Consider the following 144179-nt stretch of genomic DNA (forward strand, 5'->3'; position numbering starts at 1 on the left):
GATGAACTATAATTTCCCACCTGCCATCATCCATCTAATCGCTGATTTTTAAAGAACAGAACTTTTCAAGTTAAGATTCAAGATAATTATTCTACCACAAGAAAAATTCACGCGGGTTTACCACAGGGGTCGGTAATTTCCCCGCTTCTCTATGATTTATATATTAATGATCTTCCTAATATTGAAAATATTCTCACTGCATGCTATGCCGATGACATGGCACTTTTATGTCACTCACTTAAATAAACTACAGAATAAAGTAATAATAAAGTAAAGAATAGTAAGAAATAAACTACAGAATGCCATTAATTACATTTCACCCTGGTTTAAAGGATGGAAAATTAAAATTAACCCCGAAAAATCAAACGTGATTTACTTTAAAAAAGGAAATATTCCTCAAGACTTAGAAGAAATTACAATGGACGGACAAATCGTGTCACGTGACCACCAAGTAAAATATCTAGGTGTTTATCTCGACCAGAAGTTAACTTTCAAATTTCATGTTAATTATATCAGAGACAAAGCACAACGTGCTTTAATGAGCATATACCCTCTGATGTGCAAATATTCGAAGTTAAATATCAACGCTAAAAGAACACTCTATCTACAGGCAATCCGACCCATAATTCTATATGCCGCTCCGGCGTGGGCAGCTACTGCGCGTTCAAACCGAGCAAGGCTTCAAAGTTTTCAGAGTAAAACTCTCAGATTCCTCTCGAACTCTCCGTAGTTCGTTAGGAACACTGTCATCCATAATTCTTTAAAGATTTTACCATTAGATGCTGAATTACTAAAGATTACATTCAAATTCTACGAAAAATGTGATTCCTCCACTCACGAAGTTATTAAAAACATAGGGGAGTACGACTATCTAATCGAACAGCCGCATAAACGGCCCACAACTATACATCATAATATTAGATGGTAGTTCTTGTATATATTTTATTATTTTCAACTATTTAATCTAGATTTTGTTTCATCTTTATCATCCTTTTCATCTTACTATTGTACGATACTGTGTCAAATATTCGATATTGTGTAAAAGATATGCCAAAATTTAGTTGCTATTATAGCTTATCCAACGAAGACTTCATCTGTGGCCGATATAAGTCGCAACCCCTGATCAACTTCTTCACTACTGAAGACTTTGCACTTTTATTACAAGTGCACAGGACTTTTCCAGTTTATGGAATTTAACGAACTTTTACAGGTTCTTAGGGGATTGATAAACATGTAGTGGTAAAAGCCCTCGAGTCGAACACCACTTAACGAATGATGATCTCCGATCTCCGACTTTTGTTACAGTGAAGTGCCACAGCTATTTTTAACCTTAGATTTTAAATAAATTTTAAGGGAAAATTAATTATCTGAAATTTGTTTCCTCAATGATGCGTAATATGTATTTATTAATACTATGTGAAAAACTTTTTTTTTTTAATTTTAGATATTATTCAAATTTTTAACTTTTTTAAAAATTTCTTTTTTCCTTTTTTTTAAAAAAAATATTTTTCTTTCTTTTTTAAAAAAAATATTTGTACGAATAAATTTTTATCTTCGCCGTGTTTTCGTCTGCTACTTTACTTTAACGTCGTTTAAATTGAATTAATTGAATTGTGAAGATGAAAGAATAAAATGAATTAGCTTTTACAATTAAAAGCACTTAGCTCATATAACTATATGATTTTCCACATGTTGAATGAAAGAACAAATATCATTATTATCTTATCTGAATGAGTAATTTTTTTTTTATTGTGATAAGCTGAAATGTAGAATTCGGAATTAATGTTAATTTTTTCTATTCATAGCTTTTTTAAATCCATTCACTTTCAGCTTATCATAACTCTACTATTTATACTTATTTTATAAAGTTTCCATTTCTTTAGCTGATTTAAATTTTTATATTTTATTTTTTGCTGTACGCACCTGTTTGTTAGTGATATACTCTTAAAAAGTGACATACAAACCCAAACGTGTGTGATAACCTTAGAGATTAGCAGTCTAATGTTTCATAGAGTTTCACTTTCTATATCTGAGAAGGAGATTTTGCACGAAATGTAACTGATCAAACCAAACTACAGCTTTTGGAATCAAAAATAGTGTTCCAAAAGTTCAGGTCTATGGAGTTTATTCATTACCTCAAAATACAGGTTTTATCATTTTGGGATCGAAAAAATTCTGCAAAAAATTCCATTCAATTCGTAATGTTTCTTTATGACAAAATATGCTTTTCATGTTCGATATACTATATGCAAAGATTTATCTTCAGATTTGAAACTGATTTATAACATGATGTATTTAATACTTCTGAATACTTCAAATAACATGCTAAAATATTGTGTTGGCATTTACTACAGGAATGTTTAACAACTGCAAAATTTACTAGAATGTAAGGTTTTACTTTTCTTTCATGTTTGTAGCAAATGCAGCAATTAAAAATTTATGTTTTGTGTTCAAAAATATTTTGTGACATTAACTGCATAATTTATTTCTAAACACGCTGTTGCTTATGAAGTTGCTGAAAGAGCGGCAGATACTATCATCCATATTTTTAAAGCATAGTATATTTTTCTAGAAACATAAGATTTAGAATAATCATTTTTATAAAAGTCAAATTATAATAAACATAGAGACCGAATTAATGGAAGTTCAATGGTTATGTAGAAATGATCTGCAGCTACATAATGGCTGAGTAAGACAGCAAGTTATGTGGACAAGTAAGAATAATTAGTATATAAACGACACTCAACATTCTGGATTCAATTACCTAAGAGGGTACGATGTTTATCAAATGAATTTAAGAAGTTTTTAAACATAAAATATCAACTCATTTTTTATCCTAAAACGTATTTTTTCTGCGTAGCGTATTTTCATTATATCCTTAAAACTCTAATTTAGAATGTAATTGTCAAGAACTGACTTCTAATCATCAGAAATATAATAAGTGATTATTACAGTTATTAATAAATCCTTCTTATAAAGTAATTGCAAATATTTCAAAAGTTGTCCTTTTCTATGCAAATATTTCTAATTTTATATTAATCAAGATTGTAAAAGATATTATTTATTTACACTTTAAGTCTTACCGTCAGCTCTAGTAGACGTTACAAATAAATTATGTTTAATTAAGGAATAACCACCTAAGTTTAGAAACAGCGTATTGGTGCCGTATCTTTCATGTTTCTCCCAATTGGCAAGCTACTTGATTTTTAATAAGTGTTCGGCTTTTTCTCGTAACTTCACATGGAAATCGCGCTTAAATTAGGTTAGTTGGTTATTTGAACATAGAAAGAACATGGGAGCTATTTGGTTAAGATGCTTTCATAGAGGACCTTTGTAAAGAGAACCTAGGAAACTACGAAAACCAACCATGCAGCCTGGGTTAGCCTTCGCAACAAACAATTAGTATTAACAATCTTCACATGCTAGGCCACTGGTAAGGTTCCAATTAAATCGCCAATTTAATATTTTATTTGTATATATTTAAAATGTTGTATTCTTAGACACAAAAAGCAGAATTTAAGTTTTGTTAACTCGTTAGTAAACTACCAAGCCGTAGTGCAAATGAATATTCAATTTCTTTTTCAATAATTGTATTCACTTAATATTCTTGGAATATGTGCTAAAGAAGGAATGTTCTCGGAAGATTAAAGAAGTGTTTAAATCCAGTGATATTAGATTTGTCTTACAAGCTCAGGTATCAAAACGATTCTACAATTGCCTGAGTAGTTGACTTGTAAATGGCTGAGAATTAAGCAGATGACTTTTAATCTTACGTTAACGGTCAGAAAACGTATTCCAAATATTTTGTATTGCCATGACAATACATATTTTCATTATTCAATAACCAATTGGAAAACCGCTTCTGTTTCGAAAATAAGTATTTGTACTCAATCGTCCTGCATATTCTTCAAATTTGTCTTCTTGCGATTTTTTTTTTCTTTTCCCAAAACTAAAGTTGCCTCTCAAAGGAAATTTTTTGACATGGAAGAGGCAAAAGAAGTATAATATCTACTTTTAGAGGCATGTCAAAAACAGATCTCTACAAGTCTTTTTTCCCATTACATGCTGTGCATTGAGACAGAAAGTTGCATCAGCGTTAATTCTATAATCTATTTTTATTACACTCTGATTTCTATATTAACATACAGTGAATATATACTAAACCTTTTACTGAAGCTTCAATAATTCGGAATTTTTGACAGAATTGTTGTCGGAACTAGGATTTAGAAGATAAGTCAAATTGAATATTTCGATAATCCAATAAATTTCAAGATCGAATTTTCGGAGGAAGGGGAAATTTTTTCAGTTTTGGTCCATTATCCTAAGTATATTTGCATCGATTCTTTATTTTTTCCATAAAAGCGAAAATCTTACGAATGGCATACATATAACGAATAACTTCAAATTAAAATTTAATTATATACGGTGTGGTTATAATTAAAGTTCCACTTTGAAATGGTCATAAAAGGTAAACTACTGGACCAAATGTTATCAAACTTGGTAATCGTGTAAAGGAGGCCATGGGAATTTATTTTCCGCGAAAAAAAGGAAGTTCAAAACCTCACCACCAGAGCGGAAATGGCGCTGTATGCAATATTATTAAACGAAATAAGGGTCAAAATCTAACTTAACCTTTCGTTACACGGGTTTAACATGTTGTATACCCTTAAGATGTGTATTTAATTATGGCAAAGCACACTAGGGCTATCTGCCTAAGGGGAGGGATGCCTTCGTGGAGAACTTTCTAAGGGAAACTGGCTCGTATACACATTACCCATGGAGAAAACCACGAAAACACCCATGCAGCCAGCCCGTTCGCGGGATTCGAACCTCTGACCGAACTACCAGTGTTCAGCGACTTTACCGCACGGCCGCTGGTGAGCTATGTATACCCTTAAGAAACTTTGAACAAAGTAAATTACCATTTAAAGGCGTTAAAGTCGATAAAAGTCGAGTGCGCCATCTGTGTAAGGGAGAAATTCGTCCGTGAAAATCACGAATTGGTGATTAGAAAATATGAGATCGCAAATCAATCGCAAAAGTGCGTACAATCTGAAAATCGTTTTCTTACAGATCGCTAATTTGTAATTTTTGAAGCTTGAATTCAGCCCTAAAACATGAAGATACTGATTCAAAACGTTTTAATCGATTTAGGCCAAAGAAATCCCTCGTTATCTGCCTAGTTTCATTGCATTGGTGTGGAATGACAGTCAGTTTCATAACTGAAAAATTTTTCTTTGAAGAGCAGTCAACAGCTGGACCACTATGACTGCAGCTCGTTTTGAGTGAATTTTAAAATGTTTCGTGATGCATGAACTGAAGTAACATGGTTTTATGCAGGGCTGGGCCCCACCTCGCATGTGTCGCACAGCTACTTGAGCAACATTTCACGAATGAACGTCTTATAGGCCGACACTTCCCCACCTCAGTCATCAGACCTCAACCCCTGTGACTTTTGGCTATGGGGTTATTTCAAAAGCACTGTTTATGGTGATAATCGAAACAATTTTGCAGAAATGAAAAATGTGATACACCGACATGTCCTTAACATCCTCCTGATATGCTAAGAGCTGCTGTTGAGAATGCAGTAACAGGATTTAACTTGCTTTCAGAAAATGCTGGGCGCTCCAGTGAACATGCTTTGCAACATGTTTCAGAAACGATTAAACAGATTTTAAACCGATGTCTTATTTCATTTAACAATATTGCATATAGCATCATTTCCCCCCTGACGGTGAGTTTTTGAACTTTTTTGTCCTCCACGGAAAATAAATTCCCATAACCTCCTTTACACGATTACCAAGTCTGATAACATTTGGTCAGGTAGTTTTCATTTTATGACAAGTAGTTTATTATTTTCAAAGTGGAACTTTAATTATAACCACCATGTAAATTAAACTTTAATAGTTTGACAGTTTGGTTCAAGTCCCAGCTTTAAAAATATGTATATAAATTTTTATATTAATCCTCTTAGGAAGAATATTTTAAGAAGCTAATTTTTCTCTCGCGTTATAGATAGTATTAAAAAAAACATGATCTTTAATATGATTTAGATTGTTTCAGCCGATATGAGAATCTGGTTACTCGGTGGTACAGAATAAACACTGCCGGACTGTTTTATTTCTTTGTCATTTAGCAAAAAATCTTTAATTCAAATATGTATCCTTTGGACTTTACTTTAAAACTTTATTTATAGTTAAAATGTCTAGAAAATGAAAAGCTTTCTTCAACTGAAATGCAGTTGATGTAATTGATATTTTAAAATAATTGACAAGAATGCAAAATTTATGGAAGTGTAACAGTCAAAAAAACTTAATTTTTTTTGTGGTGAGCACTGAAAATAAATGTAGAAGGAAGAAATGTTGGGAGAAAAGGAAGTAAAAATCTGAAGAGGATTTTGGCTATCAGAAATACCAAGGTGTTTTGAAAAGTTGGATGCTTTTGAATATACTTTCAGAATACTTCAAGGAATTTGGGTGTTCAAAGACAAAACATTTGAGTGTACACTAGCAAATACCATCAATTGAGCTTGTGCTACGGATAAGACATAAACGATATCATTGCAGATTAAGTGAAGAGCGATTGGTCTTGGACTGTATGTTTGTAGAAATTTAAATTACGTTATAGAACATCATATCATCATAAACGGAGAATCCCACGATTTCTTAGTCGAATTATTTGAATATTCGTGAATTTATCCAGTGATTTATGTGGATGTCACCTAAAGACGTTTTCCCTCTTGATGAAACCAGTCTTTCCTTTCATTTCATGCCTTAAAATGCTTAGCCTCTAAAGACTGATAAAGGCTCAGACCAAGTACTGATGAAATGGATTGAATTGTATTATTAAGTTATGGCAAAGCAGGACTATCTGCCCTAAAAGGCCTTCGTGAAGAACTTTCTAAGAAAAACCAGCTGGCATACACGTTACAATGAGAAAAACAGCGAAAACGTCCATGCAACCAGCCAGTTTTCAAACCCCGGAGCGAACTACCAGTGTTCAGCGACTTTACTGCTCGGCCATTGCTGGATTTATGGAATAGAAGGCGATGTCAGAAATGCCAAGATGTTTCGAAAACTTGGATGCTTTTTAATATAGTTGCAGAATGCCTGAAGAAAAAGAATAAGCCATTAAGAATAAAAAGAATAAATTTTTGCATAAAATTTAGTTTTTTAATTTAAAACTTTTTAATCTTATATTTGATTCTTGCGATTTCAGAAATAAAATATTTGACTAAAATATGAATAACATTTTAAGAAACTAAATGTAGGATGATAAAATTGTGTAACGCAGTGAGCACAATGTTAAAGCTATTTAAAGCAATATATGCAGGTCATCCTTAGTTAACCTTTTCCCGTGGGCTATAGGGGCCAATTTCGAACATATTATGGCCATTTAGTCATTTATTTTAAATGAAAGGAACAGAAAAACAAATCAACAGGATCTTGCTCTTCCTAATCCATATTAAGGAGTAAATTTTAAATCTCCATAGTTTACTGAAATTTCTTAAGACACATTTAAAGTAGTGAAAGTGCGGGACATATATGTCTCAGCCCCCGGAAAAAGGTTAAAATGTCAGTAATACATCTCTCTTAGTTATATATATCTTTTCTGAACGGAACATTGAAAGGTGTACTTTACTGTATTTTCTCTTTAATATATTCACAATTAACACAAACAATTAAAATAAAAGCCTAAAAATTTAAAAGTTACCTAAAATAATAACTGTGACAAAAAAAAATTATAAAGAAAACTATTTGAAAAAAAAATAAACGATGCACCTTATACTTAAACTACACAGTTCGAATTGGTAAATAGAAAATTTTAAAACAGTTATTCGAAAGAAACCATGCAACTTGAACCATTAAAATGAAATTCGAAAAAGAAAAAATAAATAAATAAATAAATAAAAATATAAAAAATAACAACATAAAAATATAATATAAAGAATATTATTTGAAAGAAAGAACGTTGTGATTTTTTTTTCCCTCTCACCGAAAAGGAAAATAGGTTGCCACATATTAAGAAGTTCGCCAAGTGAACTAATCTTGGCGCAAACTGAAAAAAAAAAAAAAGCGCCAACATAAATTTGTGAATTTCTCCGCAAATTTTACAAAATTTCATATTTTGGCATAATTTGAGTCGTAGAATCGAAATATGGAAAAAAAAAATATGTTATTTCAGAAAAAGTCCGATTTTGTGTCAAAATAACTATGTTATAATAGAGCTATATATAAATCTAATGTATATTCTAAGTCACACTTTCGAGACATGAAGAACGCAATTTGAATTTCGTCAATCAGCCCAGTAGAACAGGAGGTATAGAACAGTCCCTTCCCCCCCCCACTGTACAACTGTATCGGTACAATGATTAAAAACATATCAGATTATTTTGCCCCTCATGGGACATCATCCTGAAACCATTTTTTAAGATTAGCTCAATACCTGTCTGGTATATCTCCATTCTCTTCCAACTTCCGTCAAGAAAAAAATCCGACATCTTTTGCCACCAAACACCACCATTCCCTGAATGGTTAAAATCACTGAATACATTTAGTCATACCCAGGGAAAAAGGCTTGCTTTTCTTTGTGTATTGTGTCAATATGAGTCTGTTTTCCTAAGAAATCATTCCTTCTCTTAAGCTGGTAACTCTTGCATCAAGTACACAGATGAGATAAAAGTATACAAGGTCTGGAACAACAACTGAGATACACTTAGCAAAATCTATTGTGGAATGTCATTGGAATTTATTATTTTTTAACATCACCATATAGGAGTATACATAAAGGCAAGCGGTTTCACAACTTATTAAGATGCAGCTGCTAGCTATTAAATTCTTTGAGGTCCTGGAAAGCATCATTTCATATAAATACTAAACATGCATTAAAAATACACTTCCTTTGAGGTGCAGTACCCTTTTTTCTTTACAAAAGAATGTACTTATTTAAAGCTATAAGTTGTTAATTTAATAAGTATATTAATTAAAAATATTTTCCTAATATGAAGAGAACACTTGAAAGACTCAACATACTGAATTAGCATGTGCACAAAAGTTAATAACTAAATAAATAAAATCTATTAATTGTTGCCATCTATAAAGTTAAAAATTTAGTAACAAATGGAAATTAAACATATTATTGAAGGCTCAGGTGCGAAGCATATGGAGTACAGGCAAAAGCCTCATCCTGTATATAACGCATGGCGAAATGACATTACTTTCCCACTGAGTTCTTTAGGGGGAGGAGTAATTTTACCTTTTAGTTTCTCGCTGTAGGTAGCTTGGCTGGGATTTTTCTGCGCTGGAATTCTGGCAGTCTTGGAGCTAGGGAAGTTTTCTTCAGTGAATTCTGGAGCATTAGGCTGGGGAGGGTTGTTTTTCTTTTCGAATCTTTTCTTATACTCACTGCAGCCTCTATAGCTCCTGACGTGGCAGAGTCCGCAGAAAATACATTTAGGCTTGTCTTCTGGCTTCATGTTGCATTGGTTACTTCCATGATATTGCCCGCACTTTACACGTATTATTGAAAAGATTTGATGGAAGTACAATATTAAGCTGGTCAAGACAGTTTGATCTGTTCATACACACAGCTTTACTTTATCCTTCCTTCATTTTGTATTTGACAAAGGCATTTCAAGTTAAATGAAAGCATTTAATATTATACCTAAGTCTAGGGTACGTCCTTTATCAATCTAAATCATGCTCATTATATTTTTGAGCAAGCATTATCTTTTGAATTAAAAAAATGGGCATAATAATTAGTGTGATGTTACAATAAATCAGTCTGTGAAGGTTTCTTTAGAAGTACAAGTTTCTTCACATTGCGACTTCAAACAGCAATGCAAAATCTTCAATCAGTTGGCTGTCTGTCTAGACAAAACTGACTTGTATCCATGCTCACTTATCCTTACCTCTGTCTGGATTAAATTCTGAAGATGACTCAACATTTGCACCAGCAAATGTGAACTCATGTTAGAAGATGAATGCCACATTTGTGTACTTCTATGCAAAACACATCTGCCAATAATTAGCATTTCTTTTCTTCTATGATGTGTTTATTATTTCTTGATTTTTTAGAATATGAACTGTTTACTTCATTTTATTATTTTACCCCCCCTTTTTTTTTTTTGCTTCCTGATAATAAAATTTAATAAAAAACAAAGTACTGTGATGTAGGCTTCCCATCTGGGACAGCTATTATTCTTTGTTTTATATTTCTTTGCTTTGCCTTTCAAAAAATGTTTTGCCTGCAGTAACAATGTTAGGTATCAGAATAAAAGTAGGGATTGAAAAACAAATCTACATTTTTTGTTGCAGAAAGATGCATTTTTAATGCAACAAATAGCAAAAATATAACAGCAAAGCACACTCCATGCAAGTATTTAAAATGGTCAAGGAAATTATGCTAAAATATAGTTAACAACTTACTGTTTTCTGCATTTTTCAAAAGGTAAACATTATAACTATATAATGTAGCAAATACTACATAATGTAGTATTTGCTACATTATACAGTTAATGCACATTGATTTTTCATGTCACTAGCTAAGTTATAATAGTATTCAAATACGTAAAACAATTTTGGAAAGTGTTCCTTTTCTAAAATGCTACTTTTTAATTTGGTATAAATGGTGTTGAATGGAAAGAAAAAAAATGACACAGAATCTTTTAGTTAAAATGTTAATATTAAAGTGCAATTGAGAAAAATCACACAATCACTCACAAGCACAGAGAACAAAGATATTTTTCCAGACCTTAACATTTCAATATGAATACAACATCAAAATTCTCATTTGTTAATAATCATGTTAGAGGCAACTGTAGTAGAATTTGAAATGGTATAGTTTTAATTTATACTTGAATTTAACTAAAATAACAAAAGCATCATTTCACTTTAAAAAGCTTGCAAATACCTCATACATATATTTTAGTTACTTCAGCAACAGAGGTAATAATTTTATTGAGAAACATGCATTTATGATTTTCCACATGTGAGTTAAACATTCATTTCAGATTTTCACAGAATAGTAAGTTAAAAATACACAAGCTCGTAATTTTTATCAAAGTACTGTTAAGACTAAGGCACATTTACTTTACATGAAACTTACCAAATATTCAATTAAGAATAAATACAGGTTTTATAAATGAAACAATGTGACTTATGTAATGAAAAAAATTTCAATATATTTTAAATGTATGTGTGTGCGTGCATGTATATGTTGAAAAATATTCTAAGATTTCAAAAGTATACATATATATAGACACACTGGTGAACAATTGCTAAGGATAGATCATAAATGACCACGTAGCACATAAAAAAGTATGTGCATTTGCTTGCCAAGTGAAATAAAATACTAAAATGCTAGGACATAACAAAGATAATTTATTGTGCTCTGAAATTTCGAAGGCTTTGAAAAATATTCAAGGAATAAAATGGTCATTTTGTGCTGAATATATGAAAGTGAAAAAAATTCAATTAGCATACACAGGCATTCTGTCAATATGGGATATGGTAATAGAGGGTGATGCAAAATTCGTGCCATGCTTTGTACAACATTATTTAGCAGTTGTCGGGGTAATTTATCCCCCTCTTCTGTCAGTGCACAGATGAGGATGTCTTTGTTTATAGGATGGCACTGGCAACCAGCAACTCTTCTCTAAAGTATCTCAAACATTTTCAGTGGTATTCAGATCTACAGAACATGTTGGCCATAATAATATCCTCACTCTCTAGATGCACCTAGACAGTGACTGTTTAATGACATGTAGCGTTGTCATCCATGAAAGCAAATTTATTCTCGACAGCACCATGGAACATGCAAACATGAGCCAGCAGAATATCATTAATGTATCATTAGCCAATCATAGTCCCAGTTGGAAGCACACAGATTGACATTCAGCTGTTGATCATGATCCCAGCTCATACCATGACACATGTAGAATATCAGTCCCTTTCCTGTATGCTTCCTGGAATAAATGCAGTACCACACTCACACACATCAGTTATTGTCCACAATCAGCTGAGAGACTGAACCTACTTTCATCCGAGAACAGTACACAAGCCCAGTTGTTTTCTCTCCAAGTGCGTATTTAAGTGCGATGCTGACGACACCATTGCAAACAGGCAGAACAATGATATCTAGACAATGGAATGCACAAAATAGGACTGTGGGCATATAGTCCTCCTTGATGTAAACATCTGGCTACAGTTTTTCAAGAGATTTGGTTGCCAGTAGAAGCAAGTAACTGATATGCTACCTTAGTAGCTGTGCTCGGCTGGTTCCTTTTTGTCTATTGCACTATGTACCTATCTTCTACAGGCATGTGTTATATATTGCCCTTCTTCAATCTTGCCAATAATGTGGCTACATGTAAAATGATCTAAGTGATGTCAAGAAGACATACAGAAAACTGCCAAGTTCATCAAATGATACTTTCCTGTTACATTCTGCTTTTAAACAACAGTAAATACACATCAAATCTTTTATATCTCTTATCAGTGCTATCACATAATGAACAACTTCTGCGATCTAAAGTTTGCATAGGTACAAAAAGTCTTACTGCATCCCGCACATATGCTAATTTCCACATTTTCCTGTCTTCCATTTTATGGTTGCTATTGCTGCTAGTGCCCATCCATCCTCAGCAATTGTACATCAGTGTATATATTGGACAAGTTTCTGAGGTGCTTACATATTAACCTTATTAAAAGTTATCAAATCTTTATAATGTACCAAAGTCTGGCAACCATGTTCATAACAAACCTTCAGTGGACAAGTTTCTGAGGTGCTTACATATTAACACAACCTTATTAAAAGTAACAAAATCTTCATAATGTACCAAAGTCTGACAACCATGTTCATAACAATCCTTCTGTCAAACAATGCTGCCACTTTTGTAAGTGTTCTTTTTTGTTATATTACATATTCCAATGATTTGTATAAACAAATCATGATATTTTTTGCCTTAGTTTTAAAATATGAGCTTGTAGAATTCGCCAGTAATGGAAAAAATCTCTGTAAGAATACAGAATTTTGCTGAAAATTTTCTAAAGGGAATAATGAGGAAATGCATTTCCTCTATAGCCACTGCTACAGAGTCTCCGCAATTCTATAATTTTTTTAAGCAAAAAGACATCACTGTGTACTTCAGGAGAAGAATAGCACAACAAAATTACAGAAAGATTTGAAGAATATGTTTTATTTCTTTAATGTATCGCATTTAATAATTTAAAGTCATACATTGAAATGCTAACGTATGTTTTCTTTTCATACGTTGATAATGTTTACCGACTTATATAGTTACCGATAAATATTGATAGTTTGGAAATCTTTCTAAAAAAAGAGTGGGAAGCAAGAAAACCACCAACTTGCATCCGGTAAGTAACTTTTAATATTTCATCTGTAAAAAACGCCAAATTGCACCAAGGTGGTTGGGTTAATACGTAAATACCATTTCTGATTTAATTTGTTTAGTAACAACTGAAATTTTAAGCGAATAACTTAAAAGTAATTACAATATATATATATAGCAATTCCACATAATCAGATGTCAAATAGATAGATTATATTTAGGAAATTACAACCTATTAACTTTATATATATATTACATAAGACAAAAATACTGGAGAAACAAACATCCCTTCCCCAAAAATATTAAAATTTTATAGCACCCTAAAATAAAGAATACTAATTAATTATAAAGGCACTCATTATTTTAATTCAGACAGTGGAAAAACTATGTAATTTTCATCTAAATAATCTGATAGTATGTCTAATAGACAATAAGTTTCAATTATTGTAACATTTTCATTTTTACCAATTCATTTTGGCATGCATGAAAATCAGTGTGCTTTAATAATATATCCAATTTAAGTAGTTATATACTGTTAAAAAGTACTCTCAATATATACTGAAAAAGAGAGGAAACCTGAGTAATTTACAAATATGTAAATATAAGAAAGGTAAAGGTGAATAATGTATAATAAAATTATTTAATAATAAATGAAAACATGTAAAATAGATTTAGCAAATTTTTCAAATAGAGAGGGGGAAAAAATCTATGTTGGCATTTTCAATGCAAAGCAAAATGAAATTTGCTTAGTACACAATGTAACAACACCTACAGTTAAAAATAAATTAGATGTTACAAAGAAGCGAGTCTGTGCAAAGCAATAGTTAATTTCTTAACTGGAATGCCAAATTCGTGCTGCAGTATTTTTTAATATAAAACAATATGAAAAATTCTTATAAACTTCACTCTAATAAATGGAATTTATACCTACATAAAACAGTAACAAATTATTGCAAGCATTATTATAAGAAGGAAATCATATTTATTTATTTCAACATTATATATAAAACTTCCCGAAATGCATCTTCAAACTAGCCATTTCGTGTAATTGAGCACATTTGGTTAGAAATTGGTTCATTTATATCCCATTATTCATTGATTATAATAAAGATACATTGCAAAACACATTTGTATGAAAATACATAAGAGAAATAGAAAATCCTAATATCTGCTAAACTACGTCACTGCAGTTATTTATGGGAAAGAAAAACAATCTTTTATTAGGCCTCTCCCCTCCCCCCCCAAAAAATGCACCTTTCAACGTTTCCAGTAACAAGTCATTTGAGCATTTATTAAACAGAAGCCAAAAATACATTCTTATGTCACATAAACATAAATCCAAAAAAGTAGAATATATACAATTTCGATTCAGTAAATTACACTTTTCAATGAACCCTTGCTTTTTTATAAAATACTGTACATGTAAAAGAAAATTCTGAAAATACACATGACTTGAATTAGCATCTAATTATTTAACTTTGTAACAATTTTATAGGTAATTAAGAACTTTTTTAATATATCATAAAATGTACAAGTCACATAAATGCATAATGTTCAATAAAGAAAAATGTAACAAACATATTAAAAAAAGATTAAAACTAAAATTGTATTTTTGGTAATTTACTGGTGCTTTATACAGACAATCTATTTAAAAATTAAACCTGATACGGTGGGAAGATGAATATTTTAAATTTCTCCTCATATCAAATACTTTATTCTAAAATTACACTTTTATACATGATTTTTTAGAAAAAATATTAAGTACAAAATTATTTTTAACTTTTAAAAACTCTCCTACTATATGCGCTGTGTATTAAAAGAAAATGTAAATGAAAACTTAAATGTGCAGCTCAATTAATATACAGCTGCTTACCTTGAAATGTTAAAAACTAGAAGTTTTCATGCTGCACGGCAACACCATTTCACAGGAACTCCAGACTGACTGTAATTCTCTCTATAATGCATGGTTCAGGTTACTGAACTATTTGTAATTCAACTGATGTATAATATATTAGCATCTAATTGGCTATTCTAAATTTTATGTTTTTTGGCTAACTTTATTTTTTAATGCTTTTATACCGAGAAAACCCTGAGCAGGAAAGAAAAACTTATTTGTCAAAGTGCTTTTAAATATGATTAAAATATAATTAATAATTAATGTACCTAGTATTTATGCAGCTAAACTTAATATATCATATATTGAAGTAAAGAAATATATCTATATAAACATTTGATTACACATTGCTTGAATTTTCATATAAAAAACCTAAAACTGTTTGCAGTAAATTAAGACACCTCAGATCAAATGGGATTTAATAAAATAAAAATCAATGAAATGTAATAAAAATACAATGCAGATGAAATAAATTTAATAACAAAATGTATTCTGAAAATCATTTGGAGTGAGGGAATCGAATTTGCCTAATTTAAGTTTCATTAATTCAATAAATTAAATATATTTTTGCAAAACTACCATTCTCACTAAAGGCTAAAAAATTAAAAACCAGGAGAGTTAGCAGCTATGGTAATGTATCACAAAATTAATTACTGTTGCAAAAATTTTCAAGACTATGGAAATTCTGATAACCTTTTATATACAGGAACTGTTAAAATACATTAAGTTTTATTTCCTTTTTTTCAATCAACCATTAGTTCGTAATATAGAATTTGCATTGATATAAATCATTAAAATAGCTTTTATTGCATGTTAGAAAATGCTAAAATTATAATTTTGTATTTGTTAAGCGAAATGATGAAACTAACTGTGGAAGACATGATGAAACTACAAATTATTCATATGAAGCAACAAAAACAGTGCATTTTATTTGCCCTATTTAAAAATCTCATAATAATAAAAACTGAATAAATACTTTGATCACTATCATTAAATATACATACAATAGGGTATTTGCTCTGCTTTCAAAATTTTTACAATTGATATATTTTTTAAAAATGTAATACTCACAGCCATAAATTAATGCATTTTGAGGGTAAGGGTGGAGGGGAAATGAGGAAATCATGTAATTATATGCAAAACTTGGCATAAAAAATTATGAATATTAAACATTTGCAGCAATCAAACTCTGTGACATAAGAAAGAAAAAGCATTAACTGTGCCATTCAAAACTGACTTTAGAGGTATTCAAAACTTTAGAGGTATGAACTGAATTTAAATAGAATAAAAAAATGTAATTTATTTAAGCATGGAACATTTAATAAAAAAATCAAATATGAATATTACTATCAGAGCAAATTCAAATCTGTTAAACTAGTTTTTATTTATGAGCACTCAGAGCTGATATATATTTAATTCTTTACTCTTAAAGCAATGCATTTAAAAGTTAATAATATAAATCAATTAAAAAATTTATAAAGATTTAATAATATTTAACATTATTTTACACTCTCATTACCAAAGGAAATAACATAGGATACAAAACAAAGACAGTAACATTTTACATTATTCAATGTTATTATGTTATGCTCTTCCAGGGTAACCTCCCTGGGATGAAGGAAAACAATATCACACATAAATATTTTGTTCTAAGATGCTTTTAAAGCCCAACTCTTGTTATACAAATGCTAATGCTTTTGGCCTTTACTTTACAAATGACAAAGAATGCATTTTTAAATGCAAAGATAAGAAGTCAGAAAAAGATATCCCATATAGTGTTTTAGTTTGAAATACAATGCATGGGAAAACATTTCAAATTATTAAAAATGTTATTAAATGCAACAGTTATGTCAATGTACGACATAAACACATTTTATACCTCACATAGCTGACACATTTACATCAGACACTAATTAAATCTAAGATCACATTCCCACAATTGCTTAGCAATCAGAAAAAATGTCAGAATAAATGTAGCTTTAATCATGCAGCACATATTTTCTTCAAATATTCAAAATTAAAACTGGATTCAGTCTAAAATTTTTAACAGAATTTTTACACCTACATAATAAATGTGGAATGTAATCTTAGATTTTAACTGTTTACAGATTAAACAAAAAAATCAAACAAGCCCATCTCTTGTTAATACAAATGTTCTGCCAAATTGCGAGGAAAAAGCATTACTATTTTTTTCACAACATGATTAGTCAACATCTAGGACAAAAGTTACTATTTTTAGGTTTGCTGAGATTACCACTCATAAGATATTTACAAAAGAGAAGTCCTAAACTGAAACATACATTTATGTATGATAAGGGACGACATACGTGGCCGGAAAGTATCCCCTTCTTGATCCAATTTCGCCTTCCCACCAATTCTGATCTGAACGATCCATTACTGTTATGATGTCCCCACGACGAAATTCCAATTCCCCAGCTTCTTGAGGTTGAAAATCATACATGGCTTGTACAAGAAACTAAAAGGAAAAATTATACAGTTTGAATTTATTAAAACATTATTTTAATTTTTTTATTTATTATAAATTTTATTATCTTTAGGTAATAACTTTTCATAAGTTTTTAGAGCACTTTACAACAACAACCAAAAGATTACAGTTTTCAAACTGTGCCTATGTAAGATATAGTAAAATACGATGGCTATGCTAAAGTGATTGGCAATCTCAAAATTAACTGTTCTAGATTTTATGTTCTCCTCCTAAACTCATCTGTTCCTCCAAATTTGAGATCTTTCTATGTTACATAACACTGCCTGTCAAAGGGAACTAAAACCTAAATATAACCAATCGCAGCTTAGCTGTACATATGCACCTAAGTAGTATAAATACAGCATTGCAAGAAATTATGTCTCTTCTTAACTTCTGCCATGAAAACGCTGCACTGTTATGCTCTATTTTTCTTCACCTTAAAACCTGTGTACATAAAAATAAGCGTATTTAACCAAGATTTGATAAATATCTTGTCTACCAAAATGATCTGATGTGAATTATCATAGAATAAAATTATGTTTCAAAACGGCCATGTGTGGAAATAAGTTATGCATCCATCTTTCCTACTACGCATTAAAACATCACATATATACACCGTGTTTCAAAAAGAATATACATATTACAAAGTGTTATTTTGTCCAAACTATCGATCACTGTACCTCGACTCGGGTATTGGAGAAACGAATACATAGTCTAGTTTATATTAATAGCCGGTAGATGTCAGTTGTCTTTTCTGTTTTGCATGGTAACCATCACATGTTGAAAATGGCTACTCCGCAGCAGAAATCATTTTTGTGTTCTCGAGTTTGTGAAGTGTAATTTTGTGATTACAGTGCAAAGACATTTCAAGTTGATGTATACAGTGATCATCCGAAAGGTGGAACATTCGCAGATGATATCGACTGTTTGTAAATACAGGATGTGTATGCAAAGGAAAGAGTTCTGGCTGCCCTTGCGTTTCCGATGAAAATGTTGCATGAATCCAAACTGCTTTCCAACGTAGTCCTTTAAAATCGACTCATCGTGCCAGTCGGGAGTTACAACTGCCTACAACAACTATTTGGTGTGTTCTGAGATGTTGGTTGGTTATGAAGCTGTACAAGTTACATTTGTTACAGGCTCTGTGTCCTGACAAACGCAAACATGTGGCATTTTGTAATGAGACAGTTGATGCTATAGACAATGATAACACTTTCGCACAACACATTGTGCTCAGTGATGAAGCAACTTTTCATGTTAGTGGTCATGTTAACAAACACAGTGTTCGAATTTGGGGTCTACAGAACCCACATGCAGCCACTGAACATATACGAGATTCGCCCAAAATCAATGTGTTTTGTGCGATATCTCGATCATCTGTTTATGGCCCATTCCTTGATGGAAACACGGTTAACGGTCAGCAGTATCACGCTTATGTTACAAAACTGGTTGTTTCCGAGGCTGCACAAAGAAAACTTCATTTTTCAACAAGACGGGGCACCCCCTTACTGGTGTCGCCAAGGGCGTGATTATCTGAATGAAACTCTACTGAACCGTTGGATTGGTCGTCAAGGATCTGGCGACTTAGCATGTCTCAGCTGACCTCACCAGATTTGACACCCTGTGACTTCTTCCTGTGGGGGTTTCATTAAAGACAACGTTTATGTACCATCACTCCCACAGAAACTGGAGGAGGTGAAGAACCAGATCCGTACTGTCATAACACCAGTGACGACAGACGGGCTTGCCCGAGTTTTTGAGGAATTTGAGTATCGATGTGATATTGTTCGTGTCGCTGATGGAGGACATACTGAACATCCGTAATCCGAACTTGAGAAATTTGTACATATGTATGTAACGTTTCATATGTCATACAGTTTAATAAATACATGCATTCGAAATACATATATTCTTTTTGAAACACGCTGTACTTTCCTTTCATCACCGCATGCTTATGACAACTTGAGTAATGACTCATGTAGCGATGCCTAAACAATTTATGTTCGGAATTGAAAAATAAAGAGGTATGATAGCTTTTTATGTTGACATTAAGCTTCGCGATGATTACAAATTTATGTTAAATGCGCTAAAAAATGTAGACGAGGAACAATTTAACAAAACTTTCTTTCCATATGCTAAAAATAGATTTTGTTGACCATACCCATAGACCCAAAGATTACATTTAGGGCTATTTGAATTAAGAATAACCGATTTGTTATTTATATAAACCCAGAACCAGCACCAGGGCACGTATGGCCGCACGGGGGTCGCAGAATTTAGGAGCCACAGAGACTGCATCAAGATATCTAGCGCCGGCCCTCAATAAGGTTTAAGTATATGTGGGAACTTATTTATTCAGAACTCTGATAAGCCTTAAGCATGAGCAAGAAATGGACATAAGTATAATAAATAGCTAAACTAATAAAGTTTAGGCTTATTTGTCTCAGTGCACCAAAGAAGCAAGATAAAATTTAATTTGTTAGTCACCAAGATCATGATGCACAGCCTAATGTGTATAGTGAAGGATAGCTAAATTTGATGATGATAGCCACTAATTTTAAAGGATTTGGATATCGTAAAACAAAGATGAAATTTTCCAATTAACGGATTTTGTAAAGAAATGTGTAGAAGCAGTAATAAATGAAAATGATATAAAAGAAGTTTTTCATTGTGATAACAATGCTTCTCAATCATTAATCAATTAATGAATGGCAAAATCTGTAGTATGGTTCTACATCCAGAAAATACCGATAACGAAGAAAGTGATAGAGAAGTTACTGAGAACAAGAAAATTTCGATTGACAAGTTAGTCGGAAATCTCAAAACAGCAGTTACACGACTTCAACAATGTAACTAAACAAGAGATTATGTCTGTCTACAGAATTAAAGAGAAAGTATTAGCACAAAAAACGAAACAACTTACATTGAAAGAAACGTTTAATAAGGTAAACAAATAAATATTAAGCTTTTTTTTGAAAATTTTGATACTCTTTATATCATAAATGCTTCATTATTTCATATTTTTAATTTTACAATTTCTACATGCCATCTTACTAGATTTAAACTGATGATTTAATATCCGGAAAAAACCCAAATCCGGAAGAACCGAAGTCCCGTCGAGTCCGGATTTCGGACTTTGTACGTACTGTATTAAGACCTAGCCAGTTAAATTTTAACATGACAGCACCCCCCCCCAAAAAAATTGTCCAAAATGCAAGTCAAAACTGCTCGCTGATGGGGGAAAACAATTAACCAGCAATAATTTTAGTTATACGTTTTAGCCTAGCATTTACTAAAACCTTACAATTCTTTTTAAAAAAATATAATACATAGCATTGGCATACACACACAAGGGGGCGAAGAGAGAGGAAAGATGGAGGGGGGAAAACCTGTGTAACATAAATAAGCAAAATGTTTTAAGATACATTCAATAAAATACTGTACAGCAAAATAGGGTTAATACTCCATACTATTACATACATATAACAACATTATCTACCTTCGCAATGAATTATATTGATCTATGTATGCCAATATAATATACGAAAATTGTAAACTACAGTTTATTGTTATTAGAAGAGTTTTAATGAAAAACTCCATTCTAAATGCCAGTGTAACTGAACATTTACAAAAATAATGACCAATATCTGTCCTGGCTTTTAGTTTTTGACATTTACATTGTACAATCACTTTAAAGAAACAAATAACATTGTGCAAATTTACTATGTCCTGTAATAACCTCAGGCAAATAAAAAGACAACAAAGCCTCATAACACATGCAAGTTTCAAGATCTTGATTATAACCATAACTTGTGTTAACACATTACACACTTTCCTTCCCCTACCTCCATTATTCTATTTTTCTTTGAATTCTTTCCTAACCAGACTTTTGACTGGCCGATCCATTTGGTGAATATTCTTGCTTTCCAGATAGCCATCAACCAGGTGGGCCCTATGTGGTCATGCATTGTCTTCCATAAAAAAAAAAAACCTCAGGACCAACAGCACCCCTGAAAGTCCCACAGAGGGATGCAAGATCTCCTGCCTGTACCTCTGGGCATTCACAGAAGAAATGCCAAACATATGAAGCAATGTGCTGATGCCTTGCATAATCCCTTTCCTGACCATCATATTAGTCTCTTTCTATGATGTTGCTGGAATGGTACCAAGTCCCTGGTTCCATCCATACCAATAATCGCCAAGAATCAGGTTGTAGATTGAAAAAAAAAATTACCTGGAACTCCATCCATGAACTCTTTATCATACCATAACGTTACGGTCAAAGGATTTTTCTTTACAGATTTTAAATAATTTTTACAACAATAGATCTAGATAACTTTGGATACTGACTTAGAGAGCTACTTAAAAATACTTACATTTTTTTCTAATAATTCATAACTTTAATTAATTTCTTCCCCTTGGAGATGATATATAAATGCTTTTCCTAATAATAAATTACTGATTTATTACTTAGCAACTTTAGTACAAACTTTAGGCATTTTAAATTACTCCTAATTATTTTTACTTACATTTATATGTAATAAAATTCAGAAGCAGGAATTTTGATGACGTAGAAATGTTGATCCATTGGAAATTGGATGGAAATGCAGATTAAATCTTCAGTTTTATTTTCAGCAACATGTTACTGCTATGTGCAAGTCGTGCCTGTTCCAAAAGGCTTACTTTTTTATTACTTTGTAGCAAGAAAGCAGCAGTATAGCTAGGCCAAAGCATGGAAAGAAAGTGCGTAATGTTCAGGATGAAATCTGAAGGCAAACTGAGTTAGTTTTGGTTCTCAAAGCATTTTGATTGAAAAAGTTAATATTGCTGTAAAATTAATATTGGCTGCTTGAGTTTTAGTTCATTTTACATCACCAGAATTACGTAAGAGTCATATGACATAGATTTTTCTCGAAATGACGCAGTGCAAATAGAGGCTGCTATTTTTAGAATAAAGAAGGGAAATTAATTTACGCTGCTAATTTAATCTTTTACATATTCTTCATTTTTCTTACATATACACACCGAAAGGTCATTGCATTATGACTAGCATGGCAGCACGAATTTAGTTTTCCAGGTGGGACCACAAATGCTCTATTGGATTAATCTCAGGTGAATTTGGAGGCCAAGACAAGACTTGAAAGTCACTAGAATTATTTGCAAAGCGTTTCCTGACGATTTGACCCTTATGACATGGTGCATTATCCTGTTGGTAAATACCATCCCCCGATGGAAATACTGTTGTCATGAATGGGTGAACCTGGTCTCCAACGATGTTCTCTTAGAGCACAGACATCAGGGATTGTTCTATGGGGATTATGGGTCTTAATGTGCTTCATGAAAACATTAGACCATTCTACCCTATACTAGCCCCGCCTTGCCCCTCTCCAACTATGCATCCGGGAGCCAGGGTTTCGTTTCGAAATCAGCATATTAGCACACACCCGTCGATATGATAGACGAGAAAACGTGATTCATCAAACCATGCAACTTTCTTCCATTCTTCAAATGTCCAATTCCGATGTTTCTTGGCCACTTTCTGGCCCAGACGCAGCTGGCGATTATGTGTTGTCGGTGCAGGGACATACTTCAGCCTCCAACAGTGTAGATCGATATGCAGCACTGTACGCAACACAGTGTGTTGAGAAATACTGCCTGAGTCGCCACTGTTGTAGCTGGTGGTTATTTTGGCTGTTGCAGCTCTTCAATCACAGTGAACATTGAGTAGCAATCTCTGCTCTCCTTTGGAATCAATCTGCGGTCGACTTTTCGTTTCAACTTCCATACACCACTTTCAATATGTGCTTACAACTATTTGAATTGAACAATTTGAATTACAACTATTTGAATTATTCTATTTGAATTGAACAGTCCACTAAAAGTGCCATTTCTGATATTGATGTTCCCAGTTGCTGTGCCATAATGATTTGACCTTTATCAAAGTCTGATAAATCAGTTGCTTTTTTTATTATGTTGCTATGTTTGGAAAGATAATGCATAGCCACTTTATATGCTCCAACATCAGCCACGCACGTGCAGTGGTTTTGCTCTTGGGCAAGCCCATTGTCATAGATGGAGGGTGGCCATAATATAATGGCTCTTCGTAATGTAATGGCTATATTAATACTATAAGTTTGAAGAAATGTAAAATATTTGTTTGGTAATGATGTAGTATGCAATCTAATTAGTTATTTCTTAGATGTGCTGAATTAAAATAATAATAATAAATTATGGATACATATTTGAAAATGATTCTACGAGTTAACTCTAATCTATTATATTTTTAAATCCGTTAAATTTAGATTTCTTTCAGTTTTACAAAACAAAAGGGGGAGTGGCCCTTAAAAGGCTTTTTTAAGCCACTTGTCCATATACCTTATGAAATATAAAAATAGAAATAAATAAGAATACATAAATAAAAACAATTTCATTAATTTAATAACCTATTACAATTTGAATTCTATTTGAATTAAACAGCTTTATAAGTGAATAATAATAGCTTCCCAAAATTAAAAAAAAAAAAAAAAAAAAAAAAAAAAAAAAAAAAAAAAAACAATAGATTTCATATTCATGATGTGCTATAAAATGGCAGGAAAAAGAAATTTTATGGGTGTTATCTAAAAAAAAAAAAAATAAATAAAAAATAAGTGGGAGACAGCACACCTACATCATTACCAAATATGACTATGAATTTAAAAAAAAAAAACTTTTTATGCTGTTTTCTTTGGGATTCTTTCCCCTTTCGTTTCCCGTTGGGATTTTCTTTGACAAACAGTTTTCAAGCCAAAGGCTGGGACACATATGTCCCAGGCACAGTTAATGGTGGGATACATATGTCCACACATAGCGATCGACTTACTATAAACACACCTATTTTATTCTGGAAAGCTTTATTATATGAAATAGATTTACATAGTATGGTACACGGTAAAGCATTCTTTGCATAACCCAATGTTACACATTGATACATATGTCCACACATAGCGATCGACTTACTATAAACACACCTATTTTATTCTGGAAAGCTTTATTATATGAAATAGATTTACATAGTATGGTACATGGTAAAGCATTCTTTGCATAAGCCAATGTTACACATTGGGCAACTCGTATTTGTTCTTTTCTCTAATGTTCATTTGTGTACAATGAGCACATAGGTGTCTTCATTTTCCAACTATTGGAAGATGATCCCCAACATTTAGGAGATTCTTGGCAATCTTTAACCCAGTTGGAATTTTTAATTAAGGTTACGAATTCTTTTAACCCTCGCATTTATTCACTTAATAATAATAATCCCACTGTTAATTAAAATTTTTGTTCATTTGCATATTAAAACATTGATCAACATCAAAATGTAACTGCACGAGCAGAGAAACACCATTTATTGTACTGAATTTCAAAATTATATAAAATAAGAAGCCACATTTTTGTCACATAACAGCGTTTTGGCTTACTGTTGAGTTAAAAACTAACCATGATCTATTATAGTATTTCAGAAATAGATTAAACCAAAGCATGTTTTGTTGCTTATGACAGCAATTTAATGGCTGTTAAATGAATAGTACACTGCCAAAAAAAAAAGGGGGGGAAGTTCTATATCTCCCGTTCTACTAGGCCGGTTGACAAAATTCAAATTGTGTTTTTCATGTCTCAAAAGCACGACTTAAGATATATATTGGATTTATATATAACATCATTCTCCCATAGGTATTTTGACACAAAATCAGACTTTTTCTGAAATGGCATGCCAATTGCTTTCCATATTTCAATTCTATGACTCAAATTATGCTTAAATATTAAATTTTGTAAAATTTGGAGGGGAAAGGGGGTCATCTTTCATACTTTCAAATAATTTGAACAAAGTGTGTAAATCACATTTGGCATTATCACTTATTTGGCATTATATATATAAAAAATAATAATAATAATAATAATAATAAAAAGAGAGAGAGAGAGAGAGAATGCCAAATTTTAAAACTTGTCAATATTTAATTTCATGTATATCATATATCTTAGAAAATTTTGAATACAAAACTAATTTTTTGGAGGTGTGCCAAGAAATACATTTACTTTAAGAGGATGTTAAAAATTTTGCTATTGTTGAACATTTAAAACAGCGTGGTTTGAAAAACAAACATTTACTACAGAGCAAAAGAAGAAATACACACACAGAAAGAAAAAGTTTAGAGATGTTATATATATAACTTTACAGAAGATAATGGTTTAGAGAATCACAAACAAGACACAGAAAACAACCAAACAAAAATAACATAAAGAAAATATAAACAAATAAAATAGGATTAATTTTCAGAATGCATTGGACGTGACAGAAAGCTGTAATTCTTTTTAACCAATAAGGATGCAATTACAAATACCTCAACCCTCCCCCTTAATCGCAGATTATAGAAAAGATAGAAAAATTACACAATTTTTAAACAGCTCAATGACAATAGTTCATAGAATTTTGTTTTGGAACAGAGCCTTAGTTAACAGAGGAAGGAACAGAGCCTGCGATTTGTAAACTTGATTGTACATATTCAATTTTAATATCATTTTCTTTAACAGTCTTATGAATGAACTTTAATTTTATATCTATATGTTTCAACCTACCTGAAAAGTTTTCATTAACAATACTTTTAATACATGACTGGTTATCTTCCAAAATTTAAACATTTTTAACACTGGAAATTTCATTTACTACATTTTTTATCCATAAAACATCTTGAACACCTTTGCATAAAGCAATTATTTCAGCTTCTCTTGATGAAAGTGCAATATACTTTTGCTTGTTACAGCACCACATAATAGGACAGTTTGAAAATATTATAAAGTAACCAGTAATTGATTTTCTATCTTGATCCTATTGATTTCCTTCTATTTCCTATCCCCCCAATCTGCATCTACATACAAATATACAAATACAAGTTTGCCCTTTTCAAATCATCCTTTTGTATATCAATTTTAAATTAAAGATGTTTTCAAGTACCTAAGAATTCTCTTTAGAGCACACCTGGCAACATCAGTAGGATGCTCCTGCAGTTGACTTAAGCAATTTACAAATAAAATATCTGGCCTTGTAATACAGTATAAAGTCCCTAATCCGGACGTCCATTATCCGGAATAATCTATAATCCGGACCTCAAAGCCACAAACTTACGCATGCGCGTAAAGCGTTTATACATCCGCGTTTAATGCGCACATCTACTACACATGCGTGTAAAGTGTTTACCCATGCGCACTTTTGATAGGAAGTAACAGAGAGGTTATTGAAAATGAAAAAATTTCGATTGACAAGTTAGTCGGTAGTTTCGACACAGCAATTACAGGATTTGAACAGTGGAACTTTGTAACTGAACAAGAAACTATGTCTGTTTATAAAATTAAAGACAAAGTATTATCAGAAAAAAAAAAAAAAAAAAAAAATGAAGCAACTTAAACAACTTATATTGAAAGAAATGTTTAATAAAGTAAAAAAATAAATATTAAGCTTTCTTTTTGTACATTTTGATTTCCTTTAGATCATAATTGCTCTTTATTTCATAAATTATGGTTTCATATTTTTAATTGTATAATTTCTGCATGCCATCTTACCAGATTTAAATTGATGATCTATAATCTGGAAAAACCCCTGATCCGGATTTGCCGAAGTCCCGACGAGTCCGGATTACGGACTTTGTACTGTATATGCTAAGTAAAGATTCAATTAATTCTTTATATGGGCCATGAAATGTATTTCCTTTCTGAAAATCAGCTGCTGTAGATTTTGGTTCAATGTGAGTTTGGGCAGTTTTACAATCAGACATTTTTAATTTATCAAGTAATTTTTCAATATATGGTTTCTGATCTAAATATGAGGCCAATCCCCAAAAAAAGGTCTCCTATTTTTTGGGGACGTAGAGAAAGTTTTAATACGGTTGTTGGCAACACTGTTGTGAGTGGTGCCTTCTCCGCTACCAGCGATTTGCTCAAATGCTCAGTCTTGGCTTGGCAGCTATTCGAAATGGAGCTCCCGATAAACGTTACCGCCAAGTGCGAAGTGCGCGCAGTTACTCGATTTTTGAACGCGAAAGGCGTTAAACCGGTCGAAATTCACCGCCTATTGACAGAAGTGTATGGACAGTTGTGCATGGATGTCAAAAACGTTCGCAAGTGGTGTAGAGAGTTTACAGTCGGTCGTACTGAAATTCATGACGAAGAAAGGAGCGGGAGGCCGTCAATTGCGAAAGTTGAGAAACTCGTGTCTAAAGATCGGAGTATCACTCTGGATGCTCTCTGCATATTAGTTCTTGAGGTTTCCAGAAGCACCATCCACAGGATTTTAACGGAAAAGTTGCAATATCGGAAGGTGTGTGCAAGATAGGTGCCGCGTATGCTGACAGAAGACCACAAACGGCAACGGGTTGATTCCTCCCATGAATTTCTTCGCCGCTATGAAGACGAAAAGGACAACTTCTTGGACTCGATTGTCACAGGTGACGAAACCTGGGCATTCTACTTTACACCTGAGACAAAACAACAGTCACGCGAGTGGCGGCATCCCTCTTCGCCCAAGCCACGGAAAAAAATTCAAGCAAACACAATCTGACGGTAAAGTCATGGCAACTGTGTTTGGGGACAGGAAGGGGGTACTGTTGGTCGACTTTTTGCCTGCTGGGACAACAGTCAACGATGACAGGTACTGTGAAACACTGAAGAAACTCAGAAGGGCAATTCAGAACCGGAGAAGAGGAATGTTGAGCAAGGGCGTAAGCATTCTCCACGACAACGTCCATCCTCACGTCGTCCGTCAATCTCCTGCAAAATTTTGGTAGGAACGTCATCACACAACGGACTTCGCACCCAGCGATTTTCACCTGTTCCCTAAGTTGAAGGATCATTTGTCTGGACGGCAGTTCTGCTCTGATGATGAGGTGAAAGATGAGGTTCAACGCTTCCTGAAGAGCACGGCGGCAAGCTGGTATGACATGGGCATTGTAAAACTGCCACAGCGTCTACAAAAATGCATCGACTGAAATGGCGATTATTTTGAAAAATAAAGTATTCTTCAATTTTTAAAGTGATGTAGCAATTATAGAAAATAAATGGTTCTTTGTATATCTATCTAAAAATATAGAGACCTTTATTTTGGGATTGCCCTCATATAAACAACTGGACTCTAAATTCAGTCTAATGTCTAAAAATTCTGAGACACTTTCCGATTTTGACAATTGAAATTCTTTAGATAACAATATTATAATATTTGTTTCTTTTACATCCGAACCTGCAAATTATAAGTCATCCACATAAAGAGCCATAATTACTTTCTTATAATTTAGATTTCTGATAAAAATACTTGGTTCAGAGTCCAACTGCTTAAAATCTGATTTATTAACAAAATTAAGAAATTTCTGAAACCATTATCGAGGAGACTGTTTAAGACCATATAAACTCTTTTTAAGTTTACATTTCTTACCACTCATATCATCATATCCTTTAGGCTGGTCCATGTAGATGATTTCATCTAACTTACCATTAAAGAAAGTTATCTTGACATCTAAAGTAAAAGTTCGTAAACCTTCATTATTAACGATTACCAGGATTAAACGTAAAGAACACATACTAATTACTGGAGAAAATGTGTCTGTATAGGCTATGCCTTCTTTTTGCATGAAGCCACAAGCAATAATCCTGGCTTTATAAGTTCCATCTCGTTTTTTACATAGAACCCATTTGCAGGAAATAGCTTTTTTATCAGGGGGAAATTTTGTAGATCCCAGACGTCGTTATCTTCCATAGATTTCATTTCCTCGTCCATAGTTCTTGTTCTTCTTTTCGTAAATTTACAATATCATTAAATGCCTTGTTGGGCAAACATCATTTGGTAAGTCTCAGGATTAGGATGCCTAACTGGTTGTGTCTTTTCTCTTAAAGATTTTCTTTGTTCCTCCTCATTTGCAGCATTTAATTCACCATTCGAAATTTTTAATTTCAAATTTGTTTTATTATCTATTTCATATTTTCTTCAACGAATTTCTGATTAAAAACTCAACAATTTAAAAGCCAGCAGTGGCAGTGTTTGAAATTGATTTATCTTAATTTTTAATGTCATCATTGTCTTTTTCACTCAAATCAGAACTATCGGATATGTATTTTTAATTTTCTACTTTCTTCTTTTCTTCATTAAATTCAACATTTCTGGAAACAATGATGTGTCTTGTTTCTGGAATCATTAAACGATATCCCATTGTGGAATAATCTACAAATATCATTCTGACAGATTTCTCATCTAGTTTCTTTCTTTGGGATGGTGGCACAAGAGTATAAGCATTACAGCCAAATACATGCATTTTTGTCAAATCAGGATTTTCACCGTACGTCAGAAAATAAAGAACACGACTGTCAATTGAACTATGTGGGAGTCGATTATTTATATAAGCAGCTATAAGTACTGCTTCACCCCAAAGGCATTTTGGTAAATTTGCCTCAAGTGTCATTGCTCTAGCTTTTTCCAGTACATTTCTATTTGCTCTTTCAGCAACAAGGTGGTAAAAAACGTGCATGTTAAAAAAGGTGTAAAGGGAGGTGCAGAATCTATTTTTACACCTGCTCTTTTAGCAACTTTATAAAGTTCTCCACTGACATATTCTTTGACATTGTCACAGCACAGTTTTGTGACAGTTGGATTCAATTTAAAGAATAGTTTAAGTTCATCAACAATGCCACTTTTTCTTTTGAGCAGTCTTATTTTCATTATTTGTGAGTAGTCATCAATTATAGTCATGAAATACTTCTCCCCAAAAAGTGTTTGAGGTTCTATTGGACCACATATATCAGTGTGTATAGTTATAAATGGTTTAGATTCTTTTATGTGAGGGCCCTTTCCTATAGGCAATGCATTTTGTTTGGCATGAACGCATACTTGACAAAATGTTTTTTTTTTTTTTTTTTTTTGCAGGAAGATTCATTAGTTTTAATTTTTGATCACATCGGTATCCTAGTTTTCTGTGCCATGAATCATCATTTTTTACAGCTAAAGCTGTAATTAGATTTGGTGAAAAATCACTAAAATATTATCCGCATTTGTACAAATATAAAAATCTAAAATGTTTGTTTTTGTTTTCAATGTAGACTATTTCATTTTTAAAAATTTCGCTCAAACCTGCTGCTTCAATATTTTTGCCAGAAATTAATTGTCTGTTTAATTTTGGAACATAAAGAACATTGTTTAACATTATTTCAACACCATTCTTAGTTTTGCTGCAAATGTCACCAATGCCCTTCCACTTCTAAAACCGTTAATTTAGACATGGATTTAACAGTTCCAGTCTTAGGCTTAATTGGGGTAAACCATTCCTCGTGAGAAAACATGTGAGAAGTTGTGCCGGAATCAATAATAAAGTGATCATGCACAAGATTTCCAGCCATAAAAGATACTGCAGGTAATGCATACTTATAACTACTTGAATTTGCCAGCTTTTTAGAATTATTAAAACATTCACTTTTGAAATGACCAGTTTTTCCACAGCTATGACAGACAGTTCTATTTTTCTGCAGAATTTAGCAGAATGTCCTTTTTTTAACAATAAGTACAAAGCAGTTTTTTTATGAGCACTAATAAAAACAGAGATGTCATAATTGGTTTAGAATACTTATTTTCATTTTTGTAATCGAACATAAGGGATTCAGAATCAATACGTCTGCTTGCAACAAAATCCCAAACTCAAATCATCACTTGGTTGATTTTCTAGTGATGCCACAACATTTTCATATTTCTTTGGCAATGACATTAACATGTAAATAATAACATCAAAGTCACTTACTTCAGATCCACAGATGCGTAGATTACTAACCAATTGCCATTTGGTGTCGAAGGGTTCAAGCAGTATTTATGAAAATAAGTTATTAACGTCATCAAATGGCACAAAGCCAAAACTTCTTTTTCACTTCTGCTAGAAAAAGCCATCATTCACGAAAAACCAAAACAAAATCAAAATAACGCAAACAATAAAATATGATACTAGCATAGAAGGTTCGATGAAAAAAAAAGATCAGCACATTCTAACTTTTGACGAACCATGATCTGCTGTTCAACATTTAAAACGTGGTGGTTCGACAAACAAACATTTATTACAGAGCAAAAGAAGAAATACACACAGAAAAGAAAAAGTTTACAGAGGTTATATATATAACTTTACAGAAAACAACCAATCAAAAATAACATAAAGAAAATATAAATAAACAAACAAAATAGGATTAAGTTTCAGAATGCATCGGACATAAGAGAAAGCTACAATTCTTTTTAACCAATAAGAATATGATTACAAATATCTCATCAGTTATAACACAAATTTTTTTTTGATAAATTTATAAAAATAAATCAAAAATGTGCAAATTATATTTTGATTAAGCCTAAATTTTGAATTCTGGAAGGATTCAAGTAAGTGTAATTAAAAAAGATATTAATAAATATATATTCAATTCAATTAACACTAAGCAGCTAAAACACTGAGAGCTAATTTTTTAAAAACTTGTGCAACTTTAACAAAACTTGGCAGTTTCGCATAATTTGAGTCTAGAATCGAAACATGGGAAAAAACTGGCATGCCATTTCAGAAAAAGTCCAATTTTGTGTCAAAATGCCTATGTTAGAAAAATCCTATATATAAATCTAATATATATGCTAATTCGCTCTTTTGAGACATCAAAAACGCAAGTTGAATTTCGTCAATCGGCCTAGTAGAACGGGAGATATAGAACTATCCCATTTTTTCCCCCCGCGCTGCACAAATAAATAATAAATTTTTAAAGTCCTCAACATAATGGTTGAATTCGACATTTTTCTTTATTGTAAGCATTCATGAACAATTTACTTTGTGTTTGATAATTTTAGAAGATTAAAAAGTTGCTATTTTATGATTTGTATTTCCATTGTTTTGACAAGACATGGCTATAGATTCTTTATGCAGAATTTTCAACCTTAGCAGAAGAACAGCTAATAAAAGACTATATTTTCTCATTATATATGATAAATTTGAATCACTCCTAAAAAAAATCAATGAAATTTACACTGTAAACTGGATAGTTAGTCTTCAAGGATGAGATCACCAGAATCTATTAAGAGTGCAAACTTTTTTTTTAAAAAAAAAAATTCAAATAACTCGAAATGTTTCAAAAACCCAAATATCAAAATATCTTGACTGATTTAATGACTGTTAAGAATTTAAAAAAACATCATCATTAGAGAGGAAAAAAGGAACCACACTATAGCACATTAAAGTGAAATTTGTATACTCTAAAACAAAATTGTTATAATACTGCTATATTTGCAACAGAGCAATTAAATTAAAAACATGCCAAACATTCACAATATTTTCAGGGCTTAAAATTTTATATGGCACTTATAAGCATATAAACAATCATTTCTGCAAGTTTTATCTCAGTTCATTTTCAAAGTTAGATCTCGATTCGAAGTTTTAATGGTAAAACATTTTATAATTTTTTCAAACTAATATTCCATATTTTTCACACAAAAATATATTTATTTCTTATAAATTAAAATAACAAAAATGGTCATTTAGCACTCTCAATTCTAAAAGGCTTATGATTTTCAGACATTCCTCTTCATAATGACTTCAGTATTAACATACGCTTTCAAATCCCAATTCTCAGACATTCAATGTAATGACCTGTTTAATTTTTATCATATATTTTGTTTAATTTAGTCAAAAGGCATTCTTATCACCTAATAATTTAGGCTAAAACAAAATTATTTTTTGTATTTCATATTCTCGAAAACTGAAAAATCTTTCGAAACTAATAAATCTTTTCCTAAGCATTTCAGGCCACTCTTTATTTGCATCTCAGCATGACAAATATGAGAAATTTACCAACCCATCTCTTTCTATGCAACCTTTTTTATTTCAACTTGCACAATTTAAGGACCAACTGCGATATAGCCACTGAAAAAGTTTCAATGATAATCAAAAAATGAATGTTGATCTTCCTATCATGCCCACTCATCTGGACCATACGAAAAGAAGTCCTTTTTATTATAACTGATGTGGAATCAAACCCCCCCTTTTTTTTAACACCTTCACTGCATGAACTCGGCAAGATAAAATTAAAGATGACAGCAAGGTTATGCCTCAATGGTTTTTATTCTGCTGATTAGTTTAGTCCAATAGTCTTAACATTTTGTGCATGGACAGTTATTGCTGGATCAACAAAATAAAATTTATGGTTCACAGTGAAGGGATTATAACATATTTTTCCAGTTCCTCTGTTTTGTATGCTTGTCAATGGTCTGAAAAATCATCAATGCCTCTTGTACATAGTCCACGATTTTTACCATGAGTGGTATTGCCTCTTTACGGAACTTAAGCTAGTCCTGTAACCACAAAACTTGTCAAAATACATGCATTTCTTTCCATTATAACTTTTTCACACATCATTCCTATATGTTTTCACTGCTATAGATGAATTTCGTTGATATAGTTTCATTTCAAAGCCCTTTTTGCATATTCAAATGGTAAATTGTCCTTTTCTTGGAAAATTATATTCCTTATGCATCAATGAATCAAAAATCGTCAATATATTTTTTCAAAACAGAAAATGCATTAACAAGCCAACTCGCTGTTCTTTTCATGAGTGACAGCAAATTGTTAATATTTTAATGAAAAAATAAATACAATAATACAAAGCCACTCTGATCTCTTCTTGTAACGAGCAAATTATAAGTTATCCTGGTTAGAACTACCATAATTTGTGACTCATGCTGGTATCATTTAAAACTGAGGCTGCAACAATATGGAAATAATAGAAAAACTTATGAATTCAAGAATTTTTAACAGGGTTGCCACTCAAACAGGAGAATGAAATTCCCTGACTTTTCCAGGTATGTTTCGAGAGAATTCCAGTCTATCCATATAATGTACGTTGGCTGTGCTAAGAGGTAAATTAATTATGGTATTACTTGTACTGTGCAGCAAATTCACTTAGTTATTCAATAAATCCCAGAGGACATTTATTCTTAATTATTCTTGGTACACTTTGTTTGATAATTTTGTTTACTTTTCCACTTAAAAAACTTAATAAAATTTAAGATATATACATTGGATAACAACTATACATTTTATTTAATTATTACTCATGATCATCCCCAGTTCAACACGAGGCTAATCCGGTTCTTATAAATTACAACGCAATGCTAAAAGTTAGGTTAGATTTTAGGTAAATTTAATTTGTGTGAGGTGTATTCTTAAAAGGCACCTTAACACTTGAAAACACAAATATAATTATAATAGGAGTTGTTTTCTCCACTGAAGATTGAGATTAGAATCTGCCCAATCTGGAATAAAATAAGGCTTTTTTTTGCAGACATTCTGCAGCTAAACGAAAGAAAGAAATCTATTTAATGATATTTTTTTACTAAACTGAGGTATTTTATATTTATTTCGCAGCATACATAAGGAAAAAATATGTGCATTAAATTTTGTGATATCATCATACTGCTGGAATTAATTTCAGGATCATGCCAGAGAAAATTTCCTCAAATTTAAAAATATTTACTAATGATAAATAAATTTAGAGGGAAGAAGCAACATTAAAATATATGAATAACATAAAAATAAAGATAATTACTTAAAAATTTAATTAGAATAATCAACGATATTTTAGCGAATATAGTTATATTACATGGTTATCCTAGATGATTGGTTATTATTTTTTTATTTTACTGCAAAATGACAAGGTATTTATTAAAAAGAAAAGAAAAAAAAAAAAAAAAGATTTTGCGGTAAAATCCTAGTATACGATATGGCCTTTGCATGATTTTGAAAATTGTCGCCAAGAACAAAATGACCCGTTTACTGCTCATCATCATGTCGCCAAATCCCGCTGTACCATACATGGAGATTATTCTAACCAATGAACGTCTATGTAAAAAGTGGAGGAAAAATTTGCCAAGGGATTTGGTGACGGAACCTGGCGGCTAGAATTTCCCTCTCCGCGATGTGTACAGTGAAATTGAGAAACACGTGTTAAGAAGAAACGTTCTTTGACAAAAAAGAAAACTATGAAAATTTGTTTTTAAATTATTGCGAAAAATCAAAAAAGAAACGTTTTATCAAAGAACGTTTTTTCTTGGATTTTTCGCAATAATTTTAAAAAATGATTTTCGTAGACTTCCCCCGCTCCCTCAAAATAACTAATCCATGAATTAATTTACTTGCGCCAAAAAATATTTTCTTTTCCTTTAGAGTTTAAAGAAATTTTAAACGATAATCATTTTATGAACTCTTGATAACGTGATTTTCGAACTTCCGTTACCGGTTTCGAGCTTTGGCGACAGATATATCGCGCATGCACAGCTGTTTCTCGCTATGATGGAACGGAGCCACGTCTGTTGCAGAGAGGTTTTCCTTCTTTACAATATATATTTTTGTATTCTAACCTTCATGGTATCGTATACTAGGATTAAACCCATTTTGTTTTATACGAGAACAGGTACTTTCTTTAGTTCATGCACTGCACATGCGATTCTCGAGGTTACTGGAAACCAAAAGTTGCGGGAAACTTGCTTTGCCTTTCTAAGAAGACAATCAAATTGGAGCTGCGAAAATTGGCTCTATGCCAGCTGCCCGAATGACACTCACGTGATATTCAATTCGCCAAAAAAGTGATCTCTTACGACGTCGGTGCAAAACACGCCTTTTTTGGCGGGATCGTTGTATGAAATTCCCTGACTTTTCCAGATTTTGACTAAAACGCTCAAATTCCCCGACTTTTCTCTGAAATTTTTGGTCAATTTCCGAATTCCCTGACATTTTCCGGTTTTCCAGGTAGCGTGGCAACCCTGTTTTAAATATCTTAAAAATTAATTTATATTTTTAAGGACTTTTCATGTTTCTACTGTTTATGTCACTAATAAAAACAATCAAGTGTTAAAACTTTAATATTCTAATGTTCTCATTCTTTTAAGTAATACATTTCCAACTTCTTGCAAATCATAGCACATACTGCTTTTTTGTTTGGTATATTTCCTTGGCATTGTGACGAATTTGAAAGGCAAGAGGTAACATAAATAAATTTATTTGGGTTCTAGGCTATATTCAATAGCAATAATAATAAATAAACTTATAAAATATTATTCTCACAGTAGAGACAGGGAAAATATATATATCAACAAGTCGACAGTGTAGATAAGGTTTCTGTTTAGAATTGATTCAAGATCACCACGATTCTGTTTGGAAATCAAGATGTTTTGAATAGTTCTTGCACAGTTCTGTTTAGAATTAGTCGACTCTCTTGGCTGGTGGTTGGCGGTCTGAGCTGGTTCTGAGAAGGAAGCTCTCCGGTAAAGTAGCGGTGAACGCGGCTACCTCGCTGTAAATCTCTTCACAGAGATACTAATATCGCTATACGCAAAGCGAAATAAAATTTGCTCGTGCTCGAGCTGGAAAACACGAGAGAAGGTTTCTCTCTCTACTTACTGCAACTCACTCTCACTTGCTTTCTTTCTCTCTAGAACTTTGTTCCATGTTTTTGTTTACTTGTTTTGGAAGTGTCAGAAATTTTTTCAGGTTCCTCGTTTGTCTGCGATTTTTCAGAGCACCTCGATTGGCGAGAGCACCTTAATTAAAAACTGGATATGACGAAGACAGGCCTGGGAAAAACTCCGTGAGAACCTTCCAGTTCCAACTGGGGACTCAAACCAGGTGGTCTGAGACAATGCACCTATAAACTGATGAAAGGGAAAGGAACAATGTCTCCCTTCGGACAACTATAAGAGGAACAAAAACTTGAGACTGTTTTTGCACTGCTGGCTGCTTCCCCTTTCCCGGAATTCATTAAGAAATACTCTGCCTGAGGGAACATTCGAGGTGGCTATTCTTTTTCTCAGAACTTCGTGGTGGTTGATAGAATATAGCTTAAGACATTACAGCATCAATAGTTGTAAATTTCACTTCTTTGCTCACAATAACTGCCTTTTCAAGCTTTTTTTTTTTTTTTTTTAATACAATAGATTTCATGATTTAACAAAAGATGTGCAAGCAACTGTTCTATTTCTTCAAGAAAAAAAGTATTTTTTACAAAGACTGTGTTCAAATAACTAACCACCTCGTAAAATAATAATAATAAATTAGCCACCAGCCAAGAGAGTATGCAGCCTTCAATCATGCTGCACAGAATAATAAAGGCATCCAGATATACCAGATTGTTCGATTTCACAGTAGCATACTTTATGGATAAATACCCACATTTTTTTTAGATTAAGTGTTTAAAAATAAAAAATACTTTTTCCTATAAACAATCCAAAACATTCATAGCAGGTATGATTACTAAGCAAAAACAGGAATCTAGTAACAAAAACAGAAAACTAAACTTTCTCCATATAATACAAATTTTACATTATTATTAAAATAAACTTACTTCTTCTGGGTGCATATCTTTTAGTTTTATGTCCTGAGAACGACTCACAGATGCTGACCTATGATATTCGACTAACTCATTCAGGGAATTAAATTTGACAACCCAAAGAAAAAATTTTCCTTGGGTGTCTCTTAAAACCTTGAAGTGTTGAACAGCATCTCCACATCTTGAAAGAAAAATAACACTCTGTAAGTTTATATGTGCAATACAAAAATGATTTGAAGATTGAAACCAGATACTTTTTAACAAAATGCTAACAGCAAAAGAAAAAAAAAAATTACATTTATGTTCAACAGTATATTATATATGAATAGAAAAACTGCACATTTTTCATCAGTTCTGAAAATGAATTAGTTATTAATATCTCTCCAAATTAAATAATAAAATAGCAAAGAAAAAGTATCAAATGTAAGATTATTAAGTAACATTTTTAATCATTATTTTAACTGCATAATTCTAATATTTCTAATTTTTAACTGTAAATAAATTATCATTATATGTTGCACATTTTTTGAATTGCCAAAATTAGAATACAGTAAAATTGAAACAATATGCTAAGCCTGAGACCAAGGGCTGCAGCATTATATAATTAAATACAGTACAAAGTCCGAAATCCGGATATCCATTATCCTGAATGATCTAAAATCAGGACCTCAAAAGCACCAACAACATTTTTCTCCTAGGCTTTGTGAATGCGCATTTGATTCTCCCCTCCACGCGTAATAAAACATCTAGATAGTCCCAATTCTTAATTTTACTTCGACACTAAATAAAATACCTTGTTATTGAAGAAACAAACATTTTAGCATAAATTTGTATGATCAGTAATTTGGCTCTATTGCTGAGTATCTGCTTTTTGGCACACATCTCAAACCGAAGCATTCCATATAGATACATCGTTGATCTGACGCCAAACTGGAGAAACATTATTTATTATACACCATGCTTCAAAAAGAATACAGTCAAAAGTCGTTAATTCGGACACCCATAATCCGGAATGATCAATAATCCGGTCCTCAAAGCTACAAACTTTCTGCGCATGCGTTGCTTTGACGCTGCGAATATGCGTGTGTGCGTGCGCAAAATACGTCTACGAATGCGCGTTTAAAGCATAACGGACGGTATAAGCTAAGCTAAAATTATCTAATTCAGTTAATGTTGCAGATTGCGTTGTTCCTTAATCTTCGAATTGGATTCGGTTTATTATTTTTTGCAGACTGTTGGGAGCAATTTTATAAAAGTAAGCTTGAACTTTCGATTAAGTCAAATAGAATTTCTGATATATATTTACTAATATGTAAAGGATCTACAAAGCGAAAGTATGTTTCGAAGTCCATTAAACAAAAAGTGGAATTGCTGCAAAAAATGGATAAAGGCATATCCTTTGTTTATCTAAACTTTAACGTTTGTTTATCTAAACTTTGTTTATCTTTAACGCAGCGGCACGCAATGAATTGGAAGTTGATCTGTCAGCACTATCCTTATCTTCAGAGCAGATGTTTTTATTTTATTTGGCTTATAATTCCTTACTAAATGTAATATTTCATCTCGATGTACTCCACCTTTGATATGATTTAAATCAAATTCCTCGTCATTATAATTCGCTTCCGATAGCGAAGAAAGTGACAGAGGTTATTGAAAAAGAAAAAATTTCGATTGACAAATTAGTCGGTACTCTCGACACAGCAATTATAGGACTTGAACAGCGGAACTTTGTAAGTAAACAAGAAATTATGTCTGTTTATAAAATTAAAGAGAATGTATTATCACATAAAAAACGAAGCAACTTAAACAACTTACACTGAAAGAAATGTTTAATAAAGTAAATAATAAATATTAAGCTTTTTTTTTGTAAATTTTGATACCCTTTAGATCATAATTCTTCTTTATTTCATAAATTACGGTTTCATATTTTTAATTTTATAATTTCTGCATGCCATCTTACCAGATTTAAACTGATGATTTATAATCCGTAAAAATCGATAATCCGGAATCGCCGAAGTCCCGACGAGTCCGGATTAACGACTTTTGACTGTATACGTATTCCAAAGTGTTATTTTGTCAAAACTATCGATCACTGCGTTTCGGCTCAGCTATTGGCGAAAGGAAGTCTAGTTTATATTAATAGCCAGTAGATGTGAGTTGTCTTATGTTTTGCATGGTAACCATCACATGTTTAAAATGGCTACTCCGCAGCAGAAATCATTTTGTGTTCTTCAGTTTGCGAAGTGCAATTCCGTGATAACAGTACAAAGAAGTTTCAAGTTGATGTACCAAAGTGATCCTCCGAATGGGTGGAACATTCACAGATGGTATCGACAGTTTGTAAATACAGGATGTGTATGCAAAGGAAAGAGTCCTGGCCGCCCTCATGTTCCCAACGACTGCTTTCCAAAGTAGTCCTTCAACTTGTCATATCAGTCAGGAGTTACAACTGCCTACAAAAATAATTTCGCGTGTTTTGAGACGTCAGCTGATCATGAAGCCGTACAAGTTACATTTGTTACAGGCTCTGCATCTTGATGACAAAGGCAAATGTGTGGCATTTTGTAACAAGATTATTGATGGTATTGACAATGATCACACTTTCGCACAATGCATTGTGCTCAGTGATGAAGCAACTTTTCATGTTAGTGGTCATGTAAACAAATACAATGCTTGAATTTGGGGCCTACAGAATGCACATGCAGCCATTGAACATGTATGAGATTCGCCCAAAATCAATATGTATTGTGCGATATCCCGATCATCTGTTTATGGCCCATTTTTCTTTGATGTTAACGGTCAGCAGTATCTCGCTATGTTACAAAACTGGTTGTTTCCAAGGCTGCAGGAAGACAACTTCATTTTTCAACACAACGGGGTACCTCCTCAATGGTGTATCTTAAGTGCGTGATTAAACGATTGAAACTCTACCAAACCATTGGATTGATCGTCAAGGAGCTGGTGACTTAGCACATCTCAGCTGGCGTCCACGATCACAGGATCACCCTGTGATTTCTTTCTGTGGGGTTTCATTAAAGACAACGTTTATGTACCATCACTCCCACAGAAACTGGAAGAGGTGAAGAACCAGATTCGTACTGTCATAACATCAGTGACGACGGACGTGCTTGACCGAGTTTTTGAGGAATTTGAGTATCGATGTGATATTGTTCGTGTCGCTGATGGAGGACATACTGAACATCTGTAATCCGAACTTGAGAAATTTGTACATATGTATGTAACGTTTCATATGTCATACAGTTTAATAAATACATGCATTCGAAATACATATATTCTTTTTGAAACACGCTGTACTTTCCTTTCATCACCGCATGCTTATGACAACTTGAGTAATGACTCATGTAGCGATGCCTAAACAATTTATGTTCGGAATTGAAAAATAAAGAGGTATGATAGCTTTTTATGTTGACATTAAGCTTCGCGATGATTACAAATTTATGTTAAATGCGCTAAAAAATGTAGACGAGGAACAATTTAACAAAACTTTCTTTCCATATGCTAAAAATAGATTTTGTTGACCATACCCATAGACCCAAAGATTACATTTAGGGCTATTTGAATTAAGAATAACCGATTTGTTATTTATATAAACCCAGAACCAGCACCAGGGCACGTATGGCCGCACGGGGGTCGCAGAATTTAGGAGCCACAGAGACTGCATCAAGATATCTAGCGTCGGCCCTCAATAAGGTTTAAGTATATGTGGGAACTTATTTATTCAGAACTCTGATAAGCCTTAAGCATGAGCAAGAAATGGACATAAGTATAATAAATAGCTAAACTAATAAAGTTTAGGCTTACTTGTCTCAGTGCACCAAAGAAGCAAGATAAAATTTAATTTGTTAGTCACCAAGATCATGATGCACAGCCTAATGTGTATAGTGAAGGATAGCTAAATTTGATGATGATAGCCACTAATTTTAAAGGATTTGGATATCGTAAAACAAAGATGAAATTTTCCAATTAACGGATTTTGTAAAGAAATGTGTAGAAGCAGTAATAAATGAAAATGATATAAAAGAAGTTTTTCATTGTGATAACAATGCTTCTCAATCATTAATCAATTAATGAATGGCAAAATCTGTAGTATGGTTCTACATCCAGAAAATACCGATAACGAAGAAAGTGATAGAGAAGTTACTGAGAACAAGAAAATTTCGATTGACAAGTTAGTCGGAAATCTCAAAACAGCAGTTACACGACTTCAACAATGTAACTAAACAAGAGATTATGTCTGTCTACAGAATTAAAGAGAAAGTATTAGCACAAAAAACGAAACAACTTACATTGAAAGAAACGTTTAATAAGGTAAACAAATAAATATTAAGCTTTTTTTTGAAAATTTTGATACTCTTTATATCATAAATGCTTCATTATTTCATATTTTTAATTTTACAATTTCTACATGCCATCTTACTAGATTTAAACTGATGATTTAATATCCGGAAAAAACCCAAATCCGGAAGAACCGAAGTCCCGTCGAGTCCGGATTTCGGACTTTGTACGTACTGTATTAAGACCTAGCCAGTTAAATTTTAACATGACAGCACCCCCCCCCAAAAAAATTGTCCAAAATGCAAGTCAAAACTGCTCGCTGATGGGGGAAAACAATTAACCAGCAATAATTTTAGTTATACGTTTTAGCCTAGCATTTACTAAAACCTTACAATTCTTTTTAAAAAAATATAATACATAGCATTGGCATACACACACAAGGGGGCGAAGAGAGAGGAAAGATGGAGGGGGGAAAACCTGTGTAACATAAATAAGCAAAATGTTTTAAGATACATTCAATAAAATACTGTACAGCAAAATAGGGTTAATACTCCATACTATTACATACATATAACAACATTATCTACCTTCGCAATGAATTATATTGATCTATGTATGCCAATATAATATACGAAAATTGTAAACTACAGTTTATTGTTATTAGAAGAGTTTTAATGAAAAACTCCATTCTAAATGCCAGTGTAACTGAACATTTACAAAAATAATGACCAATATCTGTCCTGGCTTTTAGTTTTTGACATTTACATTGTACAATCACTTTAAAGAAACAAATAACATTGTGCAAATTTACTATGTCCTGTAATAACCTCAGGCAAATAAAAAGACAACAAAGCCTCATAACACATGCAAGTTTCAAGATCTTGATTATAACCATAACTTGTGTTAACACATTACACACTTTCCTTCCTCCACCTCCATTAGTCTATTTTTCTTTGAATTCTTTCCTAACCAGACTTTTGAAAAGAAAATGGTAATAACAATATTGTGCAAAGAATTCAAAAAGTTTACAAATGAGTCAATCTTAAGTCATTACCATGAATCCAGAATAATTTTCTGTGACTTTTTTCCTACATTGATGCAAAAAATAGTTTAACCTCAAAAATACTATAAATTCTGTTTGTACAAGATGCTAAATATTGCAAGCAAAACACTTTTACAGTCACTAAAATCTTAAACAGTGTCATTATCTTGAAAAATTCTTAAATTAGTGATTATTCAGTTGAAATCTTCCTTTATCGCAGATAATTCAGCTTGAAAGAGCGAGGAAGTACTTTTTGGTCTAAATAATATTTTATCTATAATACTGGATAATACTACTACATCTTGAAATTTGAAAATTTCATATCCCTGATCATTTGGATCAGCAAGGGCCGTATGAAAGTTAATTTTTACTAGATGTTGAAATCCCTTTATGATTCTGGATTGTTCAGCACAGCTACTCATTTTTATATCTTTTACTTTAATATTTTCATTTTTAAGAAAAGAATAGATTTCCCCCCCCCTCCATTTTGACTTTAAAATTAATAGGCAAAACTCCAGAAAGAAATTGTTTAGTGTTTATTGGTGCAGTATTATATTGCTGAGTTTTTTCTTTTCTTCCGACAGCAGTTGCTACGTTATTTTCTTCCTTCACATTCGTACGGAGTTCGTAGATTTGGAGTGAATAATGACGACACCACTTCATGAAGTATCGAAACACACTTTATTAGCCAGTATTGTCAGGACAGCTCCAAAACATGTTTTAGAGTCGTCGATGAACTACTATAAACATGCTGACACGATCAGCGACACAGCCTTCACGTTATCAGGCTATCATGGTGGAGACAGCTTCACTGCAAAGCACCAGAATTCAGCTCCCGACTCTGCTTGGTCGTTCTCGGAACTCCACGTTCTCTCGAGACTCTCCACACTACAACTCGTGATGCACTCAACGACACACGAGCACAGCTCCCGAGTCTTCGGTTCAGTCGTTCCCGGAGCTAACACACTCTCTCAACGATGCACTAATCGTGATACACTAAGAGACTCTTCGATGCACTCGACGACCCACTCACAGGATTCGTACACATTTCTGCACAAGGAAATTAAGTACTTTTAAGGACCATTAATGAAAAAAATTAAGGACCTATGAGCAAATGGGAACTGAATAATTTCAATTAAAAATATTACATCTATGTCTGAACCTGAGTAGGGTGCATTATTATTAAACATAACTTAATTAGCATAGTTATTAATATGGTTGAGAATAAAATTAATTTTATAAAATTTATCAAGTAGCATTAAATATTTTACACTCATAATAACTGGACATATTTGAAAGAAGATAAGTGACATTTTAGTTACGTTTTACTAACAGTTAGCTTTTTTTTTTTTTTTTAAATGACTCGTTTTGTCACATACTTGCTCAGTCTAGAGGTTCAGTAAATAGTAAGTAGATTTTATGTCGCAACATAGGTTAAAATGAGCAATAAAATCATAATCAGCATGATTCATAACAAAAGACTGGCCGTTGTCACCACTCCTGCTTGCCTATAGAGAGAGAGAGAGAACTGCTGATCAGAACAAACCTGGTATTGAAAGTTAGCTGACCTCTGTCTGATGCTGTTAGTGTCGTAGCTTCATGTAGAGTTCCAGTGGTTGTAATTCAGTTAATATACTTTAAGGTTCTATTAAGCACTAAAGCATTAGCGGTGATAAGTTGTTTTGTATTAAGTCTCACTAGATGCAAAGAATAAGTTTCACATGAATTTTTATATTTTTGTGTTTTACCTTGTGACTATAGTAAAGATTTAACACGTTGAGCGAGGTGCCGAATTTGCTGTCCTTTCCATTCAGCCGGCGGCAATATTGCGATCAAGTGGTGCAATATTGCCGACTTAAATTATTCATAAATTATGCAAAAAGGAAGGAGATGCACATAAAGTCCGAATGTTATGATGACAATTCAAAACTATCTGGATTCAAGTTAGCCAAAAATGTTACCAAAATAGTTGTTTCGTATTGTAATATGTGTAAAGCTAAGCCATATTTTTATTTAGAATGTTTAAATAAATTTCATTAAAACTACATTTGATCACATTTCATAGAGACTATACTTATTTTTTAACTTTAATACTATTGGTCCCATGGACCGACGCCAACCAAACGAAAATTCCAGTGCCGGTTCCCAGGGACTGAGGCCGTGCTCAGCGTGTTAACGAAAATTATCTCTCTGTATGAAGCAATAATTTGCTTTCATAGAGAGAGATAATTTTTAAGAGAATGCATTTAGTTATAATTAAATTAGGTATTAAATAACCTCAGTCATTATGGATTTACATGGCCACTATTAAATTTATTTTCAATAATATTTGTTAAAAAACCCTATTAATATCACAATCTCATAAAATATCACAGTTTAAAATACATGCAATTTATGACATTGATTTTTAAACAATATTAGGATAATTACACATTAAAAGCTACAAAACATAAAACTCAGCAAAATAATTATGCGTCTTTTTAATTTGAAGGCCTGCCCAGACATTTTTGGCTAATTTATATAGATTTCCTTCTTTTTAAGCAAGTTTTCTAACAATTAGAAATTTGTCTCAATATGCAAAACAATGTTCTCATTAGTTTCTGTGTGTTTTATCTCCTAACTACCAACCTCTCCACAATGTACTTACCTATGAGGGTTTACTTGATCTGGTAAAAGTTAAATAGTCCACACCCCCAGCAGACGTGAAACAAATTATCACTATATCTGAAAGTCACTATAAGTCAGATAATAAATTTAAATAAGCTTCTCATTCAAAAAGAACTTGGAACATATAGGCCTGTTCTTATGCTAACAAAATCAATTACAGTTTGTGGTGATGTAATTAAACAAGAAGAGTCAAATTCAAACTAAAAATATGGACTAGTGGTCAAAAACTATACAATTTAATTTCAATTTAATCTGGTTCAATAACTCTATTGTCATAAAAAACTCAAATGTCAGCAGCAGTAATGGAAAGACTAATAATTACAAATTATCAGAGCTGACAGAACTAATGCAGGGAACAAGTGCAGGTCAGAAACACACTCGTCTTGCACTCCAAAAATCTAAGTTTAAAACCTGTCTAAGTGATTTGCATTCTGGTGAGGAAATAGAAATGGGAAATTATAGTAAAGGCTGAAAATGTAAATAACTGGGTAATTTACACAATAATTTGCATTCTGGTGAGGAAATAGAAATGGGAAATTATAGTAAAGGCTGAAAATGTAAATAACTGGGTAATTTACACAATAATAACTGTACATATCTTTGAAGAATAATTTTCTTTCTCTTTACATATTTAGTTTCTTTTTTCAACACGTTTCCTTTTCACTTTAAATTTTTGGAATTTAATTAAAGACTTCTGGTATTCTAAACGACTAAATGCATTTAGAATGTATGGAAAAAGCTGCTAATTTTATTTCTTTAGTAATAGAAACATTCAGAAGAAATATGAAATACATATGGTAAAGTCTGGTCACAGAGCTTGTGTGGCATAATTTTTAGAATTTAGGGACACACTGAGCAAGAAAATCTAGAAATGGCAAAACTTTTAGTATTTAGAGCAGGCATTGGAAGCAGAATTTAGAAAGGTAACCAAGCAGCAGAATTTAGGAACTACAGAGACTGCGTCAGGTGGCAAAATGCCTAGCGCCAGCTCTGTGTATGATGCATTAAGACATATTAGATGAATCTTTTGAATTGTCAGTTTTCAATTTCCCTATTAACATGTTCCCTGTTGCGAGGAGCGTATGCGCCCTATGCTAAACTTTCCGTTTAAGTCATTTGGTATTATCATTGTAAAATGAAGAATTCTTTAAAAATTCATTATGCAGTCAATTATGGGCATCTTAATACTACTGCTTAATACATTTAATAGTGACGTGATGGGCAATTTTTCCCCTCCGTAACTTGTTTCAACTGCATTCCTCGTATTTCGATCATTTTCGCATGTCGTTGATACACTACTTACTGCTTCACTGAAGCTGGGATTGATTTATAATTCAGTGTGTTAGACGAAGGAAGTACGGTACATATGTTCTCCAAATCCTGATGTTCTTCAAAATAAAAGAAACTGCATGTTACTACCATGGAGATATTTTTCATTTTATCACATTTTTCTGGAATCTTTTAGAATCGTGGGTCTATAAATTTGCCTTGAAATCTTTTTCTAAACTTTCCAAGCTCCAAAGTTTAAAATCCTAAAGAAAAATTACCAGTTATGTAACAGCAAAAATCCAGAAATATTTTTAGAAAAAAATCGGAGGAAAAAAGTGTGAAATTAATTTTTTAGAGAAAACTGATGCATATTCTGAGAATTCTGAGAAATGGGAAAAATTCTTACCATGAAAAAATTAAAAAGACATTTTTAATTAATTACATAGCTATTTTGCTTTTGCTAAAAACTGTTTCGTAAACTTTTCTTTATAGCCTTATTCCTAGCTTATTTCTCAGATTCAAAAAAATTATATAATATGTGGCCAAAATGGAACTTTATAATACGATTCCAAAAAACTTAAGGACTTTTAAGTACTCGAATCCTGATTCAGCACTCGCTAGCATATCGTCAACTCGATAGTCTCCGCACGGACTAACTAGATAAGACACACTAACTTGCACTCTAGACGAGGCACACACTCAATACTATTACTGACTGCAGACCAGCAGGGTTTATATAGCTTTTGGCTTGTGTTTAAGAACATTCTGGGCTAAACCGCTAAGAATTCGTTCCAGAAGGTTCTCCATCAGTCCATAGGCATATTGCCAGTTTTGTCACCAAAAATGGGCGATTTCTTGTCAAATGTGGCAACCCTGCCTTCCATTGCCATTTTATGGCATCCCTAAAACTGCTTTGTGGGGAAGCCATCTCACCGCACCTTGACATTTTGTAACAATATGTTTTGATCATAGATAATAAAGCCAATTTTTGTACCCATATTAGCTTGTTAATTACTCTAATGGTTCAAGTATACCTGGGCTGTGAAGTAAGCAGATTTTGGGGTTAAAAGAGTCGGAGATGGAGTCTCTAAAAACAGGTCGACTGCGACTCCAGTTTTTGTTTGAATTTGAAATGAAATTAAAGTGAATTCAAAAAACAAATAAATAAATAACATAAAAATAATGACAAACTGAGTTATTTTTATTTATGGACTATATACACTAATAAATAGTTACTTTCTATTTTTTGACATATTAATAAATATAAGGGAGGTGGACGGATGGGATATTTACCATTAATGATTAAACTGATTCATTTAGTTATAAATCTTATTGGTAAATTTAGGTCAGCAACAATAGCAATATAGAATTACAAGACAAAACACAGACTGGTTTTACAAACTTTGATAAAATGTCTTTAAACAGATCATAGAGCATTGATTGCAAAATATGAATTAATACAATTCTGCTTTGTAGAAATGTGTTAAGAACATCGAATGATGGCAAAATGAATTGTAAAAAAAAAAGCAAAAAGCTTTGTTAAGGTTCGAAGAAAAAAACATAAATATTTGTTCTTCACAACATAAACTTACGGTAATTGGAAAATGTTTCGTGTGTTGAGCAATTTTTTTATTTTGAGAGAAAAAAACAAAAATTTGAGAGAGAAAATAAATTATCAGCTTTACGCTTATATTTTGCAGTATTATTTTGAGCACTGCCAGTTGAATTGCAATGCAGAAATTACTTTTTCTCAAACCTATTTTTAGCAATGGAAGTAGTAACTACATCTCCATTTACTTTAGGTATTTTATAGCTTTCAATAGTGCCTTTTATCTTAAATCTTGAAGCATTTACTTCTTCTTTAAAAAATGCAAGAAGTGGGTTTCATTGATCGTGGCTTCTAGATAAGCATTTCTTTAAAGGCAGCCAGCGTGTGCACACGTTTCAAAATTGTTCTCATTTCAGTATTATGCAGCTGTTGGAATTGTTTCAATTTTTCCTTCTTTCTAGAACTCCTTTCAAGATAATAATAAATATCAACAATGTGTTCATTCACATTTACTGGTAAAGAAGCTGCCCCTTTTTCAACTACTAAATTTAAGAGGTGACAGGTGCACCTCATAATCTGCAAATCTGAATTTTCCTTCTTAAGATGCCTGCAACACCAGTCTTCAAGCCTACCATTACTGGTGCATTATCGGAACCAAGTGCTAAGCAATTATCCAGAGGGACTGCATTTTCTTTTAAAGTTTTAATAATTAGCTGTGCTATATTAAAGCCTGTCGAATGCCCTTCTAAAATGGGGACAGAAAGTAAACTGCACTCAATTTCTGAAGACTCTGGATTAAAAAAGGAAACAACAATTGGATACAATTTCGAATCGGTATTATTGCTTCTACCGTAGAGAGGCAAAATGGAGCTGTTTTAATGCAATCAATAACTGAAGATTTATTTTTCAAACCCATTTCTTTAACAATTGCACCTGTTTTGGTCCTTGCACTTAAGTATTTCTTAGCAATTTCACTAGCGGGAAACATTTTTCTAAATAAAGCTGCAGCATTGATCCGATGCATTCAGTGGCAGGTTGTGCTGCAGTAAAAAGGCAGAGAACAGACATTCTGCATTAATAACTTTTTGGTGCTTTGTTTCCGATGAAAAATTTAATTTTCCTTTTTTTTTTTTTTTTCAAAACAACTCATGCTGTCCTTGTGTTTTTGTGTACACACATGTTTGAGAACATCCACCCTTCCAAAATACAAAATTTAAAAATCGCAACGACAGACGGTACACATCACAAATTTATTACATTTCCTTGAGGAAATAATAGAAGGAAAGTCAACTGTGTACGATTTTTGATACGTATACAAGTATTTCACCTTTCTCGCAGACATAACAAAAGATGATAATTTCTAGAACTATTTAACGAAGGCACGTGTACTCACAGAACTCAGAACAGGATGAACGAAGTAACTAAAGAACGGTGGAGTCTCAAATGCGGTCAGAAAGGGGAATTTGACGTTAATTACGAAGGGGAAAATAAACAGGTGCATTAGGAATCATAAGGGGAGATACATTGTAAAAGAAAAGTGTTTTTAGCTCTCATTCAGCATCAGTATATCAAGAATAAAAACTTGAATGGAGCTATAGAGTTCTCCTCTATTCTTCACTGTAAGTCTGTAATGTGTACAAGATTGTGCATGGTACTAAAATGGAGACAAATTATATAGGATGCGAAAAGTTTTGAAATGCTCTCTTATGTATTTATTATACAGTTTAATAATATTAATATGCACTTTGGGGATTATAAATAACATACATCTCCTTATAACTGTAAATTAAATTATAATTATCAAATGAATTTAATGATTATATTTATTTGTTTATTAACATTTCATTATTAGATTATTTTTGTCTAGGAACTTCCTTTTCCAATCCCCTGAGCATTACATACATGTAAGTCATGAGGCTGAAAAGCACTGCTATAAACAAATAATCCAATCCAATTCCAGTTGAACAGCACTAATTAGCACCAACAGTTTACGGAAAGTATCTTAGTTTTGATTCTGTGTGCTTATTTAATTGAATATGGCAAAGCATACAAGGGTTCGCTAAGCATGATTTCATGAAGAATTTTCTAAGGAAAATGGGCTCATATTTATATACCTCATGAAAATCCTTACACATAGTGGCAGGCTGTAAGAAGGCTCGTTCAATCCATTTGTTAACTTTGCATCTAATTTTCAAGTGCCCCCCCTTTTTTTACTAGTTTATTCATTCATAGGAAAATACATGCAACTAACTGAACTTTGCACTTTACTCTGAATAATCGTTAAACCTGATGAACAGTATATTTCTGTGACAAGGATAGCTTTCTGACTGCACAATCTATTTAACGTTTATTAGCTTGTGACGAATAAGTGTATTCGCTATTTTATTTAATTTCTGCAATATTTTGTAATTTTTATATTTTTGTAAATTTAAATTATATTTTTTAGATATTTTCTCATTATTCACAAATATTTATATTTTCTATTTTTCTAAGAAGTAAAACATTTAATTAGATTCTAAGGTATTTCTTCCACATTCCTAGTGTGCCTTCGTGGTGTAGTGGTTTTCCATACTAGGATGGCATTCCAGAGGTCCATGGTTCGATTCCCAGCGAAGGCAATTGCTCATTTTTTCATCTTGCCTGCTTCCAAAAAATGCCTAATGTCTCTACAGTGGTGCCTGAACTAAAAAGGATGGTGGATGAGGATTCTCTCACCCAGGATCTGGCGATTGGGACCCTAAAAACCCCAGCTGCCCTTTAAAAAGGGGAGTACAGTATATAAGGCATTTCTCTCACATTCCTAGCGTGCCTTTGTGGTATAGTGATTCCGCACGCTGGGCTGGTATTCCAGAGGTTCATGGTTTGATTCCCGGCGAAGCCGTTGCTATTTTATCTCTCTTGCCTGCTTCCAAATAAGCCCTAGAGTCTCTAATCCTAATGTCTGATACTTTGTTTTCATAAGATAAAATACGAAACCTTTGTTAAAATTTTCATAGCTCACTTTAGTTCAGTGATCGTATTTTAATGTGCCTTTTTTTTTTTTTTTTTTTTTTTTTTTTTGCAAGTTCATTCATTCGATTTGAAACTAGGAATGAATTAAACAAATCTTTCCATTCCATCATTCCAAATTGCACTCGATTAAACTTTATAAACGACATGTAAATATAATTGAACGTATATGTGTTGATGTGTATGTGTGTGTGGGGGGGGTCACCAGCAGCTGCGCGGTAAAGTCGTTGAACACTGGTAGGTCAACCCGGAGTTCGAATCCCAATGAACGTAATGACTGTAATTGCATTTCCGTGGTTTTCCCCATGTGTAACATGCACACGAGTCAGTTTTGCTTAGAAAGTTCCCTACCAGGCATCCTTACCCTCAGGCAAATAGCCACCAAATGCTTTGTTATAATCAAACAAACCAGACCAAACAATAGATATATAAATATGTAGCTTAAAAACGGCTATATTTTATGTATACTTATTACATATATAATTATGTATACTTATTATACACTGGTGTGCAAAAATTAAGGACGAAGTCGAAAAACTAGCATATCAGCTGAACGAAGAGGCAGAGCGGACAGAAAGACCAGGAGATTAAGTAAGGTGATGTATGGTAGCACATGCGCAGATATGCAGGTAGACATAATGGGGGAGTGTCTGAGTAGTATAAAGCATGTTGTCGGTGTACGATCAGTATTTCTGGCAAAGAGATTGCACGCCGTATAGCAGTTAAAATCACACCGAGTTGCTGCCCCAGCGAGAAATGGCGAATAATCAATCTGTTAGACGACATCCGGATGCTTTTACCTGAGGTCAAATCATTGGGAAGTTGGAGGAAGGCCGCAGTGTGACAAGTGTGGCTGCAGAGTTCGGAATTGCTCACAGCATAATTTCACGACTTTGGAGACAATTTCAAACTACAGGAACAGCTATCCGGGGGTTTAGTAGTGGTCGTCCACGAGGAACCACACCCGCAGATGACCAGTATATTGCCTTACAGGGCAGAAGAAACAGGCGGCAGACAGCGGGAGAAATCGCTAGACACACGACACAGGCGACTGGACGACCGATATCGCGTTTTACCGTGGCCAGAAGACTGCACGGTGGTGGTCTGTTTGCACGACGCAATGTACGGTGTGTACCTCTAACGCCTGCCCATCGGAGAAGGCGTTCTCTGAGATGCCGGGAACACCGGAATTGGAGAGACAATAAATGGGGACGAGTACTCTTTACAGATGAGAGCAGATTCAGTCTGAGTAGCGATTCTCATCGCATACTCATCTGGAAAGAGCAGGGAATCCGCAATCATTGAAAGGGACAGGTATGGACGTGGCAGTGTTCTCGTTTGGGGAGGCATCATGCTTGATAGTTGTACAGACCTTCACATCTTCGACGCAGGTTCAGTCAACGGGCCCCGTTATTGTAATGAGATTCTTCTTCCATATGTGCGTCTTTTTAAGAGGCGCTATGGGTCCGCAGTTCCTTTTCATGGACAACAATGCACCCATGACATCGCACAGTAGCTGCCGAACAGCTCTTAGAGAATGAGGATATTGAACGTATGAATTGGCCGGCACGAACTCCAGATCTCAAACCCATCAAGCATGTATGGGATTTTCTAGGCAGACGCTTGGCAGCTGGTACCTTACCACCAGTAACGATTCCAGAGCTTCGACTGGCGCTGCAAGACGAATGGGCAGCAATGCCTCAACAACTCATTGACACCCTCTTTCTCAGCATGGGCAGACGCTGTGAAACCTGCCCAGCAGTCAGGGGAGATCATATCCCCTATTAAAAACCGGATGTTTCTTGCTGGACACCCATCACAGGGATGTTTCGGCCTTCAGTCGCATTGCGCTCCATGCTACTTTTTCAATAAAGCTTCTTTTTATCCCTCTGATTTCTCTTTTAGTAAGTGTTGCTTACATTTCTCGTGTCCTTACGTATTGGGGATCTTACGGTATTAAATGAGTTGATTTGGAAAGCTTTTGTACAAAGTTATATTGAAAAAACCGTCTCGTCCTTAATTTTTGCACACCAGTGTATATATAACTATTAAAAGAAACGAAAAGTTGGATATTAATTGATTGTATATAATTTATGATTACACATAATTTAATCTCTACAAAGGGCTTAACAATTTTTTCTCACTTAAAATAGTAAACCAAAAGGAGAACAAGTAAAATTAAACTTCAGATATGTATACAATACTGAATATAATACAAAAAATATATAAATAAGTTATACATGTACGAAACCTAACTAACCATTTATATTGATATTGCATAAATATACACTGAAGTGACAAAAGTCATGAGATACCTCCTAATATTTTGTCGGTCCTCCTTTTGCCCGGCGAAGTGCAGCAACTTGACGTGGCATGGACTCAACAAGTCGTTGGAAGTCCTCTGCAGGAATATTGAGCCATGCTGCCTCTATAGACGTCTATAATTGTGAAAGTGTTGATGGTGCAGGGTTTTGGGCACGAATTGACCTCTTGATGATGTCCCATAAATGTTTGATGGGATTCATGTCAGGCGTTCTAGATGGCCAGATCATTCGCTGGAATTGTCCAGAATGTTCCTCTAACCAATCGCGAACAATTGTGGCCCGGTGACAGGGCGCATTGTCATCCATAAAAATCCTATCGTTGTTTGAGTATGTAAGTTCATGAATGGCTGTAAGTATCTCCAAGTAGCTGAAGGTATCCATTTCCAGTCAATGATCGGTTCAGTTGCACTAGAGGACCGAGTCCATGCCATGTAAAAACAGCCCAGACCATTATGGAACCACCACCAGCACGAACAGTGCCTTGTTGACAACTGAGGCCCATGGCTTCGTGGGGTCTGCGTCACACTCAAACCCTACCATCAGCTCTTACCAACTGAAATCGTGACTCATCTGACCAAGCCACGGTTTTCCATTCATTTAGGGACCAACCGATATGCTCACGAGCCCACGAGAGTCGCTGCAGGCGATGTGGTGCTGTCAGTAAAGGCACTCGAGTCTATCTTCTGCTGGAATAGCCCAAGGAAGACAAATTTCACCGCACTGTCCTATCAGACACATCCCTTGTACGTCCCACATTGATTTCTGTGGTTATTTGAAGCAGTGTTGCTTGTCTGTGAACATTGACAACTCTACGCAGACGTCGCTGGTCTCGGTCATTAAGTGCAGGCGGTTGGCCAATGTGCTGTCCATGGTGGGATGTTATGCCTGAAATTAGATACTCTCGGCACACTCTTGACACTGTGGATATCGGAATGTTAAATTCCCTAACGATATCCAAAATGGAATGACCCATGCGTTTAGCTCCAACTACCATTCCGCGTTCAAAGTCTGTTAATTCTCGTTGTGCGGCCATAATCACGTCAAAGCCTCTTCGCATGAATAACTTGAACACAAATGAAAGCCCTGCCAAAGCACTTCACATTTATACATTTTCTACGCGATACTACTGCCATCTGTATATTTGCATATTGCTATCCCATGACTTTTGTCACTTCAGTGTACATATCATAATGAACATTGTATATTATTAAAGATAATTTTCTTTGATATTTTATACCTTGTTCTATATTTTGTTCCATTTATATATATACCTATACATAGATATATATAATTTAAGGATTCTATACTAACTACTACATAGAAAACCAAAAAGTCCATCAATAATTTATTTTTCAGTATTATTAACTTCATTCTGAAGAATTTTCTGCAGTCTATAGTTTGCATTATTTTAATCATAAATCTCAAGTAGAAACAATTTAATGTTTATATGTCGTTAGAAAATTAACCAAAAAGCAGCGACCACAATGTAACTGAAAAACAGTCCTTAGGTGTGATAAAGTTGAAAGCCATTTGGGTTAAGACTATTTTCTCAGATACTCAGCTACTTCGCATACATGTAACATAGCATTCGAAATGAAAATCTCAATATTTACTACGAATTCATAGATGTAACAATATCTGTCTTTCTATTTCTATGGCTTTAGAAAAAAGGTGTTATTTGCCTTACAGTTTATCGTTCAAGAATACATTTTTATTGTACAAAATTACATTCCTTTGAAGAATTCAATTTGTATTTTCCTCTGTATAAAACTGAATGCAAAGAAGTTAGATGTTTAAACAGCCCCCACATTTTCTCACGACTTTGAGCAAGATTATCCCCTTGTTTTCAGATCTCCCGTGAAAAAAAAGGGGTTGTAAATTTACGACTCTAGACTGCATATAGGCCAATTTCTAAAGAACATCCAAATAATAGCCTTGAGCTTGCTTTGTGCTCATTGGCTAATATATACCAGATGACACGCAGTGAAGCTCGATGCCCAATGGAGAACTGGAGAACGATATTTCTGGATACGTATGCTCTCACTCACAAAGCAGAAATTCTCATCTAATTCGCAAGATTTTGTTTTAGATATAATATAGAGAAAATTCAATTGCTTTCAGACGTCCAAAATCACTTTTTTCTTTTCTTTTTTGTTCATATAATGAAGTATTAAGACAAGGTCCATAAAAATCGTGAGAAATTTTCAGAATAAGAAAACGTCGGGAGAAATATATTGTAAATCACGTTGGCGGGACAGCGGTCGAAAACTGGGAGTCTCCTGCCTGAATCGGGAGAGTTGGCAACTCTGTTTATGGATAATAATGCTTGTCCACATTGAGGAAACCTCGTGGACAAGTTCCTTGAAAGTGATGGCACTGAGTGAATATCATGGGAAGCAAACTATCCTGACCTTAACCCGACAGAAAACTTGCAAGACTATTTTGGAAAAGTAGTTGCATGGAGACACCCTCCTATTAGAGATGGAAATGCAATGAAGATCGCATTGTTAGAACTGAAGCTAAAAATGCTACTTCCAGCATAAAAATGCATTGTGATATGTGCATATAAGTCAGGAAAGATGACGTTCCATACTAAATTCATTAGCCTAAATTTTTTTAGTTATGCTTATTATTTTTCCTTAACTGCCCTTGCAACATACAACCATTTTTGCTGCTTTAAGCTACAATCTTATATCATATACAATGATCTTCTTTTTTCTCTCTCTCTCTTTTGGATTTATGAGTTATGATGTACCATTCCGCACAAATCCACAAAATTGTAGTTCATAATTTCTGCGATTTTATCCATATAATTTTGCACATGAATGCATTTTGGGAAAGCCTGCTTAATTTGTTCATTATCTTTCAAGTTTATGAGATATAGCACCCATACAAGCTTAGGGTTTACGATAAACCCTGAATATGTAATAGTAACACAGTTTTTAATGGAGATATCATTCCAATATAATCATGGTAGTCCATTTCCACATAACATCTTTAGGGAAAGTTAGAAACTAAGTGATACCAAATTTAAATTTATATAAATGACTTTGATCATAAATTTTTCTTACAGCCACCTTAACCTTGCTTTGAATTTAATTTCTACTTTTTATCAGATACATTTCAGCATAAGCTTGAAGCATCACACTTTCTTCAAATTCGATTTCTAAAGCAGAATCCACAATACTATTCCACAATGTAGGTGCAAGGTAGGATGCTTGTTTTTCATATTTTTTTTTTTTTTTTTTTTTTTTTTTACAAAAAAATATTTATATGATACAGTCAAAAGTCGTATATCCGGACTCGTCGGGACTTCGGCGATTCCGGATTACAGATCATCAGTTTAAATCTGGTAAGATGGCATGCAGAAATTATAAAATTAAAAATATGGAACTGTAATTTATGAAATAAAGAACAATTATGATCTAAAGGGTATCAAAATTTACAAAAACAAAGCTTAATATTTATTTGTTTACTTTATTAAACATTTCTTTCAATGTAAGTTAAGTTGCTTCGTTTTTTATGTGATAATACTTTCTCTTTAATTCTATAAACAGACATATTTTCTTGTTCAGTTACAAAGTTCCGCTATTTAAGTCCTATAATTGCTGTGTCGAGAATACCGACAAATTTGTCAATCGAAATTTTTTCGTTTTCAATAACCTCTGTGTCACTTTCTTCGCTATCGGAAGCGAATTATAATGATGATGAATTTGATTTAAATCATATCAATGAGATGAAATACTACGTTTAGTAAGGAATTATAAGCCAAATAAAATAAAAACATCTGCTCTGAAGATAAGGATAGTGCTGACAGATCAACTTTCAGTTCATTGCGTGCCGTGACGTTCCCCCCCCCCACACACACACGCGGAGCAGCGTGAAATTGATAAACAGATTTCGGAATGGTTAGATACACAAAGGATATGCCTTTATCCATTTTTTGCAGCAATTCCACTTTTTGTTTAAGGGACTTCGAAACATACTTTCGCTTTGTAGATCCTTTACATATTAGTAAATATATATCGGAAATTCTATTTGACATAAACGAAAGTTCAAGCTTACTTTTATAAAATTGCTCTAACAGTCTGCAAAAAATAATAAGCCGGATCCAATTCGAAGATTAAGGAACAACGCAATCTGCAACATTAACTGAATTAGATAATTTTAGCTTAGCTTATACCGTCCCTTATACATTAAACGCGCATTCGTAAACGTATTTTGCGCTTGCGCACACGCATATTTGCAGCCGTAAAGGTCTTATGCGCATGCGTCAACGCGACGCATGCGCAGAAAGTTTGTAGCTTTGAGGTCCGGATTATAGATCATTCAGGCTTATGGGTCTCCGAATTAACGACTTTTGACTGTATAGCATAGTACGTTCAAATAACGCTTGATCAATGCAAAAAGCAATATACACAGCTAGCCTAAATAGTTGAAAGCTGACATGGCATTCAAAGAAATTATACCAATATTTAAGTCATTTTTATTTTGGTGAATAATATCCACCATATTCTACAGGAGAAACTGTAGGGTAGGATTGTTTAGTCCTTTAAACTAAGAACTGAAGGAGTTGGGTTGCTAGCAGAGGTGGCTGGAAACATCTAGTTTAGAAGGCCTACCCTGGGGCTGTCGTGCCACGGTTGATTATGCCCACATTTGATGCTTCGCACAGTTTTGACTGGTTTCCTATTAACCAAAATGTATAATATATTTATTATATATATATACATATTTCTCTATAAAATTTCAAAAAGAAATCATTTTGTGTGTGTTTTTTTTTTTATTTGATTTTATTTATTCTGCCTTTTGCCAATCTATATCTAGTGGCTTTTCATTAATGAGCTCAAATTTAAAAATTCAAAAATCTAAATGAGCTCCGACATCAAGCTGTGAAGACTTTTGTTATTTATGGTTTTAATTTAATACCATTAATATATTTTTAGCTATTACCATCAATTGAAAAAACAGAATAAAGCATATAGAAAAATACTTTTTCATTACACTGTAAAAAAATATTTTTTCTAGGTTCAGAATGTTATGGAACACAATATAATTATTCGATGAGGACTAAGTATACCTAAGATAAATTTACAAATGAATTACATATTTGCAAGACTTTCAGAAATAACACATAATTAGTTTAAAATTTAAAACATTTTTGTTTTTAGATAACTTAATTCTCTAAGCTTCTAATAATATTTTTACTAGCACTAAAGCTTGATTACTCACTTGACAGACAAAGAAAAGTCACCAGGAGAACTTTCACTAACTCTAATCAAAAAAGCACCTTCATGTTTGTTCATAAGTAACTTCTCAGCATCAGCACGTGTTATTCTCCCATAATACCAACTAAATTAAAAATAAAATGCTTTAGTTAGAAATAAATGTAAAAGTATACTAAACAGAAAATTATTAAATTCTTACACAGCAGCAAAACAAACATCAAATTCAAAAAGAAACATGCCAATATCAAAAAGCATCAACAGTTTTGTTTTTTGCAGAGATTTTAAGGCAATTAACTACAAGTTAATATTACTTACTCATGTTTCTTCATTTCAATATAATTGCTTGGAATAAGGCCTTCTTTCGCATCCAGTTCTGCTCGATACCAATTCATATCATCTTCCATGTTTAAAACCTAAGTTAATTATAATACACACTTTTACAGGTTGCCAATTGTACATAGTCTTAAAAAATAAGCAGTATGAAAAGTGATCAATTTGCTAAAGTCCTTCAAAACAACTACCAATATAAGATTTACAATCAATCCATGTGTCTGAGAACACTAATAAATACCAATATTGACAATTATATACAACCATTGTCTAAACCAAACAAGACCATGAATGACAAATAAAATATTTAATTTTTGTATCTAACTAAAATGCATTATGTGATAACAAGGCAAAAGCCAAAAGGTTATAAGGTATTTCTCCAGCCTTCTTGGCATGTCTTCGTGATGTGGCGGTCTGCACACTCAGCGCATAATGAGAGGTCCACAGTTCAATTCTCGGCGAAGGCGTTGCTAATTTTTCATCTTTCCTGCTCCCCAAAAAATACCTAATGTCTCTACAGTGGCGTCCGTTGGATGATGATTCTCCTCACCCAGGATTTGGCGATTGGGTCCCCTAAAAACCCCAGTCACCTTTTAACAGGGGAGTATATAAGATATTTCTCCTGCCTTCTTGGTGTGGTGGTCCGCACGCTCAGCACGTAATTGAGAGGTCCATGATAAGATTCCCGGCAAAGGTGTAGCTAATTTTTCATCTTTCCTGCTCCCCAAAAAATACCCAATGTCTCTACAAGGTCTTACATTTCCAGTTTTGCTCAAAAAGCAAAATTAGTTGATCAGTAATTAATCTTCATTTCTGAGTCACTGATTTTTATTATTTTCACTTCCTTGTAGGAAGTATTGTAATAATAAAAAATTTCAGGTATCATATCAACAGAAATACCATTTTGACCATTTCCAGATCTATCTGGATGATCATTTTTCATGAAGTTTGTATGTATGCAAAGATTAAAGGACTTTTTTCCAAAATGGATTTTTTTGCGACTTCTGTACATACAGACGAACGTATCTTGAATAACTCGAACACAATTATGCGTAGAACATTGGAATTTTGTATATAGGACTGCTGTAACATATAGTTGTGCACTTTTTTTTTTTTTTTTTTTTTTTAATTTCTATCAGCAGAACTAAATGGATATACACTGCTGACCATTAAAATTACAACACAAGGAAGGGATTGATTATCTGGCGAATGTCAAAATCACATGAAAGGAAGAAAAGTTTGGGATATGCAAATGATTAGTATTTCACCACATTCAAGACAATGCAAGAGGAAGAAACGGCAACTGAAGCACAGCATAAATGAAAAGTTGTGTAGCGGATTTCTCATTCCGGAAGCACTTCATAAGGTTGGAGTTTGCTCAGAATATTATGTTACACCTCGAATAAGAAATGCATGCCAGCAAGAATTGAAATTCGACAGAGGCAGGATCATTGCCTATCGAGAAAGTGGATTAAGGCTTCATGATATCGCCCATCATACTGAACGGCATGCAGGATCTCAATGCCAGGACTAACTCTTGAGAAGAAAGATATATTGTGAGGTCTGCCCTGCAAAACCGTTCAACCATATCACGGACCATTACTCAAGAAATGGGCACTCCCAGTATTCGTACAGTGCACTGACGTTTACAGCAGCATTGACTATCAGCATGGCAATCATTACTTCGGCTTCCCTTCGTAATACGGCATAGAGAAAGAGATGGCGAATCTGGTGCGCTGAGCGACAAAGCTGGATATAGGTGTCGCACAATGTCGTCTTTTCAGACAGCTCTGTATGTAGTATTCTCACAGCTGTATATGTCTCTGGAGGCTGCGAAGAGACCGCATGTCATCTGCTTGCATTCAATACCGGCATAGGGACCCTGCATCTAATGTGATGGTTTGGGCAGCCAACGGGCACACGACACGCAAATTTCTAAGTCCGACTGACGGTAATTTTAACGAAGATCAGTATATTTCTGACATCTTACATTCAATGGTTGTGCTTTATCTTAGAGGCCTACCAAACACCATCTTACAACAAGATAATGCAAGACCATATGTTGCACGTCATGTTCATTGATACACAGAGTATTCGATTGCTGCACTGGCTTACACGGTCCCTGGATCTGTCACCCACTGAAAACATCTGGTCATGGATTGCCGAGACATTGGCCCGCTGCCCCTATCCAGCTAATATGGTTTATGAAGTTTTATATAGACTTAAAGCAGCACTGAATGAGTTGCCCGTTTCTGTCATTGAATTCATTTCTGTCAGTTCGACTCCATGCCTTCACACCCCTGTAAACCTCAACACTGATTACAAATTTAATTATTTTGTCTTCATGCCATACTGTTTATGTACAATATATATCTTTTTTGTATTTGCTTGCCTGCATGGTGTTGCAATTTTAATGCCCAGTACTATATATATGTAAGAAAAATAGATATGTGAAATATTAAATTAGCATCATAAATTTTCCTTCTCAATTTTAAAAATAGTAATCTATTTGCACTATGTCATTTCAAGACTATTCTATGTCATATGATTCTTAGGCAATTCTGATGATGTACAGGGTGATTATAATTAAAGTTTAAGTTTCAAAACGCTATAAAAAAAGAACCACTAATGAAAATGACGTCAAATTTGAAAGGAATGTTATTGAAGAAGGCAGAAAGCATATGGCAGAAGAAAAAAATTAGTTTCAAAAGTTAGCAACAGATGGTGCTGCAAGCGGAAGAAGACGTAATTAAAATGTTAGTTAAATTTCAGTGTTATAAAGCCGCCAGGTACCAGGCTGTTCCTCATTTCCGTCTCAGACGTTCGCCATGGGTGTTTCACTGCAGGACCACGCTCTGCTGGTAAAGCTGTATTACAAGAATGATGATTGTGCAAGAGCAGCTCTGCAAAAATTCAGGACACTGAAGGGTATAAAAGAAGGCGTTGGTCCAATGACTGTCGTAGGTCTAAAGAAAATGATGCAAAAATTCGAAACGACAGGTTTGTTTGATGTGCAATCTGGTAGAGGGAGAAAACGAGTGCATTCGACGGTAGTTGAAGAAGTGGCCACAGCATTACAGGAGGGGTCGGCCGGTGGTGTGCAACCGTGCAGTGCACGAGGAATTGCCCGAACATTGGACAGGCCTACGAGCACGGTGCTGAAAATTGTATGAAACATCCTGCAATGCTATTCATACAAAATTGGCCATGTGCAGGAGTTGCTTCCGTCTGACCTAACAGCTAGGGAGACGTTTGCGTTAGAATTCCTGGCTCGCATGGAAGTGGATAATGAATGGGTGTGGAAAATTTTGTGGACAGATGAAGCCCATTTCCATCTGACAGGATACGTGAATACCCAGAATTGTCGAATATAGGCAACAGAAAATCCACTGGCAACGCACCCCGTACCACTTCATCCTGAAAAGGTCACGGTATGGTGTGGCTTTACGGCATCATTCATCTTACAACCATATTTTTTCAAGCAGACGGGTACTTCCAGTCCTGTTACCACAACCGTCACTGGTCAGAGGTATTCGTCTCTTTTGCACAACCACGTGATTCCAGCTCTGCAACAGTGTGGATGAAATCATTTTTATGCAAGATGGCGCTCCTCCGCACATTGCACATCCCATGAAGCAGCTGCTGAGGCGCCATTTTGGAAATGCTCGAATTATCAGCCGTCATTTCCCTACAGTCTGGCCGTCCCGATCGCCTGATCTTAAACCGTGTGATTTCTGGCTGTGGGGATATCTGAAGGATGTTGTGTTCCATGCTCCAATTGCAAATTTAGCGGAATTGAAGGCACACATTTCACAACACATTCTGAACATCACCCCGGAGACACTGCGATCCGTTGTGGAACATGCTGTTTGTCGCTTTCAACTTGTTGCACACAACAGTGGACACCATATTGAACATGTTTTGCGCCAGTCTCGCGACAGTTCCGAACTTCTTTGATGAATGGTTCTTATGCGGTATGTCGCCGCAAAACTCTTGAAACCGATTTGTCCCTTTCGATGTGATATGTACAGTCATGCAAATAAAATTATTCAACAATTCTAATTTGTCAATGCGTTTTAATGTGTAACTTCCACCTTAGCCATTGTTTTACAAATGATTTCTCGTTTCTCATCGTGATTCTGCCGCTTACAGCGCCATCTGTTGCTAACTTTTGAAACTAATTTTTTTCTTCTGCCATATGCTTTTCGCCTTCTTCAATGACATTCCTTTCAAATTTTACATCATTTTCATCAGTGGTTCTTTTTTTATAGCGTTTTGAAACTTAAACTTTAATTATAATCACCTTGTATATGGAACTAAAATTCAGACAGACAATAGTAATTTTACAGCAAAATTAACTATCCAATCAAAATGCATTGAGAACCAAAACTAACTAAGGTCTGAATTAAGATTTCATCCTGAACACTTGCTTTCTACGCTTTGGCCTAGCTGGACTGTAGTCTGTCTGTTCCTCCTTTCTTACTGTAAAATTATTTAAAATATAAGCTTTATGGAATAGGCACAATTAATGTGCCAACTTGTTTGTGGCCACAACATGTTTGCTGAAATAAAAAAATGAATATTTAATCTGCCTTCACCTCTAATTTCCTATTCATTATGGATCAACACTTTTATGCTATCAAAATTCCTGCTGATCATTACTTTGTTTGTTTTTATCATATATATATATATATGTGTGTGTGTGTGTGTGTGTGTGTGTGTAGAACAATGGAATTTTGTATATGGAATTGCTGTAACATCTAGTTGAGCATTTCATTTTTTTATTTCAATCAGCAGAACAAAATGATATATATCTATATTATTTAAAAACAATTTAAAAAGTAAAATCCTGCAATTTGCTGCAAAGATAAAATTTAATATTCTCTATTACATATGTTTGTGTGTATGTACATATAAAGATAAATACGTACATATAAATTATAATTTAAATTAGCAATAGCTTCTTAATGCTTATTTCAAATTTGTGTATTTCCCCTCTATTCTAAAAACAGGAATAACTTTCTCCACTGCAATCATTTTGAAACTATCCATGATGTCAAATGTCTTGCATAGCACTGATGGTTGCTAACTTGAAACACAACTCAAAATTTCCGAGAATCGAAACTTTTCTCCTAATAAGCTGCTTTACTGGAATAAAAATGGACTTTGCTCCTAGCTCTCTTTGTACTAAGATGCTGATCCTTACTATCTTCCTATTGCAATAATACCTAAATTGTAAATGTTCTTGAAAATGCACAATTAGTGTGCCAATTTGTTTGTGGCCCTAAAATGTTCAACTACAATAAAAGAAATAAGACTTAAATCTGCTATGACTGCATCTTTTTGCATCTACACTACTTCTAAGTTTATTCTCCATTACGGATCTTGTACATGTGCTTCATCAGCAATCTGTGTCATTTTCTACATATTAAACATACACACATATAACAGTATCACAAATTTTTTTTAAAACAAAAAGTCACTGAACACTGGTAGTTTGGTCCAAAGCTCGAATCCCGTGAACGGGCTGAATGCATGGACGTTTTCATGGTTTTCCACATATGTAACATGTACGAGCCAGTTTCCAGTAGAAACTCCTTCGCTCAGTCAAATAACCCTCGAGGATTTGCCATAATCACATAAATCAAACCAAATACTGATATTAAAATTCAAATTAAAATGCAATAATTAGGAAAATATATGAAATTTAACAGAGAACAATAATTTTTAAACTCGCCTCTGGTAAAACAAAAAAATAAAGGACAGTAATTCAAAAGCAAAGAGGAGATGTTAATAGTTGCCTGTTTGGTTCCATTAACAATGGAAAATAATATCTCCCAAAAGGTGAATTTAGAATAAGTAATTTTCTATTTTTAGATTTAGAAAGCATTACAGAAATGCAACCAAGAAAAGAAAAAAAAAAAAGTTAGAAAAGAATAAAATTTTCACATCATGGGCTTATTATAACAACTTAGAATAGAGTAGGCCCTCCGTTAATAAAAGTACAGAGTCACGAAAAATGTATAGTAATACACATCTATACAAATTACACAATAAAATCTTTTATTAACAGAGGGCCTACTCTATTCTAAGTCGTCAAGATAAGCCTCTGACATGAAAATTTTAATTTCTAACAATTGTTTATTTTCCCCCTTTTTTTACTTGCATTATTATAATACTTTCCACATCTAAAAATACAGAATTATTTACTATAAATTCATCTTTCGGGAGATTTTAAACTTTTCATCGCCAATGGCACCAAACAGGCAACCATTAATGTCCACTCCTTCCTTTTCAATTGCTGTCCATTGTTCTTTTGCTAAACTAGTCGAGAGTTTAAAAATTATTGTTCTCTACTGATTTTTATACATTTTGTAATTATTACATTCTTTTTAAATTTTAATATTAGCATATAGTGTACATTTTTAATTAACCTTTTTGGACATTGAATTTATTTCATGTGGAACTGTTTTTGTATATTTTTATTTCACATAAATGAAAGGCTGCTGCTTGAAGAAAGTGTTCAGAATTTTCAGATGACCTATTATAATCGAATAATTTAAGATGGTTAATCAGCTAATTTTGGTTGAACAGAAACACAACGGTTTTCCTGGGAGGAGGGATTCATTTGAATCTAATCTACTTCCTCTTGATAATGTTGAATCACATTTTGATTATATTTCTCTTCCCCCGCTTTTTTTGTATTTTTATATATTTCTGTCATTTTTAAGAATTCTTCTGGTTTCAAAACAATTAGTTGATTTTCTCTTTTACATTTTCATTGGCAAATTTAAGAATAATACTGGTTTTGAATTTCATTTTTTATATAATTTATATATATGCATGATATAACAAAATATGACAGATGGTTTAAACATAATCGGCAACCTCAAAATTAACTATTTTAGATTTGGTGCTCTTCCCTTAAATTCATCTGTTCTCCCAAATTCGAGATCCTTCCATGTTACATAGCAACCTAAAATTAACCAAGCATAGCTTGTCTCTACAATTGCGTCTTATAAGCGGTATAAACACCGCTCGTAAGAAATTACATCATTCCTTTCCTAGATTCGCCGCTGCTAAGATATCCCTGCTCTGTTTGTCCATCTAAAATGATGTCACTCCCATTAACCTGTGTGTAAAGAAATTAATGTAATTCATTATGATTGGCTATCTACTAGGATGGTTTTATATTTGTGAAAATAACAATTGGGCCTTTTTCAACAGTCATTTGTGGTTGGCATCACATGTTAGTCTTTCCACTCAGCCATTACAACTATGCATTAAATATATATATATATATATAAGTTCATATATACTCACTCCCTTTACCCGGCTATTTATTTTTGCAAACATTAGTTGTAGTCATATACTTCCAACTACAGAAGTGGTTTCCTCATTATAAAAAGAAAAAAATTAATAAGAAGTCCGACTACCATATGATAAAAAAAAAAGACCGGGATATTAATTTTCAAAATATGTAATTTTTTATGTCATTTTCAACTTGATGAATTGTTAATTCAAGCTAGAATAATTTGAGGAAATAAGTATGAATGAAGTAGAGTAAAAAATGTGTATAATTTAATAGGTCGCACAAGGAAGTCATGTAGTGTCCATATCAGATTTTTAATCCAATGTCACATAAGTTAGCATAAGTCTTTACATACAATGAGCCATTAATAAATCATTACACTACTTGACATTTTATACTGAATCATTTTTTACCAGCACAAGAAAGTCGCACGCCATGCACAAGAGAATTAATTTCACGAGACACCAAACCTACTCAATCATCTTTCTAATATTGACGCAGTATTTCTCATTATTTCACGTATATACATTAATTTTGAATATGAAAAGCCCATTCAAAATAAATAATGACGCTTTTTTCTTTTTTTAATTATACTGCATTCATCAAACATACAAGTAAAAGTGGCAAGTCTTTAAAATCTTACCAATAATTTTATAAAGATTCAGTAGAGCTCATACTTTTTTGTTTTGTTTTTAATTTTCTTCTTTACAAGCAAAACTGCCACCATTTTTTCAATGTTAATTTGTATCTTCTATTTCTTTAGCTAGGTTTTCAATGCTTGTACACTCAAAACTCTTTAATCCTGACGTCCATAATCCGGACCTCAAAGCTACAAACTTTCTGCGCATGCGTATAATACGTTTAATGTATAACGGACAGAATAAGCTAAAATTATCTAATTATCTATTTCAGTTGATGTTGCAGATTGCGTTGTTCCTTAATCTTCTAATTGGTTTTGGCTTATTATTTTTTGCAAACAGAGCAATTTTATAAAAGTAAGATTGAACTTTCAATTATGTCAAAAAGAATTTCCGATTCTGGAGCTGCCAAAGGATCTACAAAGCGAAAGCATGTTTCGATGTGCATCAAACAAAAAGTGGAATTGTCACAAAAAATGGATAAAGGGATATCCTTCGATTCTCTAACAATTCCAAAATCTGTTTAGTAACTTCACGCTGCTCTGCGGGGGGGGGGGGGGGGGGCAATGAAATGGAAGTTGATCTGTCAGCATTATCCTTATCTTCAGGACAGATGTTTTTATCTTATTTGGCTTATAACTCCTTTCTAAATGTAGTATTTCATCTCGATGTAATCCGTCTTTGATACGATTTAAATCAAATTCCTCGTCATTATAAATACCATGACTACACATCAAATAGTTTTCTGGTAGCAATTTTATAATTTTAACTATGCGCAATGTATGCTTTATGCATGCGCGCATTGAAAGAAATGTTTAATAAAGTAAACAAAGAAATATTAAGCTTTTTTTGGCAAATTTTGATACCCTTTAGATCATAATTGCTCTTTATTTCATAAACTGCAGTTTCATATTTTTAATTTTATAATTTCTGCATGCCATCTTACCAGATTTAAACTGATGATCCATAATCTGGAAAAAACAATAATCCAGAATCGCCGAAGTCCCGATGAGTCTGGATTAAAGACTTGGTCCAATGGATTCCAAGCAAATTTACACACCAACCAATTTTCAGATTACACCAATTTGCTGATTTTTATGACAAATTAATGATATCACATAATGGTTTTATGTTGGCAATGAGATGAAAATTCAATACAAATGTTTGGGAATGTTCTTTTTATCCAACGGATTTGGGGTGGGGTGGGGGGAATCTTAAAATCTGAAAAGGAAGACAGAACATTTTCGGTAAAGAAATCAGGAAAATGAAATCTTTATTACATAGCCTCTGATTCAAGTTCCCCCCCCTTCTAAATCTTATTATACTCTAATATCTTACTTACACACTATAGACATCTTCATAATTTCTCAGTTTTGCTGAATATTTTTATGTTCCAGATGATTTATTCATATTAAATTCAACGACTAATTATTTACACTTTTAAATAAATTTTTAGTACGAGTGCCACTAAAAATTAAATCCGTGTACAAAGAAAAAAATTCATATTATGAGTAAATAATAATTGACACACGTATATAAAGCCCTAAAAGAAAATTAAATGTATAAAAAGTAGCAGAATGGAATCAAATAGAATTTATTGTTATGGAACATTAAGGTAGTATACCTTCAAATCTTGATATGAATATTAAATAGTAACTCTTTTATAAAGTGATATACTCTTTTAAAAGAGTGAAAGACGAGGTGAAAATTGAAATTTATCCTAAAAAAATAATAGACAATATTATTTAGTCATTTAATGAGATTACATAATTTATAATGTACAGTTGCAAGTGTTAACTGTACCTGTTCCTAGATATAAACAGGTAAATCATTACCAAACAGTTTTAAATGGAAACATATTTTCTAATTGCATGAATTATTTCAACGCTCTTGACAATACAATATTATACACGGTAAAAACATCCGGTTACTCAGCGTCCGCTGATAAAATCATTCGGAAATAACTACTAAAAATCGAATCGAGTGGTAGTTTACTACTTATATAGTATTCCAAACAAATACATAAATGACATATACAAGGTCAACATATTAAAAACATGCAAAAATATTTAAAAACTTACCTTCAGAACTTGCCCTTTTCTAAAACTCAACTCATCATCGGCAGTAGCATTAAAATCATGTTTAGCAATAGCCTCCATATCGCAATACTTAAGTAACAGATCTCAATTATGATCGTTTCTGCACCTTCGCACTTCAAATATTAACAATGTCTATTAACAACGATAATTTTAAGACTTAAATGTCATACACTTAAGAATTACAATGAAAATGTGAGCTCAATAAACATAGTTTAAAAGAAAGAGTTCAGACAAAACACTATATGTAAATCAGAACTTTCACCATATCTGTAAGATTAATTAAAGAATATCATACAAATTTTAAGTTCCTCAATACACTCCAGTTAGACCTAAAAGGCTAACAGTTCAAAAATAGATCAATGCCGCTTAAGAGTGCGGTCGCCGCCCTTCTTCAAAGATGAAAACTATATTACGTACGTATTTCCCACAGCTAATTAACCTTGTTCATAACATTCCACACGCACATTTAAATACTCTTTATATACATTAATTCTTCATACAAGCCCATATGCAAGGGGCCATTAAAGCATCGCTAACGGCGGAGTGACACAACTTGCTGTAATCAAATGCAGACTTTCACTCTGACGTCAGGCGTTAGTTTTGGGCAAGATATCAAATAACTTTGACAGTTATATGAATTGGATACCAAATGAGAAAAAAATGAAATACTAATGATATTTAAATATTTAATGTAAGAAAATATATATGCAACATAAGGACTTATTTCTAACTGCGGAAGACACTCGATGATCTCCGTACTGCAGTGCGACAATGGATTCTACGCAATGTAAATAATAAAATAAAGCAAATGCAAACACCTGTGTGCGTCATGCTCTTTACTTTTCACACAAAACTGTGGGGGGGGGGGGTATACTTTTTTTTTCTTTTTCTCGAATGTTAATATTGTCTGGGTTTGGACAGTCATGATTCAGTCATGATTTGGTGATTTGGAGAGAATATTTTGGTCTCTGGTGTATTAATAAAATATAAATATTGTATGGAATTCTGTAATTAAATTCTTGCAATAGTTTAAATCTGTTTTTATCCTTCTGATCTTCTTATGAATAAAGAAAGTACACGTTACAAGACAGTAATCTGGGAAAAAATTCTTTTTCTCTCTTTCTTTGAAGGTATGTCATATACATATGTTTTGAATTGCTACGAACAAAAAAGGAACATTTTCTTGGAAGTTTGGATATGTTACAGCGGTACCTAGATTCATCAGATCTTCAATAGCATAGTCCTCCATCCATTTGGAAGACCGAATTTAGAATTTCAGTGGAGTAACGAGCATAACTGGCACCCAGGGCAAAATACCTTTTTGGCACCTCCCCCCCCAAAAAAAACACACTGATATGATGAAAATCTTGTTTGGAGACCATTTGGCGCCCATCTGCGAGTGGCGCTCGGAGCATCATACAGCCCCTTGCCCACCCCTCGCTACGCCACTGTGGAATTTGTTTGATTGTCTATTTCATATTTAAACTTTAAGGAATTTTTGATTAAAAAACAAAAAAGCAAGCAATGGCAATACTACCAGGAATAAAACATTTCTTATCTCCAGGGCGCTAGACTGTGTATTTTCACTCATCCTAGCAACTGCATCAGCTTTCTTAGATGTTCTCTGTTTCCCAGAGAAAAGCAAAAATGTTCATTCTTAACATTTTTTACTCATACTAGACATTGACTTACAGTTCATTCATTTGGACCTTCCACCAGAAATTCACCTTCTTCGTCGACTGATGGCGACCACTTGACTTAATAAAGTCAAAAGTCGTTAATCCGGACTCGTCGGGACTTCGGCGATTCCGGATTATCGATTTTTCCGGATTATAGATCATCAGTTTAAATCTAAGATGGCATGCAGAAATTACAAAATTAAAAATATGAAACAGTAATTTATGAAATAAAGAACAATTATGATCTAAAGGGTATCAAAATTTACAAAAAGAAAAAGCTTAATATTTATTTGTTTACTTTATTAAACATTTCTTTCAATGTAAGTTGCTTCGTTTCATGTGATAATACTTTCTGTTTAATTCTATTAAACAGACATAATTTCTTGTTTAGTTACAAAGTTCCGCTGTTCAAGTCCTATAATTGCTGTGTTGAGAATACCGACTAATTTGTCAATCGAAATGTTTTCGTTTTCAATAACCTCTGGGTCACTTTCTTCACTATCGGAAGCGAATTATAATGACGAGGAACTTGATTTAAATCATATCAAACACGGAGTACATCGACATGAAATACTACACTTAGTAAGGAATTATAAGCCAAATAAAGTAAAAACATATGCCCTGAAGATAAGGATAGTGCTGACAGATCAACTTCCAATCCGCGGCGTGAAATTGGTAAACAGATTTCGGATTTCAAAACATACTTTCGCTTTGTAGATACAAATTACATATTAGTAAATATATATCGGAAATTCTATTTGACATAATCGAAAGTTCAAGCTTACTTTTATAAAATTGATCTAACAGTCTGCAAAAAATAATAAGCCGGATCCAATTCGAAGATTAAGAAACAACGCAATGTGCAACATTAACTGAATTAGATAATTTTAGCTTAGCTTATACCTCCGTTACACATTAAACGCGCATGTGCACAAACATATTCGCAGCCGTAAAGGTCTTAAGCGCACTCTTAAACACCTGTGCGCATGCGTGAACGCGACACATGCGCAGAAAGTTTGTAGCTTTGAGGTCCGGATTATAGATCATTCCGGATTATGGGTGTCCGAATTAACGACTTTTGACTGTACTTTCGTCTTATTTTGTTCACACTACTCATTTTGTTTTATTGATGGTCTTCAGATGCAGAATAAAAGGACGCACTGCTTTTTGAATCCTTATTTTACTATATGTTCTTATAGCCAAAGTGCTCTTTAAAAGAGTATGTGTCTGTAAATGAAAAAAAAAAAAAAAATCACCGTAATATAAAAATCAGAAAGCTCTTAGATTTTTAAGTATTAATTTTGAAATACTTAAAAAAATAAATGACGAAAACCACAGTGTATAAAATTGCATACGTAACTTTTTTTTAATTCATTATTTAGTAATTTTAAGTACAGCGATTACAGTTGCTATGGTCTGCTTTTAAATAGTTATTTCTTTTAATATACGAACATTAGCTTAACATTAAATACAAACGATATGCTATCAATACAATTTTGTAAGTAGCAACAATATTTAATTTCGCTTTATTGTTGTTTTAAAAGAATATTCTTAGAAAGTAATGTATTAGAATATGGGATTCTCTCCACATGCATAGTAACATTATATGTTATAAATAAAAACGTCTTAATTCGAGCATTTTGGATGTGTAATGATCCCTTATTAAAGCCTTTGTGGAACATTAGCTGAAAGGTACATAGCAGAATATTCGGGGAATTTTCGGGTTGCACCTGAAAAGTGTTACGTAGGGAAACCAACGAGATAGTATACTGGTAGAGAGCGTATTGCAACCTTCAACCGGTTCCAACATTAGTGTCACGTGAGTGCTGCGCGAATTCCGAAAGTCCGGAAATACTTTACATTGCTTTCTATGGGACGAAAGACTGCTGCTCTGCTTGGTCACATAAAATTTAAGTGAAAATGGTTATTCGCTGCAGCGCCTACGGATGTAAAGAAAGTTTCGTGAAAGGAGGACTTGTAACCTTTCATAGGTAAGTTAAAACTGCATGATTTATTATTTTATTTTCAGTATTTTTGTCATTTTACTATCTCTGTTGAATTGGTTGGAAAGTTTCAACCATATTGTATAAGAAAATTGCCGCCGTATATAGCATTTTCAGCATGTATTATTAGCATCAAAATGTATTAAATACTGTGACACTATTTACTGGAATCACCCTTTACAAATAATTGAATTTTACATGTTTTTCCGTGTATTCCGCTGAAATAGAAAGTTGCGCCAATTGGCGTTAACCTTTTTTCGCCAAGTCGTACGCGTTTTGATTTCATAAACAATTACTGCCTGCGATAAAAAAAGAAAAATGCTATTATTAGCATTAAATTATTGAGAAAAGATTGTGCGATATGTTTACTTTGTTAAAAAAAAAGCTGAAGATCTTGATTCATGCAACATTGAACATAAACAGTTAAACAGCATTATTTTAAAAATCAGATTACTTTTATAAAGCTCACTGCTTTATCATTATTTTCTATAAAATCAATTAAAATAAAAATAATCTGGATTATAATTCTGTCTCATCTACGATGCTGTTAGAAATTTATTATAATTGAAAAAGTGTGATGTGAAAAACTTACCATATTTTAAATAGTATTTTAAAAAAAAAGGAGAGTGAGAGAATTTTTAACTGTATTATCGTTTTGATTGTAATAATAAATACTGAGTTGAAGTTTGTTACCGTTTGATACATATTCAATATAAAATATTTGTTATAGTTAATAAGATGTATTGATCCCCGCCATGACATACACATGAGTATGGAAATCAGTAATTAAGATTGCATTATTTTGTCCCAGTAATATAATCTTAAGAAAAGAGAGTGCATTATTTTGTTCCAGTAATATAATCTCAAGAAAAGAGAGGCAATCAATGGCATAAATACATATAATACAATGTGATTTTCTTTTTCTCTTTAGGATGCAATGCATTAAAATTACACGAGATTTTTTTACCTTCTCAAATATTATAACAGTAGTGCAATTAATTTTTTAACGTTATTCAAAATTAAAGTTTCCATCTCAATTTTTTATTATTTATTTTAGATTTTCTTCCTAAAATTATTTAACCTAAACATCTTAAACAATGGTGCAAATAATTTAAAGCGATTATTAAAAATATAGATAAAATATTCAGGAAAAAAGGGGTTAAGTTATATCTAAATATAATTGTAAAAAATCGAACAACCTAATTCGAGGCCGTTGTCTGCTGACTGCTAGCAGACGGAAATAAAAAGCACTACCTGCCATATCAAAAGCGGGCCAAACTGGCGATGAACAGCCTAAGCTATCACTCCCCAAGAGCGCCAAGAGCATTAGTCACGTGGTATATGTTGGAGACACCCTAGCAGACGAATTCTCTGTGGGTGAGCTGTCTACCTGTTATATGAAGTCGTTGAGGGAAACCATTTACATCCTTCTGGATTTCTGTTTGAAACTGGTTATATGAGTTACCTCTAAAGTAAAGTCTTGGAGGTCATTATTTTTCTACGTATCACTATCAGTGAACAGATCTATATGAAATTTAGAATTCATTGATTACTGCAGCATTTTAAGATAATGAAAATCACCATCTGGATTGAAAGTGATTCGGTTTAGAGTTCAATTTCATAGCTGATATAATTATGTAAATGATAGCTTCTGTTTTAAAAAAAAGTTGCTTAAGCAACAATTTGCCAACTAACACAAAATAGTGAATGTTTTCTGTGAATGTTTCCTTATTTTTTCCTTATTCTCTCAATGACACCTTCCTTTGGGACGACCTACCTTCTACATATGCCATGTGAACGAGGGGTCAAACAACGCCTTTAAGAGGCAGAACATCGCCTCGAAGCTGAATGGCTCCGAAAAGGAAGGAAATATTTCATCCCTTTAAACGTTTTAAGCAAACTTAAAAAGTTTTTTTGTTTTTGTTTTGTTTGTTTGTTTTTGTTGGATGCGTGGTAGACAACTAAACTTCTAACATTTGAGTTTTTTAAATTTGGCAACAATTTATGCATCGATTTCGTTTTATTTTGTCCCTATCTAGTGACCTCTGTTGGTTTTCTAGAAGATAACTTTGTCCATCGTTATTTAAAAATTAGTAATGGCGCTTTTACGCCAGAGTGTAAGAAATCCTCTGCGTTTGTATCAAGCGACATGTGTTGCCTTTAGGATGAAATCTGATGAAAAACTCCCTCACTATATTGAGCATGCTACTGGAATAGAACGGAAGGAGTTACTGGCTAGAGCTGCCGGGAATGATGATCCTTTTGGTATGAAAGTTATGAAACGAGGTCCTGGTACCAAGGATCAACCTAATTTGGTTCCTTCATTTGAAGATAAAAGAATAGTAGGCTGTATATGTGAAGAAGATTCCACAGTTATCAACTGGATTTGGGTCCATCGAGATGAACCGAAGAGATGTGGTTGTGGATATTGGTTCAAATTAGTAGATGCTAAACCATTGTAAACAAAATTTTTTCATTTCAGGTTTAAAGATGAAAATGATTTAACAGTTTAGATTTCAATATCTAGTTCCAAAATGTTGCATAAACAACATGTAATGTAATGTATTGGCGTCTTTCTAGCATTAAATGTTAATTCTTATGAATTCTGTCTTTCGTTTCTGTTTTATTATTATTATTATAATCTTTAATTTTTAACATTTTGTGTTTTTGAGTGGCTCATATGTCTGGTAAGATCTAAATTTGTAAATCTTTAAACTGTTGCTCGTTATCATTTCTAAATGCAAAATTGTCTTCTGTAGAAATTATAACTCCTTAAAATTTGTAAACACACTCATGTCTGAAAGGTAAGGCTTTAATATTAAGTATGTTTCCAGTTATGATATGAAAATACAACTTGGCTTGACAAGATGTTTCTTCAAAATTTAATTTTTGATGTTGGTTTGTTTTGAGGAAGTAGAATACAGAATTTCTCTACATACATTTGACAGCGTATTTGCAGGAAAATAAGTTTTATATCCCAGTAAAAATTAAATTATTTGAGTGTTTATGATACTTTCCAAAATATTTGAAAGTCGTTAATTAAACAGTTATGGTAATGCATATTTCTTGGCATTCAAAATTAAATGCTGTGGCAAAGATAATACGGTACTTTTCTGTTATCGGGACCAGATTCAGAAATGGATCTATGCATGTATATAAGTATATACATGCGCATGAACACATGTATATACATACATTTCTGAATTCGGTCCATATAATGGAAGGGTACCAATAATACTTCTACTCTGATTTCTAAAAAGCTTATATTAATTAGCATTCTCAAATTTGTATTTCATTAAATTTTCTATTTGTAGCTGCTTGTGGGCTAAGATGTGAAGTATTTACTAAATATTTAAATATATTTATTAATTTAATATTTTACTTTCAAAGGAAAAAATTAAAAAACCAATTTTGAAATGTGTAATAAATAATAAAAATTCCAATGAAAATATCACATGGTAATAAAAGAGAAACTTTAAATGCAATATTTCTTTAATGGAACATCATTAAATAGTACAGAATACATGACTAGCAATTTGTAAGAAATTGAGTATTACAGTACAAGACATATTATGCTGTATAAGATATGAATTTGTTTCAAACTTAAATATGTATTTTTGAAAATACTTATTTTCTGGAATTACTTATTATTATTTCTAATGGAATGCCATTTATCATTCAGTAATTTTTTGAATCATTGATGAACAATAATCTATACATATAAACTGCTAATAAACCAAGTGTAATTATACGAGTTGATGAATGACTGTTTTGTTTTCCTTTGTGTGCTATATAGCATTTTGTAAAAATTCATGTGGGGGAGCGTAAAATGTCATGTAGGATTGTTGCTTGAGGGCTGCTTAACATCATTATCAGTTTCTCATGTTTTAAAATATTACACATATAAATAATTAACACTTATTGTAGGTCATGTTCGTGAACTGAAAATGAATGGGAAATAATTGAAATATGGTTCATTCAGATTGTGTTTCTGTTGCGAAAAAAGTTTAGAAATTATTGAAACGGAGTGTATGCTGTGCTAAAGGTAATGTGTTTATTATTTAACATATTAAAATCTGGCATTTTTTTTAGTAGTATTAAATATATTGATTATTTATGCAGTAAGAATTTCAGTTAGTCATTTTCAAAAGCGATCCTAATTTGTTAATACAAATTTTAGGCAGATTAAAAAAAGAAAAAAGCCTTAGTATAACACTTAATTTCATATAAATTTCTATTCAGTGGTATTAATTTTCTGAATGAAAATGTTTTTCTGTGTATTAGTATAGCATTACAGAAGTATAAGACATTTATAATTTTTGTGCTGGCTGGATGTAAGACATAACTGACAATTTTTAATTTCTATCAAAAACTAAACTATTTGCACTAAATATTTCTTTTCTTCCTCCAAAAACAGTAAATAGAAATGTACTGTGCTTTTTCATTTTAATGTAAGAATTAATGAAAACAGTAACTTTAAATAATAATAAAACTGTGTACACTAATTCCTTTTACAGTATAAAGTCCGTAATCCAGACGTCCATTATCCAGAATGATCTATAATCTGGACTTCACAAAGCCACAAACTTATGCATGTGCATAATGCGGTTGATCTTTACAATATGGTAACTGGTAGTTTGGCGACATTTTGGAGATAAAGGTTACTACCTGGCACTTTGGTAATAATGTGAGCAGTACTCAGTTCCGATTACGCATTATTTTGTGTGAGGGAAATGAGAGATCATGGGATATGTCATGTGATATTAATGGACGAATTACGGTTCTTTAATTGGAAAAGGGGGGAAATCGGGAAAAAATCTGGAAATTTTGTATTTGGCTTTATTCTGTGTTGTGTGAAACAGTGTTCGTGAATTTTTGGATCCTATGGCCGTAACTAAAGTGAATTCGAAATGGATATTTATGTATGTATTAATTTAATGTATGTGCTCATTTATATTTTAAGTAGTGTTTTTGAATTTAATTATATTTTAATTAAATGATAGTTATTTTGTGAATTTTATGTTTGTAGGAATTTGGTATACGTTTTAGTTGAAGTAAACGTGCATGGAAATAATTTAAATATCTGACACTAAGTATTTGTAATGGTTGCGGTATGAATTCGTTGGTGACGTGTATAATGTAATAGATGATTTAGAGGTAAAAGTTTTTGGATATTTTATTTATTTTATATGTGGAAATGTTCATATTTGGAAAGGGTAAATACTTTTTCGCGATCAGGTAATTTCATATATGTTCTTTTTACCGGGTTTAAGGATTCAGAAAATTGTTATGCATTTTCGTGAAATTTTTCTAATTTATGAGAAAAAAGCAGTGTACATCGATATAGTGAAGAGTGTGCACAATGCCATTTTTGGGCAATTCTGGGATGTTTTTTTAAGTAAAAATAAGTCAGCGTGTACATGGTTTAGTGATATTTTAATTAAATGATAGTTATTTTGTGAATTTTATGTTTGTAGGAATTTGGTACACGTTTAAGTTGAAGTAAACGTGCATGGAAATAATTTAAATATTTGATACTAAGTATTTGTAATGCTTGCGGTATGAATTTGTTGGTGACGTGTATAATGTAATAGATGATTTAGAGGTAAAAGTTTTTGTATATTTTATTTATTTTATATGTGGAAATGTTCATATTTGGAAAGGGTAAATACTTTTTCGCGATCAGGTAATTTCATATATGTTCTTTTTACCGGGTTTAAGGATTTAGAAAATTGTTATGCATTTTCGTGAAATTTTTCTAATTTATGAGAAAAAAGCAGTGTACATCGATATAGTGAAGAGTGTGCGCAATGCCATTTTTGGGCAATTCTGGGATGTTTTTTTAAGTAAAAATAAGTCGGCGTGTACATGGTTTATGTGTATGTGTTATTTTGAAAAACGCGTAAGGAGTATGGTATTGTGCACTTTTTCCCAATTTTGCAGTGAATATTTGTCATGATTAAGCAGTTTTGTTAGATAAAATTTCTAGTATAAGTGTAATTCGGCTAGTAGATTGTTGGAAGAAGTGTTCAGTAGATAAAAAGAAAAGAAACATGTCTTTACTTCGTGAAGACAAAATGGCGGCGGAAAAAAAAAAATAGAGGGTTGCTGTAGGAGAGTTGGTCACCAAATTTTCGCCAAAAAAACCGCCAAGTTACCATAATGTAAAGATCAACCCATAATGCATTTACACATGCGGCGTAAAGCGTTTACCCATGCACGCTTCCAAAAGAAAGTGACAGAGAGGTTATTGAAAACGAAAAAATTTCGATTAACAAGCTAGTCAGTATTCTCGACACAGCAATTAGAGGACTTGAGCAGTGGAACTTTGTAAATGAACAAGAAATTATGTTTGTTTATAGAATTAAAGAGAAAGTATTAGCACAAAAAACGAAGCAACTTAAACAACTTACATTGAAAGAAATGTTTAATAAAGTAAACAAATAAATATTAAGCCTTTTTTGTGTGAATTTTGATACCCTTTTGATCACAATTGCTCTTTATTTCAAAAATTATGGTTTCATATTTTTAATTGTATAATTTCTGCATGCCATCTTACCAGATTTAAATTAATGATCCGAAACAACCCCTAATCCGGAATCGCCGAAATCCCGACGAGTCCGGATTATGGACTTTGTACTATATATCTTCCTTTGTGATAAAAACCAATACACTTTCATTCATACAATAAGAAATCTTACTGATCATGTAAATGTACATGATTTTTTCTTCCAAGTTATTGCATCGTAAAACTGATTATTTTAAGAAATATAAAGTACTCAAATAATTCAAAATACTGAGGAGAAGTAAAGAAAGCTGTTTATGCTCGATTGCAATCCTGCTTCAAGTGGAAATTGCAAACAATGAGTGCAACTGCACAAAAATCCCCACGAGATAAGTAATCCCTTCACTTAAGCAGCTGTTGTTAATGCTGCTACTTGGCAGGAGGAAAGAAATCCATTTCAACAAATTTACAAAAAAAAAAAAAAAAAAAAAAAAATATATATATATATATATATATGTAAAATATAAAAAAAATACGATGGCTTTGCTCTTTGTGAACCAGCAACCTTTAATTAGTTTTCTGCAATTCAGGATCGTCCCCTAACCCAGTACCTGCTAGAACATTCACGCCTATTACATAACCTCATATAAATGCTGCGTCATAAGCTTTCTACATTTTTCTAGAAGCTACTCTGTTACATAACCTTTCGTATAAATGCTGCGTCATAAGTTCTCCTAGACAGATGCCTTCTCGCCTTCGTCCTGCTAACGCTTCCGCTATGCTCCTCTTTCTTTGTTAGAACGTTATGATGTATTAAAGTTTAAAGTCAGTGGTATCTAATAGTTCAATTACTGAATAAGTTATTTGATTAACTTCATCTGGAAAAAGTCATCTGCTATAAATTAAAATAAAGATATGCTTGCTGTTAAAAGTGAAAAGTCCTGAGTCGTGTTTCAATCACCCCAGCTTCGTTAACCATCTGCCAGAACGTGTAATGGAATAGCCTCACCATTCGCCCACGATGTGTTGGAATAACTGAAAACATTACAGTTATTAATTAGCCGGTAGGATTTATCCTCTACGTGGGAAAAAAGCTCCTGGATTTATTTACAACGCACTTCTAAATTCAACAGTGGGTCAAGGACAGTGTGTGATCGTCTTATTTATGCTTTTGCTTCTTTTCCAGCGGTGCTTTAAGTGTTTTACTTCGGCTCCAAAGTTATGCGTTTTATCAAGTACTTCTAAAGTGATTTATTTAGTGTTCAAATTGATGTGTATGCGAAGTCTTAAATTCAAGATTTTGTGATTGGAATGTTAACACGCTCAAAAACGGCAAAAATGTCAACTGATAAGAAAGAATCCGTAGCTATTGTGGATACAATAAAATTCCAATTTCTTATTTTTGATGGCACAAGTACAAATTTTCCAATAGACAAATATCTTCTATTGTTTGAAGAGAAATGTGCCGCAAAGAACATTCCAGAAAAGGAAAAGAAATTTGTTTTCTCAGAGTGTATTAGAGGAGAGGCTTTAGCCCTCTATTTACGTGATTGTTTAGATAAAGACTGGGACAACATAAAGGTTATTTTTGAGACATACTTCACAACATCGGAATCTGTTACTTTTAGTGATTTTGTGTCTTTAAAATACGAGAAATTTAATAATATTGATGTTTATTTTCGTAATAAGTTGAAATTAGGAGCCAGCTTGAAACTAACAGATTCCACAATGGTGGAAGCACTTACGGAAGGACTTCCTAAGCCTCAAAGAATGCTGTTAACAGTGCAAAAAATAGACACACCGAAAGACTGGATTACTCTTGCTAGGAAACTGTTTCTAGTTAAGATGCCGTTAGATGGTCTAGAAAATAGTAATTACCAATTTGTTTCTCCAAGGCAAACTGTTCCGAAGTGCTATTATCCCAGACCAGTGCAAGCCACTCCTTATCAAAGTTTTCGTAGTGTGAGACCTTTTAATTATCAACAAGTGCAATACCGACCTCTACAGTATGCGTATCGGCCAATTCGATATCCACAATTACCTGCTATTAATTATAACACGGTTCCTAAAAGAGAAGTTAAAAAATGATATTACTTTAAAGTGAATGTCCAAATTGGACAGGAAAAAATTCCCAGTATTATTGATACGGGATCGCAAATTAACGTTTTACCGTTAAAATATTTTAACAAAATTGGTGATAAATTTAGAGAAATTTCGTTGAAATCTCATGATAAAATATTTTCAATATCTAGTCAAGTTCATATAGAGAAAATAATCAAAGTAAAGTGTAAAGTAGGTAAAATAGAAAATAATGTGATATTTTATGTAGTAGATTCAAATTTGAATTATTTATTGCTTTCATCACCATGTGTTTCATTATTTAAATTACAATTGAATTTTTATAATTATGAAGTGTATCAGCTTGGAAAACAGGTAAGTAAAAATGTTAAAGTAGACAAGTTTTTCCAAAATAATTATGTATGTAAAAATGATATCAGTGCTGAACAATCTAGTAAATATTTTGATAATAGCGAAAATTTTGTATGTAAAAATGATCTTAGTTCTAAAAATTGTGGTAATTATTTTGAAAATAGTAAAAATTCTGATAGTAAATTACAGAAATTGTTGAATGATTATAACCATATATTTGCAAAAAGTAAATATGATGTTGGTTGTATAAGGGTTGAACCTCCCAGAGTTATATTAACTTCTGAATTACCAATAGCCTATAGACCATATAGAGCATCTCCTAAAGATAATAGTGAAATTAAAAAAACAAATAGATGAATTGTTAAAAGCTGGAATTATTAAACCTTCTTATAGTCCTTATGCTGCTCCTGTAACTTTAGCTTATAAGCGAGACGAGCAGTCCAGAAGCAGATTGTGTATTGATTTCAGGAAGCTTAACCAAATTACTAAAACTGATTCTGAACCTATTCCTAGAATTGATGCTGTATTAGATCAATTAACAAATGCAAAAATCTTTTCTACATTGGATTTGGCATCAGGCTATTGTCATATAAAATTAAATGAAAAGGATACTGAAAAATTGGCATTCACTACAAATTTTGGACTGTATGAGTTTACTAGATTACCTTTTGGTTGGAAAAATTCCCCAGCTGTTTTCCAACGAGCTCTTAGACAAATTTTAAACAAATATCAGATTCAATTTGCTTTAAATTATTTTGATGATATTATAGTATTCTTTCCAAATTTTGGTGAGCATTTAAATCATCTTAAAATAATATTTGATATATGTGAGAAAGAGAATATAAAATTAAAACAATCTAAATGTAATTTTGCTAAAGAAAAAATAAATTTTCTAGGATATGAAATTCAAGCAGGTAAATACCAGCCCAGTAATGCAAATATAGAGGTTATTAAGAAATTGCAACCCCCTAAAAATATCAAAGAATTACAAAGATTTTTAGGAAGTATTAATGTTTATCATAAATTTATTCAAAATTATGCTAAAATTAGAGCCCCATTAACAAATTTACTTAAGAAAGATACTCCTTATAATTGGACCGATGAATGTCAAAAAGCTTTTCAAAAATTAAAAGATGCATTGATTTCTAGACCTATTTTAACTTTGTTTAATCCTAAATATCCCTGTCATGTATTTGTTGATGCGTCCAAAGAAGCTGTTGGTGCTGTTTTAAAACAAGAACATCCTGATGGTAGTTTACATCCAATTGCTTTTCATTCTAGAAAATTAAGATCTTATGAACAAAATTATGCCATTACTGAGCTGGAATGTTTATCTATTATTGATGCAATTGATAAATTTTATTATTATTTACATGGTAACCATTTTAATGTACATACTGATCATGCTGCTTTAGTTTGGCTTAAAAATATAAAACACCCTCTTGGTCGTCTATTTAGGTGGTCTTTAAAATTATCTATGTATGATTTTGATATAAAATATAAAAAAGGATCTACTAATGTTGAAGCTGACATGCTCTCTAGAAATCCTCTGTGTCAACATTTAAGATTGCAAGTTAATTTATTATCATTAGAAGAAATAAAAGAATATCAAAATTTAGATAATGTTTGTAATACTAAGTATAGGAAAATGAATGATGTCTTAACTATTAAAAAACAGGGATTGTACAAAATTGTGATACCCATGTCTCTACGTACGAAATTACTTGAAAAGGCCCATATACAATTTGGTCATATTGGTGTATCATCTATGCTAAATTTGTTATCTCCACAATATTATTGGCCAGGAATTGTTCAAGATGTTAGAAATTATTGTAAACATTGTGAAGTATGTCAGTTTAATAAGAAAAGTAAACAAAAGAAATTTGGTTTAATGCAAAATTTACCATCAGTTAGTGAACCTTTTGAAATATTATCTATTGATACTGTAGGTGGTTTAAATTATTATAATTCTACTAAAAAAGTATATTCACATAATTATTGATCATGCAACTAGATATATCTGGACTTTTGCTTCCAAAAGTGTAACTACAGATACTTATATAAATTGCTTAAAACAAATTTTCCAAATTCAGGTCCCTAAAAAGATTTTAAGTGATAGGAACGCTGCTTTTACATCTTCAAAATTTAAGCACTTTTTAAGGAATCATAATGTAAAACAATTGCTAACTACTGCAAATAGACCCCAAACTAATGGTAAAATTGAACGTGTTAATCAAACTATTATAACTAGATTAAAATGCAAACTAAATTCTTATCACGGTAATATAGCATGGACAAAATTATTACCCCAAGTAACTGAAGAGTATAATAATACCCCTCATTCTGTAACAAAATTCCCTCCATCATATTTAATGTATGGAAAATTACCTTATGATTCCTTAATTCAAAATCAAGAATTGTATCCATCAATAGAAGAAGCCAGAAAAATAGCTCAAAAGAGATCTGATGATTATCATAATGTAAATAAAGAAAGATATGATATTCATTTTAAACCTAGTAATTTTAAAATTGGTGATTTAGTAATGTATGAAGAATTTCAATACCCTAATACACGTAAATTATCCCCTCCATTCTCAGGACCTTATAAAATTTTAAAACAATATTCTGAAGTTACTTATGAAATAGATAAACCTAATCCTTTAACTAAAAAGAAATCAGAAATTGTTCATTCAACTAGATTAAGATCTTTTAATACAGCAAGTGAGTTTAAGTTAACTGTCTGAAATAGTAGAATTCCTATCTCTGTTCAAAATTAAAATTAATTTTTTGAAAAATTCTCTTTTAAACATTTTCCTGATTATGACCTTTAATACCTGATTTAGACTTAAACCCTAACTATGACAAGTTATTTTCTCGACTATGACAAATTATTCTCCCGATCTTGACCTTTTATATCTTTCACATAATTTGAATTATTTTGTAGCAAAAATTTTCTTCTTATTGTAGAATAATATTTGTTTCTAATTTACAACATTATAAAATAGACTTTAGCTTGATTATACAAGTTATCCGTCTTATAATTTTGATTTTATATGATCTTTTATTTTTCTAACACCACTTTGAGGTAATGTACAATGCCAAAAACCAGTTACCTTCTATTAGGCAACGGAGGTTTTTCGATATTTGTACCTAGCACCCCCCAACCATCAGCAAGTAATCACGCTGATCTGTTGGCGAGGACATGCCAACAGATCAGCCAACAGACATGCCAACATATAGTTTTAAAGTCAAAGTGTTCATTTTCTAGTGTATAATTGTATTATTTATATTGAATTGTTTTTTGAATAAGTATAATATTTTGTATTGAAGTGTAAAGCATGTCAATCTTTACGATGAGAGGAAAAAATGCATCATATTTGTGAACTATCAACATGCATCATATTTGTGGACTATCTGGCATTTAGAGATTTTACCAGATATTTTCATTCTATTCGAACTCTTTTTATGAAAAGGACTTTCAAAAAAAAAAAAAAAAAAAAAAAAAGGGACATTTTTAACAAAATTGAGGACTTTTGTAATTATAACTTATTTATTTATCAGTATTCCATATTTATTATGTTATAGTCTTAAAATTAGTCATATACTATATATTTATTTATAACTCATTGTTTTAATGTTCAAAATTTCATATGCTATAAAGTCAAAATTTTATATGAGAAAGTCATGAGCTATGATAGGCCATAGTTAAAGCTTGTACGCTATGTTCTGGATGTTTTCATGTCTTTTCTCATACTTTTGCTTCACTCCTGTACTAATGCTTTTCTCACCCCGGCCTCTCTTTTTGACGGGGGGGGGGGGGAGGAAGATGTAAAATATAAAAAAAATACGATGGCTTTGCTCTTTGCGAACCAGCAACCTTTAATTAGTTTTCTGCAATTCAGGATCGTCCCCTAACCCAGTACCTGCTAGAACATTCACGCCTATTACATAACCTCATATAAATGCTGCGTCATAAGCTTTCTACATTTTTCTAGAAGCTACTCTGTTACATAACCTTTCATATAAATGCTGCGTCATAAGTTCTCCTAGACAGATGCCTTCTCGCCTTCGTCCTGCTAACGCTTCCGCTATGCTCCTCTTTCTTTGTTAGAACGTTATGATGTATTAAAGTTTAAAGTCAGTGGTATCTAATAGTTCAATTACTGAATAAGTTATTTGATTAACTTCATCTGGAAAAAGTCATCTGCTATAAATTAAAATAAAGATATGCTTGCTGTTAAAAGTGAAAAGTCCTGAGTTGTCATTTTACTCCGTGTTTCAATCACCCCAGCTTCGTTAACCATCTGCCAGAACGTGTAATGGAATAGCCTCACCATTCGCCCACGATGTGTTGGAATAACTGAAAACATTACATATATATATATAGATAGATATACATTTATTTCTTAAATATTTCTTTCAATTTAAGTTGTTTCACTTCATATTTTCTCGCTAATTTTATAAACAAGATGTAAATTCTAGTTTAGTTGCATTTTTCAAGTCGTGTAATTGTTGTGTTGAGTATTTTTATTAAATTGTTGAACCAATTTGGAATTGTGAAGTCTTTTCATTCTTAGCAACTTCTCTGTCACTTTTTGACTATAAGTAGCGATATTTTCTGCATTTACCGCAGTTCCAATGATAAATCACCTAATGGATGGCAGGTTTTGCCATCCGTTAGTTGATTTATCATTGGAACAGGCCCACCAGTGGTAAAGTCATTGAATACTGGTAATTCAATCCAGAATTCGAATCCCACTGAACAGGCTGGCTGCATGGGCAGTTTCATGGTTTTCCTCATATGTAATGTGTAAACAAGTAAGTCGCTTAGAAAGTTCTCGGCAAATGCATCCCTCCCATTATTGCAGATAGTTCTCAAGTGCCATAGTTGGGACATTGTCACCATAGTGAAAAAATTATATCATCTTCATTTATTATCACTTCTGTGTTCTTCACAAATGATATTAATTGGAAAATTTAGCCTTTTGCTTGTGATATCTAAAAACCTTAAAATTTATAGCCCTAATCGGCAGTTTTCAGATAACCGGCCCTTGGCGATTTGTTGACATCTCGGAAGAGTGCGTGTGCGCCAGATTATGGTAACCCTGACAAGCTTTACAAACCTGCAACCCACTCAGGGAATTTTCCTGAAGGACGAAAAGGGATTTTTTCTGTTTACATAGATTTAGGAAACGTTATGGCAAGACAAAATAGAAGTTGGAAAATCGAAAATCATGATTAGTTCATATTTTCGCAAATCGTTATTAACACCCGATAACGCTCTATTCCCGATAATTCTAAAAATAAAGCTCTATTCTGTTTACGGAACGTTAACGGTAAGACAAAATGAAAGTTGGAAAATCGCGAATCCTAATTAGTTCATGTTTTCGCAAATCGTTATCGGGAGTTCATTTCAATTGAAAAAAATAAAACTCTATTCTATTTATTCTACGTTTCTTAATCTATTTATTTCTACCTTTTGTAAGATAAGGTACTTGCATGACCCCCCTCCCAAAAAAAAAATCGCAAAACATAATTAGTTCATATTTTCGTAAATCGTTATCGGGAGTTAATTGCAATGGAGAAAATAAAGCTCTATCATATTTATTTCTACCTTTTGTAAAATAAAATAGCTACCTCAGATGCTAAATTTATGTAGGGAAGAAGGACCAGAAAGGTAAAATACAACTTTTTATTTAAGCTCAATGCTCCTAAAATATATTAGAATATATACAGGTGACACTTGTATATTAAAGTGGCCACCATAACAAAATAAGCTGATTGAATTGCCAGTTTTGTAACATGTAACTTTTAAATATTGCAAGGCTCTGTCTGCTTTAATAAGGCTGCTTATTTTATATCACACATTTATACCTGTAGTTAATTGGTATTTGAAATTGTGAATAATTCATAAAATGCTGGTGAACAAAACCTGTGTCTATACATAAGAATTAGCTTTAATAAAATAAGTAGCATCAAAGTATAATAATTTATGCTAATTGCTCTAAAAACCCCATACTTTTCTTCAAAACAGCACTTGAGTTATTAATTGTGTTAACAATGCAGTTGTTCTACATTTTTATGCACAGTGCTGTTACTTTCATTCTTTGGTTCAAAAAAGTGAATGGAATTATACATTCTGAAAATTAGTTCACAGCAATAATTAATCTTTTACTCGTATACAATTAAATTTTCATAATTTAAATTTAAATTAGCTTTATGCGAATGAGAAAATTTGATAAATTCTTATGAAATGTATAATATTTTTAAACAAGTGCATTTTTAGCCACTGGTTCTTTTTAACTTAAATTCATATGCATTGTTTTGTATGCAAGATAAATAGGTATTCTTCTGTTATCAGGACAAGATTCAGAATTATGTATATATGCATGTATGGATGAATGGTTGGATGTATGTGTGTGTAAGTGCATATGCATACATGCATATATATATATATGCATGTATATATATATATATACATATACACATGCATGCATATGTACACTGCTCAAAAAAAAAAAAAAAAAAAAAAAAAAAATGGGACAGTGCTATATCTCCCGTTCTACTGGGGCGATTCACGAAATTCAAATTGCTTTCTTCATGTCTCGAAAGCGCGACTTAGGATATATATTAGATTTATATATAGAAATTTTCTAACATACGTATTTTGACACAAAATCGGACTTTTTCTGAAATAACATACCAATTTTTTTTACATATTTCGATTCTACGACTCAAATTATGCCAGAATACCAAGTTTTGTAAAAATCGTACGAGTAGTTTTTAAAATATTAGCTCTCAAAATTTTAGCTCCTCAATGTTAATTGAATTTGGCAAATATTTATTTATATCTCTTTTTTTTATTAAACTTTTTTGATTTTTTCTCTCACATTTCGAAATTTAGGTCCATTCCAAATAAAATTTACCCATTTTTTGTGTTTTATTTTTAAAATTTCTATTTTTAAATAATTTTTATAAATTTTTCGAAAAATATTTTGAATCATAACCTATAAAATTTTTACCATCATCTTAAAGTAGGTATATTTTTAAGCATATCTGCAAAAAATTAGACTTTTTTATTCAAAATTTTCTAAGATATACACAAATTTACATATTTTCGCGTTTTGAAATTTGGCATCTTTTTTTTGAGCGATAATAACGCCAAATGTGGTCTATGGATTTTTGTTACACTGTACTGTCACAGCTATTTTTAACCTTAAATTTTAAGTAAAATTTTACGGAGAATTAATTATGTGACATTTTTTCCCTCAATGATGCGTAATAAATATTTATTAATACTATATGAAAAGATATTTTTTAAATAAATTTTTTAATATTTTTTAAAATTTCTCTCTATCTTTTTTTTTTTTTTTTTTTTTAATTTTTTTAAGAGTAAATTTTTACCTTCGGCGTTTTATCGTTTTATCGTCTGCTACCTTACTTCGTTTAAATCGAATTGTCTAAAACTGAGAATTTTCGTTTGATGTTTATTTGAATTTTATGACATTAACTGCACAATTTATTTCTAAACAAACTGATGCTTTTGAAGTGGCTGAAAGAGCGGCTGGTACTATCATCCATATTTTTAAAGCACAGTATATTTTGATAGAAACATAAGATTTAGAATAATCATTTTTATAAAAGTCAAATTATGATATAAACATACAACCCTCTAGAGACTGAATTAATGGAAGTTCAATGGTTATGTAGAAATGATCTGCAGCTACTTAATCGCTGGATAAGTCAGCAGATTCTGTAGACAAGTAAGAATAATTATATAAACGACACCCAACATTCTGAATTCAATTAACAACGAGGATACGATGTTTATTAAATGAATTCAAGAAAATTTAAAACATAAAAAATTAACTCATTTTTTATCCTAAAATGTACTTTTGTGCGTAGCGTATTTTCATTATTCTAATTTAAAATTCTAATAATTCTTAAAATTCTAATTTAGAATGTAATTGTCAAGAACTGAATCCTAATCATCAGTAATATAATAAGTAATTATTACGGTTATTAATAAATCCTTCTTATAAAGTAATTGCAAATATTTCAAAAAACTTTCTGTCTGAATGCAAATATTTTTCTGTGCAAATATTTTAAATTTTATATTAATCAAGATTGCACACGATATTATTTATTTGCACTTCAATTCTTAATGTCAGTTCTTGTAGAAGTTACAAATCAATTACATTTAATTAAGGAGTGGACTGGATTGGATTATTTAATTATGGCAAAGCACACGAGGGCTATCTGCCTAAAGGGAGGGATGCCTTCGTGGAGGACTTTCTAAGGGAAATTGGCTCGTATACACGTTACATATGGGAAAAACCACGAAAACACCCATGCAACCAGCCTGTTCGCGGGATTCGAACCTCGGACCAAACTACCAGTGATCAGCGTCTTTACCGCTCGGCCGCTGGTGGGCTATTTAATTAAGGAATGACCATCTAAGTTTAGAAACAGCGTACCGTAACAGCAATTCAAGTATTGGCGCCGTATCTTTCATGTTACTCCCGATTGGCAAGCTACACGATTTTTAACGAGTATTCGGGTTTTACTAGTAACTTCACTTGGAAATGGCGCTTAAACTAGGTTAGTTGGTTATTTGAATATAGAAAGAACATGGGAGCTATTTGATTAAGATGCTTTCATAGAGAACCTTTGTAAAGAGAACCTAGAAAACTACGAAAACCAACCATGCAGCCTGGGTTAGACTTCGCAACAAACAATTAGTATTTAACAATCTTCAAATGTTAGGCAACTGGTGAGGCTCCAGTTAAATCTCCAATTTAATATTTTATTTGTAAATATTTAAAATATTGTTGTATTCTTAGACACAAATAGGAGAATTTAAGTTTTGTTAACTCGTTAGTAAACTACCAAGCCGTAGTGCAAATGAATATTCAATTTCTTTTGCAATAATTGTATTCACTTAATATTCTTGGAATATGAGGTAAAGAAGGAACGTTCTCGGAAGATTAAAGAAGTGTTTAAATCCAGTGATATTAGGTTTGTCTTACAAGCTCAGGATCAAAACGATTCTGCAATTGCCCGAGTAGTTGACTTGTAAATGGCTGTGAATTAAGCAGATGACTTTTAATCTTACGTTTTCAGTCAGAAAACGTATTCCAAATGTTTTGTATTGCATGGCAATGCATCTTTTCATTATTCAATAAACAATCGGAGAAACGCTTGTGTTCCGAAAATAAGCATGTGTACTAAATCGTCCTGCATGTTCTACAAATTTGTCTTCTTGTGATTTTTTTTTCTTTCCCAAAAACTAAAGTTGCCTCTCAAAGGAAAGTTTTTTGACATTGAAGAGACAAAAGAAGTATGACATCTACTTTTAGAGGCATGTCAAAAACAGATCTCTACAAGCTTTCTCTTCCATTACATGTTGTGCAGACAGACAAAAAGTTGCGTCAGCGTACATTCTATAATCTATTTTTATTACACTCTGATTACTTTATTAACATACAGTGAATATATACTAAATCTTTTACTTTAGCTTAAGTAATTCGGAATTTTGACGGAATTGTTGTCGGAACTAGGACTTAGAAGGTAAGTCAAATTAAATATTTCGATAACCCAATAAATTCAAGCTCGGAGTTTCAATATTTTATTTTCGGAGGGAGGGAAAATTTTTTCAGTTTTGGTCCATTATCCTAAGTATATTTGCTTCGATTCTTTATTTTCCATAAAAGCGAAAAATTTGCGCTTGGTATACATATAACGCATAGCTTCAAATTAAAATTTAGTAATATACAGAGTGGTTATAATTAAAGTTCCACATTGAAACGGTCATAAAAGGAAAACTACTGGATCAAATGTTATCAAACTTGGTAATGGTGTAAAGGAGGTCATGGGAATTTATTTTCCACGAAAAAAAGGAAGTTCGAAACCTCACCACCAGGGGGGAAATGGCGCTGTATGCAATATTGTTAAACGAAATATGGGTCGGAATCTAACTTAACCTTTTGTTACACGGGTTTAATATGTTGTATACCCTTAAGAAACTTTGAAATAGGCAAATTCCCATTTCAAAGCGTTAAATTCGATAAAAGTCGAGTGCGCCATCCGTGAAAGGGAGAAATTCGTCCGTGAAAACCACGAATTAGCGATTAGAAAGTGTGAGATCGCAAATCACTCGCACAAGCGCGTACAATCTTGAAATCGTTTTCTTACAGATCGCTAATTTGTAATTTTTGAAGCCTGAATTCGGCCCTAAAACATGAAGATTCAAAACGCTTTTAATCGATTTGTGCCAAAGAAATCCCTCATGTTATCTACCTAGTTCCATTGCATTCTCCTACTGCATTCGATTGCATAGCAGTCATTCCACACCGTCTGGTTTCATAACTGAACCATTTTTCTCTGAAAAGAAGTCGACAGCTGGATCACTGTGATTGCACCTCGCTTAGAGTCAATGTTAAAATGTTTCGTGATACACGGACTGCACTAACGTGGCATTTTAAATAGTATTTTTATGCAGGGCTGGGCCCCACCTCACATATATCGCACAGTTACTTAGGCAACTTTTCACGAATGAACGTGTTATAAGCCGACACTTTCCCTCTTCCCACCAGACCTCATCCTCTGTGACTTTTGGCTATGGGGTTATCTAAAAAGCACTGTTTATGGTGATAATCTAAACAATTTGGCAGAAATGAAAAATGTGATGCACTGACATGTTCGTACCATTCCTCCTGATATGCTAAGAGCTGCTGTTGAGAATGCAGTAACAGGATTTAACTTGCTTTCGGAAGTTGCTGGACGCTACATTGAACATGCTTTGTAACACGTTTCGGAAAATATTAAACACATTTTCAACAGATGTTTTCGTGTCTTATTTCATTTAACAATCTTGTATATACCGCAATTTTTCCCCTGGTGGTGAGTTTTCGAAATCTTTTTTTTTCGCGGAAAATAAATTCCCATAACCTCCTTTACACGATTCCCAAGTTTGATAACATTTGGTCCGGTAGTTTTCCTTTTATGACCATTTCAAATTGAAACTTTAATTATAACCACCATGTAAAAAAGCTTTAAAAGATTAAAGATTTTAAAGCTTTAAATGATTGACAGTTTGGTTCAAGTCCCAGCTTTAAAAATATATATATAAATAAAATCTTTTATATTAATTCTCTTAGAAAGAATGTTTTAAGAAGCTAATTTTTCTTTCGAAAAGCTAATTTTTCTTTCTTATAGATTGTATAAAAAAACATGGTCTTTAATATGATTTAGATTGTTTCAGCCGATATAAGAATCGGGTTATTCGGTGGTACAGAATAAACCCTGCTGGACTGTTTTATTTCTTTTTGTCATTTAGTAAAAATCTTTTAATTAAAATATTTATCCTTTGGACTTCGGTTTAAACTTTATTTATAGTTAAAATGACTAGAAATGAAAAGCTGTCTTTAGCTGAAACGCAATTCATATAATTGATATTTTAAAAAATTGACAAGAATGCAAAATTTATGGAAGTCTAGCAGTCGAAAAATCTTAATTTTCTTGTGTGAGCACTGAAAATAACTGTAGAAGGAAAGACGAAAATTAGGGAGAAAAGTAAGCAAAAATTTGCAGGGAAATTTGGCTGTCAGACATACCAAGATGTTTCAAAAAGTTGGACACTTTCGAATATACTTTCAGGATACTTCAAAGAATTTAGGTGTTCAAAGAGAAAACACTTGGACGTGTACACCAGCAAATACCATCAATTGAGCTTGTGCTAACAGAAAAGACAAAAACGATATCATTGCAGATTAAAGTGAAGAGCGACTGGTTTTAGACTATATGGTTGTATAAATTACGTTATAGAACATCATATGGTATCATAAATGGAGAATCCCATGATTTTCTCAGTCGAATTATTTGAAGATTCAGGAGTTTATCTAGTGATGTATGTGGATGTCACCTAAAGATGTTTTTTTCCCCTCCTGATGAAACTGCGGCCGAACGGTAAAGTCGCTGAACACTGGTAGCTCGGTCCGAGGTTCGAATCCCGCGAACGGGCTGGCTGCATGGGTGTTTTCGTGGTTTTCCCCATGTGTAACGTGTATGCGAGTCCGTTTCCCTTAGAAAGTCCTCCACGAAGGCATCCCTCTCCTTAGGCAGATAGCCGTAGTGTGGTTTGCCGTAATTAAATAAACCAAAACCTTTTGATGAAACCAGTCTTTCCTTTCATCTCATACCTTCAAAATTTTTAGCCTGTAAAGACTGAAAAAGGCTCTGACGAAATACTTCGTGAAAAACTTTCTAAGGGAAACCAGCTCTCATACGCGGTACACATGAGAAAATCCACAAAAACGCCTATGCAACCAGCTCGTTTACCGGGATTCGAACCCAGGAGTGAACTACCAGTGTTCAGCGACTTTACCGCTCGGCCGTTTGTGGGCCTTTATCAAATGGAAGGAGATAACTTTATTTAAAATGATTGTCAGAAATACCAAAATGTTTCGAAAAGTTGGATACTTTTTAATATACTACTTAAAGGCTCTGACGAAATACTTCGTGAAGAACTTTCTAAGGAAAACCAGCTGTCATACGCGGTACACATGAGAAAATCCACGAAAACGCCCATGCAACCAGCCCGTTTACCGGGGTTCGAACCTCGGAGTGAACTACCAGTGTTCAGCGACTTTAACGCTCGGCCGTTTGTGGGCCTTTATGAAATGGAAGGTGATAACTTTATTTAAAATGATTGTCAGAAATACCAAAATGTTTCGAAAAGTTGGATACTTTTTAATATACTTTCAGAATGCTTAAAGAAAAAGAGAAGAAAAATAATTTTTTTCGTAAAATTTAGTATTTGTATTTTTTTTTAATTTAAAACTTTTCAATCTTATGATATTTGATTCTTGCGATTTCAAAAATAAAATATTTCACTAAAATATGAATAACATTTTAAGAAACCAAATGTAGGATAAAATTGTGTAAAGCAATGGGCACAATGATAAAACTGTTTAAAGCAGTGTATGCAAGTCATCCTAAGATAAAATGTCGGTTATACATCTCTCTTATTTATTTATATCTTTTTGAACGGAACATTGAAAGGCGTGTAAAATTGTGCTTTACTGTATTTTCTCTTTTAATATAGTATGCAGTTTTCAAACGCATCGTAGTCTGGGTTGCAAAGTATTGTTCCGAAAGAAACGCAGTTCAAATAAATAAAATCCAATTCTGGAAAATTGATATTAATAAATATATTTAAAATGCTCAGTTCGAAGGAATAAATAGAAAATTTTAAAACAATTATCTAAAGAGACAATGCAACACAAACAATTAAAATAAAAGTATAAAAATTTAAAAATTACCCAAAATAATAACTATGACGAAAAATATATATAAAGAAAACTATTTGAAAAAAAAAAAAAATAAAAAATAAAAAAAAAAATAAACGCTGCACCTTTATTTACGCAGTTCGAATAGGTAAATAGAAATTTTTAAAACAGTTATTCGGAAAAAAAAAAAAAAAAAAAAAAAAAAAAAAAACGCGCAACTTAAACAATTAAAATGAAATTCGAAAAAGAAAAAATTACTTAAAATAATAAGTTATAATTAAAAATAAAATATAAAGAATATTATTTGGAAAAAAGGAACGATGGTGACTTTTTTTCCTCTCACGGGAAAGGAAACTAGGTTGCCATATATTAAGAAGTTCGCCAAGTGAAGTATTCTTGGCGCAAACTGACAAAAAAGTGCCAACATAAATTTGTGAATTTCTCCGTAAATTTCGCTCCAAATTTTACAAAATTTCATATTTAGGCGTAATTTGAGTCGTAGAATCGAAATATGTAAAAAAATTGGTATGTTATTTCAGAAAAAGTCCGATTTTGTGTCAAAATACCTATGTTAGAATAGTGCTATATATAAATCTAATATATATCCTAAGTCGCGCTTTCAAGACATGAAGAACGCAATTTGAATTTTGTCAATAGACCCAGTAGAACGGGAGATATAGCACTGTCCCATTTTTTTTTTTTTTTTTGAGCAGTGGTACATTTCTGAAACTGATCCCAATAACAAAACAGTAATAATTAAATAACATCCTGACTACTCAGAGTCGTAGCTAGGGTTTTCAGTGCCCAGGGACAACTGAAGATTTCGCGCCCCCTACTGCTTGCCAAGGATGGATAAGATTTAATTCTAAAATGTCGTAACATCAGTTGGGCGCACCTCTGCGCCCGGGGACAGATGACCCCTTTGCCCCCCTCTCTAACTACGCCCCTGTGACTACTGGGAGTCTGAGGTCAGAACTTTCATTAGTTGCACCTATCACATAACTTCAGAGATATAACTGTATTATATTTTAGTACTTAAATATTAGCTTGTTAAAGTTAAAAAGTAGCAAAGCTGAAGAATGCAAATGTGTTATATTTCTTAACAATCATGTACAGTAATCGCTCTTTAATAATGGTTTTGATTATCTGCAGAATAAAGAAAACTAAAAAAGGTTATGAAAATTAGTTTGTTGAATTGAGATTGGCCAAATGATAAAGATTTATTTGCTTATAAATTATTTCTACATATAACTGAAATTTTATGATATGTGCTTGCTGGCTTCAGTTGTAAATAGTACTGTTATTATGACAGTTAAACTCTGGATATTTGCACCATGTTACCTCAAATTGGAACTATAGGATAAAGCACAGTAAAAAAAAAAATGTTGGGAGGTCATAAATAAAATAAATGCAGAAATTTACTCAAGCCATTATTATTGTGAATGAATAGAACAGCAGCTAGCAAATTTATTATAATTCACAATTAATGTTCAAATTGTCATTATTGAGAATAATGTTCATTTTTTTTATTCATTTCAGATTTATCATTAAACATGTTTATTGCTTCTGTATCATGCCAAATAGACTGGCTACATGGACGTTTTCATGATTTTCTCTATGTATGATATGAATTTATGCTTTCAAAAAGCTAACCTAGTATTATCAGTCACTTCCTAATTAAAATGCATTCAAAAAGCTAACCTAGCATTATAAATCACTTTAAAGTCCCAGTACTCGGTTAATTTAGCATTTGTAGCATCAGTGTTTTTATACTATACTACAAGTGTTATTAATATTTTAATTTAGTGCTGCATTTTAATAACTTTAACATTTATTTTGTTCAATAAATAAATGAACTAAAAATATAAATTAATTTATTACAATTCTATTTTGTAATTATTATGCAAATTGTTTCATGTTTATAATTTTTAACGCTTCCAGCTGATTTAGTGAGCAGAAACAGCAGACTAGTATATATGGAGGAGCTGTCAGCTAAGTTATGCAACAAAATTATTCATCCTGCTGTCAGCATCATTCTAGTAGTGTCATTAAGCTGTAATCACCCAAGGTCAACAACTCCAGAGCAAATGGCTGAACCAAGCAAACCAAACAACATTCTGAAAAGAAACATTAAACAAAATAAAAACTTAATACAGTCAAAAGTCGTTAATTCGGACACCCATAATCCGGAATGATCTATAATCCGGACCTCAAAGCTACAAACTTTCTGCGCATGCGTCGCGTTCACGCATGCGCACAGGCGTTTACGAGAGCGCATAAGACCCTTACAGCTGCGAATATGTTTGTGCGCATGCGCGTTTAATGTGTAACGGAGTTATACGCTAAGCTAAAGTTATCTAATTCAGTTAATGTTACAGATTGCGTTGTTCCTTAATCTTCGAATTGGATCCGGCTTATTATTTTTTGCACTGTTAGAGCAATTTTATAAAAGTAAGCTTGAACTTTCGATTATGTCAAATAGAATTTCCGATATATATTTACTACAAAGCGAAAGTATGTTTTGAAATCCGAAATCTGTTTATCAATTTCACGTTGCTCTGCGGCAGAGGGGGGGGGCAGAAACGTCATTATTAGATTATGATAGATTAGAAAGATTATGTCAAATAGAATTTCCGATATATATTTACTAATATGTAATTTGTATCTACAAAGCGAAAGTATGTTTTGAAATCCGAAATCTGTTTATCAATTTCACGCTGCGGATTGGAAGTTGATCTGTCAGCACTATCCTTATCTTCAGAGCAGATGTTTTTATTTTATTTGGTTTATAATTCCTTACTAAGTGTAGTATTTCATCTCGATATACTCCGTCTTTGATATGATTTAAATCAAGTTCCTCGTCATTATAATTCGCTTCCGATAGTGAAGAAAGTGACCCAGAGGTTATTGAAAACGAAAACATTTCGATTGACAAATTAGTCGATATTCTCAACAGAGCAATTATAGGACTTGAACAGCGGAACTTTGTAACTAAACAAGAAATTATGTCTGTTTAATAGAGTTAAAGAGAAAGTATTATCACATGAAACGAAGCAACTTACATTGAAGGAAATGTTTAATAAAGTAAACAAATAAATATTAAGCTTTTTCTTTTTGTAAATTTTGATACCCTTTAGATCATAATTGTTCTTTATTTCATAAACTACGGTTTCATATTTTTAATTTTGTAATTTCTGCATGCCATCTTACCAGATTTAAACTGATGATCTATAATCCGGAAAAATCTATAATCCGGAATCGCCGAAGTCCCGACGAGTCTGGATTAACGACTTTTGACTGTACCTAAATCTTGATAAATCAGACAATTAAGCCATAAAACCTGCATACCAATTTTTCAGTTGCTAGATGGCAATACACTGACTTATAGTGTCCTTCAATGAAATCATTTTAAAGCAAGCTTATCAGATGATAAGCAAAAGTATTGCATCATTGGATGTAACAGTGTGGTAATGATTGCATTGCTGGATAGTTCCTACAGTAAGCCAACTGTAATGTCTCACAGTGCTGTTACTATTAAAATTGTAGCTTATGTGTTATTACTTCATTTTCGTATGAAAAGCCTTCATACGAAATTGATGGCATATAGTTCAATTTATATATGCTCTGTGAAAGTAATTGCCATTGAATCTAGAATTAATGCATCATGATTCATGATGAAATGTGATTTGAGACAAAATTTCTTAAATTAGAAAATACCAAAACAGATAAATAGGAAATGAAAGATGAAATTTATGTATTTTATACTGAAATGAAGATCTCAGTAAAGTGGCTGTATGCAAAGTTTAATGATAGATTTTTTTTGTGCTAAAATGATGTGCTGTGAAAATTTTATTTTTATTAATATTTATAATTTTTTTCCAAGGTGTCTATGTTTAAGCTATTTTAGATTTTTTTCACTTTTTATTATTAAAAAATGTCTTCTTTGTCATTATTACATTCAAATCCATCTCATAACCATTTTAAAATGAAGGAAATTTCTTTCTTTTTAATAGTTTAAGAATATTTTCACAAAATATAATTATAGAAGAAGTGAACTGGTACATTTATAATTATATGCCTATATATAAAAAAGAATTTTTAAGAAAGATCCTTTATTTCGTAGTAGAGACATTTAATATGAGCTATGTAATATTAGTTTAACTATTTGTGAAAGGAATATTTAATCAAACTATATTTATTATGTTTTAATAAAAATCACTGTAATTTTAAAAGTTGTTGAATTTAAAAGGAAGAGGGAGGAACTGCTGTTATTTCAAAACTCTAATAAAATAATTCTTTATTTTTGTCTGTGAGTGTATGAGAAAGAAGTAATCATCTGTTTATTTTTTGTAATAGTAGGAAAATTATCTGTGTATTTAATATAAAATTGTATGCATGTAAATAAATTTCATTTATTATTTTAATTGTTTTAGCTTCAATTTTTATTCATTAAATTATATATATATTTAAAATTCAGCTAAATATTATTAACAAGGACTTTAATTGTTGATAAGTATTTTATATTTCATCCTGTCAAAAAATTTAATTTCCCTTTTGTGGTAGTTTTTCATACAGCTCTCATTTCCTGTTCAATAGTAAATATTGCATACTTATAATTTTATAAAAGATTCCTCCCTGCCCTGGAAAAGAAAAGGGACACAGATACACTCTTAATTTAAAATTCATATATAAGAACAACATGAAAATTAAGATTAGTCAATGGAACGAAATAACACATATGTCTTCAATAGAGGACAACATATATATAATTCTGTTAGCTTCATTTATCCCATTAGCTTCTTTACCCGATAATAAAATTCTAATTTTTTTTTTTTTTAATGAGTGAAAAGTCGTAAATAAAGATAATGGTGCCTTTTAATGTAGTATAAGTAATCTTACTCTTCAGAGATAATATATTTTTTTTTAACTCTATCATTCGATTTTAAAATAAGCATAAATTTGAGTTTACTGTTGTTTTGTTTATCGATATTTATTTCAACATTCACATATCTGCGATTTCCTTCTCAATTTTTTAGAATATATTATGCATTTTTCTTTATGTACATTATTTATAACACTCCTATTGTCTTTTGTGGATTCTAAACTGACTATGAATGAGGGAAATTTCCATTATTAAATATTACCTATTGGCTTACATAACATATAAAAATACACATGCACAGAATGTTTGAGATAGGTTTTTATGCTTATTAAATTGACCGTTCTAAGGATGGAAGAGCTGTACAAACATAAAATGTAATTTTCTAAAATCATTAGGTTTGTCAAAGCAAGAAATATGCCAAACATGCAAAATCCTATCTGCAGTAGCAGACCTAGTTATTGAGGCTCAGGATGGAAATTTCACTAGGCCCTCCACTCCTTATTATAATAATCACCATATAAAATGTCAACACAAATATATAAATAACATTTATTTAAATAAAATTAAATATTTGAATTGATTTGGAAAACAAAAGTCTTAAGATTAAGGAAAAAATAATTTCCATTAAGCAGATAAATTTATATTAAAAAAGTCTTATTAATCAGCCATTTTTATGATTTAAAAAATGTTAAATTTTCTGTGAATAATAATAATAATAATAAAAAAAAAAAAAAAAAAAAAAAAAAAAAAAAAAGAGCTATAACTGTTTTTAGTGAGTTTTGACTTCTGAAAATTTGTTTATAGCTTCGTCAAAAATTCATTTATGTTTTTAGCTACTGTATTTATTTTCAATGCAAAGGACTGCCAAACCATTAAATATTAGCACATAGTTGATGGAAGATAGCTTTTAATCAACTTCAACTTCGTTAAACTTCTCTAGCAAAGAGCAACTGAAACATACACTGTAAAAAAGTCTTAAGCGGCAAATGTAAGTTAGGAACTGATTCTTGCAATACAGACAACTTTTTAGCTTCGTCCTTTTTAACATATACTTAAAAAATCAAGGCTCTTCGGAGGCAACCCCTTAATCAGTGGCCTGTATGTTCTGCCCCTCCTCTACACCTTTGCCTAGGCAGGATATGAAAAAGATGCAACACACCAGCCTAATTTCCAATTGCTAGCAGGATTTATTTCCAATTACACCACGAAGGCGCTCGGCAGTAAAGGAAAAAATTCCTTACATTCTCTCCCACTTCAAGTGCGACTAGGAAGTTGGAGACACATTTGCTAAATCCTGATATTGACAAATTACAGTCTACCACATTTTAGTTCGGGAGCCAACAGGCAGGAAAAATATGTGTTGTCCTCGCCAAGTTTCGAACTCCGGCCCTCTGATTGCTAGTGGGGTGTGCTTCCGATTATACCACTAAGGACCGCCTTAAAGAGAAAGAAATACCTTACAACTCTTCCTATTAATAATGATTAATTTTTTCTGAACTTGTTTTTCAGTAAATTAAATTAATATGGAGTCATGTACCATAGTTTTATGATACAGTCAAAAGTCTTTAATCCGGACGTCCATAATCCGGAATCATCTATAATCCAGAACTCAAAGCTACAAACTTTCGGCGCATGCGTAAACGCAATTGCGCAAAGGTATTATGCGCATATACGTTTACACATGCGCATAATACGTTTACGCATGCGCGTTTAATGTATAACGGATGGTATAAGCTAAGCTAAAATTATCTAATTATCTATTTCAGTTCATGTTGCAGATTGCTTTGTTCCTTAATCTTCTAATTGGATCCGGCTTATTATTTTTTGCAGACTGTTAAAGCAATTTTATAAAACTAAGCTTGAACTTTCGATTATGTCAAAAAGAATTTCCGATTCTGGAGCTGCCAAAGGAGCTACAAAGCGAAAGCATGTTTCGATGTCCATTAAACAAAAAGTGGAATTGCTGCAAAAAATGGATAAAGGCATATTCTTTGTTTCTCTAACCATTCCGAATCTGTTTATCAATTTCACACTGCTCTCGGGGGGCGGGGAAAACGTCGCGGCGGCGCATTGAACTGGAAGTTGATCTGTCAGCACTATCCTTATCTTCAAGGCTTATAATTCCTTACTAAATGTAGTATTTCATCTCGATGTACTCCGTCTTTGATATGATTTAAATCAAATTCCTCGTCATTATAAATATCACGAATACACATCAAATAGTTTTCTGGTTGCAATTTTCTAATTTCGACTAATGCGTAATGTATGCTTTAGGCATGTGCGCGTTGAAAGAAATTAATTAATTCGTTTAATAAAGTAAACAAATAAAAATTAAACTTTTTTTTGTAAACTTTGATACCCTTTAGATCATAATTGCTCTTTATTTCATAAATTACGGTTTCATATTTTTAATTTTATAATTTCTGCATGCCATCTTACCAGATTTAAACTGATGATGTATAATCCGGAAAAACCGATAATCTGGAATCAACGAAGTCCCGACGAGTCTGGATTAAAGACTTGACTGTATAATATTTTTTTTTAAATTGCCATTACGACATATGAATAACTTTGCTAAGCTTCCCATCTTAAGGGGATCATCTGTCACATGCATCGACAAAGTAAAATTCATCTTTCCGTTATATATACAGGCTAACTCAAAAATCTATGATTAAGCTTTAAGAAACGTCAAGGAATAAATCGTATTTATATAGGGCAACAAAGCCAAAAATGCAAAACAGATAAATCTGCATTTTGTGTCGGCGCTCCTGGTAGGCACCTGGAGAGCTTTTTCATTAAAACTGCAAAATATGTAGCGCTTTACGAACTCTTAAAGAATCTCTAAGGATTAAATATTCTTTGTCAAGAGCTCTTTAGTTGCCAGAAATTGACTTCATGTTATGAATAGTTGACGGGAACGAACGAGCCACCGTAAGAATATACGGGGAAAGGTAAAAAACGAGCCACCGTAAGAATTATGTACCATTAATATTATGATACACATATATACAGTCATATGTGTATCATAATATTAATGTTTTTGCATTTACAAAAGAACCTGTGTGAACGAACATGAACCATTCAGGTTGTAGAGTTGCGCGCCTCCAACCTGCACGCAACCAAGAGGTGACTGTTGAAACTGGAAAATAGACAGAGTCTTGCTAAGGGTTTAAGTCCCTTTTTATTCAACTTAAGAAATTACAATTGCGTGCTCTTGACGCTCACAAACTGCGCCAACTCGGCGGTCAAATAAAAATAATAACCTGAAAAGAAACTAAAGACAAGACTCTAACTACGAGGCTCTCTAAAAGTAACTAACCTCACCGCGTTTTACAATACCGCTGCTAATTCAGCAAACTTTGAATATGACGTTGAACGATTAACAATTCTCCGAGGCAAGCACACAGGCCGAAACGCGGGGTTCTTCAATTTCTGGCTAACTACCTCCGCGCTCGTGAAGTAAGAACAGCACATCTCGAACTCGTTTCCTTTCTATTTAACTCAGAATACTTCCGCTGATAATTTGAATCCTTGCGCGTTCTACTAAAATTTACATACTCTGGCATTGGCAGTTCCAGGGGAAAGTAAAGCTTGACAGGAAAGATAGTTTAAATTAAAAATAAATGTTAGTTAAAATAAATATAAACCCTACATTTGCCGCTGCCAGAATTTGGAAAACTTGGAAGCAGGTCCTACAAACGACCTGTTGTAAAGTTTCTATAATTCTGAACTAACTCTCAAGAGCCTCGTTTACACACACACACACACACACACACACACACACACAAAAAAAAAAAAAAAAAAAAAAAAAAACTTATGTAACAAAATGTATACTAAATTTCTGTCGATACTTATATAAATCTCTCTTCTTACAGCAACTTTTCCTGGACTTCATCAATCAATCTTGTTCTTTTCCTTCCAGCATCTGGAAGGAATAAGTATCAGTATCTTTCTAAATACATTATAATTTACACTTTCTTGACACTGAATAAATTTTTGTTTTTAAACGATTCGTTTTCCTTAGTTATTGCTTAATTCACATTCATTCAATTTTTCGAGCATTAATTTAACTTTACCCTGGCTCTCCACCATGTGTGGTGTCAAACGGGAATATTCGTGTTTTAGTCTTACAACACTTCCCCTAACCACCATGATTTGTTAGAATTCAACGACCAAATAGACACACCGTACTCGACATTCTACAACTCGATGAGCTACTTTAACATTCTTAAAAATTCAAGTGTAGGTGGAGAACCCTACAAAACACATTCATTCTAACTTCCCCCTCATTCATCTTTAGACATGCAGGCTTTCGCTCTAAAGCATGATTTTATCTACAGTTTAATACTTAAATTCGAATTCATTGCTTTTAAGCATTTACTTTTTGCATCTAAAATTTTATGCTTCTAGACTAAATTCTACTTTTACATAATTTTTACATAATTTTACATAATTTTATGCATGCCCTTTGGGTTGTGTGGGCCATGTTGATGGGGCCCCACACAACCCAAAGGGCATGCGTAAAAATTCATAAGTGCCCGATTTTGTTATAAACGCGGTTTTATGTATGTCTTCGGGTCTCATAGCTATTTGATAGTAGCCAGACGTTAAGTCCAAAGTAGACATGTATCTTGTAGATTTGATCTTTCTAATAATTTCCTCTATGACCGGAAAAGGGTAAACTGGAAATTTAGTAATACTATTTAGTTTTCTGTAATCGATAGCAAACCTCCAAGCCCTTTTATCCGAAGGAGGAAACTCGTTCTTTTTCCTACATAGTACGACTGGACTCGCGTACTCACTATTTATGGGCGTTATTATTTTATTCTTTAACATCTCCTGAATATGTTCTTCGATGATTACGTCTTTTTGTTTGTCATAACGATATGGTTTAGTCCTACAAGGTTTTTCGGCAGTTAATTGTATCTGATGCGTAACTATTTGACAACTACCAGGCTTTTCTGAAAACAAGTTAGAAAAATTACTCACCACTTGCTGGATGGCTTGACTTTCATGGTCATTCAGATGGCTAAGGTCAACTTGCGGTTGCTCCACAGGTTCCACCACCCTCTGGTCCATCTCCAGCACCACGGAACTGTCTTGAAAATTCAGTTTGGCTCTCGCGGCCCTTAAAAACTCCATACCTAAAATAAGAGGATTTTGCAGATTCTTCACTACAAAAATTAATACTTTGAGGCTTTCCTCTTTTACCTGTATGTTTAATGATAATTTCCCGATGCAGTGACAGGTTTTTCCTTGCTCCACTATAATTTCGGTATTTTTGGTTTTAAATAATCGTACCCTATAAAAATTCTTTTTGAAGAATGTTTCGCTCATAAAATTTCCTACTGCTCCTGTATCGATGAGGGCTTCTACTGGTACATCGCCAACCAGGACTTGTATAATTGGTAGATGTGAGTTTTTTACGATGACCGTATTTAAATGTCTTTTTGAGGGTTTTTTAAAAACTTCCGGGGTCTGGACCCTCGCTTTCACAGGCCCCTCTACTCGTTTAAAGCTTTCCTTTCAATTTCTGCCTTCTGGGTACGCGGATGTTTATTTTCGAATTTTCTTTTTGGGCCTTGACCTTCGAGGTTCGATGAGTTAGCTTGATAGCTCTTTCCCCCTTAAGAGCGGTTTGCATTTCTGGTTTGCTCATTTGAAGAGTTCCTTCGGATACTTTGAGAATACGATGCCCCTCTAGCTTTTTCCGCTATTCTGCGATTTTGAAACTTCACCGCCAATTCGAAGAGCTCCTGCAATGTGCTTGGGTTTCTAATTTCGAAGTAGTCTTGAACAGCAGGTAACAATCTTGGTAAGATTATTTCAATAATCTCCGCGTCGGGTTCCTTCCCATACAGCATATCCGTCAGCTTAATTTTTCGCAAAATAAAGTCCGTCAACTCTTCTATATCCCGTTGATAGAAACTATATAGTTCGGCTTCCAGCCTTGCTCGATCTTTCACTATGGGGAAGGCCTTTACTAACGATTTTTTTAAATTTTCAAATGCATATGTCTCGCTTTCAAATTCCCCCAATAAAAATTTGCCTATATTCTTCCACCATAGCGCGGCCTGTCCTCTTAGTGCAGATGTGGCGATGGCAACTTTTTGTCTTTCAGGCACAGGGTAGAGCTGAAAGTGATTTTCTAGGCCTTCTAGAAATATCGCCACCGAATTTTTTCCGTCGAAATTGACGTTTGGCTTGATTGACGCTCTCAAAGTCTGAACCAGGTATCCAAATCCTTCCAATTGGCTTGCCATTTCTTGGTGTTGTCCAGCGGCTTCCATCCGATTTTCGGCCATTTCAGTTCGATAAGTGTTCGGGCGCCAATGTAGAGTTGCGCGCCTCCAACCTGCACGCAACCAAGAGGTGACTGTTGAAACTGGAAAATAGACAGAGTCTTGCTAAGGGTTTAAGTCCCTTTTTATTCAACTTAAGAAATTACAATTGCGTGCTCTTGACGCTCACAAACTACGCCGACCCGGCGGTAAAATAAAAATAAGAACCCGAAAAGAAATAATAACAAGACTCTAACTACGAGGCTCTCTAAAAGTAACTAACCTCACCGCGTTTTACAATACCGCTGCTAATTCAGCAAACTTTGAATATGACGTTGAACGATTAACAATTCTCCGAGGCAAGCACACAGGCCGAAACGCGGGGTTCTTCAATTTCTGGCTAACTACCTCCGCGCTCGTGAAGTAAGAACAGCACATCTCGAACTCGTTTCCTTTCTATTTAACTCAGAATACTTCCGCTGATAATTTGAATCCTTGCGCGTTCTACTAAAATTTACATACTCTGGCATTGGCAGTTCCAGGGGAAAGTAAGGCTTGATAGGAAAGATAGTTTAAATTAAAAATAAATGTTAGTTAAAATAAATATAAACCCTACATTTGCCGCTGCCAGAATTTGGAAAACTTGGAAGCAGGTCCTACAAACGACCTGTTGTAAAGTTTCTATAATTCTGAACTAACTCTCAAGAGCCTCGTTTACACACACACACACACACACACACACACACACACAAAAAAAAAAAAAAAAAAACTTATGTAACAAAATGTATACTAAATTTCTGTCGATACTTATATAAATCTCTCTTCTTACAGCAACTTTTCCTGGACTTCATCAATCAATCTTGTTCTTTTCCTTCCAGCATCTGGAAGGAATAAGTATCAGTATCCTTCTAAATACATTATAATTTACACTTTCTTGACACTGAATAAATTTTTGTTTTTAAACGATTCGTTTTCCTTAGTTATTGCTTAATTCACATTCATTCAATTTTTCGAGCATTAATTTAACTTTACCCTGGCTCTCCACCATGTGTGGTGTCAAACGGGAATATTCGTGTTTTAGTCTTACAACACTTCCCCTAACCACCATGATTTGTTAGAATTCAACGACCAAATAGACACACCGTACTCGACATTCTACAACTCGATGAGCTACTTTAACATTCTTAAAAATTCAAGTGTAGGTGGAGAACCCTACAAAACACATTCATTCTAACTTCCCCCTCATTCATCTTTAGACATGTAGGCTTTCGCTCTAAAGCATGATTTTATCTACAGTTTAATACTTAAATTCGAATTCATTGCTTTTAAGCATTTACTTTTAGCATCTAAAATTTTATACTTCTAGACTAAATTCTACTTTTACATGACTTTCAAGTATTTACGTATATTTACAAAATTTTAATACATATGATTTTTACAATTTACCATAAAATGAATAAGAGAAAATAAATTTTTACTTTACTCATTCTTCGCCAAGCTGGCGGCACTGAAACTAAAATTCTTATTAATACAAGAATACGAAGTTATTTTTATCTTCGGCCAAATTTTGGCTTTAACATAACAGAATCAGTCTTTCGACCAACAGAAAATGCTTGTTCCTAAATTTCTACTTAAAGAAAATAATACTGTAGCCTTAGCTAAATAAAGTAAAACAAAACTAAGTCTCAACCGAGACATATTGACTTTCGTCAAAACATAGAACTTCGTACTTATGCATAACATTTCGGAACAAAAGAAAAAAATTTATAGAAGATTTTAATTTATCTTTGAGTTTTCGATGATTGAAACTCCGTCATTCTTTTCTGGCAAAATTGTTCCCACGTTATAGGTTTCATGGATGTCAATCTTCTCCTTACTGACCTCCGAGTGTCGTCCACATTAGTTTTTCTCTTGCGTCCTCTGCATGCTGGCCTCTTGGCGGAGTAATCGTCGGGTTGTTGTCGTTTTCATTTTTCCATTGGACGGCTGGTCTTGACGTCCTCCGGTCTGGAGTCCTTCTTGAATTTCTTCTGTTGTTCCTGGTATTTTCGTTCCTCCTGCTGTCTTTTCAGTTTCCGGAACGGCGGCCTTGCTTGCACCTGACTCTCTGGCCCTGGGAGCGTTCTCCTTGATGTATAATTTCTACTGCGATACGTTGTAGGTGGTGTTTTCCTCTTTACCAAGGTTTCTTTACGCGGTGGCTTTTCATTCTTGTTTTTCTTAAATGCTGGAGTTTGAAAGTTTTCATTTTTTCTTTTTGGTACCGTCGTCTGGGTTGTAGAAGGGCTAGGTCTCTCTTCAGTTCTCTGCTTCTTGGGTGGTGGAACAGTTGTTGTTATTTCTGGACCTTCTACTTCGTTTAGGCTTGAGTCCTGAAAGAAACTTTTAAGGATTTCAAAATCATTTGGATTATAGTATTTTTTCACCTGGTCGGGACTTGCTTTACAGATCTCCCATCTCTCGTTCTTAAGGTAAAATACGACTCCTTTGATTTCCTGAATTACATAGGGGCCTTCAAATTTTGGAGCTAACTTTGCAGTAAAATTGTCTGAGCCACTTGATAAAGAAAATTTCCGCTTCAACCCCCAACTTTAAAATCTGCTTCACGGCGTTTTCTATCGGAATACACTTTTTGCTTATTTCTTGCCGTATCCGAGCTTTTAAGCGTCCGATCAATAAGTTTTTGCACATCTTTCTGTTTAAACTCTTGCTCTCTTTGTTGCACAAAGAATAATTTATCTAAAGGCGTAATTAACCTTCGGCCTAAAAATAATTCTGCTGGAGTTTTTCCCGTAGTATCGTGATTTGCCGTTCTTAAAGCATAAGCTAATTCATTTATGTAGCCATCCCAGCGCTTGTGATGTGTGCTAACGTAACTGCGAATTATTTTTACAATGTTTTTGTTCACTCTTTCTGCTATGTTTGCCTGTGGTCTATACGGAACCATTTTGATATGGCGTATGCCAAGTCCAGTGCATATGTTTTCAAATATTTGACTAATGAATTATTTTCCGTTATCGCTAATGACTTTTATCGGTGCACCGTATTTTAAAATGTATCTGTGTAAGAATGCATCTGCGACTGGTTTGGCTGACGCGCGTTTAAGTGGAACAATTTCTGTCCATTTTGAAAAATGATCTACTATTACTAAAAGAAAACGAATTTATTTAACTCGCTCTGGGGGAAGGGACCAAGAAGATCTATGCCTAAAATTTCATTCGGAAATGTAGCGCGAATGCTATTTAAGTACCCGGCCGGGCTGTAATTAATATCATTTATTAACTGACATTGATTGGAGGACCTGACATACGCAGTTACTATTTTGTATAATTGCGGGAAATATACCGCCTCGCGTACCCTTTTTAAAGTCTTTCGGACCCCTAAATGACCCGCTGTTTTCGCGTCGTGTAATTCCTTCAAAATGTTGAATCGAAGCGAGGCTGGGATGACTGGTTTGTACTCGAGATTTTCGTTTGTTGTTTTCGTATAAAATAATAAATTATCTATTATTTCATAGTTTTCTGCTCTATTTCTTATCGCATCGATATCTGTGTGCTCAAAGCTTTCGGGGTCTTTCAAATATGCATAGATATTTCCAAATTCAGGATCAGCTTTCAGTTCAGTGATAATCGTATCTCTAGAATCTAAAATTTTTGAAGTCAACACAGCGCATTTAAGTTCATTTTCTTCATCGTCCAGTTTTATACGAGAAAGTGCGTCAGCTACATTGTTTTCCTTACCCGGTTTATATTTTATTATTAGATTATATTCTTGGAGTTTTAAAGCCCATCTTATTAACCTGGGCGTTAGGTTTTTCCCCGAGTAAAGTCTACCAACAGCCGCATGATCCAAAAAGACTGTTACTGGCGCTTTGCCGAAATAAACTCGAAATTTGTGTACAGCCATTAATACGGCTAATGTTTCTCTCTCTGTAGCTGTATAATTCCTTTGTGTCTGATTCAAGGTTTTACTAAAAAATACCAGAGTATGGCTATTTTGCATAAGAACCGCACCCACCGCATAGTCCGAAGCATCTGCTGCAATTTCCAGGTTTTCGTCCCCCTCCGGGAATTTCAAGACAGGGGCATTGATGAGCGCTTCTTTTAATCTTTCAAATGCTGTATTTGCTTCCGCTGTCCACGTAAATTTACTTCTCTTTCTTTTAATTACTAAGAGTGGTTCAACAATATTAGCGAAATCTTTTATGAAAGACCGATAGTAAGAACATAACCCAAGGAAAGAAGAAAGTTTCTTGGCGGTGTTGGGCGGTGGGAAATTCTTGATTGCTTTTATTTTTGAATCTTGCGTTTCTATATCCTTTTGCGAAATTTTATAACAGAGATATTTAAGTTCTTTAGTTGCGAACTTGCATTTTGAGGCGTTAATTGTAAGACCGGCCTCTTTTAATAATTTAAAAACTTCTTCTAGATCTTTAATGTGTTGTTCCAACGTACTACTCGTTATAATTATATCATCTAGATAGATTCAAGTTGATTTTCTTAGGAAAGGCTTTAGAACAATGTCCATAGCTCTCTGGAATGTTGATGGGGCCCCACACAACCCAAAGGGCATGCGTAAAAATGCATAAGTGCCCGATTTTGTTATAAACGCGGTTTTATGTATGTCTTCGGGTCTCATAGCTATTTGATAGTAGCCAGACGTTAAGTCCAAAGTAGACATGTATCTTGTAGATTTGATCTTTCTAATAATTTCCTCTATGACCGGAAAACGGTAAACTGGAAATTTAGTAATACTATTTAGTTTTCTGTAATCGATAGCAAACCTCCAAGCCCTTTTATCCGAAGGAGGAAACTCGTTCTTTTTCCTACATAGTACGACTGGACTCGCGTACTCACTATTTATGGGCGTTATTATTTTATTCTTTAACATCTCCTGAATACGTTCTTCGATGATTACGTCTTTTTGTTTGTCAAAACGATATGGTTTAGTCCTACAAGGTTTTTCGGCAGTTAATTGTATCTGATGCGTAACTATTTGACAACTACCAGGCTTTTCTGAAAACAAGTTAGAAAAATTACTCACCACTTGCTGGATGGCTTCACTTTCATGGTCATTCAGATGGCTAAGGTCAACTTGCGGTTGCTCCACAGGTTCCACCACCCTCTGGTCCATCTCCAGCACCACGGAACTGTCTTGAAAATTCAGTTTGGCCCTCGCGGCCCTTAAAAACTCCATACCTAAAATAAGAGGATTTTGCAGATTCTTCACTACAAAAATTAATACTTTGAGGCTTTCCTCTTTTACCTGTATGTTTAATGATAATTTCCCGATGCAGTGACAGGTTTTTCCTTGCTCCACTATAATTTCGGTATTTTTGGTTTTAAATAATCGTACCCTATAAAAATTCTTTTTGAAGAATGTTTCGCTCATAAAATTTCCTACTGCTCCTGTATCGATGAGGGCTTCTACTGGTACATCGCCAACCAGGACTTGTATAATTGGTAGATGTGAGTTTTTTACGATGACCGTATTTAAATGTCTTTTTGAGGGTTTTTTAAAAACTTCCGGGGTCTGGACCCTCGCTATCACAGGCCCCTCTACTCGTTTAAAGCTTTCCTTTCAATTTCTGCCTTCTGGGTACGCGGATGTTTATTTTCGAATTTTCTTTTTGGGCCTTGACCTTCGAGGTTCGATGAGTTAGCTTGATAGCTCTTTCCCCCTTAAGAGCGGTTTGCATTTCTGGTTTGCTCATTTGAAGAGTTCCTTCGGATACTTTGAGAATACGATGCCCCTCTAGCTTTTTCCGCTATTCTGCGATTTTGAAACTTCACCGCCAATTCGAAGAGCTCCTGCAATGTGCTTGGGTTTCTAATTTCGAAGTAGTCTTGAACAGCAGGTAACAATCTTGGTAAGATTATTTCAATAATCTCCGCGTCGGGTTCCTTCCCATACAGCATATCCGTCAGCTTAATTTTTCGCAAAATAAAGTCCGTCAACTCTTCTATATCCCGTTGATAGAAACTATATAGTTCGGCTTCCAGCCTTGCTCGATCTTTCACTATGGGGAAGGCCTTTACTAACGATTTTTTTAAATTTTCAAATGCATATGTCTCGCTTTCAAATTCCCCCAATAAAAATTTGCCTATATTCTTCCACCATAGCGCGGCCTGTCCTCTTAGTGCAGATGTGGCGATGGCAACTTTTTGTCTTTCAGGCACAGGGTAGAGCTGAAAGTGATTTTCTAGGCCTTCTAGAAATATCGCCACCGAATTTTTTCCGTCGAAATTGACGTTTGGCTTGATTGACGCTCTCAAAGTCTGAACCAGGTATCCAAATCCTTCCAATTGGCTTGCCATTTCTTGGTGTTGTCCAGCGGCTTCCATCCGATTTTCGGCCATTTCAGTTCGATAAGTGTTCGGGCGCCAATGTAGAGTTGCGCGCCTCCAACCTGCACGCAACCAAGAGGTGACTGTTGAAACTGGAAAATAGACAGAGTCTTGCTAAGGGTTTAAGTCCCTTTTTATTCAACTTAAGAAATTACAATTGCGTGCTCTTGACGCTCACAAACTACGCCGACCCGGCGGTAAAATAAAAATAAGAACCCGAAAAGAAATAATAACAAGACTCTAACTACGAGGCTCTCTAAAAGTAACTAACCTCACCGCGTTTTACAATACCGCTGCTAATTCAGCAAACTTTGAATATGACGTTGAACGATTAACAATTCTCCGAGGCAAGCACACAGGCCGAAACGCGGGGTTCTTCAATTTCTGGCTAACTACCTCCGCGCTCGTGAAGTAAGAACAGCACATCTCGAACTCGTTTCCTTTCTATTTAACTCAGAATACTTCCGCTGATAATTTGAATCCTTGCGCGTTCTACTAAAATTTACATACTCTGGCATTGGCAGTTCCAGGGGAAAGTAAGGCTTGATAGGAAAGATAGTTTAAATTAAAAATAAATGTTAGTTAAAATAAATATAAACCCTACATTTGCCGCTGCCAGAATTTGGAAAACTTGGAAGCAGGTCCTACAAACGACCTGTTGTAAAGTTTCTATAATTCTGAACTAACTCTCAAGAGCCTCGTTTACACACACACACACACACACACACACACACACACACACACAAAAAAAAAAAAAAAAACTTATGTAACAAAATGTATACTAAATTTCTGTCGATACTTATATAAATCTCTCTTCTTACAGCAACTTTTCCTGGACTTCATCAATCAATCTTGTTCTTTTCCTTCCAGCATCTGGAAGGAATAAGTATCAGTATCTTTCTAAATACATTATAATTTACACTTTCTTGACACTGAATAAATTTTTGTTTTTAAACGATTCGTTTTCCTTAGTTATTGCTTAATTCACATTCATTCAATTTTTCGAGCATTAATTTAACTTTACCCTGGCTCTCCACCATGTGTGGTGTCAAACGGGAATATTCGTGTTTTAGTCTTACAACACTTCCCCTAACCACCATGATTTGTTAGAATTCAACGACCAAATAGACACACCGTACTCGACATTCTACAACTCGATGAGCTACTTTAACATTCTTAAAAATTCAAGTGTAGGTGGAGAACCCTACAAAACACATTCATTCTAACTTCCCCCTCATTCATCTTTAGACATGTAGGCTTTCGCTCTAAAGCATGATTTTATCTACAGTTTAATACTTAAATTCGAATTCATTGCTTTTAAGCATTTACTTTTAGCATCTAAAATTTTATACTTCTAGACTAAATTCTACTTTTACATGACTTTCAAGTATTTACGTATATTTACAAAATTTTAATACATATGATTTTTACAATTTACCATAAAATGAATAAGAGAAAATAAATTTTTACTTTACTCATTCTTCGCCAAGCTGGCGGCACTGAAACTAAAATTCTTATTAATACAAGAATACGAAGTTATTTTTATCTTCGGCCAAATTTTGGCTTTAACATAACAGAATCAGTCTTTCGACCAACAGAAAATGCTTGTTCCTAAATTTCTACTTAAAGAAAATAATACTGTAGCCTTAGCTAAATAAAGTAAAACAAAACTAAGTCTCAACCGAGACATATTGACTTTCGTCAAAACATAGAACTTCGTACTTATGCATAACATTTCGGAACAAAAGAAAAAAATTTATAGAAGATTTTAATTTATCTTTGAGTTTTCGATGATTGAAACTCCGTCATTCTTTTCTGGCAAAATTGTTCCCACGTTATAGGTTTCATGGATGTCAATCTTCTCCTTACTGACCTCCGAGTGTCGTCCACATTAGTTTTTCTCTTGCGTCCTCTGCATGCTGGCCTCTTGGCGGAGTAATCGTCGGGTTGTTGTCGTTTTCATTTTTCCATTGGACGGCTGGTCTTGACGTCCTCCGGTCTGGAGTCCTTCTTGAATTTCTTCTGTTGTTCCTGGTATTTTCGTTCCTCCTGCTGTCTTTTCAGTTTCCGGAACGGCGGCCTTGCTTGCACCTGACTCTCTGGCCCTGGGAGCGTTCTCCTTGATGTATAATTTCTACTGCGATACGTTGTAGGTGGTGTTTTCCTCTTTACCAAGGTTTCTTTACGCGGTGGCTTTTCATTCTTGTTTTTCTTAAATGCTGGAGTTTGAAAGTTTTCATTTTTTCTTTTTGGTACCGTCGTCTGGGTTGTAGAAGGGCTAGGTCTCTCTTCAGTTCTCTGCTTCTTGGGTGGTGGAACAGTTGTTGTTATTTCTGGACCTTCTACTTCGTTTAGGCTTGAGTCCTGAAAGAAACTTTTAAGGATTTCAAAATCATTTGGATTATAGTATTTTTTCACCTGGTCGGGACTTGCTTTACAGATCTCCCATCTCTCGTTCTTAAGGTAAAATACGACTCCTTTGATTTCCTGAATTACATAGGGGCCTTCAAATTTTGGAGCTAACTTTGCAGTAAAATTGTCTGAGCCACTTGATAAAGAAAATTTCCGCTTCAACCCCCAACTTTAAAATCTGCTTCACGGCGTTTTCTATCGGAATACACTTTTTGCTTATTTCTTGCCGTATCCGAGCTTTTAAGCGTCCGATCAATAAGTTTTTGCACATCTTTCTGTTTAAACTCTTGCTCTCTTTGTTGCACAAAGAATAATTTATCTAAAGGCGTAATTAACCTTCGGCCTAAAAATAATTCTGCTGGAGTTTTTCCCGTAGTATCGTGATTTGCCGTTCTTAAAGCATAAGCTAATTCATTTATGTAGCCATCCCAGCGCTTGTGATGTGTGCTAACGTAACTGCGAATTATTTTTACAATGTTTTTGTTCACTCTTTCTGCTATGTTTGCCTGTGGTCTATACGGAACCATTTTGATATGGCGTATGCCAAGTCCAGTGCATATGTTTTCAAATATTTGACTAATGAATTATTTTCCGTTATCGCTAATGACTTTTATCGGTGCACCGTATTTTAAAATGTATCTGTGTAAGAATGCATCTGCGACTGGTTTGGCTGACGCGCGTTTAAGTGGAACAATTTCTGTCCATTTTGAAAAATGATCTACTATTACTAAAAGAAAACGAATTTATTTAACTCGCTCTGGGGGAAGGGACCAAGAAGATCTATGCCTAAAATTTCATTCGGAAATGTAGCGCGAATGCTATTTAAGTACCCGGCCGGGCTGTAATTAATATCATTTATTAACTGACATTGATTGGAGGACCTGACATACGCAGTTACTATTTTGTATAATTGCGGGAAATATACCGCCTCGCGTACCCTTTTTAAAGTCTTTCGGACCCCTAAATGACCCGCTGTTTTCGCGTCGTGTAATTCCTTCAAAATGTTGAATCGAAGCGAGGCTGGGATGACTGGTTTGTACTCGAGATTTTCGTTTGTTGTTTTCGTATAAAATAATAAATTATCTATTATTTCATAGTTTTCTGCTCTATTTCTTATCGCATCGATATCTGTGTGCTCAAAGCTTTCGGGGTCTTTCAAATATGCATAGATATTTCCAAATTCAGGATCAGCTTTCAGTTCAGTGATAATCGTATCTCTAGAATCTAAAATTTTTGAAGTCAACACAGCGCATTTAAGTTCATTTTCTTCATCGTCCAGTTTTATACGAGAAAGTGCGTCAGCTACATTGTTTTCCTTACCCGGTTTATATTTTATTATTAGATTATATTCTTGGAGTTTTAAAGCCCATCTTATTAACCTGGGCGTTAGGTTTTTCCCCGAGTAAAGTCTACCAACAGCCGCATGATCCAAAAAGACTGTTACTGGCGCTTTGCCGAAATAAACTCGAAATTTGTGTACAGCCATTAATACGGCTAATGTTTCTCTCTCTGTAGCTGTATAATTCCTTTGTGTCTGATTCAAGGTTTTACTAAAAAATACCAGAGTATGGCTATTTTGCATAAGAACCGCACCCACCGCATAGTCCGAAGCATCTGCTGCAATTTCCAGGTTTTCGTCCCCCTCCGGGAATTTCAAGACAGGGGCATTGATGAGCGCTTCTTTTAATCTTTCAAATGCTGTATTTGCTTCCGCTGTCCACGTAAATTTACTTCTCTTTCTTTTAATTACTAAGAGTGGTTCAACAATATTAGCGAAATCTTTTATGAAAGACCGATAGTAAGAACATAACCCAAGGAAAGAAGAAAGTTTCTTGGCGGTGTTGGGCGGTGGGAAATTCTTGATTGCTTTTATTTTTGAATCTTGCGTTTCTATATCCTTTTGCGAAATTTTATAACAGAGATATTTAAGTTCTTTAGTTGCGAACTTGCATTTTGAGGCGTTAATTGTAAGACCGGCCTCTTTTAATAATTTAAAAACTTCTTCTAGATCTTTAATGTGTTGTTCCAACGTACTACTCGTTATAATTATATCATCTAGATAGATTCAAGTTGATTTTCTTAGGAAAGGCTTTAGAACAATGTCCATAGCTCTCTGGAATGTTGATGGGGCCCCACACAACCCAAAGGGCATGCGTAAAAATGCATAAGTGCCCGATTTTGTTATAAACGCGGTTTTATGTATGTCTTCGGGTCTCATAGCTATTTGATAGTAGCCAGACGTTAAGTCCAAAGTAGACATGTATCTTGTAGATTTGATCTTTCTAATAATTTCCTCTATGACCGGAAAACGGTAAACTGGAAATTTAGTAATACTATTTAGTTTTCTGTAATCGATAGCAAACCTCCAAGCCCTTTTATCCGAAGGAGGAAACTCGTTCTTTTTCCTACATAGTACGACTGGACTCGCGTACTCACTATTTATGGGCGTTATTATTTTATTCTTTAACATCTCCTGAATACGTTCTTCGATGATTACGTCTTTTTGTTTGTCAAAACGATATGGTTTAGTCCTACAAGGTTTTTCGGCAGTTAATTGTATCTGATGCGTAACTATTTGACAACTACCAGGCTTTTCTGAAAACAAGTTAGAAAAATTACTCACCACTTGCTGGATGGCTTCACTTTCATGGTCATTCAGATGGCTAAGGTCAACTTGCGGTTGCTCCACAGGTTCCACCACCCTCTGGTCCATCTCCAGCACCACGGAACTGTCTTGAAAATTCAGTTTGGCCCTCGCGGCCCTTAAAAACTCCATACCTAAAATAAGAGGATTTTGCAGATTCTTCACTACAAAAATTAATACTTTGAGGCTTTCCTCTTTTACCTGTATGTTTAATGATAATTTCCCGATGCAGTGACAGGTTTTTCCTTGCTCCACTATAATTTCGGTATTTTTGGTTTTAAATAATCGTACCCTATAAAAATTCTTTTTGAAGAATGTTTCGCTCATAAAATTTCCTACTGCTCCTGTATCGATGAGGGCTTCTACTGGTACATCGCCAACCAGGACTTGTATAATTGGTAGATGTGAGTTTTTTACGATGACCGTATTTAAATGTCTTTTTGAGGGTTTTTTAAAAACTTCCGGGGTCTGGACCCTCGCTATCACAGGCCCCTCTACTCGTTTAAAGCTTTCCTTTCAATTTCTGCCTTCTGGGTACGCGGATGTTTATTTTCGAATTTTCTTTTTGGGCCTTGACCTTCGAGGTTCGATGAGTTAGCTTGATAGCTCTTTCCCCCTTAAGAGCGGTTTGCATTTCTGGTTTGCTCATTTGAAGAGTTCCTTCGAATACTTTGAGAATACGATGCCCCTCTAGCTTTTTCCGCTATTCTGCGATTTTGAAACTTCACCGCCAATTCGAAGAGCTCCTGCAATGTGCTTGGGTTTCTAATTTCGAAGTAGTCTTGAACAGCAGGTAACAATCTTGGTAAGATTATTTCAATAATCTCCGCGTCGGGTTCCTTCCCATACAGCATATCCGTCAGCTTAATTTTTCGCAAAATAAAGTCCGTCAACTCTTCTATATCCCGTTCATAGAAACTATATAGTTCGGCTTCCAGCCTTGCTCGATCTTTCACTATGGGGAAGGCCTTTACTAACGATTTTTTTAAATTTTCAAATGCATATGTCTCGCTTTCAAATTCCCCCAATAAAAATTTGCCTATATTCTTCCACCATAGCGCGGCCTGTCCTCTTAGTGCAGATGTGGCGATGGCAACTTTTTGTCTTTCAGGCACAGGGTAGAGCTGAAAGTAATTTTCTAGGCCTTCTAGAAATATCGCCACCGAATTTTTTCCGTCGAAATTGACGTTTGGCTTGATTGACGCTCTCAAAGTCTGAACCAGGTATCCAAATCCTTCCAATTGGCTTGCCATTTCTTGGTGTTGTCCAGCGGCTTCCATCCGATTTTCGGCCATTTCAGTTCGATAAGTGTTCGGGCGCCAATGTAGAGTTGCGCGCCTCCAACCTGCACGCAACCAAGAGGTGACTGTTGAAACTGGAAAATAGACAGAGTCTTGCTAAGGGTTTAAGTCCCTTTTTATTCAACTTAAGAAATTACAATTGCGTGCTCTTGACGCTCACAAACTACGCCGATTAAGTATCAGTATAAATAAAAATAAGAACCCGAAAAGAAATAATAACAAGACTCTAACTACGAGGCTCTCTAAAAGTAACTAACCTCACCGCGTTTTACAATACCGCTGCTAATTCAGCAAACTTTGAATATGACGTTGAACGATTAACAATTCTCCGAGGCAAGCACACAGGCCGAAACGCGGGGTTCTTCAATTTCTGGCTAACTACCTCCGCTCTCGTGAAGTAAGAACAGCACATCTCGAACTCGTTTCCTTTCTATTTAACTCAGAATACTTCCGCTGATAATTTGAATCCTTGCACGTTCTACTAAAATTTACATACTCTGGCATTGGCAGTTCCAGGGGAAAGTAAGGCTTGATAGGAAAGATAGTTTAAACTTAAAATAAATGTTAGTTAAAATAAATATAAACTCTACAAGGTTAAGAGTGTAGAATGGCAAATGGTGAAGATCAACCCTAACACTTGGCATGTAGGAGGATGGGCCGCATGTTATGGAAGCTGTATATAGTTAATGTCAAGATTAAAATGTAGTGGTGGGTCTAAAAGGAGTATCTAGAATCAATGTATATTATGCAGCTCGCCTTTTCTTAATTTCATCTGCAATGTGTCCAGTTATTGCAATGTATGGTATTTTTTGCAGTGGCTCTTTATGAGCCCCTTCATAATGGTACCTAGATATAAAGGTAAACACATCTTTATAAAGATCGATCGATGTTCGAAAAAATAAAATACTTCAAAAGGGTGCCTTGGCAAAAGACGTGTGTTCCTTACAAAAATCAGTCTCTAATTTAAAAAAAATCCAACCTCCAAAAGGATATGAACACTTACAGCAGGGGTATTTATGCAAATGAAAAACACATTTGCAAATGTCGTTTTCATTTGCATTATAGATTGACGACGCAGGAGGTGAAATTAATTTTCGGCACCTTTATGAAAAATAAGATATTTCTACAAAAGCGTCCGTCACACATTTCTGCAAAGGGTGTATTTATATAAATCCAGTGGAGTGAATTTGTATAACGGTATCGGAAATTTATTTCATCCCCTGCTTAATTAATTAAGGAAAACAAAAATTGAACTTACATAAAGATACACTCGAGAATTAAATACGATCTGTGTTTATGAAGGACGCTTTTCTAAAGTTAGAAAATGATACTCAGCAGGGACGTATATCTTCAGGCAGGGGCATTCCTAATAAGGCCTTTTCAAGCAGCCGCCTATCTGCACATGGGGTGCAAGTACCTTTATGATGGACTAGTTATCAAACACTCTTTTTCCAGAACACTTGTGATCTAGAATTCTGAAGATGTATTTATGGAGTCCTTTTCTTGTAAAGAGGTCTTCGCAATCCCAGCGCAAACTATGCGTCCAGAAGAACGCACTGCTACTCAGTCGCATACTACTTAACACCGCTTCACCATTTTTAACATGTAAGTTGATGACTGTGTAATGAGTCTATACCTACTACTACCCAAACTAGGTACTTGGAAGAAACTGCTTAATGAGTCAATTCCTACTACTGTGCAAATTAGGTACTCCGAAGAATAAGATTTTTGCAGGCGAGATTTTGCATGACTTTTAAACGATGATCTCATGACACCACTGTTTGCGATTCCACCCCCAAGAGACTCTAGCCCATTTCATCACACAGGCGAGTATTTAGTGGAACTTTTGTGAAGTGTTGGATTGGGGCATGGTGAACCGGTGTCGAAGTTCTCATAGACACTTGAGACCAATGTGTATTAAATGCCTGTTGTTTCTAATGTAGGGCTTGCTGTAAGAACCTCAAAAGTTGCTACTACTGATTTACGAAATTGAAGGTGCCTTAAAATATTTGGCAATCCATGTGAAGTTGAGGACAGGGATGCATAACTGAAAATTGGCTGAAATTTTAAACATCACTTTTAAAACCTCGTAGGGATTTATATTTATTTTAACTAATAATTTAAAGTTTTATTTAAAAATTTGGCACGTTTCAGATAACCGGCCCTTGGCGATTTTTCGGCCGCCATCTTGGATTTCAAAAATGCGCTATCCAAGATGGCGGCCAAAATTGTTATCCCTGTCCGAGGGAATTCGGAGAGGGAAAACAATTCTGAACTAAGAAACATGCAACATGCAAAGAACAAGACAAAATTTAACTTACCCCAATTTATGCTGCATACTGACGATTATAATATTTTTTGCTGAGCACAAGTTTATGAGATATAAATTAAATTACTTAAATTTCATTCAATGCGATTAATTTAATGTGGATGATCCAAATAAACTAAACATTAAAATTTTAATATTCTTGTTTTTTTTCCATTATTTAGTAATTCTTAATTGATCTACATGACTATAATATATGTAATATTTGCTTTAAAAATATTTTAAGCCTGAAATCACTTTAGACTTAAGTTTCATTAAGTATAGTTCTTATGTTTAAATGTTAAGATTGAAATACAGAATGTGCAAAAAATTAGAATTTTCTGCAAATCGCATATTTGAAAACAGCATTAAAAATACAGTTTCATACATTAAAACTAAAAGAAATGTCATAAAAACAATCAAGAACTGTACCTTTATATAAATAATAAATTTACAAACTCTTTTGATAAATCTAGGAAAGCTGTAAGCTTTAAAACATACAGTAAAAGTTTAAAAAAAAATTCTTTTAGTATCGTTAATAAAAGATTAAGTAAGGATGTTAAGTATTTACATTATTCTGGTATCATCCTCCAACAATATACGGAATTAAAGTTAATTTATATTAGAATATAATTTAAATACATAAAAATAAAATGTATTAAAATTAAGACTTACATTCGCTCACAGGCTCGCAGCAATTTTTTTCCACCACGAGGCATAGTTCGCGCAAATTTAGCGCCAAAAGGCGGGTAACGACTAGTTACGGTTGCAGTGAACAATGAATTCAGATCGTTAAGTTAATAATTTTGGGCAACATTTATTTTTTAGTTTGCATAATTTTTCTGATATTCAGACGCTTTTGTTTATTCACAATCTACCTTTGTACTCATTCTAGAAACAAATATTTAAGGTTTTATCTGCACAGTTCATAATTAATAATGCTGCTGTTTAATTTGATTAAAATAAAATAAATAAAAGTATTTCAAAGAGAATGATACAGGTTATTTCGCTCCAAACAGTTATACTAATTAACCCTTTGCCATCGGGAACGTATTTGCGGTTCTACTTATGTGAAGTGCCCCAATAACATTATATTATAAAGCAGGGTACTTCGCGTAATGCGCAGTAATCGCGACGATACTTTAAGTAGATACTTTTCGCAGTTGAGAATTTAGCGCCGATCAGTAATTAATCAACTATTTGCAATTCCAAATTACAATTTTGGAATAAAAAATTTTAATTTTGAAACTTTAAAATCTTTTTTAAGGAAAATGTAATATTTTTTAAGTGCCATTCTAGCTAATAACCTTTTTTAACCATTCTAGCTCCGGTTTACTTATCAATATTATATCTGTCTCCTATTTATCACAGTATAAATGGTGTCTTGGCCCAATTAAATAAATCTAAGATGATCAATTAAGAAAACTTATAGACATATATAATAGTAAGGTTGTAGTGTCCAGGTGGGTTAACTTCTATCTGTATATTGGAGTATCAGGAAAGTGTAGTTTCCTGATAAGGGTTTGAACCCTTCTTCTGTGTACAGAAGAATTTATTTTATTAACTCTTTAAAATTTACAATGCGTGAGAGTCAACTCGACTCTAACAAACTTCGCCTCTACTTGGGTGGTAACTGAAAGTCAGGTAATGGAAATTAAAATTTGAAATGTTTAACAAGTGATAAACTAGCTTACAGGGCTCAGCGAGGTCCCGAACTTCAACCCCTTCCAAGCTAGCGGCAGCAAAGCAATGCAATTAAGCCACTTGAACCATCAGTAAGCAAACGTACCTACGGCAGAGACGGCAGCTAAAGCCCAACTCTCTCTCTTTATCCTACCAGAACTCGACTTTTAACTACTTCCTTCAACATAGAAAATTTGCATGCGTTCACGCGCGCATTTACAACAGTTAACTATTCTGGCACTGACAATTAGGGGAATGAAGGCTTATAGGAACTTTTTGGCAGTTTTCAGATAACCGGCCCTTGGCGATTTGTTGACATCTCGGAAGAGTGCGTGTGCGCCAGATTATGGTAACCCTGACAAGCGTTACAAACCTGCAACCCACTCAGGGAATTTTCCTGAAGGACGAAAAGGGATTTTTTCTGAAACGTGCCCTATCATCATTGCCATGAAATGTGGTAGCTGACCAAAAATTATACAGAGTATTTTTAAAAATATCTGCAGATACCTCTCATGACCTTGCAATGTATAACAGATTTTATTTTGAAATATTTAAAAAAAATTTGAATGGTCTTCCTTTTGTTGAGAAAATTTAGCATAGATTTGTAAAAGGCTGCTTTATGTCAGCACGTGCTATGCTTCGATATTCATTAGCTGAATGATGGACATACAGTATGGTGGATATAATATAATAAGATGAAGATGTTAGCTTTTATTAAAAGTTTTAAGTGAAGTATGAACCAAACAATTGTCTATAATTTGGACAATTTTTGCATCATTCAGTAAACCAACTGATCCTCCACTATGAAATTATTTTCAAAACTAATCATTCGTAAATGTTTGCTTCATTTATGCTCTTTTATTTGAACTGCAGATGACAAATAAAATCTTTACTCCTTTAAATGCCTGAGATCAGGTATTTCTTTAGATTGCAGAAGGGTTACATCTGTGTGTCCCTGCAGTAAATGAACTCTTTATCTTTCCTTGAGATCTTTGATAACATTTAGGGCCTATTCTGCAGAGGTTGACAAAGGCTCATATTGCTACACCAGTTTTGTCAGTGTTATAAATTTGTTTTGGAGGTGAAAATCTTTCAATGTCAGCAGAACTATTTTCGTTTGAAATTTGCCTTACAGCAGGGTTTCTTAAACATTTTTCAGTCGCGATCTCTTTTTACATTGAGATTTTTTTCGCGACTCCCAGAACCCCACAAATGTACTGCGCAAATCCGATACATGCGTGAGTGAAACTGTCAATTTTTTCCACTTGAACTGTAATATACTATTGCAGTGTTAGGTCATTAACTGTAATTTCTAATTTTAAGACATAGAGCATTATGAAAAGTTTAAATAAGTAACAGATGAAATGACAGCATCACATGCAAAGCAAGAAAAATGAACGTTTATGTTTTAAAAAGAATGCGTAGAAACGTTTTCGTTTTTTTCTTTTTCTGTATTGTCTTATCTTTATATATTTTCAGATACATTGTGTAAAATTATTTGGTAATTGTAAAATTATTATAATAAGTTAAATAAACTGCTAAAAGTTTTGGCGACCCCGAATTTAAGAAACCCTTCCTTACATCATGGCAGTGAATCAACTTATGAAATATGTACACTCAGTTTTTAAACCCATTATGTGCATTAATTTTTTCATGAAATATATAGGCTTGAGCCATTAGCATTGGTTTTGGCAATGACATAGCCTCATTGCAGCATTGTCTCATACATTCAATCATCGCTTTATTACAGTTATCGAGTTTATGGAAATGAATGATTTTCTCTTATTTGTTGTGAGTGGGGTGTCAAAATCCACAAAATGTTTCTTCTTTGCTGTTCCAGCTTTATATTTCTCGCATAATTTTGATAGAGAGATAGATGATTTTATACATTTTTTACAGTAGTTCCCTTTTTGGCTTGATTTACATTTAAATATGCTTTTGCTTCTGCTTCTACGTTCACTCTTCAGATCCTGATGCAACTTCAGAATTAGGAACTCTTTCCAACATAACTGAAAATTCAAACTTTAACTTTGTTAACATAGCTGTAATAATAATAGTTTGCAAAAAATTGTGTCAAATTAGAAGATTAAGGAAGAGTGCAATTTACTATGTTAACAGAATATAACTCTCCCTTTTCTCAGCTATGCCCCCCCTAAAAAAAACACCTGCATAAGCAACATCCCACTTCAAACAGATTTATCTTGGAGCTTCACTTATTGGTTAGGTCAAATAGAAAAAAAAAATTTAACCTCTCTCACTCAAGATCCAAAAGTGTAGTCATGATTAACATCAATACAACCATTGGTAAGTTTTTTGAATACTTCGCTCTTGCTGCTATTTTCCGCCATCTTGGCTAGTGCTAAATCCAAGAAAGCGAAAAACTAATAACCCTTCCCTAAAGTTTCAATCTGTAGTCCCAAGAAGGGAAAAGTAATGTTTTGGGAGGAATATGCAAAAGTGTAAGCTATTCACTGGTAAGAAAATTTTTGAGTTAAGAATTTAACTTACCTTTAATGTTTTATTGATTTTGAGATGTGTTTTACAAAGATGATTTCTTAATTTTTGTGCATATTCATCAATTTATTTTAGAAAACTAATTTTGTAAAGCTAAGCATGATATGAGCATTGTATGTAATTTTTTAAAAATTTAATGTTCTGCTTCAAAGCATTATTGTAACCATATATGCTGATAAGTATATGATAGTAATAAGTGTACATGATATATATATGAGCAACTTAATAATTCTAGTGCATATTAGGGTATTTTAAACAAACTGATTTTTCAAAATAAATATATATTAAACATGTAAAATCATGACATATAATAATTTGAATTGATTTTATATATTGCATAAATTAAAACAATTGTTGATTACCAAATTGACTGTATCCACTTCTGTAATTAAATAGAAATATTTCAATTTTTCGTGCAAAGAAACCATATAAAAAATATCTGAAATGTTTCAGATTTTAAATTACGTCCAAAGGGGCATTTTTTTAACATTTTGTATATTAGACTAGAAGAGAAACACGCTAATGTGACAATCAAAATCGTAAAAACAACCTTGTATTTAGCGTAGGTATAATGAAACACTCAATCAATTTCGAGGGCAGCTAAAGGTCCCTCCTCATCAGGATAAAGAAATACCTAGAAAGAAGAAAATAAAGGAGAAGGAGTCTCAGAAACACGTGGTCCTTATCAGCACTACACGTGGTTATAACTGGATTTTTAATCAGAGTTGCACTGGCCGCCTACTTTTACTGAGCCAGGCTATCTGATCTAGCATAAAGGACAAGTTCAAATTTGAAGTTCACATTATTTGAAGTTCAGATTTTGAGCGTGAAGGTGCATTTGCCCCTCGCTTCCTATTTTAACTTCGCTAATTTTTCTTTAGTGCTGATAAGGACCACGTGTTTCTGAGACTCCTTCTCCTTTATTTTCTTCTTTCTAGGTATTTCTTTCTCCTGATGAGGAGGGACCTTTAGCTGCCCTCGAAATCGATTGAGTGTTTCATTATACCTACGCTAAATACAAGGTTGTTTTTACGATTTTGATTTTGTATATTACCTTTATTTATTAAATATCATGTTCTTTGCTCTTAAATCATAAAATTTAGTTCAATAGCAATGTCGGAAAATAATTTTAAAATGAGCGTATCTTTAGAATTTCCGATACACAGTTCGACGCGCTGGAGATAAAAAGGTCGCCCCCCCAGAGTGTTGCCATTGCTCGCTTTTAAATCTTTGAGTTTGTAACTCAAAAATTCATTAAAGTTTTACAAAATATGAAATCGATATAAAACAAATTCCAAATTTCAAATTTGGGATTTCAGATGCCCATATTCGCAGTAGGATTAGGTCATTCATTAAGCTGCAGTGAGGCTCTAGATACCGTTGTTTTATCACAATGCGAGAAATATACATACATAAATCAAATAATGAAACACACACAGATTTTACATTAAATAATGAAAAATCTGCATACATTTATTCAGATTTTTCATTACTTAATTTCTTCAAATATAATGCAGTACTCTTAACATTTAGTGGCAACAGTTTGAAAAGTGAACCGACATTTATAGGAGTCCGACGCAAAATGTCAAAATGAAAGTAATAGTCCTTCAAGACTCAAATCCTTTTTGGACTAATAAGAGTTAAACAGAATAACTTTTATAATAGTTCACTTTAATGTGTGGTTGTTTTAGGGAGATGGTCACCTAGAGATTTTAAACATAATATATCTTAAGATTCGTATTAAAATTGGGTTGGCTATCATTTTAAAGACTTTTAATGGAATATGTTATAATTTTTCATTTTAATGAGTGGTCGTTTTAAGGAAATGGTCGTCTGGGAAGATTAACAGAATGCATTGTACCATTTTTCTTATAACTGAGTTTGTTGTCATTTTAAAGAGTGTAATAGAATAATATGTTTTATAACTGTTTGTTTTAATTAATGATCACCTCAAGAGGCTACAGAATGATGTGACTAAAGAAAAGTTTTATAACTAATCTCCAAGTCGCAACCATTTCAGAAAGGGAATTCCATTGAGAGATTAACAGAGTGTGTCTCAAGGGGTTTATTATGTTCATTCCTTTAAATGGTATTCCTACGTCCTTTCGCATAACGCTTTCTGTGATTTACATGTTTTTGACACAGAAGTTCTGTGATTTACATATTTTTGACTCTGTTCTGGCCGTATAGTGGTTAGAATGACACAAAAAAATTAGAAACTCCTAATGGATATCATAAGTAGTGAAATAAATAATCATGTGACCATCCATGTTCAGCTTCATACATTTTCCCTACAATCTCCAAAAGTTCCCTCAGTAACTCAGGCTTGTTCAGCATTTTATTATGTTATCCAAATCAGCCCAGCTGGCTGTCGGATTTGGCATTTTTTTTTGTCCTCAGATTCGAGCACAAGTCACCAAGAGCTAGTTGCTCGAAAACTGTCCGACCATCAATCAATTTATTGTCACCGTGCAGTGCTGTATATTTCCTTAATGAGCCTTTGATTGAGACACAGTATATTTCCTTAATGAGCCTTTGATTGAGAGTAACTTAAAGGAATCTCAATTAATTGGGTAAAGAAATACTTTTACGGCTTTTTTTTCTTGAATGTTATAATACAGTCTTTAATCCAGACTCGTCGGGACTTTGGCGAGTCCGAGTTAGGGTTTTTTCCAGATTATAGATCATCAATTTAAATCTGGTAAGATGGCATGCAGAAATTATAAAATTAAAAATATGATACCATAATTTATGAAATAAAGAGCAATTATGATCTAAAGGGTATCAAAATTTACCAAAAAAAGCTTAATATTTATTTGTTTACTTTATTAAACATTTCTTTCAACGCGCGCATGCGTAAAGCATACATTACGCATAGTCGAATTTAGAAAATTGCAACCAGAAAACTGTTTGATGTGTATTCGTGATATTTATAATGACGAGGAATTTGATTTAAATCAAATCAAAGACAGAGTACATCGAGATGAAATAGTACATTTAGTAAGGAATTATAAGCCGAATAAAATAAAAACATCTGCTCTGAAGATGAGGATAGTGCTGACAAATCAACTTCCAGTTCATTGCGTGCCGCTATGTTCCCACCCCCGCAGAGCAGCGTGAAATTGATAAACAAATTTTGGAATGGTTAGAGAAACAAAGGATATGCCTTTATCCATTTTTTGGAGCAATTCCACTTTTTGTTTGATGGACATCGAAACATGCTTTCGCTTTGTAGATCCTTTGGCAGCTCCAGGAATCGGAAACTCTTTTTGACACAATCGAAAGTTCAAGCTTACTTTTAATAAAATTGCTCTTACAGTTTGCAAAATATAATAAGCCTGATCCAATTAGAAGATTAAGGAACAACGCAATCTGCAGCATTAACTGAAATAGATAATTAGATAATTTTAGCCTAGCTTATACCGTCCGTTATACATTAAATGCGTATGCATGCGTAAACGTATTATGCGCATGGTTACGCATGCGCAGAAAGTTTGTAGCTTTGAGGTTCGGATTATAGATCATTCCAGATTATGGACATCTGGATTAAAGACTTTGTACTGTATTCTTAAATTTTCCATTTTTCAGACTTTGTAAGGAAAAAAAATTGCTGTTGGTTTAGGTATATTGGACATCTGAATTTCAAACTTTGTATTGTATATCATGACAGGTGAAACTATGCTTTGTCTTGTGTCATGTATAATTTGTTCACAAAGCTCAGATTTTTCTGAGAAGTCTTAAATGAATGACACTTTGTCATTCATTTTCTCTTGGTAAGGTTATTTTAGTTTATGACAATAGGATGCAGACTACATGAAGCTTCACGTTTTCCATGCCTCTACGACAGATGTTTCTGGATAACCCTAATTCTTGTGATCAGCACAGTGACCTCCGATGCCAGTAATCAGTTCTTTACACTCTTAATGCTATCTTTTCCGTATTTTTCAATGGCTTACCTAATTAAGTCCTCTTGAGTTGAATTTTTTTGAGAAGACTTATGCTGGATTATTTAAAAGTTGCTTGCGTCAAACCTTTTTGCTGTTGATTGATGTTTTATTGATTCTGTTCTTAAAAAAATATTTATTACGTGGACAACTTTTCAAAAATAAGACCAAAAGGCATGAAGCAGGCTGAGCAGCAATTAAGTGCTATGTTATAAATTAGGGGTGGCTGACTTTTTTCTCAAAACTGCGTAGTGATCTAATTAGGCAAGTAACTTCTGTGTGTTTTATGATAATCCAAAATTTTAAAACTTTTATCATAGCTGAAGTGAGTTAATGATAATACGTTTTCTGCTCTGTCTGGTTAGCATATCAAGGGTGACGAAAATGATCGACATCAGATAGTTCAAAATAAAAGATGTTTAATACAGTCAAAAGTCGTTAATTCGAACACCCATAATCCGGAATGATCTATAATCCGGACCTCAAAGCTACAAACTTTCTGCGCATGCGTCGCGTTGACGCATGCGCATAAGATCTTTATGGCTGCGAATATGAGTGTGCGCAAGCGCAAAATACGTTTACGAATGCGCGTTTAATGTATAAGGGACGGTATAAGCTAAGCTAAAATTATCTAATTCAGTTAAATGTTGCAGAATGCGTTGTTCATTAATCTTCGAATTGGATCCGGCTTATTATTTTTTGCAGACTGTTAGAGCAATTTTATAAAGTAAGCTTGAACTTTCGATTATGTCAAATAGAATTTCCGATATATGTTTACTAATATGTAAAGGATCTACAAAGCGAAAGTATGTTTTGAAATCCGAAATCTGTTTATCAATTTCAGGCTGCTCTGCGGCAGGGTGGGGGGCAGAAACGCCGCGGCGCGCAATGAATTGGAAGTTGATATGTCAGCACTATCCTTATCTTCAGTGCAGATGTTTTTTTTTTATTTGGCTTATAATTCCTTACTAAATGTATTTCATCTCGATGTACTCCGTCTTTGATATGATTTAAATCAAGTTCCTCGTCATTATAATTCGCTTCCAATAGTGAAGAAAGTGACAGAGAGGTTATTGAAAACGAAAACATTTCGATTGACAAATTAGTCGGTATTCTCGACACAGCAATTATAGGACTTGAACAGCGAAACTTTGTAACTAAACAAGAAATTATGTCTGTTTAATACAATTAAATAGAAAATATTGTCACATGAAATGAAGCAATTTAAACAACTTACATTGAAAGAAATGTTTAATAAAGTAAACAAATAAATACTGAGCTTTTTCTTTTTATAAATTTTGAGACCCTTTAGATCATAATTGTTCTTTATTTCATAAATTACGGTTTCATATTTTTAATTTTGCAATTTCTGCATGCCATCTTACCAGATTTAAACTGATGATCTATAATCCGGAAAAATCGATAATTCGGAATCGCCGAAGTCCCGACGAGTCCGGATTAACGACTTTTGACTGTATTTACATTCCCATACATTAGTGGTTCAGTTTAAATTTAATCAATTATGGTGATAATCAAAGAATCGAATAATTTAAGATGAACTTTAATTCATCCTATCCAATTCGTGTCTCAAATCCAAAAAAAAGGGGGAGGTGCAGTGAGGAGTCTACGAGAAGCAAAAAAGGCAAGTCATGTTTACATGGAATGCTAGTGCTGTATATTGATCAAAATAATTTCTGCTCACTCCCCAATGAACTCTGTGAAGAGTTCACATAAATTTAAGTTATGAAATTTATATCAAAACTAAATCAATAATATAAGCAAATTGATTGAAAGTAATAAAGTCAAATCAATAAATGAATATTCTAACATAAAATTATAAAACAAACAATAAGTAAATTGAAATGAATAAAAAATATACTCAAATTTATAACCACTATACTATTATACTGGCTGAGAAGTATACTGATTAAAAGATCGCTTGAGGGCAGGAGAGATGAAGAGGGCGGTAACGAGGGCCGCAACCTCATAATAATAATAATGAAAATTGAATTAAATATGTACATGATATACATATATAAAAAGAAATATAATAATAGGCTAAAAATTTAAACCCGTCATGTGCTATCGCTGCAGGATTGAAGTAAAATAAAGCATCTGAAGTTAAAATATTAAATTATATATCAGAATTAAAGCAAGAATTCATTAGTAGAACAAACTTGAAAAATAAAAATGTGAAAAGGAAAAATACCCAAAATTAAAAAAATATAAAAATTAATCTCATTTTACTGAAACTCTAATTCTGAACTCATCAGAGGAAAATGAATCAAAGTTTCATAAGTTGATTAATATGTTTCGAAAACATGTTTCGTTCTCCTGATTCATTTGAGATCAAAAACCAAAGAAAGATTCAATTAAATTTTCATTTAAGACATTTAAATTAATTTAAAACCGAATCTCAAATGTATCCAGAATTTTCCCTACATTCTTTCGCAACATTTGGAAAAATGAAGAATAAAATTTTACATTGTACCAAATGACTACTCAAAAAAACCTTGAAACTTTTACATTACGCAAATTGACCATTCAAAGGAAAAAAAAAATTGTTCTGAAAACATATGTAAATCCGATATAAAAAAGCAATTACAAATAAGGTCTAATCTGAGCCTTAAACAGCTAAAAACTGAAAAACCTATTTGAAGCACTTGAAAAAAATACAAACTTACTGAATTCTTAAGACGACCATCTTAACATAAACTTACTGAATTCTTAAGGCGACCAAACTGTGTGCCTTGCAGATTGAATTCAAGGCTACTCTGCAGAAGTAAAAATTTTGTAGTTCTTGGAAAAAGTATGCGATAAGGTTCAAAGTGTCCAATAGTAGAACTAAGTATATTAACAGGCTCATATTAAATATTATTATTTATAGAAATCTCTATGAAAAGTTTTCCGTTTTCTTGGTATTAAAAGTTTAGGTTAGCATAATTGGGGACCACTGACTTTTTGAGTGTTGTTTAAATGACAGTTTGATTTAAAGTATATTTGTTTTGCTCTTTATTTGTAATTGCTTTTGAATATCGGATTTACATATAAAGTGTCCAATAGCAATGTGTTTAGACCAATTTTTTTAATGGCAAATTTGCATAAAGTTTGTATTTATTTATTTTGAGTAGTCAATTTGGCACAGCGTAATGTTTTATTCTTCTTTTTTCCCAAGTGTTGCGAAAGCGTGTAGGGAAAACTCTGGATACATTTGAGATTCGGTTTTACATGAATTTTAATGCCTTAAATGAAAATTTAATTAAATCTTTTTTTTGTTTGTTTTTGATCTCAAATAAACCAGGAGAACGAAACATATTAATCAACTTTTATGAAACTTTGATTAATTTTCCTCTGATAAGTTCTGAATTAGTTTAAGTAAAATGAGATTAATTTTTATATATTTATAATTTTGGATATTTTTCCTTTTCGCATTTTTATTTTTCGAGGTTAGTAGAGGTAAATGAGAGTTTCAGCTCGGGAGCTTTAGGGAGCGGGAGTTGAGGGAGCTCCCGAGAAGGAAGGGTCAGCCGTGGGAGGGAGGCTTATTGAGTTGCTACGTCACAGAAAAAGGACGTGTGCTGAGGTTTTATTAATTTGGTGATTTAGGCATTGAGTAGTTATATGATAATGTGTGAATTTACTTATATTGAGTTCTTAAAAACGTATATGAAGTAGGTGTTTTAACTGAGTGATACAGTTCATCTCGTTAAACAGATATATAATAAAATGTTTCCTTCACAGTCTTTGGAAAATAATTATTTTGTTACTTGCCTAAGGTTGAATACTGTTACATATAATGGGTTTCATACAGACATTTTAGACCAAATCATAAGTTTATTAAAATACAAATCATATTGAGTACTATTTCTTAATTTGGTGATTTAGACTTATCCATGGGATCACTTAGTTATTTATATTGAGTTCTTAAAAACGTATATGAAGTAGGTGTTTTAACTGAGTGATACAGTTCATCTCGTTAAACAGATATATAATAAAATGTTTCCTTCACAGTCTTTGGAAAATAATTATTTTGTTACTTGCCTAAGGTTGAATGTCTATAATACTGCTACCTATAATGGGTTTCATACAGACATTTTAGACCAAATAATAAGTTTATTAAAATACAAATCATATTGAGTACTATTTTTTAAATTTGATGATTTAGACATATCCATGTGATCACTTACTTACTTATATTGAGTTCTTAAAAACATATATCAAGTAGGTGTTTGAATTTCTTTAAATAGAAATGGCTATACAATAAAATGTTTCCTTCACAGTATAACCTTTAAGATAATTATGTTCTTACTTGTATTTTTTCTATGACTGAATATCTACAAAACTGCTACATATAATAAGTTTGATATAGACAATAAAGACAACTTTTAAATCAAATAATTAATTTATTAAAATGCAAACAATATTCAGTATCATAAAAGACATTTGATAAATGATATAAAATAATATCATGTATAAAATAAAGATGACATGAAATGATTATAAAAGGACACTGAAGATGAACTTTATACAAATAATAAAATATTATAAAATTTGATCAATACCATAATGTCCATATGCTAAACTATTCACTCCGTCATTTAATAAAAATCGTTTATCATCTAATAGGGATAAACTCACTTATCTCATAAAATCATAACTCATAAAACTCATAAAATCGTGCTAAGGTGATTCTTACGACTTTCAGTTTTGATCATATTGTGCCTATGCAGCTTTTTTCCGAAAAGACAGTTCCTGTAATCTTCATGTTTTAAATCACGCTGAATTACAGGTTTTAAAACCCCTTTTGCAGTCTTCTTTTCGAATACTTCAGTTTTCAGAGAGTACATTTTGCTCTTTAACCCAATAAATTCAATGGCAATATTCCCATTTAGTTCATCTTTCCGATGACCTTTTCATTTGCCTGGCTGTGTAAAGGGTGCTCTGTAGGGTAATCAGACGTATCATACATATGCAAATCTTTTAGCATATCATGGTAGAAATCTTGACATGAGATTTCATAACACAGAGAATCAGTATCTGTAAAAAGAAGATGGACATTTTTTCGATACTTCATCTTCATGAAATCATAGTGAAATTGATACATAAGTGTTTTAGAAATATCTAAAATGGAGAATCCAGCCGATTCAAAGTTAACGTCTTGATTTGCATTTTTACAGCTACTAAATCATTGTCAAAAATGAAAAATGATTGAAATTCAGGAGAAGCGATGCATTTCTTAGCTATTTTTTCATCATTTACAAGTCTAACATCGATACGAGCTCTTAAGTTCTCCATAGTCTTACCAAAAACAGCATTGTTCATCAACTTGAAAAAGTCTCTTTCAAAAGCTGAGCTGCAATTCTTCCTTTGATTGGTATTAAATTCTATATATGGTTTTAACCAAGGTGACTGCTCAAACATGAGAATTTTATGCACCTTTCTTAACTTTAAACCTAATTTAAGATAGAGTTTTAAGTTTCTGTAATGCACTATATAATGTTCCTTATCATTTAAATTAGGTATAAGCTTTGTACCCCCCCATTAATGATTGATTTATAGCTTTCATATTTTTTTTCAAATAAGGCGAAAATAATGTCTCATTTAATGTTACTTTTTCAGGAGCTAGAGGGAATTCGTTATGCAGATCATGTAAATTTTTAGGATAAGCTAGATCACACTCAAAAATGTATCCCACAGAGCCCTCATCTTCTATTTCTAATATGGCCTTTTCATCCGCACTGTTAGGATCTTGCCATTTAATGTTCATCAAAGGTAGAGGCTGAACCATTGCTCCCCCATATAAATTATTTTTTTTTTTATCAAAGTACATAATGTACTTACTCGGAAGGGTAGGATCATAATCACTCACTTAAATATTTGTTATTGGCTCTACTATACCTCTTTGATATCATTGATACCCCACCTCTGATACCTTTTTCTAGAAACAAATGCATCGTTGGATCTGTCAGAAGTTCCATCTTCACCTGTGTCATACGTAAGCAAGCCTGCCAAGTTAGACCAGGTGCCGTAAACATATGACACGGATCTAATTTGTAAAAGTCCATGCAGAGCTCTCTGAAATTTTCAAACACATCAGCAAGAAGTAAACAGTCCGTTTTTAAATAAAGATCGTGATATTCACCGAGATTTTGAAGTTTAAACACTTTCCACACCATCTAAGCATGCTGGTAGTCAGACTCGGATAATTCTTCTTCGGTGATATTTGAGAAAAAGGCTTCTCTAGGGGGTAAATGAGTTTCATTAAACTTTTTAAAGCTATCCATATATTCATATGGATAACATATATTCATATGGATAAACACCTTTTCTGAGAAGCAATGGGATTTTGTCGTTTTGAAAATGTTCTCGTATTATTACAAATTTTTGTGAAGACAAATTTTCAACAAGTTTCTGCAAAGATGTGGGCAGGAACAGGAGGGAATCTAAAAACTGTAGCTGTCCTATAGAAAAAGAAATGTATTTCTCCATGTTGTTTGCAATGCAATTAATACGTTTTCCTTTTAATTTTCCTAGTTCTTGAACTATTAAATGACTATCATAACCACGAAGATTATGAAATATTACAGGAATCTTCTAACTTAATTGATAATTTAAATTACAAGCAGAGTGTGCTGCACCCCTGTAATTATTTGTTTTTTGTAGATGGTCGTGATCTCTTACACGATCCCTACCTAAAACTTTACGACAAATATGGCAGTTAACAGCGTTTTGAAATTCTTGCACCTGCTCCTTACTCATATCTATTTTTTCTATTTTTCTCACAGTTTTCTAAATTGTTTCCGCTTCAGCTAATAAAGACTCTAGAAAATTACTGACAGCATTTTCTCCCCGATATATTTTTGGAGATTGAATACTTTTACCGTCTGGACCTACGATAAGATAACTATACCCACAGGGGACATGTTTTGAAATAATATTCGTACTCGATGCTTCTGGATTATTTAAGTATCCACTAACTTTGGGTAATATACATTCGAAATCAGCATATATAACATACGGTATCCTAAGCTGAAATTTAAAATTGTCAAAAGTTAACCATTTATTTTTCCCATCAGGCATTTAAATTTTTTGAGGACCAAAATCTGAACAATATTGTACGTGATCTTTTAGTAAATCTTCCCGCGTATACCTGTGCAGGCAATAATTACAATAAAAACTCTTCTCATTATGTTTTGATAAACTGCTAAGCAATCTACTGACATTTTTTATTAAACAGTAATGAGATTTTTCACCTTCTGTTATATATAAAAGATTAACATGGGTGGTATACCATTGCTTTGTAATGTGAAGTGGAAATATTTCTTTATCATACCCGAAAACGTTAATTGAAATTTCATTCAATGTTTCAAACTTTGGAATTTTATCCACTGCTACGGGAAAAGAAAGAGTGTCACAATTCAGTTCATGCTCATACTGTAAGTATTTTCCAACCCTTGACGCATTCTTCTTCTGAGGATGAAGAGCGGCTAGGATACACCAAAGGAAACATTTGTTATCTTCATTTACAATATTTAGAATAGAATTTGTATTTTCTAGGCTCCGAGGCAAATGCAGAAATGATGAACCACTAAGGGGAACATAACTTGGTACTTTTAACTCAAGTCTTTTTACTTCCCCTTTCCAAGAATTCGTCATAAGACGACATAATTTTTCTTACGGCTACGGAGAGATTATCATCAAAGTTCTCATCCAGATTTAACATACACGCACTTCTAAAATGGGCTGTAGTTGTTTCTATCTCTTGTTCGGTTACAAACCTTATGAATTTCGCACTAACAACGTAGTACCATTTAATACCTCTATTAAGTGTTAAATATTCTTGTAACCGTTCGCGTACACTATCTTGAACAGTTGAAAGAAAAATGGTGAGATCTTCATCGGATCCATCCTCGGGTAAAATTATGTATTGTTTGAAGGATTTAAGAGCTTCTTCACAATCAGGAAAAGTTTTCCTTAATTTCTTGGCTGGGGGTAGAGATGGTTGTATATGGGAGTTTGCTTCTGAAGTTGACGGTCTTTTCAGGCACTTTGTTTCATGGTGCTTGGCAGCATACCGACGAGCAAATCCTTTTCCACAATGGCCACATTTAATATCTTTTGCATTCTCGGAGTGTAGCCTCTCATGTCTCAACATGTTCTTTCGAGCCGAAAAAGATTTTGGGCAAGTTTTACATTTCCACTACAAAAGGAAACAAAATTTCCAAAATTAGTCTTATTAACCTCTAAAGTGTTTGTGAGAAAATTACTAAATCATAAAAATATGTTCTACACCGTCCCCCTTTTTTTTAACAAAACTAATAGTAACTGAATTTGTTGTTATGCATCATTTATTTTAAACATTTTAATTTTAGATATTTTTGTTCATCTCATAATATAAAGTAACTGAAAATGTAGTTCTGAAAATTTAGTTTTAGTAAAATTTAGGAAAGAAGCCTCTGGAAATTTAGTTTAGTATTTAAAGACAACCTCAATTGAGATTTTTTTAACACAGAACTTTAACCACATAATAATAACAAAAATTATGTTTTAATAAGAATATATATAAATACAGCAATAAGCAATCGTCGATTGACTCATAAACACACTTTCATAATTTTATCCTTTTAAAATGTAATGAATGAGAAAGCTATTTTGTAACACAATAAAAACAAGAAACAAGCATAAAAGCTCTCATTGTTTTAATTGGTTTCCTTATAATTACACAATTACTTAATGGGATGTTAACATTCTATTTACATTCCTAATCACTATCTATTTTTCACATAAATCAATATAAATGCTAAAGAGAAAAATACATAGACGTTCATTCAGCACAGACACAATTCTCGAAGTTATCGATATTAAACATGATCAAAACGAAGTTAGAAAAAGCAGAATTATCACCCCAAAAGATAGTATTTTGCTTTTTAATTCTTTCCCACCCTTAAAATTACATTCATTCTACTTCTTCATTAAAGATACTATGAACATCAACAATAATTTAAAAGGGACTTATGATTCCATTCCTTGCTTGATTTAAAGAAGAAGAAATGCTTCCGTTGATTTCATCATTTTTAACTTCGTCGTCAAAGTCAGAGACATCCGGTCTTGAAAAATAATTTACCACTTCAGCGAATTCCATCAGGTTATCTGTTTCCTCCTCCGTTAATGGCCATGGTTCAGCATCAAACTATTAATTACCCAAATAAAAACATTTTATTAAACCTGGATGTTAAGTTGCTACATTAATTTTTTTAATCGTTCATTCTAAAAATACAATAGAATTTTAGATAATGAAACTTTTATATTATTTAGAGATAATTAATTACTTAATACGATTCCATTAAAGAATTTTGATTATTTAATTGAATTAATCTTTCTAAAGTTAGAGAATTAAACAAAGAATTATAAAATTACTTACTTCTTTTATCGGATCCATCTTTCAACACCACTGCTCCCAACTATGACTCTATTCCAGATGATAATAAAGTCCCTTCGCATGGGCTATATATTGCTACATTCTGCTTTTATCGCAAACGGTAGACTAAAATAATAAATATTGGCATTATGATTACGCGTACTTTCTTAGACAGTAGTAATCAATGTGACGCAGGACATGTTATCTTTTGCAAGCTTTGAAATGTACATATTAAACAGTTTTAGACCTTTATCTCAACATTAAACAGTTTTAGACCTTTATCTCAACTTTAAACTTCTAATGGTGTGATCTCGTTCTTGTTCAGTATCTTACTTATTTAATATTAGTCTTATGATTACGCGTCCTCTCCTGAACAACATTAATCAATGTGGTACGTGAGGTGTTATCTTTTCCAAACTTTGAAATGTACATACAAACAATTTCAACCCTTTATCTCAACTTTGACTTCTAGTGGAGGAATCTCATTCTTGGCTAGTATCTTACTTATCTAATATTAGTCTTATGATTACGCGTACTTTCTTAGACGGTAGTAATTAATATGATGCATGACGTATTATCTTTCCCAAACTTTGAAATGTACATATTAAACAGTTTTAGACCTTTATCTCAACTTTAACGTCTAGCGGGGGAATCTCGTTCTTGGTCAGTATCTTATTTATCTAATATTAGTCTTATGATTACGCGTGCTATCTTGAGTAATGGGGTACAGGACGTGTATCTTTCCCAAACTTCGGAATGTACATATAAACAATTTCAACCCTTTATCTCAACTTTGACGTGTAGTGGGGGGGAATCTCGTTCTTGGTCAGTATCTTACTATCTAATATTAGTATTATGATTATTCGTGCTATCTTGAATAATATTATTTATGGTAATTAACGTCATGTACTGAGTTATCTTCTGAAAGAGCTTTGAAATATATATTAATCACTTTCGATCCTTTATTTCAGCATTGATTTGTAGTAGAGTGATCTTGTTCTTGATCACGAAGTTTTATTTTAATTCTTCGAAAAACTTTTGTATTTTGCTATGAAAAGAACGCATGATGTTTGGGCACACAGTAGTGAACCCTGTCGCGAAAAATTTCAATGTATCGATGATACAAACACATCTAATACTTCTAATGAAGTTTTCCTTCCAGCACAAGATCCAGTTTGGAATTATGTGTTCGAATTTAAAGAACAATCCCCTGAATTAGAAACTATTTCAACTCCTCCACAGCCTGATCTTCCTGATGAATATATACTGTTGGGTGATAACTTGTTACTCGGTGTAGCTGAATTCTGTGAACGTTTGAAAATTCATCTTCGACATTATATTGTGAAGGACGGGAAATACATCCCTACGAAAGCGGGAATAACAATGTCCCCGTATCGCTGGCAATTACTTTCCTAGAGAATCCATGAATTTGAATTCCGATCTCCAAGCGCAACCCTTGTGGTGGACAAAGAACTATGTCTTTCAACAATATGTGTTCGCGATCGTGTGATGGATGTGAATTTCCAATATGTTTCCGTAAATTCAAACGGAAACCTACAGTTAAGCAGTACTTCATTAAAAATATCAGCTGAACAGTTTCGTGAGCTGCTAAAAAATAACGAAAAAGTATCTATGTGTTTACGAGAAAGAATTTTTAGAACTCCCTTTATAAAAGTATTGGTGATTTGCGGAGAAACTGATATTGGAGAAAACGTCTCGGAAATAGAAATAAATTTAAAGAAATCTCTTCTGAAATTGCTTGAGGAAAATGTGTCACGGCAAATGAATAAAATTCCAGTGTTTTGTGATGCATGTGAGAGTGAAGAATTGGTGGATAATCAACTTGGCCACACGTGTGGAGAACAAAAACTGAAAAACTTTGATAAAGCTGTTGCACTTTTAAATATTCAAGATCTAGCCGCTGATTTCGTAAGATGCAATGAAAAATTTTATGCTTATATGAATGACTCTTTTGTGCACAATTTAAATGCAGTAGAACTTTTTGATTTATGTAAATTCCATTTAACATTGACAAATCTGTAAATAACGTTTACAGATTACAGAAATAAAGATTTTTATTACAGAAAATAAAGTAAATTTCTGCATAAATATGCACATTCTTTTATTATTATTATTATTGTAATGGCTATCTAGAGTTATGTTTTATTTTATTTGTTTTAAAGGCTAAAAAATACTTTTACTAAATTATTTGTCACGGTAATGATTTTCTCATAGTTTGTTTCATTAGTGTTGATCTTAGAAAATTAGAATTATATTTATATTTGTACAATATATTGATTGAGTGATTATTTAAGAATATGTACTTTTAACTTTTCTTAACGTTATAAACAATCGCTTCGAGAAATTTCTATCATTTATGCATGTAGTGTGAAAGTGAATGTGTTCATTTTGTAAATGTGAGAAAAATTATGGATAATATTATAGAAACTTATAAAGATCCCAGAAAAGCGGAAAGTTTCGGTGGAATTAATGCGTTGTACCGTATCGGGGAAAAGAAATTTTCAAAAAGTAAAATTGGGAAATGGCTGGAAAGTAATGACGCGTACACGCTTCATAAACCTGTGAAAAAAAAAAAAAACGTTTAAAAGAAATCGTGTCATTGTTGGTCATATAGATCAACAATGGCAAGCAGACTTAGTAGATCTCAGCAATTTAGCAAAGCATAATAATGGTTTTAAATATTTGTTAACATGTGTTGATATCTTATCGAAATATGCATGGGCAACACCTCTGAAAAATAAAACTAGTAAAAGCATTACAAATGCCTTTGAAAAAATATTTTCTGAACGCAAACCGAAATTTTTACAAACAGATAAAGGAAAGGAATTTTTAAACATAAATTTTCAAAATTATTTAAAAAGTCTGAAAATTCTGTTCTTTACTACACACAGTGAACTGAAAGTGAGTGTTGTTGAGCGATTTAATCGCACCCTTAAAACAAAGATGTGGAAATATTTTACACAGTTCAATACACGTAAGTATATTGATGTTTTAGATGACTTAATGCATAGTTAAAATCATTCTGTACATAGAAGTATTAAAATGAAACTAGTATCTGTCACGAAAGAAAATGAAAAGTTAGCATGGAAAAATTTATAGGGACGTATTGAAAATCCTAAGTCACCTCGCCTTAAGGTGGGGGATATTGTAAGAATAAGCAAACAGAAAATGAAATTCGAAAAAGGTTATGAGCAAAACTGGTCTCGAGAATTATTTAGCATTTATGAAGTATTAGCACGCGAGATTCCTGTTTATAAATTAAAATATTTATCTAATGAAATCATTAAAGGTTCATTTTATGAGCAGGAATTACAGAAAGTGAATGATAGCGGGTATTACCTTGTTGAGAATGTTTTGAAAAAACGGAAGGTAGGTGGGAAAACAGAATATTTTGTAAAATTTGAAGGGTATCCTAAAAAATTTAACGCCTGGGTCTCTGATGTGAAAATGGTATAAAGCTGTGAAATACACTTTTAATAATTAGTTGGAATCATGTCTTTCTATATGACACTCGTAAGCGATTCTTCTCTACACTACTTCCCTGAAAATAAAATTTCCCATTTCATTACGCAGTTACCATCTAGTATAAATCTCAATGGAGAGTTCGAGGTAGGCATTTCCGAAATAATTTACCCACATTCGCGGCACAACATAAACGAAAACAACAATTTATTTGGCTTCGACTTGGGGGATGGGAAAACTATTTCAAGATGCATTCCTGCAGGTTAATATGAAACCATTCCAGATTTAATTAAAGCTATCATGATTCCCGATCTAAGAGGTAAAGTTGAATTCAATTACAACAGTGTGACGAAGCGTGTAAGAGTAAAAACATTAAAAAATACTAAAATAATTTTGACAGAAGGAATCAGTGAAATTTTAGGATTTGAACCGACAAAAATTCAAGGTGTGGCTGATAGTCCGTACGTAGCCGATCCACATGCGTCGTTTCCAGTTATTTATGTATATTCAGATATCGTAGAACCACAACTTGTAGGTAATACTCAAGCACCTCTACTAAGAATAGTGAAAGTTAATGGAAAAGATGGAGAAATAGTAAGTGCTCATTATGAACGTCCGCAGTATGTTCCCGCGATTCGCCAACATTTTCAGACAGTGGAAGTAGAACTTCGATTTAACTCAGGGCAGCTAGTACCATTCGAAAGAGGCAAAGTGTGGCTTGTTTTGCATTTCAGAATGAAACAAATTTTATAAGTATAAACACATGACGCAAAAATTGACATTCACATCTCAGACTTCAAAGAAGATGTATGTTCCATACAACTGTTGCGCAAAACCTTATGAAGACTTTTATACTACGCAAGTAGGATCTGGGCTTCCCTATTATCAAGGAGCTTCTTTTCAAAAAGGGTATGGATTTGGAGGATTTTTTAGACGATTGTTTCGTACTGCGATGCCGTTCTTTATCAAAGGCGCGAAAACAGTAGGGAAAGAAGCTTTGCAAACCGGAACACATATTGCAAGCGATGTGTTATCGGGGAAAGATTTTGAAACCTCAGCTAAAGAAAGAACTCGGGAAGCGAGCAAAACGCTAGCTCAAAGAGCTATAAGAAAAGCGCATGACATGTTAGGCAGCGGAAAACGCAAAAGAAAGCGGAAAATGCCAAAACGTA

At 33.2% G+C, this 144179-nt stretch overlaps 3 protein-coding genes and 1 long non-coding RNA gene across 4 annotated transcripts in view; 2 read left to right on the forward strand and 2 right to left on the reverse strand.

The window, feature by feature from the left end:
* Window positions 1-10664: 10664 nt before the first annotated feature.
* LOC118187470 (growth factor receptor-bound protein 2) lies at window positions 10665-70644 on the reverse strand. Its single transcript, XM_035357707.2, has 5 exons — window positions 69870-70644; window positions 59824-59921; window positions 59513-59632; window positions 38140-38305; window positions 10665-17721 (listed from the first exon to the last, which is right to left on the reverse strand). Exons 1-5 carry the CDS (start codon window positions 69945-69947, stop codon window positions 17548-17550), a joined length of 636 nt encoding a protein of 211 aa, XP_035213598.1. The 5' UTR covers window positions 69948-70644; the 3' UTR covers window positions 10665-17547.
* A 4899-nt stretch (window positions 70645-75543) lies between these two features.
* LOC118187471 (cytochrome c oxidase subunit 5B, mitochondrial-like) lies at window positions 75544-76172 on the forward strand. The gene has a single exon (XM_035357708.2). The coding sequence runs from the start codon at window positions 75666-75668 to the stop codon at window positions 76029-76031; it is 366 nt and encodes a 121-aa protein (XP_035213599.1). The 5' UTR covers window positions 75544-75665; the 3' UTR covers window positions 76032-76172.
* A 62427-nt stretch (window positions 76173-138599) lies between these two features.
* On the reverse strand, window positions 138600-139774 carry LOC146998283 (uncharacterized). Its single transcript, XR_015040057.1, has 2 exons — window positions 139528-139774; window positions 138600-139296 (listed from the first exon to the last, which is right to left on the reverse strand). It is a non-coding gene; the product is annotated as an uncharacterized LOC146998283 (long non-coding RNA).
* A 3996-nt stretch (window positions 139775-143770) lies between these two features.
* The window catches only part of LOC146998284 (uncharacterized protein F54H12.2-like), a 1346-nt gene continuing 937 nt past the window's right edge, over window positions 143771-144179 (forward strand). Inside the window, exon 1 of the mRNA XM_085812486.1 lies at window positions 143771-143951. Within this exon, the coding sequence (XP_085668612.1) occupies window positions 143771-143951 (181 nt within the window). The remainder of the gene's footprint in view (window positions 143952-144179) is intronic.

This window comes from Stegodyphus dumicola, chromosome 3 (genome assembly GCF_044657685.1).
Source record: "Stegodyphus dumicola isolate Sdum_Otavi_A_Nest chromosome 3, ASM4465768v1".
NCBI classification, from domain to species: Eukaryota; Metazoa; Arthropoda; class Arachnida; order Araneae; family Eresidae; genus Stegodyphus; species Stegodyphus dumicola.

Excerpts from the sequence above, each read along its gene's own strand:
- LOC118187470 (XM_035357707.2), bottom strand. The coding sequence starts at position 69,947 with ATGGAGGCTATTGCTAAACATGATTTTAATGCTACTGCCGATGATGAG. Across the intron at positions 59,922-69,869 it reads GAAAAGGGCAAGTTCTGAAG|GTTTTAAACATGGAAGATGA; the intron begins GTAAGTTTTTAA and ends TAATTAACTTAG. Across the intron at positions 17,722-38,139 it reads AAGATATGCACCCAGAAGAA|TTTCTTGTACAAGCCATGTA; the intron begins GTAAGTTTATTT and ends TTTTCCTTTTAG.
- LOC118187471 (XM_035357708.2), top strand. The coding sequence starts at position 75,666 with ATGGCGCTTTTACGCCAGAGTGTAAGAAATCCTCTGCGTTTGTATCAA.